The 129689-nt window shown below is 40.8% G+C and overlaps 3 protein-coding genes across 3 annotated transcripts; 1 reads left to right on the top strand and 2 right to left on the bottom strand.

The window, feature by feature from the left end:
• Positions 1-25903: 25903 nt before the first annotated feature.
• st8sia1 (ST8 alpha-N-acetyl-neuraminide alpha-2,8-sialyltransferase 1) lies at positions 25904-36685 on the bottom strand. Its single transcript, NM_001292186.1, has 5 exons — positions 36453-36685; positions 34764-34908; positions 34133-34242; positions 32403-32495; positions 25904-26378 (listed from the first exon to the last, which is right to left on the bottom strand). Exons 1-5 carry the CDS (start codon positions 36683-36685, stop codon positions 25904-25906), a joined length of 1056 nt encoding a protein of 351 aa, NP_001279115.1.
• Positions 36686-40740: 4055 nt separating this feature from the next.
• On the bottom strand, positions 40741-86527 carry c2cd5 (C2 calcium dependent domain containing 5). The gene is made up of 28 exons (XM_042335055.1): positions 86424-86527; positions 82188-82288; positions 81477-81563; positions 80270-80441; positions 77290-77385; positions 76895-77050; positions 75942-76143; positions 71927-72078; positions 68827-69030; positions 66865-66950; positions 64804-64912; positions 55377-55491; positions 54373-54561; positions 53371-53562; positions 53020-53206; positions 51718-51882; positions 50603-50755; positions 49894-49957; positions 49601-49662; positions 48142-48243; positions 46971-47060; positions 46456-46543; positions 45490-45582; positions 45006-45056; positions 44754-44855; positions 43934-44124; positions 42647-42793; positions 40741-42040 (listed from the first exon to the last, which is right to left on the bottom strand). The coding sequence occupies exons 2-28, from the start codon at positions 82275-82277 to the stop codon at positions 41909-41911; spliced, it is 3477 nt and encodes a 1158-aa protein (XP_042190989.1). The 5' UTR covers positions 82278-82288; positions 86424-86527; the 3' UTR covers positions 40741-41908.
• Positions 86528-94494: 7967 nt separating this feature from the next.
• Positions 94495-116686, top strand: LOC103181080 (ethanolamine kinase 1). Its single transcript, XM_007897294.2, has 8 exons — positions 94495-94692; positions 99278-99537; positions 103883-104023; positions 105072-105214; positions 110623-110706; positions 110835-110995; positions 111973-112046; positions 115468-116686. Exons 1-8 carry the CDS (start codon positions 94546-94548, stop codon positions 115538-115540), a joined length of 1083 nt encoding a protein of 360 aa, XP_007895485.1. The 5' UTR covers positions 94495-94545; the 3' UTR covers positions 115541-116686.
• Positions 116687-129689: the final 13003 nt, after the last annotated feature.

The raw sequence follows: 129689 nt of genomic DNA, 5'->3' as shown, positions 1-129689 counted from the left end.
TCAATTTTGCACGAAACCCAAACTGAGACAATGAAAGAACGGATGCTGCCTGATACTATTCAACAGGACATGAACAGGAACGCTCCAAGGGTTTACGAAGTTCCTGTTCCCTTTGTGTAGTAGTCCTAATAGTAATAATAATCCTCGCTTTTGATATTGCGCCTTAACATGTCTTCGAGACGTCTCAAAGCGCTTCACGGAATATACTGTAAAGTGGATTGACTGCATATTCTGTGGGTGAAACGCGGCGGCCAATTACACACAACAGCGTCCGTCCCACAAACAGTTGTGGATTGAGTGGCCAAATTATTCATTAGTTTTTTTGGAGGGATTATTACCTCCGGAAAGCAAACTGCCAATCGAATAACAACCTGGATTCCTACTTACTACTAGGTAAACAGTGGCACTTATTGTAATCATGTAGTTTGGTCATTTTAAATTTAAAAATAATAAAGGAAATTGATCCGTGTGACTATTTGAAATCAAAAGTGTTAATGAGTAAAGCCCAACAATGTAATGGGTATCCTAGAGTTACAACCAATTCTATTAGTATATATAGTAATATAATAATTCGCACATTTGATATAGTGCCTTATTACGTCATTCAAACATCTCAAAGCGTTTCACAAAATATCTGTAAAGTGAATTGCCATTACATTTTATGGGTGAAACATCATGAAAATTGCAAAATGTATATGCACTGGTGGACAGAACATACCACCATCTAAGGTTGATTTTCTTTACTCCAGCACTAATATTTTGCAGAAGGAAATCAAAACAGGATAGAATACTGTTGTCTGTATCTAATTCAGTGAAAAGTACCAGTGGAATTTATTCAAAACAGCTGCGAAATACTGTGCCTCCAATTCATTCACAGTTGTTATTAAGCAGTTGATGTAATTTGCCAGTTGGAATGGCAGCTGATTGAAAAAGGCTGACAACGAACACTTGTATTCAACCATTACATTCTCCAAACCATCCAAATTCCGCTAACCTACCGGAATTCAAGGGCATCAATGTGAAGCAGAGATTAGTAGCCTATCAGGACAAGATCAATAGGATCATTTGCAAGCTGCTCTTGAATTTGCCCTTGTGACTGCTCTAGCCTTTAATGAAATGCAAGTCAGGTTCGTATCACATAGAACCCGTGGCTATTTTTAGACGGAAAACTGATTTCGATTATTTTTCGGCAGATTAGGCAATGAGGTCTGTGCACACCCAAAAAAAACGCAAGAGACCTTCCACAGCATTTGTCAAAATGAGCGTACGAAAGAGCTGCAAATCTGTTTGGGGCTTTTAAAATGCAAGATAAACGTGATTTTTTTACTGTATTTCCTGACCCGAAGATCAAGCCAACCTTGCAGATGCAATAAATCTGAATTTTACATGAAATCCCTTTAGATCAAAACGGTTAAGAAAACAATTGCTTATTTTTGGTCAGCCAGGTGTCTGACACATGTGGAAACCCATCACCATGCTTAAGAGTATCCAAACCAAGGAAACGAACAATCCAGATGTGCTTGACTGATGCTATCTCAGCTTCACATTGTTATTTCCCGTCTGTCAGGCAGTTAGAAAGAGAGCATTTTGGCAATTGCAATGTTTAAAACTATTTATAGGAATCGGTAGGTTAGTCATCTCAGGGTTTAATATCCTGACCAACAATCTCCCAAATAAATCTCACTTCATAGCTAATTTGTGGGACATTGTTCACCCACAAAATACACATTCACTCCACTTTACAGTATATTCTGTGAAGCGCTTTGAGACGACTCAATAATGGGATGAGGCGCTAGATCAAATGCAAGGATTATTATTATTATTACGTTATGTTGTTGTGCACAAATTGGCTGCTGCATTTGCTTACAATCAGTACACATTGACAATAAAATCCTGTGAAGCACTTTGGGACAGTTTAGCAGTTCAGTACTTCAGCTTATCAAGCCAGGTCTATCAACGCATTGATCACAACTGGCTCCGGCCTCCTCCTTGTCCCTCGTGCCCTCCGTTCTCCACCATCGGTGGCCGGGCTTTCAGTCACTACGCCCCCAAACTCTGACATCCTCTTCCTCAATCTCTCCGTTTTGCCCCCACCTTCCCCATCTTCAGTTCACACCTGAAGACTTTCCCCTTCGACCATCCCTAAGGTCACCTCCCCCTCCCCTTGGCTTGCCATCGTACTCCACCACTGTCAAGTGCTCTGGCACATGCCCTGCGTGAGGGGGCGCTGTGGAAAGTTGTAGTGTTAGCAGTAGCAGTGCAGATCGAACACGGACTTACCTAGAATAGAGCGAATGTTCAGGGGGCGCTCCTCAACCAGTCTGAGGGTCAAAGTTTGGCCAGAAATACTTTAGAGGCTTTCCATGTGCTATCTGTCGTAGTTCCAAAGTCTCCAGGTGCTGTGCAGTTCGTCTGAGGTGTCTCTCAGTTCTACAGACGTAATAAGGTGATGCATCAAGCCAATGATGCTCTGCTTGACTCACGTACAAATTAACACTGCGACCTTTTTACTCTGTACAGTCGCAGAATGGTAATGGCCTTCAGACACCACAGGAAAGCCAAGGGTCTGTTTGCTGTCTTTCAAAACGGACAGGTCTGAAGGTAAGTGACTAAGGTGACGTGGAGTCCTGTAGCTCAGTGGTTAGAGCACTCGTCTCGCAAGGGAGAGGCCCCGGGTTCGATTCCCAGGCGGGACGAAACCTTAGGTAAGTTTCCTTACTCCACACCCCTCTGCTTATCTTTCAGTAAGCAGGAACCCGGTTGTTAGTCAATTGACGGATCGCATTTCCGGGGGAGCAATAATCCCTTAATAATATATAATAACAATTTGGTCACTCAATCCACGACTGTTTGTTTTTACACTATATTTTGTCAAGCACTTTGAGACGTCTCGAAGGCGTGAAGAGGCGCTATATCAAATGCAAGGATTATTATTGTAAGGTAAGTTTGGTTAGGTTCCATCCAGATTTAATTGGTCATTCATTTCATGTCTGTTTGTGGGACATTGCTGATACCCAAGTGAGTGTGATGCATCGCATGCATGGGAGCAACGTCAGAAATAATCTACGTGACCAGAATGTGGCATTAATTAATCCACTTAAACCCAAAAGGAAACACTCAACATGAATATTGATCCGATGTTTGGACAGAATACCCAATTTATGACTTGTGCAGATTGAAATTATCATTATCACAAACCAAGGTCATTTAGAGGTCCAACTACTGAGTTAGTAAAACCATTTAAAAATAACGTCTTAGTCACGCACTGCAATGTTCTTGCAATCTCTGCAGAATCCACAATGCTTGTTGTATCTATTTTACCCAGAAGCTAATAATTTGCTCGGTTAACTATTAGAACAAATACAGATGTTAATTCCTATTAAACATTTCACTGAATCGCACACGGTGTCAAACAAATGTCACGCATAAACTGTAATGACAAATTATTTCAAGTATATCTCAAAAATGGTAATGTTAATGCAAATCTGGCATTTAGCAGTTGTTAAGTACACATCATCCATTTGTCCCGCAAGCTGGGTAAAGCTTACAATTAACACAGGCTTGAAGGAAAAAATGAGGGTTAAAATGTATTGTGTAACAACACACAACAGTGTTTTCAAACCTTTATTTGTTAATGTACTCATTGAGATCAAATTTGAATCCATGCAAATTTGGACTCTCAGTAGTCGAGAGGACCTGGGTTTGATTCCTGAGCAGAGCGAAACCTTAGGAAAGTTTCCTTACTACAAACGCCTCTGTTCACCTAATAATAAGTATGAACCCGGATCGCTTTCCGGGCATAATAACCCCTCCAAAAAACAAAAACAAATTGGTCCCACGGCTGTTTGTGGGACGCTGCTGTGCACAATTTCGCTGCCGTGTTTCACCCACAAAATACACAGTCAATTCAATTTACAGTCTATTCTGTGAAGCGCTTTGAGACGTGATAAGGTGCAACATCAAATCCAAGGATTATTATTGTTATATCTTCTCTCCTACTCAGCAAGCATTCAGACAACAATGCAGAAACACAGTGGCATTTTAAAAGACTGACGACAAAATTGATTTGCATCCATGTTTAGAAGTTAACAATGTGTGCTCTGTGTCTGACGACTAGCTTGGCTGTGATTCGAGTCCCCAGATATTTATTTGTATTTTCAAAAGGAAGCATTATATCTTTCTCCGTGTCTGTTTCCTGCTTGCAAATTCACGTTGCTGCCACAAATGCCTACAGATCATTTACAGGAAACCTTAAGTGCTTTGAGGCACCTTCCTGATATGAAAGGTTTTAAAGGAAATGAAAATAATTTTCCTTAGTTGTTTTATAAATAAGGGGAAGAGGGATATTTCCATTATATTGTTGCATAAAGTTTACAAAAGTGACATAGAGAGCAGGCCAGTCATGATAATAATATTAGTAATAAGGATAATAATCCCTTCAAAAAATATATATTAAAAAAATCATAATTTGGTTACTCAATCCATGACTGTTTGTGGGACATTTTGACATTTACTCTGACAAATACTCTGATATTTTCAGGTATTTCTTGAATGTGATCATAATAATAATAATAATAATAATAATGCTTGCATTTGATATAGTGCCTCATCACATCTTCGAGATGTCTCAAAGTGCTTCACAGAATATACTATAAAGTGAATTGACTGTGTATTTTGTGGGCAAAACACAGCAGCCAATTGCATGCAAAGGTGTCCCACAAATTATTATTGGTTTTATCATAGTGGACTATATGTTCTAGTTATAGCAGGATGACCTTACAAATGCTGCAAAGATGCATTCTGTAGAAGTGTTTCCAAATATTAGTCAGCATAAATCAGGTTTCTTATAGTCCCCGAAGAGTCAGTGTTCTAAAAGCTATAACTGATGCACATAGAGAACATGGCACAGGCCTAAAATAAAGTGATAGGAGGTGGAATAGTCAATGAGGTATTTTATGGAAAGTGGGCCATTGATAATCACACTCTCCAGCACAGTATAATTCAGGTCCTCTCCAACTTAATTGAGAAACCTCTCGCAAGGCACTTCCCTGTGCTATTCATAGTCAGGGCAGTGATATAAAACAGTGCGATTCAACTGTTTGAGCCAATGCAGCATTTTATTGCTTAAAGGATCCATAGAGTTGGGTTGATAGCCATTTGTTTTTAATTGATAGTCATCTAATCATCTGACGCAGATCCCTGACTCTCCAGGGCTTTGGGACGTCCTCCTGACGTGAAATTCGCTATACAAACGTATCTTGTTGTTGTTGCTATTGATAATCTATTGATAATCTATTGGTATTGATAGTTGTGTATTGATAACCTATTGATAAACATCATCTATCAGCAATAAATATTGTTTTCAAGTAAGATTTCCTAATGCAATATATTGTATTAAAAATTAGATTTAGCAAACTAAACGAGATGTAGTTTGTCTATGGTATTGCTAATCGATTACAATTACATCAGTAATGCATTCTGGTAGATTATTATCATTGAAGCAACAACAACAGCAACAACTTGCATTTATATAGTGGCAGCCAATTGTGCACAACAGTGTCCCACAAACAGTCGTTTGTGAGAGTAAAGTAAGACTGGTTTGTCAATGTTATTTAAATCTATTATGTCTGTGAAATCCACTCAAGTCAGCGTTATTCTTTCCAATACAAACAATGACAAAAATCTTGGACACTTTTATTCTGTAGCTCAGTGATAAGGCAACTTGCCTCGCAAACAAGAGGACCTGGGTTCGATTCCCCAGACAGGGCGAAATGTAAGGCGAGTTTCCTTTTTCCACACACCTCTGTTTACCTACCAATAATTAGGAACCCGGTTGTTAGTCAATTGACGGATTGCTTTCCTGGGGGTAATAATAACTTAAAAAAAATTAATGATAACAATTTGGTCACTCAATCCACGACAGTTTGTGGGACACTGCTGTTTGCAATTCACTTTACACAGTATATACTGGGAGGCAATTTGAGATGTCTCAACAACGTGATAAGGTGCGATATCAAATGCAATTAAATTAATCAAGCGCCAAATTATTATTTTTATTTAATTATTTTTTGGGATGGATTATTATTCCCGGAAAGCGATCCGCCAGTCGACTAACAACTGGGTTCCTACTTACAGTTAGGTAAACAGAGGCGTGTGGAGCAAGGAAACTTGGCCAATGTTTCGCCCAGCCCGGGAATCGAGCCCAGACCTTCTCGCTTGCGAGGCGAGTGCTCTAACCAATACGCTCCTCAATTGAACATTACTTAAGTTGCTCTTTGTGTTGTCAAACAGGTGCTCAGCTGTTTTAATTTAAAATATGTTGTTCAGCGTATATTGTGTTATCGTTGTATTGCTCCAACACCAGCTTTCATTAAGCAGCGGGTTACAAACAATAGGGAGGAAAGTAAATCTGTTCAGACATGTTTGTATGTTTGTTTCCACAGGTATCTGGTGACAAGTCAGTACCCTCAGGCAGAGGTTCTCAAACTGTGGGGACTTGTCGTCCTGGAGGGGTGGCGGGCGGTCCTGGCCTGTGCCGAGGGAGGTACCAGTTACATAGGAACAGGAGGAGGTCATTCAGCCCCTCGAGCCTGTTCCCCCATTCTGTAAGATCATGGCTGACCTGTAGCTCAACTCCAATTACCTGCCTTTGCCCCCATATCCCTCGATCCCCTGACCCAACAAACAACTATCCACCTCAGTCTTGAAAGCTTGAATGGATCCAGCCATAATCCACAGCCTTTTTGGGGAGAGAATTCCAGATTTCTACTATATTTTGGGTAACAAAAATCCTCCTGATTTCACTCCTAAATGCTTTAATTTTAAAATGATGCCCCCTTGTTCTATATTCCCCCACCAGAGGAAGTAGTTTCTCTGCAGCTACCCTATCAAATCCCTTTATTATTTTAAAAACCTCAATTAGATCACCCCTCGACCTTCTAAACTCAAGGGAATACTGTAGATCCTGTCGCTTAGTGGTCAGCCCACTCGCCTCGCAAGCGAAAGGACTCGGGTTCAATTCCCAGGGAGGGCAAAACCTTAGGCAAGTTTCTTTACTCCACACTACTCTGTTTACCAGCAGTGAATAGGAACACGGTTGTTAGTTGATTGGCGGATCGCTTTTCTAGGGATAATAATCCCTTAAAAAAATAATAATCATTTGGTCACTCAATCCACAATTGTTTGTGGGGACGCTGCTGTGCGCAATTGAGACGTCTCGAAGACGTGATAAGGCACTATATCAAATGCGAGGATGATTATTATTTGCAACCTGCCCTCCTGATTGACGTGGCTTCCTGGAGCCCACAGTCCCTGATGGGGAGACCGCACGCCCCTTGTATTATGAAGAGTTCAATTGGAAAAGAGAGAAGTGAATCTGTTATTGCAGCTGTAGCTTGTGCTGTTAATTGTTGATGTACCGACCTTGTCTTAATCACAGTCAGCCTAAGGACCTAATCACAGGCGGGTGAGGACGTGCTGACTTGCACGGAGTCAATTGCGCACAGCAGAGTCCCACAAACAGCCGTGGATTGAGTGACCAAATTATTCTTCATTTATTTATTTATGTATTTATTTTCAAAGGGATTATTACCCTGGAAAAGCGATCCGCCAATCAACTAAAAAATAGGTCCCTACTCACTGCTAGGAAAACAGATAAACAGAAGTGAGGGACACAGAGGCGGGCGGAGCAAGGAAATTTGCCTAAGGTCCTCTCAGTTGCGGGGGCGAGAGCTCCCATTCAATACACTATAGGACTCCAAATTGCTTTGTGTTTTCGCAACCCGCTCCTTCCAGCAAAAAGCATCTCAGTGTGTGTCGGCTGGAAGAGGAGTTGCGTAAGCCTCTCTGAAGAAGAGGCAGCTTTCCTTTGCTCCTGGATGTTTCCATTTCCTCGGGCACAGCTGGTTGAAAATGAATGTTTCACAGCAGGATGTTGCTGGAGGTTTTTTTTTACTCAGCGAAGGCTGAGCTCACAATGTCCAATTGCGTTCAGGGGAGTGGCATCCTCAAGGCTCTGCTGTACTTCAACCTCACAGAAGACAGATGTAGTCTCTTTAAGTGCAGCTCTTTATACACACACACACACACGCGCTAATCCCTGTAGCTCAGTGGTTAGAGCACTCGCTTTGCAAGCGAGAGACCTGAGTTCAATTCCCGGCAGAGGGCGAAACCTTGGGCAAGTTTCCTTACTCCACACAGAGCCTAATAATAATCCCTCCAAAAACAAAAACAATAATAAATTGGTCATTTTCAATCTACGACTGTTTGTGGGACATTGCTGTGCGCAATTGGCTGCCGCGTTCGCCCACAGATATACAGTCAATTCACTTTACAGTGTGTTCTGTGAAGCGCTTTGGGATGTCCTCCTGACGTGAAAAGCGCTATATCAAATGCAAGGATTATTATTATTATTAAAAGCTGCCACGGAATCTGTTATGAACGTGCGTTTTTCCCTTCATGCCTGGCACCTCCCTACCTACCTCTCCGACCTGCTTACTCCCCAACCCACTACCCGTTGCCTCCGCTCAGCTGGCTCCTGCCTCCTGCTTGTCCTTTGTGCCCTCTGTTCCACCCAAAATAAAGTCCTAGCCGTTGCCGTCTTTTGCTGGGGATCAATTCCTGTCCACAATTGAGATGCCCTGTTCACCTACAAATACATTACTCTATTTCGCAGTAATATCCTGTTATACCATATTATACAAAACTTAACCAAGCGCTTTGAGATGTCTCAAAACCGTGATCAGGCTCTGTATCAAATGCAAGAATTATTATTATTATTATTATTATATTACAATACTCATGGGAAAATAAAACTTCAGCAAATTCTTTAGGAACATTGTTTAGAGAACAATTCTTCCTGTGACAGCAATATTATTCTCCTGCTAAATTCAAATCGCTGCTCAGCTGATGTATCTCAGACTCAGACATAGGTTGAAGTTATTTAGTAAAACAGCATATTCCCAGTGAATATAATGTAGCATCTGTGGCATTCTCATCCCAAGATAATGGGTATGAATACAAATGGCTGTTGTCCTAATGTGACAGTTGAGCCAAGTGAGTGCAGCAATGTTGTAATTATTTTGCAGGAATCAATATTTTCAAACGTTTTCAGAAACTTCGTGTTTAACATTCAAACATTGTCAATCTGTTAGGTTCTGCAAGGAAAGGTTCATTCCCCTACCTTTCTTCGTCGAAATATGTCATTGAAATCAAGATAACTTATTGGGATACACAACCGTAATTCTAGTGTTCTGGTCACCAGAGTTGGAAGTTGTACAGATTTATACATGGAAGAGACACTTGCTCCCTAGAGGGACACATCCTGCTTACTGCATTTCTAAGGGAATGGCACATTTTCTTCTTTGTCGGACCAAGGTACCTATGACTCAGGGAGCAAGATGTAGCTGTGACTGTGAGTTTGTATTGTTATGAGATGGTGCCTCAGTAAATCAAGGATTATGGTAACTGCACAGACTATATTTATCCAACTAGTTCATTCTAACCCTTAGGGTTTGCCTGACAGTGTTGAGATAATAAACCCTCCAAAAAAATAGCTACTTGTTCACTCGATTAACTGTTTGTGGGACACTGCTGTGTGCAATTGGCTGCCGTGTTTCACCCACAGAGTGTACAGTCAATTCACTTTACAGAATATTCTGTGAAGCGCTTTGAGACGTCCCAGTGATAAGGCGCTGTGTAAAATGTGAGGATGATTATTATGATCACTGAAGGGATGGTTTCAGGAAACTGGTTAGCTTTTGTTAGCTCCTGGTTAGCTGGTTAGCTCCTCAAGTGTAATACTAATGAACGGATTGGCTGGAGAGGAAAGCTGCATATTTAACCGTGATATGGCAGAATGCTGAGTGTGTACAGGGGTAATACAGTACAGAGCTGGAAGTGCCTTACAAGTGAATCAATCAGATCGAATGATGTCATACACCATGAGCAAAGCATTCACTCTCGTGGTATCAGATATCTCCAGAAGTCCTTAATTAAATGAGTGCCTGAAGCTCGCTGCTGGCTATTTGTTGTTCTTCATCAGATACTGTCACTAGTTTCTTCAACAGACAATTAATTGATAGCCCGATGTTCTGAGACCGGAACAATTATGAGTGACGGGCTCACGGAAACGGATTAATCCTCAAGTAAAACAAGATTATTAGGATTTTTTACCTCTCAGACGCATCGACTACTGACAGTCACATGAGAACAAACAGTGTGTGTGTGAGTCACGTGATGAAGCTAATTTGGCCTGCAACAATTTGGATTGTTTGACGATAATTTAGGTTAATAGCAACATTTCAATAATGTTTAAATTAAACAGGTGTTGATCAAAAGCTACTAAAATGTATTGGTGGAGAGAAATTCCACTTGGGTCGAGATTTACTCTATTTAGAGCATTCAGAATTTGGCAGATTGTTGAAATCAGTATTAATTTGGAGTATGAGCTTCATCTCCCAAATGGCTCCATTGAATGAACAGACCCTCATGTTGATGTTCTCATTCTGAGACATTAGTCCCAAGAATCGATAAGCAAGAACTTGCCAAAAAGATGCTGTTGCCATCAGTTAAGGGCCTCCCCCCAAGTGTTCTGTACATGTTTAAAGCTCTTTTACCAAAGTGCATCTGACCCCAACAGAACCACTATTTAAACCCTCGGGGACGCTGACCCACGTGAAGGGCGCTACGTACATGTAAGTTGTTGTTGTTGTTATTCATTGCTGATCCCTAGTTCGCCTGAGAAGACGCTGAGGGTGGGGGATTCTGTTTAAATCAGTGCAATCTCCTTGCCGATAGGGATTCCAAAATGGTATTCAGTAAGGAGTTACAGAATTTTGACCCTCTGAAGGTGAAGGAAGCAGGAAGGTCAAGTGCCCACGGATGTCACACCAACCAGAAGAGATTTATCCCTGGCTTAATATTCCTCTTTAAGATTAAGAACAATCTCAACTAATATATTTTAAGTTGCGGCCGCAAGAAAATTGTCCATTAATCTGAGACGTTTGGAGCTGATATGTTTGGAGCTGTTCGGATGAGAAAGTTAAACCAAGATCCCACCTGCCTCTTCGGGTGGTTGTTAAAGATCTTCTGTGGTACTATTTGAAGAGAGAAGGGAGATAAACATAGCCGTCTGTGTTCCGAGATGCTATCCAATGTGAAGGGAACTATATAAATTCAAGTTGTTGCTGTTGTTGTTGTGTGGGACCTTGCTGTGCACACGGGCTCCTGCATTCACCCACAAAAAAGTGCATTTACTGCACTTTACGATAAATCCAGTAAAATGCTTTGAGACGTCCTCCTGATGTGAAAGGTGCTTTGTCAAACGTAAGGATCGTTATTACTTTTTTTATTAAGAGACAGTTGTGTAATGCCGCTGTTATTGATTTTGAGCAATGTGTCAGCATTATTTCTAACATGCTCGGTGCTTTGCTGGTGATTCCGGAAATTATTACAGCAAATCCCAATGAAATGCTTTGAGAGGTTTTGACATTATGGATGTTATATTAAATTGAAGGATTATTATATGAATATTGATTAAACTCGGTGTTGCTGGAGCTTTCTCTCTCTCTCTCTCTCTCTCTCTCTCTCTCTTTATCTCTCTCTCTTTCTTTCATTCTTCCTCCTTCACTCCATTCTTCCTTCAGTCCAGCAAGTGAAGAGTGGCCTATTTCCGTGCTGGACATTCTTTGTAAATCTTAACAGGAAGAACTGTACGCAGAGCATGATACGAATGTGGGACTCATTGCCGAAATCTGTGAGTTGTACACGAGAGGAAACTGAAAGAGAGGATTATGGAACAGAGGATTAGGAGGTGATGACGCTTCTGTATATAAACACCAAGACCAAGTAATTGAGTTGAATTGCTGTAACATTTTACACAATTCTAGAAGTCAACTTCAAAGCTGTGTCTAAGCAAAGTCAAACCATGGAATAACTGCCTTCGAGACAGATTTTTGTCTCCTTTCCAATTTCCTGTAGGTCTGAAACTGTTCAATAAAACAAGCAAGTGGCGCAGCAAGATGCTTCTAACGTGACTAGCCAGTGTCAAAGGAAACACCAATGAATTTGCGCTAAAAAGTAAATCATACGGCAAAGTTTCTGAACCGCTTTTAACTGAAATGAATCGACCCAATTATAAACGCTTTTAATATTTTGATCTTATTTTTGGTTTGGGCCCAAAGCGAAAGTATCGTAACCGCAATAACCATGTGGGTTATCGTTCTGAATCTGATCATAGTTCTTCCGCTTGATTAAGAATGCACAATGTGGAAATGGGATTGGCTATCCAATCCACGGGTGTCAATTACCAGAATAATTCCTAATTATAAATAATAGAATTGCCAATCTTTGGAACTGAATATGAAACATTCTTACTTTTGTGTTATATATCCCTATTGCAATAAACCTGAAATACTTGCCTGTATTTCTCTTTCAGATCCAGCCAAGTATGCGTTTTTAGCTGGTGAAATTCCAGCAGTTACCCCGAACGCACACCCTTGGCGCCCCCCCAAGCCTTGGCTCTTGCCAACCTGCACTTAATACTTTCCTAAATTAGGTAAGTAAGATACGTCCCTCCGGGAGAGAGAGAGAGAGAGAGAGAGAGAGAGCGCATTCCATTCCTTGTGTAGTTGGGATGTGGGGAATTCTCAGCTTGGTCTGGAGACTCTTAAGCAACGGTGAAGGGTTTCCGCACGTGTCAGACACCCGGCTGCCCAAAAAAAAAAAACAGTGTTTTATTTTTGTATTTCTAACTTTCAGTGTTGGCAGTTCTTTTCCTCTCCATTTAAGTTCAAGGTGGTGACAGCAGGAATGACCGTGTTGACTGGCTGCCAAACAGAACTCCTTAGGCTTGGTCTTGGAAAATAGTTCAGATAAGTCGTATTTTCAGGAGAGAGAGACAAATTTTGGATATCTCCAGTCTTTAAGCAAAATGACAGCTCGAGCTATTACCCAGATTAGATTTTCGACAAAAAGCAAAGTGAAGAGTGAGCAAAGTGAACAGAGTTTTGTTTCAGATTCCCAGGATCTGCAGTATTTTGCATTATTTGTTTCAGCAAAGTGAAAAATTTTAACCATCGAAATCCTGGCTACGGTTTTTATGCTACTCAAAATGCAAATAAAAATAAAAATGCCCACAAATAACACCTAACACCTAAATGAAATCCATTCTTAATTTACGACTTCTTGTCCAGCCATAGTAGCAGAACACATTCAATTAATGCACATCACCTACACAAAGAAATAATAATCCTTGCATTTGATGTAGCACATTTCACGTCTTCTAGACATCTCAAACACATTCAACCTCACAATTTTTCATGTCTTCTAGACGTCTCAAAGCATCAAAAAATCAAAGAGTATTGCATCTGACAAAACAACCTTTTACAGTGTAAAAGAGTGAGCAATTATTCAGTTTGAATGTCAGAAAATTATTCCATGGGATTGATTTGGCAATTAGCATTCAATCAGTGGAAAAAACAAAGAGAGAAAAATTGGTTGTTTATTTACACCTGCAAGTTTTTTTTTCCCCCCACAGGATTAATACATTTGCGAAGGCACATTCAACCTCACAATTTGTTCCAGTGAATGTTTTCAGTGTTGCTGCCTCGTTTAATGACAGCCCAATATTTCTGATTTATTGCTGTGGTGACAAACACTCGGCTGCCTTTCTGGCAACGACGGAGTGTTGTTACATCGCCTGCACAGGAAATTAAACTGCATATTAGATTTACTCCTAAAGGAAGTTTTGTATTGTCTGTTTGTTTGTGTGTAATTCTTCTTTAAAGTATGGACGGGCATAAGGTATTTGGTTTATTCCTGTCACTTACTCTCCCACTCATTTGCAACAGCAGCAACAACAACAAATTACATTTGTCTTCCTTCCCACAGCAAATTCTTATGTTCTTTGACTCCCTTCTCTTTTCAAAAGTGCTTAAACCTTAAGGCGTTGAGACCTTAAAAGTCCACCTGTACAAGCAGATGGGATCTCGATTTAATGTCAACCAAAGACAGTGCCATGAAGTGTGAAAATAACACCAGCCAATGTACAATAAGATATAATTTTACTGGAGAAAGTAAAACCTTTAGCTCTCCTAATGTGCCATAGATACCAATGCCATTTGTGGGACCCTGCTATGAGCAAATTGGCTGCCGCTTTTCACCCACAACATACACAGTCACTCCACTTTACAGTATATTCTGTGAAGCGCTTTGAGACGTCTCATCACATGATAAGGCGCAAGGATTATTATTATTATTTTAAGTATTTCGTTGCTTAGCATGACAAGCAGAAAGCTCAGTGCGTGTGTGACAGCCTCTCACAATGTGAGAGAGTGAGTGATTTCAGCCCTCGTGCTGATTTACACTAAATAAAATGTAATTATGTTCGTTAGAAGAAGTGACTAGTTTCTACGTTGTACATAAGTTGAAAGTTGTATGTAATAAAATGTAAGTATGCTTCTTTGAGTGAATCACCGATAAGCAACTAAACAATAAGTCCGTAGTGTAGGTGCATTCAAGCTACACCTTCACATGAGGGAGAAGGGAATAGAAGGGTATGGGAGAGAGCAGCTCCCTTGCTGTATATATCTTTGTAAAACTCTTTGTGAATGACCACATTAGTCCTTTATAACTTGTTGCCTTAAATTGTTGCAATTGCAATGTTTAATTGAAGTCATCAAGTCATGATTAGGGGTTAGTTGTTTTGCTTTAAACCCTTGTGGGAAACTTGGAAACAGTAAGAGACCATATAAAGAGACAGTGGTGCTTTTTGTGTTGTGAGAAATAACTGGTGAATGATTTGTTTCAACTCTGAATTGATGTGGTGGTCAAAGACTTTCAGGGCCATTCATGGCAGTTGGCTGTTGGATAAACTGAAAGTGTTGATTCTTTAGATAGATTTCTGTTAGGAAATAATACCTGGGGATACAGTATATAGTTTGGGACATGACATGTGCAAGCGACTGCCAGGATGGTGGAAGCAGAACTGGATGAACCTTGGTCTTCTTTCGTCCAGCAAATTCTTACGTTCTTATGTTCTAAATAGTGAAACCAAAGGTTAGTTTTTATGTACAATTATCACATAAACTCAAGTAATTATATAACCTTTTAATAATAATAATTCTTGTATTTAATACAGCGCCTTATCATATCTTCCAGACGCCTCAAAGTGCTTCACAGAATGTACTGAAAAATGAATTGACTACGTATTTTGTGGGCAAAACGCGGCAGCCAATTGCGCACATAATTTACTTGAAGTGAAACTGGAGGGGATTAAAAATTATACAGTTATAATATAGTCTTCCCCAGGATTATTTATTCATCCATCAGAATCTTAAGCAGTAAATAAATCATCATTGAACACTCTTTGTTCTGTTTGATAACAAGGTTTTATTGTTAGAATTATTGTCAGTTTACACGGTTCTTTCATGCTCATTTTTTTATTGTTGTCTGCTCTCTACTCTTTGTATCAGGGACGTTGACAATAGAAAGGTCAACACAAAGAAAATCAATATCACCCCATGCAACTGCAACAAACAAAGAATGAAATATAATTATTCAACAGATTAATGTTCCTAGCTGTTACATAATACTCTGCATATGAAATATTAACCTGGTTTCTCATTGCAAATATAAATCTTCATATCATGGGTCTCATCGCAGTGTCTTAAGTCAAACAGAATATGCATTTGCTTAAAAAGAACAATGTTTTCTTAGCCAATTTGTCACAGATATGATTGGATATAATGAGGAACTGGTTTATTTTCATTCAGCTGAAAATAATAATAACAATAATAACAGTAAGCCTTGCATTTGATCTCATGCCTTGTCACATTGTTGAGACGTCTCAAAGCACTTGACAATATAGCTTGTGGGCCAAACGCGGCAGCCAATTGCGCACAGCAATGTTCCACAAACAGTCGTGGATTGAGTGACGAAAATGCATTATTATTTTTACTATTATTATAATATTAATAATAAATCTGATGAAGGACCAAGGTTATCATGCAGTGTCCCACCAATATGCCAAGACGTAGGAGAGAAAACTAGTTAAATCAAGAAGCATGCGGTTAATTGTACCAAACATGGATTTGAAGCATCAATAGACTGTAGGAGGAAGGGAAGGACTGAAGGAGATGAGTAGTAAGAGGTATGAGGCAGGAACAGAATGAGTTAGAGAGTGGGAGGCAGAAGAGACTTAATTTGTGGTATACCTTCATAAGAAATGTGTGATTATTATGTCCAAAACATCAAATGCATTGTTCCAGCATATTTAATATGTTAAAATTCATTCCAATTGCACATTTCTTAATATGATTTCTCCTGCCATCCCCCTCTCTCCCTTCTACTCGCCCACTGCACTCAGCAAACTCAAGTCTGATGAATATCATTTGATCAGCACTACAACCACACCTTTCGGAACTAACTCTTACTCTATTCCTATCCTCTGTTCCTCCATCGCACCCTCTCTATCTCTCTATCTCTCTTTAAATCCCACCTGATCAATTACCTCTTCATCCAGACCTCCCCTACAGTCTTCCCCTTGTCCCTGTTTGGCATCCAACACCTGCAAAGCACTGAGATTGTAGGCTTTCGAAAGAGAAAGGCAAGAAAGGTAGAGAAGGGGAGATTACGAGTGTGGAGGTCAGATGTGAAGGATGGATTAGCCATCAGACAACAATCCTCTTCTGTATTCTATTCAGCAGTGAATGGAATCGCCCACAAAATACAGTCAATCCACTTCACAGTATATTCTGTGAAGCGCTTTGAGACATCTCAACGACGCGATAAAGTGTTATATCAGATGCAAGGACTATTATTATTATTATTAGAAGTGAGAGAAGTACTCAAAGAGCCTCCCCAAATGGGAGCAACAGCCAAATCAGGGACAAACTGGGCTTGATAGAGAGTTTTTTAGTTTTTAATATCACAGCAAATTAAAATCACAAAGCCATTTGAGCCCTGACATCACCTCAGAATGAATTCCCAGAAACTAAACCGAGCCCTCGTCAACATATGGCCAGTTGCCCCGATTCAGTATAAATAAACAAACATTAATATTCGTCACTTCTTTGATGTTACGCAACTAGACGCAAATATATTATCACCAAAAAAAATGAACATTTTATGATGGCTAAGAAATGAGAAAAGCTAAATTAAACAAACCCTGGAAACCAACCTTTTAGAAATGGTGTTTATACTGCAGTTAAAGTTGAATGAGGGGGAGGAAAGAGTGTCAAAACAAATGCCTGTAGTGAAAGTGATTCACTGACATGTTCAAAATGTGGAGAAATTATTAATAATACAATTGTTGGCGGATCAAAATTTGGTGAAAATCGAAAGAAAAAGATCAAAACTAAACATCGATATTATCTGACAAAAATCAGAGGAAAAAATGATTTCCCCCAACTCTACACATGACCAAAGCAACCACGGGGTTCAGTCAAAATAACCAGACATCACAACATAATGGCCTTTAGTCTCACGCAGCCTAATATTCCACTGAGGCTTTAACAAAAATGTTTGAAGATACCAATCAGACTATTTATTCCCTCTATATTTTACGCTTGTTAGTTAGTAAAGAGTATTTGCAACACTTGAAAGCAGAGAGCAAACTCTCCGAAGAGGTTATTGACATCCATTTAGCACTTGGTAGACGTTTGTCAGAAGCCGGAATTGAATGAGAGTCTTGGATTGTTTTGAGACATTTACATTCGTTATCTTAGGGTCGATTTTAATCTATATACATCAACCAAACCTGAATAGACACCCTCAACGCTATCAGTAATGATGTTTACCAAGCCATGTTAGCACATTGCAGACTTTCACTGTTGGGTTTGCTGGTCAGTGAATAAACAAAATCTCAATTAGCTGGTGCCCCACTAACCAGCAGCGGGAGATCAGAATCTGTGAGATTACTGGAACAAATCTAACAGCTGTGGCTTTGCTGTCTCTGCCCTTAAGAATGGAGTCAAGCATCAAAGTCCATTCAATGTTCAGAACATTTGACTCCCGACTACAACAACAACAAGGTTCCATTTATAGAGCGCCTTTCACGTTGGGAGGACGTCCCAAAGCGCTGGACAGTTGGGTCAGGACCCGAGCATTGGGGGGAAATGGTCAGGGTGAGGGGAGGGAAGGGAGGGAGCGAGGAGGGGGTAGAGAGTCGAGAGGGGAGCTGAAGGTACGGTCAAAGAGAAAGGTCTTGAGACCGGCCTTGAAGGAGGAAAGGGAGGAGGCGGCGAAGGCACTGGGGATAGAGTTCCAGAGCCTCGGGGCTGAGAGGCTGAAGGCCCGGCCACCGATGGTAGGGCGGTTGGGGCGGGGGATGTGGAGCAGACCGGAGCCGGAGGAACGGAGGGTACGGGCAGGTAAGTAGGGGGATAGTAGGTTGGAGAGGTAGGAGGGAGCGAGGCCGTGAATGGTCTTGTAGGTGAGGATGAGGATCTTGAATTCGATCCTCTGGGGCATGGGGAGCCAGTGGAGGCCAGCGAGGGCGAGGGTGAGGGCGAGGGTGGGAGTGATGTGGGCGCGGTGTCTGGTGCGGGACAGTACACGAGCTGCAAAGTTCTGAATGACCTGCAGTGTGGAGGGAGGGCCGGGAAGGCCGACGAGGAGAGAGTTCCCATAGTCCAGCCTTGAGGTGACAAAGGTGTGAGGGTTTCAGAGTTTCAGCCACGTGAGGGGTGAGGTAGTGCCGTAGTCTGGCGATGTTCCGGAGGTGATGGAAGGCGGTGCGAGTTGTGGTGCGGATATGAGGGAGAAAGGACAGCTCAGGGTCGAGGGGAACCCCGAGGTTCCTGATGGCTTTGAGAGGTGGAGAGTGCAGCCTTGGATGCTGATGGTGTCAGCGCCTGAGGTGCGGAGGCGCTGACGTGAGCCAATCAGGAGGGCCTCAGTTTGGCGCACGTTGAGCTGAAGAAAGTTGTCTCTCGTCCAGGACTCGATGTCGGCCAGACAGCTGTCAGGACATCGGGGGTCGTGGAGTTGAGGGTAGAGGAGGAAAGGTAGAGTTGGGTGTCATCCGCATACATGTGGGAGCGAACCCCATGTCTGCGGATGATGTCACCACAGGGGGAGCATATAGAGGGTGAAGAGGAGGGGACCGAGGACACAGCCCTGAGGGACACCGCACGAGACAGTGCGGGGGGTGGAGGAAAAACCATTCGTGGAGACAAAGTGAAGACGGTGGGAGAGGTACGACCTAAACCACTCAAGGACAGGGCCTTGGTAACATGGTTTGGTAAACATCATTACTGACAGGGCCTCGACTAAATTGTAAGTGAAACCCAACTTTGACAGGCTCTGCAATTACATTACGTTTGTGACGCAAACAACAACAAAATGACATTTGTATAACGCCTTTCAAGTCGAGGGGACGTGACAGGCACTGTAGCAAAAAGATACGTTATGATATTTTCAAGAAACTACAAGTATTACTTCGGAGGGAGGCAGAAATAATATTCCGTATGAACTTTGGTCATACGTTGTATATTTCATCGTGTTTACTTTGGAAGCCGTGGCCAAAACCACTCGACTTAAGCCCATGTTGACTTGATTTACTAAATAAGATACTTTTTGAGGTTGGGCTCCTAAATAATATCCATTTCTGAAGAATATTGCATTGCACTTGGAAGTAAAATTGAACGAGTGCCAACATTTTACAAATTCTGCCAAAGGAGATGCAGATCACGCCTGATTTAGTTCAGACATGAGTTAAAAGCACGTATGAATAGCATTTAAATCATCATTCATAAGGTACTAAACACAGTGTGCGTAAATTACAGATATGTATTACATGTTGATGTAACAAAAGGCACATAAACTAATAATAATAATCGTTACGATTGATATAGAGCTTTATCATGGCTTCGAGACGTTTCAAAGCACTTCACAGATTATATCATAAAGCGAATTGAGTGGATTCAATTAGTGTCGGTAACTGGAACAAGAATTCTTAAAATCTCTTGTTGCAAGACCATGTTCACACATGTATCCTGATTCAAAGTAAGAGATGAAATCAACTGATATAATGGCATGACTGTAAGGGTCAAACATTATGAGCAGCCTCTTTTTTTCAGGTGGTCAGATGATCGCAGAGAAAGTTCACAAACGTATTGCTTCTATTTCGTCTGAAAATGCCTGGCACAAAATAAGGAAACTGCTCGATGCTGGCATTAAATAAAGAATAATAATTATAATAATCCTTGCATTTGATACAGCGCCTTATCACGTCGAGACGTCTCAAAGCCCTTCACAGGATATACTGTAAAGTGAATTGTCTGTTTATTTTGAGGGCGAAACGCGGCAGCCAATTGCGCACAGCAGTGTCCCACAAACAGCCGTGGATTCGAGTGACCAATTTTTTTATTATTTATTTTTGAAGGGATTATTAACCCCTGGAAAAACTATCCTTCAATCGACTAAGAACCAGGTTCCTACTTACTGCTAGAGAAACAGAGGCATGTGGAATAAGGAAACTTGTCTAACATTTCTCCCTGCCAGGGAATCGAACCCAGGTCCTCTCGTTTGCGAGGTGAGTACTCTAACCACTGAGCTACAGGACTGTGCATAAATAAAAGTGCATAAACATTTATATTTATACTGCAATGAGGACTTCATCAGAAGTATTCTTCAAGAAGTGGCATTCTGTCTAAAATAACAAAATCAAATGAATAAAACATCAGTGTTCTTCCACAGACAGCAGAACAAAATGTGCACATCTTTCAAAAGACAAGAAAAATACATTCACATGCTTTACATCAAGTGTCATGCATTATTCTGAAACCAGTCTTCATTACGTAGCATTAAGCATGGATTAGATGTGACATTACAGTTCAGTTCAAATCTATTGTATTCCTAAACACTACACAGACATGATATTGTAAACAGTTCAAGCTACAAATGTAGTTCGTCTTCCAGAAATAAAATGACACCAAAACATGTGTTGAAAAGAATAATGTTGTCTGATTTTCTGCAATGGTATTATTTACATGAGGCAGCTAAACCGTTGAAGATGAGAGAAGAATGGAAAAGTTATTAACAACACAATCACGTCCATAGAAGCTGGACACACATCTCCGATTTCAGATACTGCACCAGGAACTTTCCTTTTGGAGGATAGGAAGTATAGGAAGGTTTTTTTTTCAGCAAAGACTCTCAAAGTATCAATGAAACACATTAATATTTCCTGGTTTCCAAAACAAAAGAGCATCCGTGCAACAAGAACTGCCTAATTCTGAAAGAAAGCTTTCGTAACGAGACCATTGAGGTGTAAGTGTGTGAATGTCAAATAACTCTTAACTTAAATTTCCATTGTAAAAAAATAAAATGAAAAACATTTGCAAAACCTCGCAAGGTATGGCTTTTGGGTGTTAAACCTATAATGGCCTTAATGGCTGGATTACTCTGAGAAATGCACTTCATCTATTGTATGAGCTTAAAATCCTACCTTGAGAATACAGTACAATACAATTTACATTGGTATAGCGCCTGTTATGTCGGCAGAAAGCATTTAACAGAAGCGCACAGAACACCTACATTTGTTGTCCGGTTAATACAATAATCTGATGAGAATTGTCAATTTTAATAATAATAATAATAACCCCGGCATTGATATAGCTCCTGATCAGGTCGTTGAGACGTCTCAAAGCGCTTCGCAGAATATACTGTAAAGTATTATTATTATTATTATTAAAGTGGGCTGACTGTGCAATATTGAACCGTTTGGGCAAAGTTCAGTGTAGAGAATGCGAGATTGCAATTGGACCCACTCTCTCCTTCTCTCATTAAGAAGCAGTAACCAGTTACTCTGATACATGATACCTTTAGGTAACGTTGGCATTCACACACTGCAGTAATAATGCTCAAGGCCAACAATAATGAGGACAAAGCGATCTAAATCTCAGCCTCTTCGGGATAAGCCTTCTGTCTCTCGCTCGTTATTACATCAGGTTCAAGTCCCTTTCACACAGAAGTGGGACACCTTGGAGAATAAATAGCTGGTAGTCATACGCACACTGAAGTAGCCAAATGTGACATGAATTTGGAATCACGTCAGCTTTTTTGGGGGGCAAATTGACATGCCAACTGACTGAAGTATTCTCATATCATAGCAACACTGAGCCGGGGAGTTTTGCTTACTTTGGGTCTAATATGCGGTTCATTTTCTAATCCTTGCTATCGGTTGTTAATTACACCTATAATTTCCTCTGTAACACAGGCACTTACACAAGACGCAAATTAGATCATCGTCTAGCACACAGCTTACGTACAGCTTTAATTGTCCCTTTAGACGCACAAAGTAATGCTACAATTCCATCACACACCTACACACAGAGAGATTTGGTTACATATTCTTATTTCTGCAGCATTATACAGCAATGTCGGTCAGTCGTCGTTTCATTCAGGAAATGTACGGTTGCTTTGCTAATGTAGTGGCGACAATAGCACAGCTGAAGATATATATAGATTAGCAGTTGTTTTGTATACTGTATCCTTTTGGAAACATTTTGTAGGCTGCAAAGACAAGCCTAGTCGGGCACACAAATCAGCCAAAGCCCTGCAGAAGTTGTCCCCCTAGTATTTTACAATTCCTACACCTAAAATCTTTAAGGATTATACATTTTTAACAAGATCATTTACGATGTTTAACTACATATCATTCCATGGTCACAGAGCCAAGGATCGCCAATGTGAGCTTTCACAATAAAAATATGAAATCCACCAAAGTGAACATATAACATGTCTTTGGGCTATTTCGAATTGGGGTGTGTTTGGTAATATAATTGCAAACAATGTTTTACTATTTCTAGGTTCCCCCTTTTCCTGGTTCCTTAGCTAGTATAACAGTAGTAATCCTGGCATTTGATACAGCGCCTGATCACGTCTTCGAGACGTCTCAAAGCGCTTCACAAAATATACTGTAAAGTGAATTGACTGTGTATTTTGTGGGCAAAACATGAGAGCACAGCAGTATCCCACAAACAATCCAATGGCACTTTTCCTCCGCTAGCAATTGGTCAGCTCCAAAACCGTCAATACATCTCTGTGACTAGCTTCCAGTGTAATTTTGTAAGGATAGACGAGACCCTAACCCTAATTCCCTGCTATGGAAATGGAACCTTTTGCTGCTGCTCAGTGCTCGATCCAGCTGAAAACGGCTGAAACTCACTGAATGAATAATAATAATAATATTAATAATCCTGGCAGTTGATACAGAGCTTTATCCCGTCTTCGAGACGTCTCAAATATACTGTAAAGTGAACTGACTGTACATTTTCTGGGCGAAACGAATGAAGCCATGCAAAAGACAAAGGACCGAACATCTTAACCTGCATCGACCCCAATGGGTTTTAAATGTACTTTAAAAGTTTAACTTTTAAATCCTTTTTAAATTTTAAATCCTTAGGATTCAGATTGCAGGCTATTTTGGTTCATCATCACAGCACTAAGTGCAGGAAACATTGGTACTGTCCCTTTTTTCAATGTTATTTGCGTTCAACTTGTATTTTGTATGGCAAGTATATTTGTGAAATGTAATCGATAATTCTACTTACACTACACCATGCAGTTCGTTCAATACAAATTTGTTCAATGCCAAATCAAACCAATGTTTTTTTTTTACGCACACTTTAAAGCAGAACACATCGAGACTGCTACAAAAGAGCATTGATTTGACAATGTTTAATACCAGCGCTATGGTTACCCACACTTAGATGGTTCACTAGAATTGAGCCACAAGGATGGGAATGTTCTCAAAATATTTAAATAATAACAATGATAATAATAATAATACTACTTGCGTTTTTATCACGTCTTCGAGACGTCTCACAGCGTTTCACAGAATATACTGTAAAGTGAATTTTACTGTATATTTTGTGGGCGAAACGCGGCAGCCAATTGCGCACAACAGGGTCCCACAAACAGTCGTGGATTGAGGGACCAAATCATTACTATTATTTTTTTTTGAAAGGTTTATTACACTCAAAAAGCGTTCCCCCAATCGACTAACAACCGGGTTCCTAATTACTCTTAGGTAAACAGAGGTGTGTGGAGTAAAGAAACTTGCCTAACATTTCGCCCTGCCCGGGAATCAAACCCAGGCCGTCTTGGTTGCGAGGCGAGTGTCTAACCACTGAGCTACAGGACTCCACAAAATGGGAATGTGAAATTCAAGACTCTCATTAGAAGCTAAAGGAGCACTTTAAGTAAGTTCAGATTTTGCAAACAAAGAAATTGCATTAAATTCTACGGTAGACATAAACTCATCTCTAAATACTATCCCTGTAAAGTTTAAAATGAACTACGGTCTGAAACCTGAGGAACAAAAATACATATTAAATAAAGAATTACTCCTCATTTCCCTGACAATCCATCCGCTGGTCTCTTATCAAACTTATCCTGCAAAACTCACATGGACAGAACAGAAAGCATGAAAAAAACATGAATTGCCCTTTAGCCTATACGCAGCAGATACTGTAACCTTTGACTGAAATTTTAAAAAACGAAATTTGCTGAGAATAATAATACTTGTAGTTGATGTAATGCATTATCGCGGCTTCGAGACGTCTCAAAGCGCTTCACAGAATATAGTGTAAAGTGAATTTACTGTATATTGTGTGGGCGAGACGCGGCAGCCAATTGCGCACAGCAGCGTCCCCACAAACAGCCGTGGATTGAGTGATCACATTATTATTTTTTTGAAGGGATTATTACCTCTGGAAAAACGATCCGTCGATCGACTAACAAACAGGTCCCTACTTACTGCTAGGCAAACAGAGGAGTGTGGAGTAAGGAAACTTGCCTAACGTTTCACCCTGTCTGGGAATCAAACCCAGGTCCCTCGCTTGCGAGGCGAGTGCTCTAACCGTTGAGCTGCAGGACTCCACAAAAGTCCTGTACAAAATATATCAATATATCAGTTCCAGTAGTACACAAGGACAATACATCTGTCAGAAAATATTGATACCTCAAAGTGTAATCTTCGCAAATCAGTCGAAAGCACTTTTTTTTTTGATTTGAAACAATCGCAAGCCTGAGGGCAAGTCAAGGAATGAATGAATGACTGTAGTTTGAAGCCTGTGAAGTAACCCAACGCATTGTGCAGTCAGTAACTTGTAAATCATTACATCCAACAAGTCCTTCATTCTGTCTTCTGCATATGATACATGATACTTACTCCTCTAAGCCGATTCAAACATTTGCTAAGAAAATTGTAAAACAACTTGCACGGTTTCGGTCAATGCATGCACCTTTATGGAGTAATAATAATAATAATCGTACCATTTGATATAGCGTCTTGTCACGTCTCCGAGACGTCTCAAAGCGCTTCGCAGTACGCACTGTAATGTTTTGCGGGCGAAACGTTTCAATTATTTCAATAGTCTGGGAGAAAAATAACCTTCAGCCCAAACCTAATAAAAAGTGGTTCTAATTCCACTCAGTGACCTACAAATTATTTTGGGGCATCTTTCAATATTGACTGAAAGTTAAGGTTACACAGGGAACTTTCAAGAAAAATAGTTTCCTTTTCATTGGCGTGTTTGACAGCTTAAAAGTACCCGGTAAAGGTGTTATTACACCTCTGACTTCTCCCACTGCTCTCTTCAACGCAATACTTTGTTCAGCCCATGCAAAGTTCAGCGCACGTCAGCCGATTCAGAATCACTCCCTCGCTTGTTCAAGTAAATTCATTCGCAGTTCGTGAAGATTTAAGAAAGAGTTTTGCTTTAAAACTCAGGACACCCCCACCCCCACCCCACCTCCCCCCACCCACCCACCCCCCACAACCCTAAGAAAACTATTTAAATATCCTGTCCCTCCAAGTCAATACATTTCCCTCGCAGGGAATAATACATTAGAGACGCATAAATTATACTTTCGTGTGCTTCTGGACAGAAGGCTACATCGGAATCTGTCCACATTTGCCGACATGTATCTTTAATATGCCGCTCTTATGTAAAAGCCAGAGCTGTAGGAATTCCTCTGGCATGGCGTGGTAGGAGGTGTCAGGCATCACATTGTCATAGTAATGATGGCTGATTGTTCTTTCTTCGAGGTCTGTTGAAAAAGGCCAAAACCCATACAGGGTCACTTCTTCACAAAGTCCCAAGGCAACACTGACAAGGAACAATCCTGTGGACAGACGTTTGGCATGTACTCCTTTGCCTTTCCAGAACTTTTGCACGTTGCGGAGGAAATCTGGATTGGCGAAGATTATGGTTTGGTTGGCATTCACGTCGGACAGCGTGTAGTAGGTGCGGAAGGAAGGCTCGGTGCCCGCCTTCATGGAGAACCCTGGCATGTAGATGTAGCTACGACCGTACACTTTCATACTTTCCACAAAGGCTTTTCTGGACCACATCAGGTTCTGATACCTGCCAGGAAATCAAGCAAAGCTTTAATCAACTCGATTCGTGGAGTGTAGTGGTTAGCACGCTCGTCTCGCAAGCGAGAGGACCTGGGTTCGATTCCCGGGCAGGGCAAAACCACCCCATCTCCCCACTCTCGCCCGACTCCATTGACTCCCTATCCTTCAGAGGATCCAGTTCAAGATCCTGGTCCTCACCTACAAAGCCCTCCATGGCCTCGCCCCACCCTACCTCTGTCACCTCCTAACCCCCTACCAACCCGCCCGTTCTCTCCGCTCAGCCGCTCCGGCTGCTCCACGTCCCCCGACCCACCCGCCCCACCATTGGCGGGAGAGCCGTCAGCCACTCTGCCCCCAACCTCTGGAACTCCATCCCCATCACTCCGCCTCACCCCCTCCTTAGCCTCCTGCAAGTCCCCCCTCAAGACCCTCCTCTTCGACCATGCCATCGGCCACCCCCTTCCCCTCCGCTCCCCCCCCCCCGACCCCAGCTCGGGTCTGAAATGCTGCACTCTGAACAGCGCCTTGGGACATCCTCCCAACGTGAAAGACGCTGTACAAATGTAATCTTGTTGTTGTTGTTGTTGTTGTTAGGCAAGTTTCCTTACTCCACACGCTTCTGTTTACCTAACAGTAAATTGGAACCCGGTTGTTAGTTGATTGGCAGATTGCTTTACGAGAGTAATGATCCCTGGCCCCCACAAAATGACAATTTGGGCTCTCAATCCATGGCATTGGCTGCCGCGTTTCGTCCACAAAATATATACACTCAATTCACTTTACAGTATATTCTGTAAAGCGCTTTGAGACGTCTCAATGACTTGATAAGGAGCTATACCAAATGCAAGGATTATTGTTAGTTGTATTCGTAATCTGCTCTTTCTCATTCAAATCAGCCCCAAACTTGCCAAGATCTACTTATCCCAATTTTGTTCATTTTTAACGTGAACTTGGAAAGGGAAAGAGTTTTGTGTAGGACACGTAAAGTGCTCTTTTATGCAGAAAGTGTAGGTTTTATAAAGGCAAATTTCACATCAAGGATTGGTGAAAAGCCTATCATATCTGCTCTTAAACCCGTTGTTTTAAGAATTGATTTAGGTCCTGTCCTGGACCTTAGGGAGAGTGGAGGGGGATTACTGACAGATTATCCTGTGGCTTTAGAGATCTGACCAAATTCCTCGGTGGAATTGTATTTTAAATCAAATCAATTTCCATCGGTTGATTGGACTCCAATAAGACATTCGAGGGCTACACTCTTACTCTATAAAAATATAATATAATAATCCTTGCATTTGATATAGCGTTTTTCATGTCTTTTAGGCGTCTCAAAGCACTTCACAGAATATATTGTAAAGCAAATTGACTGTGTATTTTGAGGGCGAAACGCGGCTGCCAATTGCGCACAGCAGCGTCCCACAAACATTCGTGGATTGAGTGACCATATAACATTTTTTTATAATAATAAAAACATTATTATTAATATTTTTTTAAAAAGAGGGGCAATAGTAGGTCAAGCATGATTAAAGGGCTCAATCCATTTCCCCCCACCAAAAAAAAAACTTTCAGTCTAATCAGATTTAAATTAAGATCCCAGGAATTTGGAGACTGACTGATCACTGGGAGCTCTGTGTTCTCATGATAAATAGCGCAGAAAGCTGTCAATGGCAAACAGCCGTCTCCAGACCTTGCCATTGTGTCTGAGTAAAATGTTAATCAGCATTGAATAGACATTTCTCTGAACTCTGAAATCACTGGGATGGAGAAGAGACACAAAGAGCGCGACAAGATGAATGATTGGGTGAATTGCTGGGGAATAGAGGTTAAAAAGTGTTTGGAGGAAACCCGGTCAGAATGGTTTCAATGTCAAGCAGGTAAGTGCAATAGTGAACGTTAGAATCATTTTCAGTGAATTTCAGAGCCTTGCAAAGTCTCACTGGAGTACGACTTCTGTTGCTGATTAATTTATTTGACTTACAGACATGTTGATTGTACGTTGATTAATTTCTTCAAATATATAACTGAATTAACATCTACTTGGCAACAGTTTTGTAGACAACAGGAATATGTGCAGATTAAAATAAACAAATGCTCCGCAGGACACCCTTTGTGTCTATGTGGCTGCAAGCAGTTTTTTTGTTCTTGGGTCCCCAAGCCTTGCCTCTCGACAGAATAATATACTTATATTCGATGGAAGAAGCAGGTAAGCAAAACGAATCTCTCCAGGGAGAGAATATGCACATCATAATAATAAAAAAATAATTTGGTCACTTTGGGTGTTTGTGGGACACTGCTGTGCGCATTTGGCTGCCGCATTTCGGCCGCAAAATAATAGTCAATTCACTTTATGGTATATCCTGTGAAGCGCTTTGGGTACTTCTCAATGATGTGATAAGGCGCTATATCAAATACAAGGATTTTTTTTTACAGCTATTGACATTTTTTTTAAAAACCCTGCTCGGAACTAGAGGGGAATCGTGAAGTTCAACAGCCTCGAACCACCACAAGAAGACGACACAACACAATAACTGTACAAAGCAATTGTACATCTGCTTTCAAAACGAACAATGGATCATTTTATGAGCTGTTTGGACATGAGTGTGAATAGACTGCATGTCTGTAAATGGTGTAGTCTGGAGCAATGGAACGGCGCGTTTAGTCTGCTTTGCTGCACTGAAAGAGAGGGTCACAGCTGAGGAAAGGTTTCCAAATAATAATAATCCTTGCATTTGGAGAAAAGAAAAAGCGAGTCAACTTTTCGGGTCCATGTCAGAACTGGGGCATGTTGGGAGGGAGAGGCTTTTATAAGGGCTAACAGAGAGGGTGGGGGGAGGCAGGGCAAGGGCAAGGAAAACAAAAGGAGAAAATGGGGTAGAGGACAGGGGTTGATGGGTTAACGAGGTGTTCATAATCCAAACCAAAGGGGGGGGAAAAAATCCAATGCAATAGGCAGAGCAGAGAGAGAAAAGGTGTGTCTGGGACCCAGATGATGTGGTAATTGTCACTGAAGAGAGGGAGAGACACTTTTCTTTCTCCATAGATGCTGCCTGACCTGCTGAGTGTTCCCAGCGACTTCTGTTTTTGTTTCAGATTTCCAGTGACTATAGTATTTTGCGTAGTTCTATCAGAAAGTCAGCGTAGGGACAATGAGCTGAACGGCTGCCTTCTGTTCTGTAAGATTCTCGATTCTATGAGATTAATTAATAATAATAATAGTCCTTGCATTTGAAATTGCTCCTCATCACGTCGTTGAGATGTCTCAAAGCGCTTCACAGAATATACTGTAAAGTGGAGTGACTGGGTGTTTGGTGGGCGAAACGCGGCAGCCAATTGCGCACAGCAGTTGTGGATTGAGTGATCACATTTTAATTCAAAAATACTAGTAACTTTGCTATTTCCTTTTGGGAAGTAGTAAAACATGTGAATTGGTCAAGATCTGTGGATATGTTCACGCAAAGTACTTTCACAATACAGGATGCTTTGCTGCAAGTAACTATTGTAGCTGAGACCTTACCACATTTAAAAGGCAATCAGAAAAACATTTGAAGAGGAAGTACATGAAAGGGTTTGAGGTAAGAGCAGGGAAGTGGGCTTAACGGTAGATAGTAAAAGAGCTGACGTCAGCAAAGCCTCAACAGGATGAATGGGTTCATTCTCTGTGGCAATTTCCATAATTATATTAGACTGGAGGTCAGTCAGAGAACAGAATATGCTATACTTGGTGCCTGAAATATCCCTTCTTCCCCCTCCCCCCGCCCCCAGTTTACTTTGCTGTATAAAGTTCTCAGATAATAATAATCCTTGCATTTGATATAGCGCTTTTCACGTCTTCTAGACGTCCCAAAGGGCTTCACAAAATATACTGTAAAGTGAATTGACTGTATATTTGTGGGCGAACGCGGCAGCCAATTGCGCACAGCAATGTCCCACAAACAGTCGTAGATTGAAAATGACCAATTTATTATTGTTTTGTTTTTTTGGAGGGATTATTATTAGGCTCTGTGTGGAGTAAGGAAACTTGCCCAAGGTTTCGCCCTGCTTGTCTGTGTTTCATTTCCTCTTTTGGTGGCTTGTTTGAAGTTGCTTCAAAATGTGAGGTGAAGGCTCAACTTGGAGGGTAATAATAATAACTATATTAATAATAACAATAATTCTTGCGTTTGATATAGCTCCTTATCAACGCCTTCGAGACGTCTGGAACAGTCCCCACGGATTGGAAGATCGCAAATGTCACACCACTATTTAAAAAAAGGTGGAAAGGAAAAGATGGGGAACTATAGTCTCACATCAGTGATAGGAAAATTTTTTGAATAGCTGATTAAGGTTGTGGTAGTGCGGTATTTAGAGGAGCACAATATAATTAGGCCAAGTCAACGTGGCTTTACAAAAGGGAAGTCATGTTTGACAAATCTCATAGAGTTTTTTGAGGATATTTCCAGTAAACTCGATAAGGGTGAATCAGTGGATGTGGTCTATTTGGACTTCCAGAAGGCATTCGATAAGCTTCCGCATAAAAGGTTAGTCCAAAAGATAGGGGCCCACGGAATTGGGGGGAGCATATTAACGTGGATTGGGGAATGGTTGACGGGTAGGAAACAAAGAGTAGGGATAAACGGGTCCTTTTCAGATTGGCGGGATGTGACTAGTGGAGTGCCACAAGGATCAGTCCTTGGGCCTCAGCTATTTACCATCTACATCAATGATTTAGATGAGGACATCGAAGTTAATATATCTAAATTTGTGGATGACACAAAACTAGGAGGAAGTGTCAACACAGAGGACGACATTAAAAAAATGCAGCGAGACATAGATAGGTTAGGTGATTGGGCAGGTAGGTGGCAGATGAAGTATAATGTAGGGAAGTGCGAAGTCATCCACCTCGGGAGCAAAAACAGTAGAGCGGGTTATTTTTTAGAAGGGGAGAGATTGGAATGTGTTGGCGTCCAGAGGGACTTGGGTGTCCTTGTACACCAATCACAGAAAGTTAGTCTGCAGGTGCAGCAGCAATTAGGAAGGGGAACGGTATGTTAGCATTCATTATGAAAGGATTAGAGTATAAGAGTAGGGAAGTCTTGCTGCAACTGTATAGGGCTCTGGTGAGACCACACCTGGAATACTGTGTGCAGTTTTGGTCTCCTCATTTAAGGAAGGATGTACTTGTCTTGGAGGGGCGCAGCGTAGATTTCCTCGGTTAGTACCAGGGATAAAGGGGATGAGTTACGAGGATAGGCTGACCAATTTGGGCCTATATTCTCTAGAATATAGAATCAGAGGGGATCTTATAGAAACCTATATGATCATCAAAGGGCAATGATAGAGTAGATAGTGGGAGATTGTTTCCCTGGTTGGAGAAACTAAAACCAGGGGTTACAACCTTAAGATCAGAGACCAGCCCTTTTGCACTGAGTTGAGGAAGAACTTCTTCACTCAAAGGACAGTGAATGTATGGAACTCACTACCCCAAAGGGCTGTTGACGCTCAGTCCTTGAACATATTCAAGACTGAGATAGATTTCTTATTGCAAAAGGGATTAAAGGATATGGGGATAAGGCAGGGTCAGGTTATTAGCTGGAGTTAGATTAGAAGATCAGCCATGATTGAATGGCGGGGCTGAGGCTCGAAGGGGCGAATGGCCTACTCCTGCTCCTACATGTTATGTTATGTAAGCGCTTCACAAGATATACTGTAAAGTGAATTGACTGTATATTCTGTGGCCAATTGCGTACAGCAGCATCCCACAAATAGTCGTGGAATGAGTCAACAAATTTTTAATTTTTAAAATTGTATTCATTTTTTAAAAAAGATTATTAACCCCCGGGAAATCGATCCACCAATCGACTAGCACCCGGGTGCCTATTTACTGCTAGGTAAACCGAGGTGTGTGGAGTAAGGAAACTTGTCTAAGGTTTCACAGAAACACTCTTGTGACAGTATTGCTGCTTTGTTCAGATCAGTAGTGTTGCCGGAGCTCCAGGCGAAGGCAATGGGGTGGGCTAAATGGGACATCTGCTATCAAGGGAATTGTCCACTTTACCTCTTCTTAATGATGCTTGGGTTTGCAGTGACCAGCTGTGTCCTGTGTCCAACATCACGAGCATATTCATTAGAAAGAGGAGGCAGGTTACAACTGGAAAAACCAAAGAGGAAAAGAAACACGTCAGTTGAGAGTCTTCCCATCAAATCTGTCGTTTAGTAAAAATAGATCAAAGTCCCCCCAAAAAATTCCGACCTTACTTTTAAGGTAAGGATCCTGCGCTGACCAGCAAGCTTCCTGTGCCTAAACCCGGCACGTCAACATTGTCAGGTCACTGCTGAAAGCACTTCCCGTGTGTTGGGTTAGGGATGTCCTCCTGATGCGAAAGGCGCTATAGAAATGTAAGTTTGTTTGTTTTTTCCAGTCTAGCCCGCAGGAAATGATGTCCACAACAACCTGACACCCTGGAAATCAGCCATTGTGCTGACCTCTCCATGGACACAGCCGCTGACACATTGGACTCAGTTATTTGGGTTATCGCGCAGTTGCCCTGTATTCTACATGTTTAAATTCTACATATTTCCTGATTTGTCTTCATTATATCAATCGATAGATGTTTGACAATTATCCTCATTTTCAAAAATTGGTGGAAATAATAATAATAATAATCCTTGTATTTGATACAGCGCCTTATCACGTCTTCAAGACGTCTCAAAGCGCTTCGCAGATTACACAGTAAAGTGAATGGACTGTATATTTTGTGAGCGAAACGTGGCAGCCAATCGCGCACAGCGGCGTCCCCACAAACGGTTGTGGATTGAGGCGACCAAATTATTATTCTTTTTTTGAAGGATTTATTACCCCCAGAAAAGTGATCTGCCAATCGATTTAACAACGGGGTTCCAACGTACTGCCGGGTAAACAGAGGCGTGTGGGGTGAGGAAACGTGCCCAACATTTCACACTGCCGTGAATCGAAACCAGGTCCTCTCACTTGCGAGGCGAGTCCTCTAACCACTGAGCTACAGAATGTCACCCACTTGACACAAGACGCCCTTAAAGGCACCTTAACTATCAGCATTAGCAACCAGTGTGTGACAGGAACTAATCTCATGTTATGCCGGGTTCTAGCCATGTTACAGGCGTGTGTGGGGGGCCCCGAGGCGTGTTGCGGCAGGGTGGAGAGAGAGCTACAGACGCACCACACGCTCCCAGCCCCATCTCAAACAGCCCAAACTGCGGCTCGTGCCTTCTGCTGTGCCCCTCTCCTATAGCTCTGCCCACAGGCACAGGTCTCAGTTGAGAAATGTCCCAGTTGAGCTTTCTTTTAATGTATAATTTTTTTTCCCCCAAACGCTGGCACATCTCCGAACAAAGACAACATGAACTTCTCGTACTGTAACAATAATAATAATACTTGTGTTTGACATAGCGCCTCAGCACATCATTGAGACGTCTTAAAGCGCTTCACGGAATAGACTGCAAAGTGAATTGACTGTGTATTTCGTGGGCAGCCAATTGCACACAGCAGCGTCCCACAAACAGTCCTATAACACATAATACATAATACTTCCCCCCCCACCCCCTCAATCAGAGAGCCGCAATCCCAATCGCTCCTGGGAATTAATTCTGAGATCGTGTCCTTCATTGAAATGCAAGGACACAGACGCAGAGATGCAGAGAGTGTGGTTACGGTGAGCATGTTATCGACCCAAATACGTCGAGGGAGGAAATTGAAATGAGGGCAAGTATTTGAACGGTCAAGAAAAATAATGCAAAGAGGGTTCTTACCGCATGACAAAATCGGCCTTGTCTATTTTATCACCACAGGCACTCCTCTTCAGAATCCCACCATTCCCCACCACTGAACACTTTTTCAACGGGATCTGGAATGGTGTATCCTAGCAACAGCAGAGGAATCCTTTCAGCAACTCAACACAGCCTTGTTTTTTTCCCCCTCGCCCTCGCTCTTATGCCTGCTCCTTTAAGCAGCTTTAAGATGGCAGTGGGTCGGGTACTCGGGGTGGGGGGGTGGGGGGGTGGGGGGGGAGGTCAATCATTCACCAAACGTTCTCGGAATATTTCGCTCCGCAAAAATCTTGCAGGTTTTGAAGACTCGGGGATTAACACCAGGTTCCCACACACAAAAAACAGACACTTTTGCCCGGACTTTAAAAAAATGTTAAGAAAAAAATGATGAAAAGTTAATTCATTTTTTAATAATGTTTAACGACCCCCCCGCCCCCCCCACCCCCCGCACACCCATCCGCCCCCACTCTCTTTCCCACTTACATATAGATTGTTTTTTTATTATTATTATTATAAAGATCATCATTCTGTTGCATTCGGCTTATTTACAGCTGCAATGGCGTATCTGCTGTTAACCCCAATGTGTGAACGAGGAAGGAAGGGTATGGTTAACCTGTGGGAACATGGCGAACATTTCATTGTTCACCGAGAGCGAGTGGAGAAATTCTCCGTCGAACCAGAGGTTTTTCCCCATGGGTGAGTTGTGTTGCGTCACAGCAAACATTCGCTTTGTTTCACAGCAGTTCTCCAGCAGCCTCCTGCAAGAAACAACAGCAGCGTTAGCCAAGAACGCTCAGGGCATGTCCGTCACACGCTAATATCCATCAAGGCAGCGTCTCCCTCAGTGTGTGTCCCCTCCTGCAGTACAATGTCACCTCAACCGCTTCTCTCAACAGCAGCGCGGAGACAGACACCGGCTGCCGACGAGCTTCGACGAAGAGCTGCTTTCCTTATTGCAACGATCGATCTCGTGTTTATTGAATTTAAGCCTGTTAATGATTTTATTATATTTAATATAACCTTCCTTGCACCAAGTAGGAACCCGGTTGTTAGTCGGTCGGCGGATCGCTTTTCCCGGGGGCTAACAATCCCTTCAACGAAAAAATAAACGAAATAATAATTATTTGGTCATCCATTTGACTGCTGTGCACAATTGGCCCATAAAATTGCTGTGAGCCTTTTAAGATAAAATACACATTCAATTCACTTCACAGTATATCCCGTGAAGAGCTTTGAGACGTCTCGAAGACGTGATCAGGCGCTAAATCAAAGGCAGGGATTATTATTATTATTAGACTGATCGATCTTATTTTTATCGAAGGTAAGACTATAATCCACAGAAAATGCTGAGGGGGAGAGGGGTGAATTACTTCCAATTTAAGCAATCACTTTAGTTCAGTGTTGCGTTTGGAAGGCCTCAACATATTCTGACAAATTTATCCAACAGCTGCAGAATGTTGACATTAGGTGACATTTTGAGGTATTCTGCCTTTATTATCCCTGAATGCTGTGCTTCTGAGTATTAAGGCGTAGATATACCAGAGATCAGACCATTGTAAAGTTTTGCAGTTCAGAGTAAAAATTAATTCATGAATAATATATAATCTAATTAGCAGATTACGATAATCTTCCTGTAGATGCTCATTCTGAAATAATTCCCACTCCGAACTATAGTACCAGAAATATCCATCGAGATAGATACTGTGTATATATAGATATATATATCTATATATATATATCACTTTGCAGTCTATTCTGTGAAGGGCTTTGAGATGTCACGATGATGTAATAAGGCGCTATACCAAATGCAAGGATAATCATTATTGTTATCCTTATCTATTACTCTTTAACTCTAAATCGCATTAATACTGAACAATTTTTTGCTGCAGACCATCTGAAAATGATAATTGCGTGAATAACACATCAACAACAACTTGCACTCATATAGCTCCCTCCGCGCAAGCTATCATCTCAGAGTGCTCCACAGAATATACTGCTAATATATTTTATGATTAATAATAATAATTGCTCGCAGCAGTGTCCGTACAAACAGTGGTGGATTGAAGTCAACAAATCATCATTCCTTTTTATTCGGAGGGATTATTAAAGCGATCCGCCGATCGACTAACAACCGGGTTCCTACTTACTGCGAGATTACCATGTTACAACGGAAAATTACCAACATCTTGTGCCTACGATATCGTTTGACCACAAAGTGCTAAGGAACAGGGCAGACAGCGAATGCTGGTGCTGAAGTCGGTGCTGTAGCTCAGGCCAGTCAGGGCTGATGTACAGTCGGTACCTGAATGCAGTGGTGGCTGTCTGATTTCTCCTCCACACGGGCTGATGCAGGACATCATTCACAATCTCCTTCTGGTCTGGGATCCTGTAAACCGGGAATACATAGAGCCAGCACAGGACAAAGACACATAGAGCTGCTCCTACAGGCAGCCGGGATCTGTAGCATTTCCAGATCGACCACATCGTGGTGAAGCAGAACACAGAACGCGGGGGCAGAGCCGAGTCTCGATTCATTCACATGTTTCTTCAGCCCCTCGTTTTGTCTTTTCTTCTCTCCTCCACCAAATCATGAGGGTTGCAATGCACCATCGCTGCCAGGGTGAGCCTCCGCAAGGCTCTCAAAGGCACAATTCTTCATTTCCAATCACACTTTCCTTGTAAACCTCACGCACGGCCAGCAAAACCAGTAAAGTCACACAAGCGGGCGAGGTAAGCTGAGGATCCCAAATCAGCTTCTCTGTAATTCCTCCCTCTCTTTCTCCCCCTTTCTCTGTCTGTCTGTCAGTCAATCGGACACATCTGTAATAAATACAGAAAAGGCTGGGTTACAGCACCAACCAGTCTCTCTCCCTCTCCCTCTTCGCTGGCTGCTGAGGTCTGGATGATTCTGTCCATTAGCAGTTAGAATTTCACAAGTAAAGCAGTGCGCAGATGGTTCAAATAAGCCCCGATCTGACGCATGTTGCGGGTTGGTTTGTAACAGGGGGAGGTTTGAATCCAGAAATGCAGCTCTCGCCCTTCCCTCTCGAACAAAGCTCTCGCTCTCTCGTTCTCTCTCTCCCTCTCTCTCTTTCTCCCTCTTGTGCGTATTGGCAGAAACTGCAAAGGCAATGCAACTACTCACTTAGCCCCTCTCTCTCTCTCTCTCTCTCTCTCCTACCAGGAGGCTTCACTCACTGAGATTTTCTGGGCAAACCGCCCTGACAACCCAGTCCATTTGTTTCTTCATTTGCTGTTTATTTCGAATGACAACACTCAACCGCGCTCACCACTGAGAAGCCTCTGTCATATAATTTGACACAGCGCCTGATCAGGCCGCTGAGACGTCTCAGGGCGCTTGACAGAATATACAGTACAGTGAATTTTTTGACTGCGAATTTCGTGGGCGAAAGGCGGCAGCCAATTGCGGTCAGCAGAATGCAAGCCCAGGCTTACAGGAAATATATCTCATACTTACCTCTGACAGTCTTTTACTCAACCAGAGCAGGAGATGGCCAGACTCGTTATCCCCTTCACCCTGGAGACAACCATCCCAGAAATTGACTTTGCAACCCAGCACACAGCATGGGGCGAGGAAGGTTTTTAAGAAAATAAGCAGCATCTTTGTATTCATACCGTGCCCTTCACGTAGGGTAAGGTAATTGGAGCCATTCACAAAGATGGAGGTCAAATGCTGAGCGAGGGGGGAAGAGGAGGGGTGGGTGGGGTGGGGGTGGAGAGACACCAGAACCATGGGTTTAAGATGTTATATATATATCAAATGCAAGGATTATTATTATTATGTTCCAAAGAGCCACCTATGTATGGTTTATATGTGGGGGGGGGGGGGGGTGGGGGGGGGAGAATGGTAGCATCTCGAGTGCATAAGTACTATACCACTAAATATAATCCTGTATTTATAGGCAAATGCGGCAGCTAATTTAATTTGGGCACAGCAATGTAATCACCATTTTATATTTCACAATCAGTCTTACACACTGTATTTTAATGGGGGTGTAACCTGTAGGGATGGTATTTAAGCAAACAGCTATTTATTTACTTCTGATCTAATTACTCCTTGGAAATAGATATTCACGATATATATACACATACAATAATTATAATGATAATAAGCCTCGCATTTGATAGAGCGCTTTATCACATCGTCGAGACGTCTCAAAGTGCTTCATTGAATATATTGTGAAGTGAATTGACTGTATTTTTGTGGGTGAAACGCATAAAGCAGTGTCCACCAAACAATCGTGGATTGAGTGACCAAATTATTATTATTATTATTATTTTTTAAGGGGTTAATCCCTCCCAGTTTATAATCCCAATGGTTTGACGTTGATAAAAGAGAATACAGCCAGGCTATCAAACGGAGTATAAAATTGAGCCATCAGTCTACCACATTTGACACTAATACTGTGGTTGTCCTGGAAACAAAATCAGCTGGAAAAGAATGGAGTCTGAGCTGCCGAATGATATCTCACATGATTCTGTGTCCAAAATACTTTCTTGCACATTTTGCTGTATGTGTTTTTAAGGTCTTTTTGGTTGTATAGTCATTCGAACGGAATATTTTAGCGCAAATAATAATAATAATCCCTAATAAACCTTGCATTCGATCTCGCGCCTTATCGCGTCTCGGAGACCTCTCAAAAGCGCTTCTCACAGAATATACTGTAAAGGGCGGTGACCGTACATTTTGTGGGAGAAACACGGCAGCCAATCGCGCAGAGCGGCGTCCCACAAACAGTCGTGGATTGAGTGACCGCATTTTTTTTTTGGAAGGGATTATTGCCCCCCAGAAAAGCAATCCGCCAATTGATTCCTGCTTACTGCTCGGTAATCGGAGTGTGTGTGTGTGTGTGTGTGCGCGCGTTTGTCACACTTTCTCAGTTCGAAAAGTAGAATGAGAATTCTTTTGAATTAAGACAGTTTAATAAATGAACAGGAAAGATGTTTAATAAGATAAAAAGCCGAAAAGATTATGAAAGGTGGCACAGAAGATGGTCCCATTCCTTGGAAACCAAAGTCCTTTCAGCAAAAGTGTACAGGTCTAAAATGTTTTTGACGGAGCCGGACTCCGAGCTGGAGGGAGAGGAAGGGTCAGTCAGAGGAAGTTCTTCAAACGCGACTTGAAGATAATATAATATAATCCTTGCATTTGATATAGCGCCTTATCGCGTCTTCAAGACATCTCAAAGCGCTTCACAGACTGTGCTATAAAAGTGAATTGACTGTATATTTTGTGGACAAAATGTCGCAGCCAATTGCACAGCAACGTCCCACAGTTGTGGATTGAGTGACCAAATCATTATTATTATTATTATTGAATTATTAACCCCGGAAAAGCGATCCATCAATCGACTACCAACCGGGTTCCTACCTACTGCTGGGTAAACCGAGGAGTGTGGGGTAAGGAAATTTGACCAACGTTTCGCCCTGCCTTGGGAATCGAACCCAGGTCCTCTCGCTTGCGAGGCGAGTGTTGTAACCCTGAGCTTCAGGACTTCACAATGAAAATGTTTATAATTTTGGAAACTCCACAAGCACTGGAGCTGTACCTCAAGAGACAAATGTCACTTGGAAGAGTGAGATACGAGGCTGGAAATTCTCTACTAATTATTTTAACAGTTGTAGTAAGTGAATGCTTCAGAGCATTAGATGGGGCGCTGATCAATTCTCATTGAAAGAACAGTCATAGCAGTATGTCATGTTTCACTAATCTGCTGCTTTTGCGGGCAATTAAACTAAAAATGGAGGATTATTCAATAGATAATTAAATTTCATTTTCTAAAGGGCTTTGATTAAGTTCCAAATGGGGGAGCAGCAGAAATGTGCAACAGACTCTCAAACTATTATTATAACAAAAACATTAATGTATTTTTTTGCGATTGACTCCCTTCAAAAGGAGGTGGAATTTCATAAAGAACCTTATCACGCTCCTTACCAGGAGGGTTCACACTCTGAGGTTGTCTGGGGAAACCAGCCTGACAGCCCAGTCATTTGTTTCTTCGTTTGCTGTTTATTACGAATGAACAACACTCAACCACCCTCACCACTGATAAGCCTTTGTTATATAATAATCATTGCATTTGATGCATTGCCTGAAAGCACTTCACAGAATATACTGTCAAGTGAATTGACTATATATTTTGTGGGCGAAACGCAGCAGCGAATTACACACAGCAGCGTCCCACAAACAGCCGTGGATTGGGTGACCGCATTATTTTTTTAAAAATGGATTATTACGCTCGGAATCAAACCTGGGTCCTCTTGTTCGCGAGGCGAGTGCTCTACCCAATACGCTACAGAACTTAAGTTGATCGGGTTGCTGTTTCATGTTATTGGAAGATTTAGTGCTGCTCCTTGTAGACTTAGTTCTGCGTCCGTGGGAAATAGAATCGAAATATTCTGGTATTGAGCATTATTTCACAAATGAGAAAACTGTTACACTGGGCCCAACTGGAAGTCAGTATGTGAGCAGAATTATTCTTGAGGTCAGAATTATTCTAACCCGTTTTCTTGTGGGACAAAACACCAGTTGTACACTCCTCTCATTAACCAACACCACAAACAATCCATAAATTTTCATAAAATATTTATTTTCCATTGCAAATAAGGAAACACTCTCTTTATGATGTTACCTTTGCTTGTTACAACCTGCAAAACTACTGGAACTGAATTTGATTGTGAAAGCAGCACGTTATTTCATGCACTTTTCTTTTTGCACAGACAAGCGTACATAGTGAGCTGAGACCATACAAAACAAGCGTTTTATTTACATTCAAGTCTGTAAATATGCATTGAATGAGAAACACTGACGGTAGATAATGTCACTGTGTTCAACAACACACAACTCCAATTTTGCAGGCAACTATTTAAATACTTCAGTTTTCTTGCAAGTGTAACTTCAGAATATCAAAAATACCTTTTGATTTGAATTTAATAAGGAATTGCACTGTTCCATTTGTCTTGTATGGTAATTACTAATTACAACAAAGTGTGATTAGGTACTCTTAAATCGTCCAGCTTTTAATTTATAATTTAAACAATTCTAAGTAAATGCACTAGTACATAAAATGCTTAACAAAAGAAAAACAGTTAAGTTTTCTGTGTCCCTACACGTTACAACATGTTGTAAGGGATTGCATGTTGCTTGAAGCTGCATCTTTGTGAAGCTGAGGTCATAACTCTTCTAAGGGGTAATCTGATAGTAGTACTTTGTTCATATTCACTACGCTTTCGCTTAAGATTGGCTTTAAATTGATTAAAAAAAAAGGTTCATCCAGTTTTACAGGTACAGCATTGGCTTAAACACATTCTTAGTACCATTTGCAACCTCGATGCAACTTGAATCTGGTCTTAACGGATAGTACTATAAGTCACAATGTTATTGGAAAGATTTTACACCACAGAGCAAAAATACAAGGAAAAAAATATATATCAATCATTCTCAGACATGTCAATTCCTATGGAATGCCTTGACTCTTGCCAAAGAGCGGAGGTGCAGCTCTCTCACCCGATAATCCGGGACACGTTGGGAGACAAGCAAATATCCTGATTTTCATACATTAACATAACGAACATAACCATTTGTCCCACAGTGCCACATGTCAACATGAAGAGGGACAGCAGATACCACTGTGTTGCACAGCATCCTTTTATCAGTTGCAACTGTACTTCTGTAGTGCGGACAGCGTTGCAACAACTTTCCTCGCAAACAGAAGTACTTAAACGTTTCCACCAGCTTCATGTAGTCACATCACCACCCCCGCTCCCTGTCTGTAAAACATTTGCTTGTGGTTGAATGCTTGAGCACTCCAGATCAGCTTCTCGAAAAAAGATTACTGCATCACCACTGACATTAATAAGGCACTGCGCCTGCAACGAAATAGCAAGGTTATCAAAATAAGTCAATTCCTCCGGGAAACAAAGGCAGAGTCTCAAGTGTCTCAGATAGGCTTTTTCCTCACCCTGCAGGGCAGGACACAACGCTGAAACAAAAGTAATTTTTGGATTTAATATAGTGCTCTTTCACATCATTGAACCGTCTGAAAGCACGTCACAGGATTTACTGTAAAATGTGTATCTGTATGCAAATACAGCAGCCAATCTGTGATCACCAATATCTCACAAACACCCACCAAGTGAATGACCAATTTTATCCAAGGGATTTCCACCAAGGATCATTTAAGTCCACCACCTCTGACAAGGCAACACTCCCCCAGCACTGCACTGAAGTGTCAGCCTAGACTACGAGCTCAAATTCTCGATTTTCTGGTTTCAACCCCCTAACTATGCCTCAGAGGCGAGAGAGAGTGTTACCAACTGAGCCAGGTTTACATTACAACAACTGTTCCAAACTGAAGAATGTTTAGTTGGGTTCAGCTCTAGGCATTTTATAATGTATTATTAGACAGAAACATGCTTAAACGATCTTCCTCAAAGAAATTCATATGTAATATTTGCCGCCTTAAAAGTACCAACCTGATTTTTATTAGGATTCTCCATAAATACACATTGCTTCATAATATAGGAGACGACAGCATTTCCTCCCAGTGCAGCAACATGGGCACGAACCATAGCAAACACTTCAGCTATAAACGAATGAAGAAATACACTCACTCCTCCTTCCTGTATAGAAATATAAAAGTCTTTGAAGTGAAATGCTTAAATATATTCCTGATAGTTTATTTCCATTCCTCAAGGAACTATTCAATTCCTAGTCATTGCTAGCAGTACAACAACAACAACAACAACAAGATTCCATTTATAAAGCGCCTTTCACGTCAGGAGGACGTCCCAAGGCGCTGCACAGTTGGGTCATGACCCGAGCAGGGGGGAAATGGTCAGGGTGAGGGGAGGGAAGGGAGGGAGCGAGGAGGGGGGAAATGGTCAGGGGGAGGGGAGGGAAGGGAGGGAGCGAGGAGGGGGAAGAGAGTCGAGAGGGGAGCTGAAGGCACGGTCAAAGAGAAAGGTTTTGAGACCGGCCTTGAAGGAGGAAAGGGAGGAAGCGGCGAAGGCACTGGGGGAGTACTGAAAATAGCTCAGCAATATTCCCTCCTCACTTCCTCACCCATTTCCTTTCGGACTATTTTTCTATTGATGATGTGGCAAGTCTGTTAGGAAGGGGGAGAGGATGGAGCCCCCCAAACAAGGGCAGAACAAAGCTGTGGAGGAGAGGGAATGTTACAAACTATGCTGAACGAACTAACCAGTTTTCTTGTGGAAATGCAGTGATACAAAAAGGTGCCACTGTAAAATTCCGATTCTGTGTTATTCTCATTTTATATTGAAATATTAAGGTACAAGGTCATTTATCATGCACTGTACATTATTAAAACAATACCGTTGAGCTGATCTATATTGGGCTACGGATGCAAAAATCAATGAGAAAAGTAACCTGCCGTGTCTTTTTATTATCGTATTTGCAAAGAGCTTATGGACTATGCGTTTGCTTTCATTAGTTTAATAATAATCCTTGCATTTGATATAACACCTTATCACACGTTTTGAGACGACTCAAAGCGCTTCACAGAATATACTGTAAAGTGAATTGACTGTACATTTATGTGGGTAAACACGGCAGCCAATTGCACACAGCAATACATCTATACGTTACTAAGGGAGGGTTTCCTATTATTTTATGGAACTCGTAAATGTAAATTTAAAATCAGCTACAAAAGTCTTATTCAGAATACAGGATCTGGGGCTCATGATAATCGGTGTATTATTATTATTATTACAGCTCCTGCTCATTAATTCTCTGCTCACCTCTCTCAGAGATGTGGTTTCCCGAATGAAGAACATGTTGATGATTCCGAGATATTTGGTTATTTTTGCCCCGGGAATAAAAGAGAGGGGCGTCATTTCCACAACAGTGACCGTGGAGTTTGTGCAGGATGTGGCTGAACGATGACGTATGTGGCCTTCAGCCAGTGGGCTTGCTTTGTCAAGTGAAGCAACTGTAAGGGTGGAAGAGAGATACAGCGAGAGAAAAGAGAATGCAATTAATAGTAAAAAGCCCCATTCGTTTGGATGATGCAATGTATTGTCAGTTTAGGGAATCTGCAGTGATATTCAGCACCTGAAGCTCAGTGATCGAACAAGCAGGGGCAGCATTAAAGAAGAGGTGATCATGCAGAACATGCATTAAAAAAACAGAAGCTAAGATATAAATATAAATAAACAGCTGGAATGGGATTCTTCCAAAAGAGTGGCATTCCTTCAAAGGGAGCATTAATAGCCATGGTTGCAGTGACAGTAATCTCAATATGCAAAGAAATCAAGGGCAATATTTCTCCGCTGAAGGGAAATTTGGGGGCAAGAGTGTGAAAGATGTCAATTTAGTGAAATGTCGATTTTTTAAAAAAATGTTACAACCCTTCGGGTTAAAATTGCTCAAATTGAAAAAAAACACTGTACATTCTGCTGAACGTTTGCAGTGATCAAAGAAGCAACTTTCACACTCTCAAACTGCTTGAGGGATTGATTTTCCAGCGATTACTGGGCAGGACACTCCACCCTTCACCACCGGGGACCATAGGCATGTCTCAGATTATTATCACCATGATAAACTGTAACTTTGGCCTACTTGTTTTAATTGATCCACGCCTTATGGTCTGAGCTTTCTGTTTAATGAGCTCTATCCAGCTGTTGCATCTGTTTGCAAAGGAACTGTAATCAACTGAGGTGGCTAAAAACACACAGACAGAAAAGAAAAAGAAAAATGGATGACATCTATTGCCCATCGCAATGCTCCTTTGATGATTGATCACTGAAAAAAAGGTCTTTCGAAAAAAAAAAAGACCCTCTTCTTGCGTGAGGAAAGAGCAGGATTACTTACCTCGCTGTGCTGCTGGAGTAACTGGCTGGGAATTGCTTCCTTCTGTAAACCCTAATGAGAGAAAGATTTAATACATTGTCACACCGGAGTGTTTGGACAACACCATACACCACACCAACAGGGCAATCATAGAATCTTACAGCACAGCGGGAGGCCACTCGGCCCATCGGGCCTGTGTCGGCTCTTTAAAAGAGTCATCCAGATGAAAATTCAATCAAAATTTTAACAATAATTCTGAAAATATACGGTCAATTCACTTTACAGTATATTCTGTGAAGCGCTTTGAGACGTCTCGAAGGCGTGATAAGGCGCTGTATCAAATGCAAGGATTATTATTATTATTATCTATTCACTTTGAAATGAAGTGCTGCGTCAATTAATTACGTCCCCAAATTACAGGGCTTCGAAGTATAAATTAATCTTTCAAAATGGCGTGTCTTAAAGTTACACAAAACAAACCTAATTTCCAATGTATGACACTGACCTGCAGCTTTACTGGGGGAGAAGAGTTGAGCAGACTGTGTTTCTGAGCAGAGTTCTAACGTAAACTGAAGCTGTTCTTCATTATCAGCAGAAGCTTCAAGGCAGGGATAGAACATTAAGAATGATTAAAGTCAGCATGAAAATACAGTGGAGCACTGCAGATCCATACACAGACTAGTATTATCCAGATATCAGTAACCATATTGTGGTTAGAAAAATAGACATTTATGGCACAGAAAAAGGCCATTGAGCCCATCATGCCCGTGCCGGCTCTCTCAAGAGCTATCCTTTCAGTCCCACTTACCTCCCTTTCCCATACCCTATAGCTGATTCCTTTTTAAAGTATCTGTCTGGGTCCCTCCTGAAGGTCAATGCGGATTTTGTTTCAACCACCACTCCCAGCCCCAGGGCATCGCTACTCTGAAAGAAATTCTCCTACCCTAACCCCCATTTACTCGGTTACTAACTATCTCAAATTGATGCCCCTCCAGTTACATGACTGTTTGTGTGACACTGCTGTGAACAATTGGCTGCCAGGTTTCCCCCACAAAATACACAGTCAATCCACTTTACAGTATATTCTGTGAAGCACTTTGAGACTCTCAATGACATAAGGCGCTATATCAAATGCAAGGACTATTATTATGACATAAGGCGCTATATCAAATGCAAGGACTATTATTATTGTTATTATTAACTAACCGGTGAAAATAATTTCTCCTTGTCGACTATCATTTTAAAGACCTCAATCAGGTCACCTCTTCGAGAAAGATTCCACTCGAATCTATATTTACTTTCTTTACTTCAAATTTACTTTGAAGTCGCCTTCCTGTAGTTCTTAAAATAACTTAGAACAAGGAGCTCCTGGTACTTGTTATCCACCTAGAGAGAGCTCAGAACATGACAGAGTAAATCCAGACACAGGTGGAATTTTTACCGTCTATTTTAAGAGCGTGAAATAAGTTACCTCTCAGGAGTGTCTTATCTGTGATGTTCTTAGTCATATCTTGAGCTTGGTTTTTGTCGTACGTTATTGCAACAGCTGTAACTGCAACCTGTGGGGGGGAAAAATATATTAACGACGAGAAAAAGCAGACACACGCACATTTGGTGGAACGGATTACTAAATACTGCAGTAAGTATAGAACATCCCCATTAAACACATACGTTGTTACAACACAGATTTATGTAGAGTGCGTTTGGGGTGTGGACACTGACATTGTACATTCAAAAGGGCAGACAGAAAGCCAGCTGCCTCCATCACCTTGTGATGTGTCTCAAAACAGGTGATCACTCAACAACACAACCTGAAGCAAACATGGCGATGTGAACCATGATGATTGCTGATAGAGATGGACGTATACCCAACGACGTCACTGTTCATGTTATTGATGTCGTCATGATGAATCGCGCCAGTCAGTAAAAAAAAAACTACTGCATTATGACACGGGAATCTACTGTGATAATGTAGTATCTAATTACCTGGATTAATTCATCCTCTGGTAATGCAACATTGAAATTCACATGGCATAGACAGCAAGGAACCATGGACCTCAGTTTAAAATACAAACTCTAGGAAAACATAAAAATGGAGCATATGTGATGAATGAGTCACCCAGAGGGGGAAAGTCACCATTTACATACAGATTTCTCAAGCTGTAAAGAATGACTATATATTCTTTATATTACTATAATTACACTCAGCCACAAAGAATAGGACAATTTTTTTTACACAAATAACCTGTTATGATCTATGATCTTTTGCAGGATTATTACATTCGATTTTCTTGTGCAACGCTCTTACCACTTACATTTTTTATATTAGCATCATGATTAAAAAAAAGCTTTCTGATTTCAATATGTTATTTCGCTGATGCTATAGTAGAAAATTGTCGGCAATGCATTAATAGTTCTGCTATTAATGCTAATTGTTGGTCTAATATTCTGATGCACTAAGAGTAACTATATTAGTTTCTTTCTACTTGATATCAACAGATGCACCAGAGTTTCCTATTCTAAGAATACAAAGTCTGTTTAAGAATAATGATAACAATCTTTGTTGCGTAATTAACACAGGCAGATAGATTATTTGCTTTCTAGGATGCTGCTATATTTTTTAGGTTTATTGGAATCGCTTTGTTCAGAAATTTTTGCTTCCTAAAGTACATTGAGGAAGGCAGTGTGGCAGTCACTTTGAGGTTAGCATTGTGGATCACTTAATGGCACTTAATAATAGCACTTAATAATAAAAAAAACTTAATAATAAAAAAACCAATAATAAAATTGGTCATTTTCAATCTACGACTGTTTGTGGGACATTGCTGTGCGCAATTGGCTGCCGCGTTCGCCCACAAATATACAGTCAATTCACTTTACAGTATATTCTGTGAAGCGCTTTGGGACGTCCTCCCGACGTGAAAAGCGCTATATCAAATGCAAGAATTATTATTATTATTATTAAGACCTTTTCTGTTTCTTTTTCTGTTCTACTCCCCACCCAATTCCCCCCGTTTCCGCTCTGCCAACTCTGGCCTGCTTCATATCTCCTGCCTCGACTCTAATACAGTTGAACCATAAACCAACCAATTCTGAGAGAAATTTAAATATAAATATCCATGCAAAACTTTCTTCTTCATTATTTCCAACCACTTACCTTCAGCAGATTTTCACAGAGATCACTAAAAGCTTTATTAAGGCCTTGTGATGTGAGACTAGTCACGTTGTTTAATCTAAATACCCTCACTGAAGTGAACATCTGAAAAACAAAGAGATATATCAATGAAGAATGTTGTTATTGATGCTTTCTTACGTGCTTTTAAAGTACTGTTTTCCTGGACGAGAGATAACTTTCTTCAGCTCTCAACGTGCGCAAAACTGAGGCCCTCCTGATTGGCTCACGTCAGCGCCTCCGCACCTCAGGCGCTGACAGCATCAGCATCCAAGGCCGCACTCTCCACCTCTCAAAGCCATCAGGAACCTCGGGGTTCTGTTCGACCCTGAGCTGTCCTTTCTCCCCCATATCCGCACCACAACTGGCACCGCCTTCCATCACCTCCGGAATGTCGCCAGACTACAGCACTACCTCACCCCTCACGCGGCTGAAACTCTGGTCCACACCTTTATCACCTCAAGGCTGGACTATGGGAACTCTCTCCTCTCGGCCTTCCCGCCACCTCCCTCCACAAGCTGCAGGTCATTCAGAACTCTGCAGCTCGTGTACTGTCCCGCACCAGACACCGCGCCCACATCACTCCCACCCTCGCCCCCTCGCCCTCACCTCGCCTCGCCCTCACCTCGCCCTCACCCTCGCTCGCCTCCACTGGCTCCCCATCCCCCAGAGGTCGAATTCAAGATCCTCATCCTCACCTACAAGGCCATTCACGGCCTCGCTCCCTCCTACCTCTCTGACCTACTATCCCCCTACTTACCTGCCCGTACCCTCCGTTCCTCCGGCTCCGGTCTGCTGCACATCCCCCGCCCCAACCGCCCGACCATCGGTGGCCTTCAGCCTCTCAGCCCCGAGGCTCTGGAACTCCATCCCCAGTGCCTTCACCGCCTCCTCCCTTTCCTCCTTCAAGGCCGGTCTCAAGACCTTTCTCTTTGACCGCGCCTTCAGCTCCCTCTCGACTCTCTACCCCTCCTCGCTCCTCCCTTCCCTCCCCTCACCCTGACCATTTCCCCCCAATGCTCGGGTCCTGACCCAACTGTCCAGCGCTTTGGGACGTCCTCCTGACGTGAAAGGCGCTCAATAAATGGAATCTTGTTGTTGTTGTTGTTGTACTCTTAAGTATTGACTCTCTTATGACTGAATACTGAGGTCAAAATTTTGAGCAGTCCAATCAAGACTAATTCTTCGTAAAAACGTACTTTTAAATACACGATGCAGCATATCACAAGCAGCAAGTAATGTAGGTGGGAGGTAGGAAATATAAAATATACAGTCAATTCAGTGTTTACAATTCACAGTATGTTCTGTGAAGCGCTATGAGACATCTCAACAATGTGATAAGGCGCTATATCAAATGCAAAGATTATTATTATTGTTACTGCTGTTCTAATTATTCATCTCTTCACTTGCAGATTTTATTTGGAGCAGCGTTAAATAAATATACCTGCAAGTCAGCAGTCCAGTTGTTGATGCCTGGCATAATCTCGGTATTGCAACTGTAAAATCCTGCGAATACCAAACAAACAGAAATGCACAGAAAAACAATTGTGTCAATCAAACGCTTAGCTCACAGATAGTTTCCATGATTCATTTGGAATGCTGAGCTGCACTGGGATAGGGGTTAATCTCAACAGAATTTTTTTTNATTTGGCACCGATATATTTTTTAAAAATTATATTAAAAAGTTTTACAATGCAATATTAAAACAGAGTTTGCATGAGCATCCTCGAGACTCACCAGATGGCGTTGGCGCATCTGTCAACAACGAGTGAATATCTTCAACAGCATCAGCGTCGTCGATCTGTAATAAAGAGCGGCGCTATTGCAGTCTGAAGGAGCATTATTTTTTATGGGGGGGGGAGGCGGGGTGGGGGGGGAGTAAGTTTCAAGGCTCAATATGTAAGCAGTGAATCCTCTTGGTACCTGAATGTGTTTCAGGTCAACCCCCCAGAATCCTGTTTGGTGCAGATCAGGAGCAAGCCTGGCCTCAGGCCAACTTCATGGATTTGAGCTGGAGTCAGCGCCTGATGGGAGCTCGAGCGCTTGCAGGATTTGCGACATACAAATCAATTTCCACATCTCGCAATTCAATCCCCATTCTCATCTCCGTGTAAAAAAAATGCTGTTTAGACTGCACCACTTTTCATTCAAAAAAGAGAGATTATGTTTTCAGAATAGGATTGTGGAACACCAGGATTAAAACTTTCCAATCTCAGTCGATTGGTCAGGTCAGAAACGGTCACTGCATTGTTACATGGTTCACATCAGAGTTGCACTTGTTTTACAGTAACTACATGGGCTCACAGTATCTAGATATCGTATCGAGCCTGTACTTGTTGGATGCAATAGAAATTGTGTGCGCTTGAAGATGTACACTTTGATATTCTGAACAAAGCAGAAGAAGGTGAACAAAAACAGATCTATTTATTCATAAGGACCACATTACCTCCAACACAAAGGCATCTTTTTTTCCGTGTGAAAGATCCAGTTCTGAAACATCATCTGAGCTTTCTGAGTGGGATCTGAAGAGCTTAGAATGTTGCCTTGGCTCTGGGATGGGGGATCCGAGCACTTCATCCGGGATTTCCTTGTCCACCACATATTAAATAAAAGAGAAAACTATATAAAAGCTGTAATCAGCAGTTAGCTTTTCTTACAACCTTGACTGTAGAATAAATGTTTAGTTTGCGTAGCTCATCTAAACTCCTGCAATCTCACAGTATGTTGCAGTTTTATATAAAACTAACTTCGATGAAACAGATCCTATTCCCCAGTGACCGGGTAGCATTTCCTTTAGTTGTGGAGAAAAATATGGTTCTGCATCACCTCCCACCCTCCCAGTTAAACAGAAACTCTTCACATGTCTTGGCTGTTGCCAACCTGCGCCTAATATATTCTGGAATTAGGTAAGCAGGATGTGTTCCTCCAGGGAGAGATAGAGAGAGAGGAGAGAGAGAGAGAGAGAAAGAGTCGGGGTGAGAGAGAGAGAGAGAGCGCAGTCCATTCTAACAATCTCTGATATTTCCATGTGTAGTTGGGGGGTATGGAATTCTCAGTTTGGTTTGGAGACTCTTAAGCAACGGTGATGGGTTTCCACATGGGTCAGACGCCTGGCTCCGGCCTGCTCCATGTCCCCTGCCCAGCCCTGCCCGCCTTCAGCCCTCCGCCCCCACCCTTTGGAACTCCATCTCAGTCTCTCGGCCTCGCTCCCTCCCTCGCCTCCTTCAAGCCACGACTCAAGACCCTCTTCTTCGTCCACACCTTCGTTCACCCTCCCACCCCCACCCTCTCTGCCCTCCACCCGTCCTGATCCCAACCCCCAGCTCGGGTCCAAATCCCTGACTGTCCAGAGCCTTGGGACGTCCTCCTGCCATGAAAGGCACAGTGTAAATGTCATTTGTGGTTATCTTCAAAACTCAGGTAGTAGTTACCTGAATTAATTCTCGATTTATCTCTCTTTTACTTTTTCCATTGTGGCTGGTATCCTGCACTATTGGTCCTTAGCTCGTTACTTAGTTTGGTCAATAAAACAAACAAAACCATGAACATGCTTTTACTTACTGGAGGATTTATCTCATACAACTCCCTGTTTTTTATGATGATTTCATTAATCTTTTTCTGTATGTTTGAAATGTGCTGCTCATAGGAAGAGTCGCTTGGAGTCTTTCCTGCAACCTGTATACCACCTGGAGATGGGAGTGCAGTCAGATACAGACCTGTAGCAGACTAGAGGCAAAAAATAAAAAAATAAAATCATAAGCACTTTGAGAGGTCTCGATGACGTGATAACAACAATAACTTGCACGCAGGGCTGTATCTCAGAGCGCTTCACAGTGACGTAGCCTGACTCGGAGCCAGTGGGGGGAGATGACTGTAAACAGAGTCGAAGAGGAAGGTTTTCAGGCGGGACTTGGAAAAGGGGAGAGAGGGGGCAAGGCAGAGGGATTGAGGGAGAGCGTTTCAGAGTTTTGGGGCATAGTGGCTGAAAGCGCCAACTCTGATGGTGGGGTGGTGGGTACGAGGGGCGAGCAGGAGGCTGGTAACAGTCGAGCAGAGGCCCCCGGGTGGTAGATTAGGGAGTGAGGAGGTCGGAGAGGTAGGGAGGTGCCAGAGAGTGAAGGGATAAGGCGCTATATCAATCGCAAAGATTGTTATTATTAATAATAAAACCAGAAATATTTTGTGAAACACATCACGATTAAACCAAAATGATCTACAGAAATTATACAAAAAACGATCTGGAAAGCACTGCCTGAAAGGGTAGTGGAAGCAGATCCAATAGTAGCTTTCAAAAGGGAATTGGATAGTTACTTGAAACGGAAAAATGTGCAGGGCTATGGGAAAAGAGCGGCGGAGTGATTGCTCTTTCAAAGATCTGGCACAGGTACGGTAGGCCTAATGGCCTTCTTCTGTGCTGCAATGTTCTACGATTCTATGAAAAAAAATCTGTTTTCTTTTGACTATTATTTTGACACACCCATGAAATTGCTAAAGGCAAATCGCAGTGTTTTTTGTTTCTGTATTTAATAAGATTGGACTGTTCCGTATTTTACAAGTGTTAGGTCATTGAAATAACCCATTGCTTCTATAAATTTCACGTTGCACATATTGATGTGCAAGTTTCTCCAATTGCACAGCAATGCAAAGTAATCAATATTCCTCTAACATGAAAGGTGCTGGACAATTGTAATATTTCTGTAGTACTTTTAACTATGAGTACACATATCACTTAAAGAGCATTACTATAGACTTTTTTTCAAAATTAAAAGGTTTAGCCAAATGCTATTTTGCACAATGATCTCCCAAGAGCAATAAAACAGAATATAGAAAGCCTTGGCTAGATTTAGTAAATGATATACTCACAGCCAGCCCCAACAACATATTTTCACCAACTGTAATCTGAATCCTGAGCCCAAAGAGTGCATTCATTCCTCTCAGTTTAAGTTTGTTCATTAGCTGAGTATGAAGCTCATACTCCATGAATGGCAGCAGGTTACTGATAGCGGTAGCATTCGCTTCACCCTGAGTTTTCTTCTTCTGACGACACAACCTAATATCACCAAGTTAAACATAAGGGTGTTATAATCTTTGCACCAAATGGTATTATAGGAAAGGTAAACACTGTCGAATACTCAACAATGTACTTCACGTTATCTGAGATTTGGCACCATACCAAAGAGATTAAATTGGCCAAAACACGTAAGAATGCATTACCTAGCTTGAATCAAACAGCCTTTTCCAGTTATTGCTGTTTCTGTAGGAGGTTCAATTGTAGCGAAGAGAACATCTGGAACTTTCTGTTTCCGACAGACATAACAGTATGTGAGGTGTGCGGGGAAAGGCATATTTAATTCGTCATATGGAATGTGACAGAAACTGCAGCTTAAAGAGGATGAATCATCCAATCTGGAAGAGAGAGAATTTTAATGAGAGAATTGAACGTTTAATTACTGAATAACTTATGTGGCCTTTACAGCGTTCAGGGGAGGAAAACAAACATAAAAGCTCCACACATTATGCCATTGTGTTAATATGCCAAAGGGTTGAAAACTAAACGTACGTTCCGTTTGCAACTTTTAAAGAAAGGAAACATTGCCCTTGTTAATGACACTAAAATCCTGAAGCTAAAAAGAAAATTTCAACTCTTAAGTTCATTAATCAATACAGATAGATCAATCTACAAACCCCTCTTGGATTAAACAGGTTTTTGCAATAGATAAATAATGTACATCCCACAAAAATTATTCACAACGATACAATCTACAATCAGAAAACAGCATTCTAAATGATATTAGGAACCCAATTTTGCCTTACATTTCGAACACTACATTTCTCTAAACAGTAAACAAAGTAAGAGGATAGCAAGGTACTCAGAATGAAAGGGGCTCACCCAAGCATTACATCAGTAATTTACATCAATCACTTATGATCTTTGTTAATTCACCATGTCAATCACACGTTTGTCTGACTTTCCAGAGTTTCTCATCAAAAATCACAAGAAACGTTTATTGGGTTCACAAAGGAATGGAAAGTCATTGTCATTATCAGCAAATTAAATATGGTTAGTATTTAGATAGTTACCTTGATGCAAGCTGTTAGGTAATAACAACAGCATTTCAATTTCTCTTTCCAAATCGGTGCCAAATTTCAAACTTTGTTAGTAGTACGAAATGAATTGTTTGGACCTGCACCCTCCACTGTAATAGTTTAACCTACCCTAATACAGAAGAACTATCCTGGCACTGAAGAAAAAAATCAAACTCTCCCTTCTCTGACCCTGTGGAAAACAAGCTAGGCTGCCTTGACAACCTGTGTTCACTACAGCCTTCCACACTGCAGTCTTGTAGCGCCTTTGGATTCAGGACAGCAGCAGTGCCCGAAGCAGACAAGATACAAACTTCCTCACTGTGAAAAGAAGAGTAAATAACATAAATTATTCCAACGTTCCACCATCACGCACCAAAAAGCACCGATTCAGAAAAATGCATCCTTATTTATAGAACATATAAATTTAGAAATTTATGGAACATATAAATTGGAGTCCTGTAGCTCAGCGGTTAGAGCACTCGCCTCGCAAGCTAGAGGACCTGGGCTCCGCAAGTGGATTCACTGTGTGTATTGTGGGTGAAACACAGCAGCCAGTCTGTCACGGCAATGTCCCAATAACAGCCATGAAGTGAGTATCCAATTTTATTTGGGGGATTGCTGGCCAGGACACAGGGAGGAAGTCCCTTCTCTTTTTGATGTTATGGGATCTTTAACTTCCACCTGAACAGGCAGACTGGACCTCGGTTTAACGTCTCATCTGAAACACGGCACCTCCGACAACGTAATACCCCCCAGCCCTGCATTGCAGCGTCAGCTTAGACTGTATGATTCCAAGTCCCGATGTGGGGCTTGAACCCACAACCTTCTGACTCAGAGGCGAGAGCGCTACCACTGCCCCAAGCTGACGCACATATTGTAGGAAGAATTAGGGGAAGATAATAATAATCTTTGCATTTGATATAGCACCTCATCACGTCATCAAGATGTCTCAAAGCACTTCACAGAATGTACTGTAAAATGGTTTTGACTGTGTATATTGTGGGTGAAATGCGGCAGCCAATTGTGCACAGCAATGTCCCTCAAACAGCCATGATGTTTGATTAAAGATGAACGAATGGATAAAATATCACTGTTACACGTGAAAATGTCACATACAAAGAACCTAAACTCACCAGATGCTAGTTGATTCACTGTAGCCAATCACTGCGTGGCATCCAAGAGCTTTGGCATGGGACTTGATTTCCTGTCGGATTTCTGCCCACCAAGCATCCCGGGTTTCTGGTTCATCTGAGCAGAGGAAACACACAGAAAAGACATCCAAAGGTAAGTACCGCTTCACACTGTTAATACTCAGTGAAAACTCCAGAGTTTAACTTCATAGAGAATATTCCCCTTCCCCCCTCCGCTAAATCAGTCTGATGTGCGCTTCTCAAACTCTTAACAGAATGAGACACTAAAAAACACTGGCAATCTGGTACGGTTGATCCCCAAGTTTAAATTAAATGTTGGTATTAAACATATAATTTATACCAGCCACTAGGAAAACACCATCTGCCAGGTTGGTGATTGGTGAACCCCATGGACCTTGGTCTTCTCTGGCCCAGCAAATTCTTACCATGTCGATACCCAACATCACCCTGGTTGGTTTTAAGAGCATTGTATTTGCTTAGAAGTTTTGTTAGTGCCCACATTTCTAATTATGGTCAACCAGACACGGAACGAACTGAGAGAAAACGTACGAGCCAAGAGACGAACAAAGCTCTCGAGTAGTTAATGGGAGGAATGCAACGGCGAGCGGAGGTTTCAACTAATGTTAGCTGAAAGTATTTTTGCCGCGCACAGTGTTCAGTCAGCAGAATGATTTCAAGCAGCAAAATGACTTGGCTTGGTGAGATGGAACTCAGCAAAGGCACAACAATTATTTCTTGTAGCCGCAAGGCATGCAAGAACTACCAGAAACAATCCCTTTTTTAAAAAAAAAAGAAAAAATGGAATACAAATAATAGTATTACATGGATAAAAAGATTAAAATTTGAAAATTCGATCTATCCCTCCAACCAATATCAATGAGGGTCAACAAATTATATGGAGAACTGTTGTTTAAGGGATTGATGGAATCACTCAATCAGCCCTTAAGCTAATACTAAAGTTCAACAACACTTTTTCTTCAAGATTGATCAATGTACAACACGTTTACATAACACTTTTAAAATGTGCAGGTACACATTCAAATGGCAAAGATTTTAAAAAAATGCATTTGAAACACCTTTTTGCGCTTTGAATTACTTACTGTAGTGGTACCACATATACCACAGCAAATTCAGCAGCTAAATCTCAGAAACAGCAGCGAGATGTAAATCAATACTTTTTTTCTGATGAATATCATTAAGGGAGAAATAAATACTGGCGAGGGATAGGGAGATTGCCCTACTTTTTGGAATAGTACCAGGTCTTGTTAACGTCCCCTTCAACCTGCAAACGGAACCTCGGTTTAACACCTTCAGCCACACAATCGCACCTCCTAAAAATGTAGATGTTGAGCACAAGTCTGGGGATGGAGCTCAATCCTACATCACTGATGCAGAGCAAAGAGTGTGACCAACTTTACCAAAATAATGCATACCTTTAACTCTTTCTACTTTTCTAATGCATTAAACCTAAATATTCAACAATGCACAAAAATCTGCCTTAATGTACATCTCTGACGTTTACATTGCTTAAACCCAATAATAATAATAATCCTTGCATTTGATAAAGCGCTTTTCACGTCGGGAGGACGTCCCAAAGCGCTTCACAGAACACACTGTAAAGTGAATTGACTGTATATTTGTGGGCGAACGCGGCAGCCAATTGCGCACAGCAATGTCCCACAAACAGTCGTGGGTTGAAAATGACCAATTTATTATTGTTTTTGTTTTTTGGAGGGATTATTATTAGGAGCCTTACAATACCTTACACGCTAGCCAAATGTGGCGAATTGGAAATCCAGTTGTACTGAAATTAATTTAATAATAATGATGATAATTAGTGAGTAATAGGCACTGACTTTGGGCATGTGGTGTCAATACTCATGTTCGCACACCAAAGCCATGCTTACTTTGACCTGTTTGTGCATTTGTTGGTAAAATGGTAAGATAAAAAGCAGCAAGTGTGAGTGTTTTTTGATTATTGTGTGTGCTTTACTTGCTTGTTTACTGCTTATTGGTTATCTGCTAAAATGATGTGTATAACACGGGTGAAAAGGCCATGGGCACACCGGCAAGATTGGACGAGAGGGGAGCTGTCATTCCTGGTTAGCGTGACCAAACAAAATAACTGCTCCAGGCCAGTGGAAGAAAGCAAGCCCAGTCAATAACAGCAGCTTCAACAGGGCAGGTCATGGCAAAGGGTAAACAGCACCCAACCATGTTCTGGATTGGCGAGCAGGGGAGCGTATCACAAACGAAATATAAAGAAGACTACAAAGATTCCCATTGCATGGTGCTAGATGTTTGTTAAGCAATGTTTGTTAAATAAATATACACGTTAACATACATGTGAAGTACATTTCCCAGTATTGTGTGAGTGTATGTAAGGCGGTTTCTACTAAAATTAGTGCACGTAGCTAAAAATAGTGTTGCAGTAACCATTTCGCTCGTCAGTGATTTCTATTGAACACTGGTTTAAATCATGGAATCTCTGCAATACATTACTTCTGATGTAAATAAATGTCGATTCAAAATTGCTTCAGATCAACTATTACATCTTTGCTCAACATATACAAGATAGGTTCGAAAATAAGGCTAAAGGTTGTTTACCTATTTTCACTAATAAGCACCTGCGTTTTTGATGAAAGTCGATCTGTAAAAAAATGAGGGTGAGTGACTGGTGCATGTTAGTTCCTGGGAATGTGTCAAGCAAACAATCACAAATGATCCGTTTCACTGACATTATAGTAAAATAATGCACAATCCCTTTTTTTCAAAAAAAAACATGGCAATTCACTAATTTATGCGGAGGACATTGAAAATAATTCAGTAACTGGGCACCCTCTGGTGGGAAAACTAGAAACTGCAATACGCATTTTATTTATCCCTTGTTTGATGGTAAAATATCATTTTGACATTGAATATTATTATGTATTACTATAGATCACCAATTCTGTTCTCATACCCTATGGACCTATGGATATGTAAATCATAAATCATTCCCACACTCATATTTTACCTGTACATCCAGGATTTATAAATAAAAAAAATGCAACATAGATATATATATTGTAGACTTACTCTAAAACCTGCAATGTTTTTCAAACAGGCACAAGGTTAATAAAAAGAACACAGTATATCCGAAATTTTTTAATTCTTTGTGAGCCGGTGCAGGCTCGATGGGCCGAATGGCCTCCTTCTGCTCTGTAGATTTCTATGTATCATGCACTTCACATGGACACAGGAGTAGGCCATTCAGCCCCTCTAGCCTGTTCTGCAATTCTATTAGATCATGGCTGATCTGTACCTCAACTACTGAACCTGAATATATGAACAGGAATCATGCAAAGAATCGCATTTAAAACCATAAATACAGATTCTGTCATCAACAGGATCCACAAGTAGCTCTGCATTTGAACCTTGAATAACGTCATACTTAGTCACATTGTCTTGACGTGATCCATTGTTTGGGTCTCGGCCGTGTACAAGTGGATGCCTGTGAAGTGCATTCACAGACGAAGGCCTATCAATACAGTGGGGTGTGTGTGTGTGTGTGAGAGAGAAAGGGTGGGGAGGGGGTGTGACAGAAGACCACCTGACCCTCACGACAGCAAGCGATAGCAATGTACAAAGGAGAAACATGTGCTTCTTTTTCCAGCTTTTCCTCTTATGGATGATGACCCATTCATTGATATAAGGAGGATCAATAAGGGATGAAAATTGTTCTTAGGTGGGTATTTATTGAGGAAAAATATTCAGTTGGATCTTCAGCATATGTTGGCAAAGTTACTTAGAGCTTTCCATGCAAGCTTACCAACCTTGAAACATAGAACCAAATCCTTCATCTTTGTAACTGACAATTTATGATCAGCACGTCAGTCTTTTTCTTGAGTGATCAGTAGAAAAATGTCCCTCTATCTTCAAGTTAAGAGATTTATAGAATCATAGAATCCTACAGCACAGGAGGAGGCCATTCAGCCCATCGTGCCTATGCCGGCTCTTTGAAAGAGCTACCAACTAGTCCCGCACCCCCGCTCTGACTCGGGTATTTATAATAGTGATTTTTTAAAACAAATGTGCTCCGTGCAGGAAACATGGACAGTATTTATTGATCTACAGAAATGTTTAAAAAGGGCTGCTATTTTAAGGCAGAGTATTTTACTTGCACCTTTAATTCCAAGAAGCCAATAGTTTTGTCTGTTTGCCTAACGCGGGGTGTGGTGTGGATCAGCAATTGTATAATCTGAATCACTGTGATATCAACAAAACAGCGCGTAAAGTATTCAACGAAAAATAGTCCATCACATCTATGAAGAACGAATATTTTGGGAGGGAGGGGGGGGGGGGTCAGCCGGGTGTCTGACACACACGGAAACCCATTACAGTTGCTTAAGAGTTTCCAAACCAAGCTGAGATTTCCATGCAGCCCACCTACACGTGGAAATCCCAAGGATTTAGAAATATGTAAACAAGAACTACTTGAAACCGTCTGCCCTTGTAGAACTGTTTGCTGTTTAGCTTACGATCACACGAGTTGCTCCAAACACAGCGAAGGTAAAGATTTCAGTCCTCTGAGAATGGAGTACCTAGTCAAAGAACATTTTTTCACCAGACTTTTTTTTTCCCATTCTGCAAGAAAATAGTGCTAATAGTAAAGACAGAAAGTGGAGACTATGTGAGAAGAAGTATTCTGCTGTTATGTAAATTCTTTCAGTCATCGGACGAGTAACAATTGTAATAATAAACTATCAAACACAACTCGATCACATAGAAGATATTCAAATGCAATGGAAACAAAACATGTTCTTTTCCACAAAAAATATGAGCACCTCTGGGGGGGAAAAAAAGAAACTAAAGCCTTTTATGGTTGAGCCACAAGTCCTTAAGCGGGCATGCCATTACAAACTCACATTACTTAACTAAGCTTGAAACTGCAGAGCTAATAAAAAAATTGGGATGCATGATGCCAAGCACCAAGCCGAGTTCAACAGTGCACAGTGTTTGAAAGACTTGCTGCTGAAGCGAAAACGTAAACGTAACAGCAACGTAACAGAAAGTCCTTTGGTGAGAAGCCATCGGGAAATACTAGGCTTGTTGAAGCATGCTTCACGGGACGTGACAGAACAGACAGAAAACCATGGCAGCTCACTGAAATGGTTAAAGTAATGATCTTAGCACCTTTGTAAAAGCATGGCTGGTGGAACGAGGAATATTTTTTAAAGGAATGTTTTCTTAAAACTCGCCCAAACATGAGAGAATTAGTTTTCTATTTTTTATTGTTCTTAAGAAATCATATGATCTACAAGGTAAGAATGCTAATGAGCTAAAATAATATTTTAAGCCAAGGTGTTCTGTATTAAAACTGACAACCACCACCAATAATACATTTCTTGTAAACCTAACTGAAAGTTGGTCACTCCAATTATAAGCTAATTTCAGGCCAAACAGCATGATTTAGAGCGATAGTAAAGGTAGGAGAAAGCACATTCTGCCAAGCGGATAAAAACAATGCTTAAAAATGAATCAAAATAAAAAAGTTGATGATTCCGCCCTGTGGCAATGGGTCCGTCTTAATATTCAACCTTTACAACAACAATGAAGATGAACATGAGCTAACTGGGTGATTTATTGTCAATGTTTAAAAATACAACAAACAGATCCTTTAATCCCGCTTTACTACCGAGATTAAAAACCCTTAGGTAAATCGTAAAACCATGTTGCCATATTGTAGCTTGCTTCCTGTATACTGGATCAAGCTGACAATGTTTTGTGTGATATATGGAGCAAGCTGGATGGGCTGAATGGCCTTTTCTCATGCCTATGCTCTCGTTCTTACCTAACTTCAGATTATATTAGTACAGTTCACTTAAGGTCAGTATTACAAACCACTAAAAATATACTTTACTGAAACAAATTTGTAATACAATTATCTGACCTGGCACATTGCTGAATCCCCTAATCTAACAGTCTCTGCTATGTCACTGTGTTGCCCTGAAACCATCAATCTGTGAAATAGCTGAATTAAAGCCGGGATATCACGTAAAATGACAAAATGCAAGAATATTTTCAATATTTTGAATTGAACTGGATTTCAATCATGGAGTGACCATTTGTCAGAATGTTTATGAAGTATGAGATTAGTTTGGGCTTTAGTATGCCATAAACCTAAAGGTTGTACTTCATACATTAAAGCTGAACAAAGCAGCAACCAAATAATGGAATCTAATATCTGTGTGGCAAATACATTTTGCATGTATAACTATAGTGTAATAGAAGTAACTTCAATGTATGTAAATACCTTTCCAATAGCACTTAAATCTGGGATATAAATGTGTATTTCTTTTCTAAGAATGATTCTGGTCTATCTATAGAACTACAGAACATTTGGTTTGGGTTTCATTACTTTAACAAATGTTCAGTTTTTTTTTAAAAAAAAGCAATGCAAATGATCTACGTTAACGTATCATGATGTTAGGGTAATAAAACCATTGGAATTGACTTCACTGAGCTGCCATAATTCCAGTCAGTAGGTGTAATGTTGAAGAAGTTATAAAATACCTGCATTGAAACTATTCCAGTCTAGCAGTTTGTATGATCTTGTGTTACCCATAATTCCGACAAAGGCTGAGTTCAAAACAGCAAGTTAGTAGATCAGTTATAAAGCAGATCAGAGAACACAATACACACACAAGGACAACACTACTCCACAGGAACTAGAAAAACATAGACAACAGCATTAATACAGGTTCATTCAACCAGAAAAGGCAAAGAGAGTAAGAGCCATGCTATAGCAATCTTGTACCAGAACAGATTTAATTATAAGACTTTATGTAAGCATATATAGATAGATAGGTTGACTACTTGCATTTATCGCCAGTTATCTAATGGGAGTGCACATCAGTTCTATGCTCTCTCATATTTAGGGAGCGATTCTCAAAAACGCGATCAATATTTTAGCAGCCATGTAACTTTCTACCCAAGAACAAAAAAAAAAAACATTGTTTTTATTTTAAAACAAAGAATCTTCAAAGATGCAATTCTTAAAGGTAACTTCTGTGTCACAGGTTAACAGTGAAAGAGGAAGTTTGGAGAGTAAACCATCAACATTTATAAATAGCAGAGTTGAAACTGATGTAACGGTACTAGTTTTATTGTCAACGAGAGCAGCAGATTTGTCCAACCGGTGTGACGTTATTAAAAATATTTTGAATAAAAAAAATGTAGCTTTTATTCCACCCAGTGAAAGCTTATATAAATATTTATCCGAAATATAAATCAACGCTCATGAAAAGTTTTCTACATAAGAAAGAATTTGATGGAAAAGGTTGTGGAAAGCATTACAAATGCAGTCAAATCTTATCAAAAGTACATACAGTATAGTAATGTAATTCAGACCATTACAAAATATATGACTATGAATTTGTAATGGGGGCGGGGGGGGGGCGGGGCTAACAGAAGTGTTTCAAATTCTAGAAGTATTGAATAAAGTGAATATAAATTGGATGTTTCCACTGGCTGGGGAGTCTGTGACAAGGGGACAAATATAAGATAGTAACTAGGGGATTTAAAAGAAAATTTAAGAGGAATTACTTCAAAGGGAGGACAGTGAAATTGTGGAGGGAATTTGAATCAGATAGCGTAGATGAATTCAAGAGAAACTAGACCTTTATATGAGGGATAGGGGAATGTAAGCGTATGGGAGGGAGTAAGGAAGAGGTGAAGACTCGTGTGGAGTTTAAACACGACACAGATTGGTTGGGTCGAGTGGCCAGTTTCCGTGCTGTACGTCATAACTCTTTGCATTTTGTCTGAACCCAAATAAATGAAGAAATATTGAAAATATAACTTTAGGGACGGCTATAATATATACATTAACTCATCATGTGATATATTATATACATGTAAAAAAACATTTTAGGTTTAATCCAGATAATGAATTGAAAATACTTTTGACAGATCTCTCTAGCAACAAAGCAAAGATTTGTAATACATCGTAAGAAAATACCAAACACATCAGAAAAGATATTCTGTGGCCTTGGATAGCTTATTCATTGAAGATTCCTAGGTATGCTGCTTAGGAACCTTCCCAGTGTATACTGAGTTAGCTGATGTGGATCAACAAAACCAGTGCACTACAATTGGCCTCAGCAAGTTAGATTAAACAGGGGGATAAATCATCCTCGGCTCCATTCTTTATCACTATGCTTGTTTAGATGCCGGGTGAAAACAGGATCAGATTCACCAAGTTTCAACTAACAGTCCAATAGTAAGTACACTGACTGTCGAGGTTCACACAGAAGGTAATTTGCCTCGCTACCTTAGTGCACCCAGTGCATAAGGAATTGTCAACAGTAAAACAATTTTAAAAAAAACCCACAGGTAAGGAAGGGGAAACGGTCAAGGGAATCTGAGCAAGTCTAGATATTGATCAACAAAAACCTTTCCACAATTAATTTGCTCTTTCGAGTCAACCACTCCCAATACTTCGAGCTATGTTTCCCTGGACTTTTTTGGCACGGCACAAATTCAATATTTTCAATATTTCCCACAAATGGTAAATCCATGCAACGACATTGTGTTTAAAAATTGACCCCACTATTCAATGAGATAAAGTAACATAGAACTTTGATTGGCCTAAGGATTTTTAATTGATCGTACGGCTTGGTGTTAATGGATACAAATGTACAAGGTAATCACTCCCAGCTCAACAAGTATGGTAAGAAACGAAGATACGCTTACTAAACAGTGTGCCTAAGATAAGGTGACAACTTGTGCTGAAGATGTTAGTACACTGGAGTGAGACAAGTTTCTAAGCGTCTCTGTTTTGAGAGAAATCAATAGAATGGGGGGGAAAAAACAATCACCTGTGAAGATTTGTAAAAATACTGTTCAGTTATTCAGGTCTACAAACCGCTTCTTTGAAACACATCAAGAAAATCAGTGCACGGTACCAAAGCACTTTCAAACACCTGCGATTTTTGATTAGAAGACAATTTGAAAACTTAATTAAAATCTAGTCAAGCATTTTGAGTTACTGGAACAAGTTAAGGGTTTGGGTTGAATTGATAATCCCCAGAACATAAACCGTCCCTGCTGTGAGCAGAACAGCTAGATGATGAACAGTCTCATAGGTCTTGTATCTGTGAATTGTTTAATAGATTTTTAAACATTTTGATGGATGTGCAATAATGCACTATACTGTAAAATAGCTGTATCAGCTCCACATGATTCTGTCAATATTTAAGTACATCATTGCAAACTATCTGCAATCTTTATTTACTTCCCGTTTCTTGGTATAATTGATTGGCACTGTAAATCGATAACATTTTGCATTTCATTCCACAAACCTGAAAGACATTTGTTTTCTTTCAATCCTCTAACAAACTGGGACAGTTTTACCCATCCAACTTACCAGGGTTGTGGATTCGGTCAAGAAGCTTCACAGATCGTGCACTGACCACCCCACCAACATGGACCAGGAACCCGACTGGGAAAGTTGTAAGAGTAAAGAAGGGGAATTCCTAAGCAGAAAGAAAAACTTTGTGTTAATCAATGGCAATGCAGGACCATCTCTCTGAACAGTGCAAACTCAAACCTGATATCTTTAAGCACACCTTTCAGAGTGAAATCACAATACAACACCGACATTTCAAATTTAAATCAACACAACTCTAATCAGCTATGTTCTGAAAGACTTCATTCACATGTGATTTTTGCCAACCGCTTTTCAGTCATAAGCTCTGGGCCCAGTTTTTTAAGCAATATTTTGCTTGTAGGTACAAACCTTTGTAAGATTCACTCAGAATCTGTTCTTGAAAATTAAATGAAGTTACTAAGGAAATAAATTGAAGGGTAAACTGGCCAGGCTTCAAGGTTTAAACATAGATCGACAAACTTCTGTGGTTTTTGTTTGAATGTAGACTAGCCTAATAGAAAAAAAGCATGCATCTTTTTGTGTATGTGTGAAAAATGTTCATTCTATTGATGCTATTTTTACCAGTCAGTTTGAACAGTGTCAACACAACTCCAAACATGTGCCATAAATTGGCACAAAACTGCAGGACTCAAAGAGGTACAAGAATGACTCGAGGTGGAAAAGATCACTGTAGTGCATACAGAGCTCCCTGGAGGCTGGGATAAAGGAATATTGTTAGAACAGTGTAGCTTTATCCTACATCATTCTCACTCTATATCTGACCTGGTTGCAAAAAATATACTTTGAAAATCAATTGTACGATAAGCTTCAAACAGTAAGATTACCTGTGTTTTCATCTTTCGCCATTCTAGTTTTAGAAATCGGTCCAAAGTGTATATTTTGCAACACACTTGTCTATAGAAATGTATATATATATATTTATATACATATATACACACAATATAGATATTATATATCTAGGCACATCTCAAGACTCTTCTCTTCGATCACTTCTTCGACGACCCTCCCTGCCCTCCATCCTTCCTGATCCCAACCCACCACCCTGCCAGCTCGGGTCCAAAACCCCAACTGTCCAGTGTCTTTGGACGTCCTCCCTGACGTGAAAGGCGCTGTGTAAATGTAATTTTGTATTGTAAATCTTTGGCAGAAATGACTAATAGTTTTGTTTGTGAGCACACACTATAAGAAATGAAAAATATTTTCCAATGCTGAATTCAACTGTATACGCAATTGATTTCATTTGAAATTCAGCACATCATACTCAGAATACTAACATTAGTTCAATCAAAATGTTGGAGTTCAGGGAAAAGTTTCCGAGTTCGGTGGCACTCTAAACATAACTAAACATAATCCCTCTAAACTAAATAATATTCCCTCTAAACTAAATAATAATCCCTCCAAAACAAAAAACAATAATAAATTGGTCATTTTCAATCCACGACTGTTTGTGGGACGCTGCCGTGTGCAATTGGCTGCCGCATTCGCCCACAAATATACAGTCAATTCACTTTACAGTATATTCTGTGAAGCGCTTTGGGACGTCTAGAAGACGTGAAAAGCGCTATATCAAATGCAAGGATTATTATTATTATAAACATACCCACTTCCCATGGAAGATACGAAGAGAGCCTCCCTTATCCGTGCAGTTCAAAAAATACAAGAATTAAAAAAAAATCTTTTAGAATAGAAATGTTTACTCCAGTAACAAAAACAGAGAGAGCTGGGAAAACTCAGCAGGTCAGGCAGCATCTATGGAGAAAGGAAAGTGCACTCCATAGATGCTGCCTGACCTGCTGAGTTTTCTCAGTTCTCTCTGTTTTTGTTTCAGATTCCAGCATCTGCAGTATTTTGTGTTTTGTTCATGTTTACTCCAGTGTTCACCAACAAAAATCACAACAATAATAAAAATTCCAGCAATTCTGAAATTCCTGAAATTCTAGCAATGCAATGAACAATTATGTAACTTTTGTTCCAGTATAAAACATTTTTCAGCCTTTAAGACAATTGGAATTGATATAACTTGTTTTTAATGCTTACCCTCTGTTCAAATGCAGACTGTGTCTGCTGTCGATAGAGAGTTTTCAAAGGTACTCCATCCTTTCCACCACTCCCACTTCCCATACCTAAAAGATAACATTAAACCAGCACATCACACTTATTATTACAAATGGTTTATAAGGGTTAAAAATGTGAACTACAATTTGCTTTTAACATAGCCAACATAATTAGATTGATTATAGAAGAAATTACACCACCATTATCTTATGTTTCACTAAACTCTTTTATTCCTTCATTGCTGTAAATTCTGTGTGCTCACTAGGGAAATCCCACTTGTATATAAACTAACCTTGCCTCGTGTGCTTATAATGGTAAAATCTCATTTGCGGGAACACAATACTAAAGTGAGTACTTTTACTGACCAACAGAAATGTGCATTTTATACAGTAATCTGTTTTCTAGTCATGTTCCATGCATTCCTTATGTTAAATTCATTCTGTTTAAGGTAAACGCCAAGGCTTGTTTAACGGCATATCAAAAACTAGAACTGCTTTAAAAAATTACTATTTTTTAATTAATTTCAAATGTGTATTTTAATTGCTTTTAAACAGGCCAAACATTAAGCCATAAAATAATGAACAGAGGATGTTAAGCAATCATAGTACAGTAGACTAAAATCATGCCAAGCTTAACTTCTCTATTACGCATGCATTACATTGAACATCTATTGTTTCAGTTAGAGCCAGTCTACATTTGTTCAGTACTGACTGATTGGCTCATGGATACAACACTATGAAAACTTTTGCTTGTATAGAGATTATTATTTTTTTGGGGGGGTATTTTTATGGAACACTTTACCGAAGAAAGAATTAACGACAGGCTCACTTATTGTCTAAAGTTATATTAATTTCAAAATCACAAACCAACCTATATATGGCCAAACAATTGTGTGTATCCAAAATACAATATTGATCAGTAAAAGTCTTCAGAAATATATTCCTTCCTCTACCAAATGTACAACCGAGCAGATTCTTACGCTGCCTAAGGCTCTTTATAAGTGGTAGACTTCTGCATCTATACTTTTCTGCAGCCTTGTACACCATAAACAATAATTACAATTAAGCATGTTGTATAACTTGGTTTTTAATCCTAATCAATCATATAGAATTTTTTTTTTAAGCTGTGCCTTTGATAAGGAAACAGTTCAGACTTACCCTGAGTACTTCTGTATAGGCCTTTGGGTAACATAAGCTAATATTCTTTCAAGGAGTAAGCAGTACAGAACAGTAGTGTACACACTTCTAAAAGTCTCCAATTTGGGGGGGATTGAGAAAATCGGCTGATGCAAGGCTATACTGAGAAAGGTCAATACAGAGAGCGAACTTAAAATTGTGGAACTATCTCCTAAGCTATTAAAACGCATTTGTTTTTAAGTAGGGAAATATGAAATCATCAAAATATACATAAACACTGAGAAATAAAAAAAAACAATGAATTTCACAAGGCACCCATAACACTCAACACGACAAACATTTTATGAGTTGTGTAGTTATGTAAATAGAATGAAAGAAGCGATTCCTGATTATGGATAGAGCCATGATGCATTATATTGTACGACCAATGCTTTTTAAAAAAAACATTCTAAATCTGTAAAGCTATTGTATTGTCAACACATTTAGCTGTAATTTTCCATTATACTTATGTTACAGAACATTTCACTAGGATAATTTTTTATGAAAATTTTGAATTATGGATTGATAGTAACAGTTAAGAGCAGAGCAAAATGTATAAATGTGCATTAGTTTGATTTGTTTTTTGTTTTAAGAATAACTTCTCATTTGCAAATTATGTCAAATGTTTTCCATCTTTTTTGTACGCTCTTGCTTTTCCTCAATTATAAGCAGGTTGATATTTGTTTCAATGTAATGTAAGCAAAAGGCTTTAGGACTGAGCACAAAGGCTCGCTAAAAGCAGATGTATTGTTACATCAATCAATCCTACCGGAGACAGCTAGAAGCAACTCTTCATTGAAAGACACAGTTTTCCTCAGACAGACTGGACTCGCAAAGCCAGAGTGAGGAGGGGTAAGGCTGTGCAGTGCCCCCAAACGAAGGAGATGTGAACTTTTATGATGGGGGGACCCAGAAGAGAGAGGAGGGGAGCTGGGAAAGAGGAAAATCCTAGGCCGCTTTGGGGAAGATGCTGCTGGAGGAAAGTAGCAGAAAAAGATGCAAGTTGGAAATTCAGAAGATTAGGTACAGACGGTGGAGAAGAAAGTACTCTATGGAAAACCATCTGAAAGCAAAACAAACTCGATATACATTTGATCAAATGAAAACATATACACAAAAAAAGATAAGAAGCATGCAAAGGACCAATGAAGATTTTCAGAGGCTGATTGTCGTGAACTTAAATAACCTGAACATCACTAGAAGGAGAAAGTGCTTTTATTGTAAAGTACTTTCTCTCTTTCCCCACCCCCCTCCAACAATTTTGGGGTATTCCACAAATATGCTACAGCATTAGATTAATGTTTCAAATAAAATTTAAGTAGGCTTCCCCACATAGCCTAGAATATTTCAGGTCAAATGGTAAACGTGCTCTGTTAATATTAGCCATTCAATATGTTTACCAGCAGAATGTTAGACCCAACTGAGTGATTTTTTTCCCACAAATTGGATTTTGTTTTAGATTCCAACACAAACAATTCTCCCCATTGTAGTCATTTTACTCATGAACCAAATGGCATTCGAAACATTTAATTCCAATTAAAGTTCTAAGAACTCCTTGCCTATCTATGTGTTAATTCCTCTTTTTTTAAAAATCGCCAATTATAATCCGAAAATTTTAATAATTATAGTTTACAAATCCAGCCTAAAACTGCTTTAAAAAAATCAAATAATTTAGACCTTATTCTGGTCCAAGCATAAATAGTTAAAACATGAAATTCTTGGGAAAGTGGAATCTAATAAGGATAATTAATTAATGTGATTTATAAATTTTCTCTGGGTTTTAAAACAATAAATTTATTAAAATGTTATGGAGAAAAGGGTTCCAGTTGGAGAAAAGCTTTGTAAAAATGTAAGTATTTGAAACATCTGAATGTCCTCTATGCCACTGCATCATTTAATAATAACCCTCACATTTGATATAGCGCTTTGTCATTGAGACATCGTAAAGCGCTTCACAGAATATACTGTAAAGTGAATTGACTGTATATATTTTGTGGGCAAAACATGGCAGCCAATTGCACACAATAGTTTCCCACAAACAGTTGTGGATTGAGGGACCAAATTTTTTTTTGGGGGAGGGGGGTGGAGGGATTATTATTCTGTATTTCCCACTTCCATTGTGAAGATATTCTCAGTAAAATATCAAATTTTCGGGTTTAAAACAAAATTTGGGAACAAAACATTCAAATATTGTACATGAAAAGTTGCACATTCATTTGAATATTTCCATGGTCCCTTCAAGTTCAATCATGCAATTGATTATTTGATTAACTAAATGTAGGTAGAGAAGAGAGTGATGTTACAATCAGGTTCACAAAGGAAATGAGACATGAGGAGAAGCTAGAACTCTCTCTGATGGAGCAGAAAATGTTGCTATGTGGTATAATAGAGGTATTTAATATAATGAACAGGTTTGAAAGAAAGAATCCATCACAAAAAATACATTCCGCTGGAAGGGAATTTGAGGATAAAGTTATAAATTCAAGATTATGACTAGGGGAGAAAAGGGAGAGGTTCAGAAAAACATTCTCCCACAGGGTTGCAAGGTGGCTGTTACAGCAGTCAACTGGGACATTTAAAAGAAAATTAGAAATGGTGTGTAGAGGAAGAGTATTAGAGTAATGGAGGCCAACACATAGGTTAAAAGGCAATTGGTTAACCATTTGAGAGGAATAAAAGAAATGGTAGAAGAAAGAGCAGCAAATTGTAATGAAAATACAGTAAACCTCACATAAGTCGTATCAGTTGGGACCGTACATTTAATATGACAAAGTAGGAGTTATGTCAAACTTGAATAGAATATAAACTCTTGAACGGGACTTGGGCAGATAAACGATTTAGGCGATTATACGATTTATACAGATCAGACTTATGTGAGTTTTACTATAACTGTAAGGTCTAGAACCATCATTGACTTGATGGCCTTCTCCAATATTTGAGTTTCCATGATTCTATGTTCATCCAGCTAGTTTTTTTTTAAAAAAAGGTGCAAATCCACACAGCAATAAAAATTAATAAGTAATAATAAGTAATAAGTAAGAGGAAAGAACTAATAAAGTGTTCTAAAAGTTTTGGTTTTACTTACCCTCTTGCAATTTATGCAGAATATAAAAATGAAGCTATGTACTTCATACTGTATATTACTCAATACACAAAATATATTAGAAGAGGAAGATATTTAGAAGATGTAGCTTTGATTCACTTTCCCTGCTAGTTTCACTGTTACCAAAGCTTAAGAGCCCCAGCTCATGCTATTACTGTGCAATATCCTCCCATGATCTATTTACCACCAACTCCCAGATACTACATTATGTGAACTTGGCTCCTAAAAATTCAAATGCTATAAATAATAGTTGGCTGGGACCCACATCCAAACATTCAATTATATGTTGTATCAGTGCGATGTAGTAAAGCATACGTATTTAAAATAGACAGGATGAACACAGAACGGGACAGTTGAAGACATTCAGATGTCATGTTGACAAGACAACAGATTTTGTGGGCTTCTCGATAGAAATCAAACACACTGGTGAAAATGCAATTGGCATCTACCAGAGAGTACCTCTTCCTAAAAATCAAGCACAATAACAACTCAACTTTTCCACTTACACATGTCCACCTACCACAAAAATAATAATTTATTTCCACAGCATCTGAATTCAATCATTGTGCTTCAAAGACTAAAAGCAAAGAAAAAAGCATCTCTAGTCCGGTTTAGTCTTCAAACCCAATTTTGCCTTTTCTTCGTAGTTCAATGAAAGAAAGGAGCTTTGTGATCAAACGGTTTTGACGAGCAAAATGAGGTCCAACGAGTGCAAAAAAAACCCACAAATGTACAACAGAAAGGAAACTGGGTGGAGGTGCCTTACCAGTTTTAGGTGTCAAACTCAAATCGGTTTCGGAGGAGGAGGACTGCCGACTGTAGGACTTGGAAGGTGAAAAGGAATAGGTTTGATTTTTCAGTGGGGTAGAGGGTCCTGAAGAATGAGTGACAGGGTTGGGATCTTCACTGAAGGGAACCCTGCCAGAAGAAGCGGGAAACACATTCAGTTACCCTGTACTGCGGATCCGAGCGATGATGGAATGATCCAAATACAGGGGGAAGACAGCAGGTTCTTCCGTACGCAGGCTGAGGAGTGAGGCCGAAGGCAAAGAACTGCTGTCTTTACACTGAATAATTCTGGGAATATGGTTGCCAGATTTTGCACATTACACATAGGAAAGAGGTTATAAAAGATTTTTTGGAACACAAATCAAACCATGCACAGGAGACCTCAGTGAGATGTCAGTAAACAAAAGGATAACGATACGGAATTATGGCAATGACTTTAAAAAGCACACAATGCATTTTAATCGGGTAACCAAAAGAAAACTTGTGCAAAGGATGTAGAACTGAAACTCATGTTTCCTTATTCTGGGACACCGAAACAGTGCGTCACAGCTAAAAATGGGAACAAAAAGACTTGGTAAGTTAAATGCTGGTGTTCATGTTATCCAGGCCACTGCTAAACGATAAGCAGAACCTTGCTATTTCTTCTCTCTCAATCCTTTAAAGCATTATGTTCAAACCTGACTTCTGGGTCCTTTTATGTACTTCCTGCTGAGAAGGGGTTAGATAGATATTTATGGTACCTGCCTACTCTGCCTGCCTGGCTTTACTCTGCCCCCTTTCTCTGCTTGTGGCCTGCCTCTCCCTAGCTTCTCAGCCTGTGCAGTCTCATACCAGTGTAGATGAGTGTAGGAACAGACACTGAGAAGTTCTGAGTTAGTCTCGAGCCTGTAGCAGTATGAATTGGACTGTTGTGAGTCGAGCGGCATCCGTGGCTTGGCTGGTGCACCAAAGGAGACCTGACAGAGAGAAGCAGGAGCCAAGAAAAGAAAATACACACGGTAGAACTGTGGTTAAACGTTAATAAACATTAATGTGAGGGATCTAGAGTGTGCATCTAATCTTAAGAGTCATTTAGTGATCATAATAAACAACACTGCTGGACAGCCTATACAAAATATATGCAGACACAACCAACATGCATAGTGTAAAAGCAATTTAAAAGTGATATGAAAAGCAGCAAAATTAGCAGGAAGCTTTGACATTAACAAGGCATTCACTGAACGCAATGCTCAATGGTTGGCCTTATTGGCACTGTATAAAGGTGAATGATTGTTGCACTTAGGTATTTATTTTTGAATAATTGTGAAGGCTCAGATAAGTTTCATAACAAGACTATTTTTTCATGCACTATCTCTAATAAGAACCCTAGGGTTATAGCTTTTCAGGTCCACTTTAAACTCTTTTCCAAAAAAAAACGAAACGTGCCATATGAGAAAATGCAGGCACATATCTTTACCAGACATTCATCCTTTGAAAACAAAAGCAGAGCAGGATTCTGCAATAAGAATAAAAATTAACATATGCTTCTTTCAATTTTATTATTAAGAATTATTATTCCATTAATTTCTGTAATATTATTTATATTTAACAGTAGTCAATTATGGAATACGATAAACCTGGCATGAAAATTAGACTTCCACATAAGTTTAATATTCATGGACAACTTACATGTACAATTTTTGCAGAGTTTGTGATAAGGTGCAGAATTTGAAAGCTGCTGATAAAATGTTGTGCTCAAAGGATTAGTGGTCAGCCACATGAAACAAAATTTTGAAGGAGTCTTAGCAATCAATTTTCAAACAATACTTAATGAAATATAACTTACCATAGCTACAGTCTAATTTGTATTTCAACTTCTAATTACAAACAAAATATTGTCATCATCTGGAAACAAGGAAGAATAGAATTGGGGGAAAAAGAGAGAGAAAAAAAAAAGAAAAAACAAACAAACAAGAGAATTGGATGAGGGATAAGAGTGAGCAAGAGAATTGGGGAAGAGAGTGAGAAAGAACTGTGAGAGAGAACAAAAATAACTGAACAACAAAAAGTATTGAGGGGAGAGAACAACAAATAATTGGGAGAGAGAGCCAGAGGGGAAGAGGAGGTGAGTGAGGAGATGAAGAGAAGTGGGGGACGAAGAGAGCAGGAGAGGGAGGGAGTCCATTCTTCCCACAACTGATGCAATTGTCTCAAGCCCATTTAATGTGGTTTACAGGTAGAAAACTCATTTAATGAGAGAATATAACAAAGACAGAAGTCACAGGTGTCTGCCATTGGAAAGAATATGGCGGAACAGAAATTACAGTACTGTGTCAGACAAGGTCAATCGTGAGGTTAGAAAAAAAACCTCTACAGAGGGTGGTTGGAATGTGGAATTCTTGACTTCGAACAATAGTCAAAGTAGCTGACAAATTATTGTAAAAGCGTAGTAGATAGTTGAACAGTAAGAATACTAAAGAGTTCCTGGACGCTACCCTACATGAAGGGCGCTATATAAATCCAAGTTGTTGTTGTTGTTGTTGTTGTAAAGGCTATGGGTAGCAAACAGAAATGTGGCTCATGCAAACAAAAATACTAACTCTGGCACAACCTATTACTGGCCTGTTGCGTTCGTAAGATTCTCCAAGTAAACCAGAGCAAACCTCAACTGAAGATGATCTCAGGAAGACATTCTGCAAACATTTTCAGTGTAAACATATAAAAATATTTTAAAAAAGGCTAGTGTGACCTCCACCAAAGCTACATGTAAAGGTGCTATGAATTATTTCGAAGAGCTGATCTTAAAAATAATTTCAATTTGGAGTGGCGTTAAAAGACTCCTGCGTAAGTGGAAAAATCGGAAATCAAGAAGTTTTTTAAAAAATATACATTATTAGAAGATTGAACAACTGGTTCCTCAATCGCATTAGAAAACAGTTGCTTGAGCTATCCATTGTACCAACCTAGAATTGTATGGTACCATTGGAAAAGCAGAGTTGCGCTCTACTAGAGTGGGTGCTCGTCACACTGCTTCTGAAACCACCTCTTCCAAATGGTTTCACGAGCACGTCTCCGGCACAATCCCAATTTATACTGCACTTTTCATGGTAACCGTGCTATGAAAGATGGAGTATAAACCCGGCATAATAGCACCAAGATTATATCATACCCTCCACATTCCACAGAAAATAATAAGCTTCAGATTTGATATAGTGCCTTATCACATCGTTGAGATTTCTCAAACGCTTCACAGGATATATTGTTAAGTGGACTGACTGTGATATTTTGTGGGCGAAACGCAGCAGCCAATTACACATACAGCAGTGTCCACATACAGTCGCGGACTGAACTGTACTGAAAACAAATCAGCAAGAGAGTTTTTAAATATTTGAAATCAACAGTGTGGTAAGACTGCTTCCCCTTCACACTTGGTCCTGTGGTTTAGGGAAAAGTAAAATTGTGTTCAATACCCTCGTCATTTCCAAACAAATGCATTGATTCAAGGAGGTAACCAGAGGCTGCGAAGCAATTACAGGATTTGTGCTGAGTTCTTTCAATTGTAATTAATATCTAAAATTAGTGTCTAGGTGCCACATTATTCAACAGTCACCGAAATCAGAGACATCAGGCAAATCAGCTAAATAGACTTAAAACTTAGTCAGTTTTCACGGTTCCTTTCATTTGAAACAGAGCAGACTCATGTTATGCATTTCAAAAGATTTTGTTGGAAATATAAAACGGCCAACATTGTTTTGTGGATCATTTAAACTTTTCATCAAATTTATCTGTCATGAATTTGCTGAGTTTAACGGTGTCCAGTTTTCGATGACATGCATTTCAAAGTACGGTAGAGCAGACTGCATTTCCTTCTGCTCCAATAAATCATTATATTCAACAATTTTCAAATCACTGACTGATCGATTACACATGCAATAGCCATGTGAATCTTGCATGCGATTCAAGAACAAAGTACTCTGAAGAGATCATTCACATCCATATAACCTTATACTTACTCTTTTAGATCTTTGGATGGTGAGTTACATGGTGGTAGGAGCAATGCAGATGCACTACTCAGTTTATCCAATGTACAAGCAGTTCCAATAGCACGTACCACTAGCCCAGATTCCCCTTCCAAGTCAAAGCACTGCATATAACCTACAACAGCATTGCCGTCCATCTCCAACACCTTTAGGCCGATTTTCCTTTGCAGTTCACCTGGTAAACAGAAAACAGAATGTTTACCAACACTGAACTTCAGCCTCTCTGGCCCCACCCTCTGGAACTCCATCCCACATTCCCTCCGCCTCGCCCCCTCCCTTGCCTCCTTCAAGACCCGTCTCAAGACCCTCCTTTTCGCCCGTGACTTCGGTCACCCTCCTATCCCTACCCGCCCCCCTCCACCTCTCCTGATCTCAACCACCAGCTCCTACAGACGTGACAGGTGCTGTACAAATGTAATTTGTTGTTGTTGAACTGAATTCCTACCAAATATCCATACTCAAGCTTCGTATAGTGTACGCACAGCTTAAATGCATACAAATGATACCAGTTACTAAATTTACAAAAGATATTACACGATAAAAAGAAAAAAAAACTTGGCTCCAGCAGTGAGAGGGCTTTCTTCACATTAGTCTTGGGCAGAGTGACCCCCTTGCCCTCCACCCCTCTTGATTCCAACCCCCAGCTCAGGTGCAAACCGTTGTCAACCGTGCTTACGGCTACCTCCCTCCCACTGGCTCAGAGTCAGGCTCCGCCACTGTTAAGCGCTCTGAGACTCTGCCATGCATGGAGGGCGCTATATAAGTGAACGTTGTTGTTGATTTTAAACTTCAGAATCTCTTTTGCTTCCGTAATTAAAACAAAAGCTTTTACTTCCCTCTCTCCAAAGTCTGTCTTTTAGTTAATACACAACAACTTCTGAACAATGTAGATATAGTTAGGTCACCATAAATCTGAAAGACTTTACCTGACATGAGTGAGATTAGCCTCTGTCTAGCCTCGTTTGATGCCCTGGGTGTGCGTATCCTGTCAATCCACTGGTATTCGGGATCTTCATTTACCACCAATTCCTCAACAAAGCCATGAATTGTAACTGCTTTGTAGCACTTAGGAATGGATGCAGCTGGAGGAGAAAAGAAATGCATATATATTTAAATTCACTGGGTAAAATATGATATAAAGAACTTTAAAGAGAAGTCTGAAAAAGGGAAAACTCTCTCCCTGTTCATTAGCTTTGCTCAGTCACTGCCTACTAAAAGAAGGATTTGTCCAAAGGTTTTCTTTCCTTTCAAGATTATATAAGACGATTGCTACAGATATTGAGGACGACTTTGGAATTAAAAGAAGCAACGAGGGACTTACTGCAAAAGAACTTGACTCCACATGACGATTGTCTGAAGCGATTTAAATCATTAAATAGATCGACCTTCACCATTACATTTATTTCACCTCGAATGCCTGTTAAAAAAAATCTTACAATAAGTCTCTGCAAATTATAGTCAGCCTAAAAGAAAAAAATGTTTTTGTAAAGATCAGAAAAGATTTTGGAAATGTTCCTTGATTATCAACATAAAACTCAGTTCTTATGGATTACACATGTTTACCCTCCTTGATTCTTTAAAGATTATAAATTAAATATCATAAACTACAAACCCAAGCTTCTATCACAGTAGAAACTATTGACTGTTCAAACGCGCCCCAATATTCTCTCAAGCAACTCACGGTTATAACATTTCCATTTAATAACCACATATTAATCCCCCAAATTACTTCTTTGTAATCACATCCAAACCATCTCTGTTTTATATGTCGTACAACAACAATACAACAAAATTACATTTGTATAGCGCCTTTCATGTCGGGAGGACGTCCCAAGGTGCGTGCAATGACATTTTAGGACAATATTATCCAGTTTCCCAAAAATGCTTTAATGCTGTGTGTTATAACAACATTCATATAGCTCCCTTCGTGCAGGGTAGTGTCCCAGAGCGCTCAAGGCGAATGTGGGGGGGCGGGGGAGAGGCTCAGTGTGATTCGTAGAATTGTTCCAAAATTGAAAGACTATTTATTGCAATAAAACTATGTTTCTGTGTGGATTTTGTGTGGATTTTACGTCCTCCCGACATGAAAGGCGCTCTATAAATGTAATTTTGTTGCTGTTGTTGTTGTATAAGGATGACTTCCCTTACCTAAACAATTTTGTCATTTCATTTGAAGAAATAGCAATCAACCTCAGATTGAGCAACATCATCCTAAAGCGAAGTTTGCCAAATTGACCTTGAATAAAACAACATTGCACTAATTCATTCACAACATCAGGTGGTGTCTATGGAGCATTTAGCATAACAGTGTGTGAACATTTCACTATATGTTAAACAGCACCATCTGATGCCATGAATACAACGGTGCAACTTTTTTTAAATTTCAATATTCGATTTGGTAACAGAAGTGGCCGGGAACACTCAGCGGGTCGGGCAGCATCTATGGAGAAAGGAAAGTGAGTCAACGTTTCGGGTCCACGACCCTTCGACCTGCTGAGTGTTTCCCAGCGACTTCTGTTTTTGTTTCAGACTTCCAGCGTCTGCAGGATTTTGCATTTTGTTTAAATTCGGTAACGCTTGTTTTCGGATCCCATTGCTTCACCCAAGGCAAAGTTCACCTGAATGAAAACCATTTAGGAAGAGAAAGTAATAACACAGTTTGGGTATCCGTCACGTACGGAATCCCACCACAACACGTAAAGTTATCCAAACCGTTGTGTTTGCGTACAAAATACATCGTCAAAAAAAAAAAGTGCGATACAAAATCCAAGGGTTATTATAAAAATTGTTGCTGGAATTTTCAGTCAAGATTGTGCGTTGAGATCTGCAACATTCTCAGCCGAGTGTTAAAACGTTTTCATTGAAAATCATTTGGCACATTTGTGTGCGCTGGGAATTCAAAAATGATAGCTTGTGTGGCAAAAACAAACTTAAATCAAACATTTGCACTTGCAATTTGCTGCCAAGGTTTTGCTGTGGGCGACTGGCTAGGTTCCAGACCAGCCTGCCGAGCTACACAGCAAATTAGAAACCTCAACACAGTGATTTCATTCTTAGCTTTTGTTTATGAAAACAAAACCGATAATACTACACTAAAATATTGAACAAGTACGGTTCAAAACTTCTCATTAAATAAATTCAAATGCCAAGTTTTTTTTTTTAAATCGGTGAAAAAAACAGTGAATCTGCAACTTGCCAACATGCAGCTAAATCAGCTTTCAGTAAGCAAGTCTTACCGCCAATTTTACTGTATTTAATTTTGAAGACCTGAAACCGTATCTAAGACGGTTCATTTAACTGTGTGGTTGAAGATTCGGCTTCAAAGTCTGTTGCACCCACCCCCACACCCCGATGCCCCCACCCTCAACTACATGGAAAGTACCAATTATATTCTTTAACATTGAACTCCTTTATCAAACTATAATTTCCCTTTCTGACCACCATTTCCACCAAAAAAAGGCATTGGAACTTAGATGGTTTTGAATCAAATACAGCTATTCAGTGCAAATCTGATGTTTGTTGTGTACACGAGAAAACAGCATAGAATTTGACCTCCAAATGATGCTTTTGATTGTATGTGACAGATATGATTTTTGACAAACAAACAGAGATTAATAAAGTAGAAATGAATGACATTATTTGCCATATGCTGGGAGTTTTTTTTAAATTGCCATAGTTTGTTAAGAAATTAAAGAATTAAGTCCTTATCGCGCCTTCTGAATAGGAATGAATAAAGCAGTCTAATTTTCCAATCTTTATCAGCTGATTTTGCAGCTCTACAAGGTCAAGGAACACACAGCTGCTCAAAGACCAGCCAAGTCACGTGTCCAACACATTACTGCAGTCAGGTTTATCTACAAGCTTTCATTTTAGTATTTGTGTAGGTTGCTGTAGCACAGAATACTATTATAAAGCTTGCTAACACAGAATCCTACCACACTGTGCAGTGACAGAGTACATAATCGCAGTACAATGCAGCCCAGTTATAATGCAATTCGTTGAGTAAATTCAAGGTTAAACTGTGGATAAGTCACTTCTGTAATAATAATCTTTGCATTTGATATATGACCTAAGAACATCTTAAAGCACTTCAAAATTTCTGTAAAGTTAGGAAGTGTGCACCTGTAGTGAAATGATTGAAGTCCAGATCTGAAACGTGAACCCACACCCTCCTGACTCAGAGGCAAGAGTGCCACCAACTGAGCCACACAACACCGTACTCTGCCAATGGCTACTATTCACAGCAATAGCCAAAGTAGATAATCCACCACCAGATTACCACACTTTTAAGAAATACTCACCGTGAATGGTGTCGTAGATTGGAAACCAACCACAGATAACTGTTGAAGCTTCATTCGAAAGCAAGGGATCAATATCGATGTAGACTTTTCCAATGGCATCATTGGCACTGTAGGTATCATGGTCCAGGACTGTGATCTGCAGAGGTTCATCTTGTAAATCTTCATCGTCAACCTGGAATTATAGTTCAGGTGATTTGAAGCACTATTTGAAGGATGTATATAATAATAATAATAATAATAATAATAATAATAATAATAATAATCCTTGCATTTGATATAGCGCTTTAAGTCAGGAGGACGTCCCAAAGCGCTTCACAGAACACACTGTAAAGTGCATCGACTGTATTATTTGTGGGTGAACGCGGCAGCCAATTGCGCACAGCAATGTCCCACAAACAGTCGTAGATTGAAAATGACCAATTTATTATTGGTTTGTTTTTTTGGAGGGATTATTATTAGGCTCTGTGTGGAGTAAGGAAACTTGCCCAAGGTTTCGCCCTCTGCCTGGAATTGAACTCAGGTCTCTCACTTGCAAAGCGAGTGCTCTAACCACTGAGCTACAGGACTCCGAAACTCCGAATGTATAAACCAATACATTCAAATATACTCGTATATGAGTGGTCTGACATTCCAATACAATGCTGGAGGAGCACTGCATTGTCAGAAATGTTGCCCTTCAGATTAGACATACAGACTAGTAGATTGAGAGAGAGAGAAAATAAAATTTTATGCAGAAAAGGTAACACATTTTGGATGGAAAAATAAGTATATGCTAAATGGTACAATTAATATACATGAATCTTTATAGCTGGGACAAAGCTAATGGAATCCTAGGTTTTATAAATAGGGGCATAGAATACAAAACCAAAGAAGTGATGCTTATAACACGTATATATTGTGTCAGATTGGTGTCCAGTTTTGGGCACCCCATTATCCAATGACTTACACTTATATGGCACATTTTAAATCCAATAGGATGAACATCTCAAAATTCTTCAGGAAGACAACGGAGATCCCAAGCAGGGAGGAAAAAACTTTAAATGGACTGATTATACACAGAAAAGTGGTTAGAAGAGAAGGAGAGCCTAACAGATTTCTGTAACTACAATCCATTATCAGTGAATAATTAGTTATAGGATAGAAGTAAAAGTTACCAGCATTTACGGTATGATAAATAAATAAATAAGTATGAATTTAGTCAACTTACCTCAAATTTAAACCATTCCGAATTCCACTGGGGGTTGAGAGATTTGGGGAACACGTCAGTCTTAAAAGTTGTATTACCAAATTTTACCTGCAAAGTCCAAACATTGCAATTATCATATACTCCACATACAAGCAGTAAAATCCGAACGCTAAAAATCTTACTCTTATTTGCAAACGAGGGGGGGGGGTTTGCAGAGTCTCAATGACTCACGAAAGGGCGTTTTACACTACATTGTTCTAACCATACAGGCAGACAAACACAACTTTCATTGTTAGCAGACTTCCTGAAATGATTGTGGAGTGATATTGACAAAACCCTTAAATCGGTGGCTGTCAACCCCTCCAGAAGAGAGAGGTGGCGCTCACCAAAAAAATAAATAAACACGGATTCAATTAAACGTGAATTAAAAAGCCTTTAAAGTGTTTAAGACACTTTCTCCCTTCCTTTCATTTCACTAAGGTTTTCTCCTGCTAACCACCATCTCCTTAAAAGAGGGTGTTGAGGATAAGGACTCCACTGATAGCACTTTGAACCCACACAGCTGAAAGTGCGGCTCTCTTTCGGAAGAGTTGGCGGTATGAACGAATCCATAATCTCCACTCAAGACCTCATATTACATCACCTCCAGTTAGCAACATAAATGATTGATTCTGTGCTATTATTCTGTTCTCTGCCAAGCGATATTACAGATATTGTATCGTTTGTACAAACCTCTACGAATGCATCCGTCAGGTCACTGGCCCTGTCCATAACCGGCAGGTGTCGACCAGCCACAATCTTGACTTTTAGTTTCCCTGGCATTATAATCTTCGCTGCAAGAAAAGAAGGTCACTGATTTTCCCTCATGGATCCTTCATCCGTTTTCATTTGCAAACAGAACCTCAAACAAACTGCACATCCTACTTTCACCGTTTTGTTGAGCACAAAAGAAGCCATTCTACCCCAATGTGTCTGACAGAACAAGGTCCTGGTTAACAGATATGTTAATATATAAACACAGACATATTGTAGCTGTCTGTTTGAGTAATATAGGCAAGCTAATGCCATAACGCACTTTAAAACGTCAAACAAAATCATACAGATCTATACTTTCTGAGGGTAATATTCCTTCCCAAAAAATTTGGTCACTCCATCCATGAGTTTGTGGGACGCTGCTGTGCGCATCTGGCTGTCACGTTTTCGCGCACAAATATACAGTCAATTCTCTTTGCAGTCTATTCTGTGAAGCGCTTTGAGACGTCGAGAAGACGTGAAAAGCGCTATATCAAATGCAAGGATTATTATTATTATTCTGTGAAGAACTTTCAAATGTCTTATTTTTCTTTCTCTACAAGTTGCATGGAAAATATCCCCTGCTTTGGGTATTTTGGGAACATCAATCAGTTGAAATATTTTTTCCTCATTTGATTTATAAGAACAAAATTAAATTGATTTATTTTCAGTGTTTACGATGGTATGTGAATTAGTGAATTCAGTTTGGTTACTAGGGAAATAATATAAGCTTCTCTATTACCCTCGAGCATGTGCACAACCAAACTTTTAGGTACAGTTTAGAGCTGCACATAAAAAATGTCAGAGAGGAAGAAAATTTAGAGATTCAGAGAAACATGGAGAGTAATGAGGTTAGAAAAAAAAATATTCATTTCATGTCTAGGTGTGGGGCATTGCTGTGTGCATATTGGCTGCCATGTTTGTCTACATATTTCACAGAAAAACTCTGAAGCACTTTGAAATGTTTCTATGAATTAGACACTTTATCAAATGCTATTATTAGTAATAGTTGTATTAATAAGAATATTTTTCCTGTGCTTTCAGTCATATTACTAAAATGATCCGATTTCTTCCCTACTCCTTTTTTTTCCACACACTGAGTAAAACTGAAACCAGGGAAGTATTCAATGAATTAACATTTTAAATTTTATCCTAGACCCACATATTCAGACATGTCTTCCAGTAGCACATGTGGGGAGGGGGAGGGGAGGTGGGTACCTGATGTATTTCTTTACACAAAGTATTTCTTTACACAAAATACAAAATTAAATCAACAGAATTGATGCCTATGTACTGGACTCTCATCTAAGAGCTAGTTTAATTCTGCGATACAGGATGGAATATTCTGAAGGTATTGTTTGGTCCAAACTTCCCTTCTAATCTTGCGGAACATGTTCATAGAATAACCACAAACAGGGAAAAACCATTTGGGAAAAGTAATGGGAGAAAGAAGCATCTTAAACTTGAATAATGCAGAACGTTACCACCTAATTATCCCAAATGTTCTTTTACCCACAATTACTGCACAAGTGTGCTCTCAATATAAATACAGTAGTTGCACAGTAATTACAAAGCTTATAAAAGTGGTGCCTTATACCAGACAAGTGCATGCCCTCCCCACAAGCCCTACATTTTGGTACATTTAGGAGAATTAAAATGCATGTCCCCTGGCACCACAATGTACATGTAAGCCCTTGAACACCAGTGTTTACAGTGTGCAAAGTATAGCAGTTGCAGCCACCTGCTTGCTGTGTTTGTTCTGCAAAAGGAGTTTATTTTGTGCAGATGTGAGTGAATTATAGACCCATGAGGTCAGATATAATAATCCTTACATTTGATAGAGCAGCTTATCACGTCGTCAAGACTTCAACAATGCTCACAATAAACAAGAAACATTTGGTCTCAGTAATATCTTTCATACAAGTGGGTGGGTGAGTATGAGAGTGAGTGGGAGAGAGTGATGGAAGTGGATGAGTGAGTGAGAGAGTGTGTGAGGGAGTGGGTGAGTGAAGGATGGAGTGAAGGAGAGAATGTGTGAGTGAGTGTGTGATAGTGAGGAGGTGAGTGAGTGAATGAATGAGAGGAGTGAGTGAGTAAGTGAAGGAGTGAGGGTAGTAAGTGCATATGTGAGTGAGTGAGTGAGTCAGGGATGGAGTGAAGGAGAGAGTGAGGAGGTGAGTCAGTGTGAGAGTGAGTGAGTGTGTGAAGGAGTGGGTGAGTGGGGATGGAGTGAAGGAGAGAATGAAAAAGTGAGTGAGTGTGAGAAGAGAGTGAAGGAAGGTGAGAGTCAGTGTGAGAGTGAAGGAGTGAGTGAGAATGACGGGGGGGGGGGGGGTGAGAGAGTGTGAAGGAGAGAGTGAGTGAGTGCGTAAGTGAGTGAGAGAGTGAAGGAGAGAGTGAGTGTGTAAGTGAGAGAGCGAAGGAGAGAGTGAGTGTTAGTGAGTGAGAGAGAGTGAAGGAGAGAGTGAGTGTGTAAGTGAGAGAGTGAAGGAGAGAGTGAGTGTGTAAGTGAGAGAGTGAAGGAGAGTGTGTAAGTGAGAGAGTGAAGGAGAGAGTGAGTGTGTAAGTGAGAGTGAAGGAGTGAGTGTGTAAGAGAGAGAGTGAAGGAGAGAGTGAGTGTGTAAGAGAGAGTGAAGGAGAGAGTGTGTAAGAGAGAGTGAAGGAGAGAGTGAGTGTGTTAGAGAGAGAGTGAAGGAGAGAGTGAGTGTGTAAGAGAGAGTGGAGGGGAGAGTGAGTGTGTAAGAGAGAGAGTGAAGGAGAGAGTGAGTGTGTAAGAGAGAGAGTGAAGGAGAGAGTGAGTGTGTGAGTGAGAGAGTGAAGGAGAGAGTGAGTGTGTAAGTGAGAGAGTGAAGGAGAGAGTGAGTGTGTAAGAGAGAGAGTGAAGGAGAGAGTGAGTGTGTAAGAGAGAGAGTGGAGGAGAGAGTGAGTGTTAGTGAGAGAGAGAGTGGAGGAGAGAGTGAGTGTGTAAGAGAGAGAGTGAAGGAGAGAGTGAGTGTGTAAGTGAGTGAGAGAGTGGAGGAGAGAGTGAGTGTGTAAGAGAGAGTGGAGGGGAGAGTGAGTGTGTAAGAGGGAGAGTGAAGGAGAGAGTGAGTAAGAGAGAGTGAAGGAGAGAATGTGTAAGAGAGAGAGTGAAGGAGAGAGTGAGTGTGTAAGTGAGAGAGTGGAGGAGAGAGTGAGTGTGTAAGAGAGAGAGTGAAGGAGAGAGTGAGTGTGTAAGTGAGAGAGTGGAGGAGAGAGCGAGTGTGTAAGAGAGAGAGTGAAGGAGAGAGTGAGTGTGTAAGTGAGTGAGAGAGTGGAGGAGAGAGTGAGTGTGTAAGAGAGAGAGTGAAGGAGAGAGTGAGAGTGGAGGAGAGAGTGAGTGTGTAAGAGAGAGTGGAGGAGAGAGTGAGTGTGTAAGAGAGAGAGTGAAGGAGAGAGTGAGTGTGTAAGAGAGAGAGTGGAGGAGAGAGTGAGTGTGTAAGTGAGTGAGAGAGTGAAGGAGAGAGTGAGTGTGTAAGAGAGAGAGTGGAGGAGAGAGTGAGTGTGTAAGTGAGTGAGAGAGTGGAGGAGAGAGTGAGTGTGTGAGAGAGAGTGGAGGAGAGAGTGAGTGTGTAAGAGAGAGAGAGTGGAGGAGAGAGTGAGTGTGTAAGAGAGAGTGTGGAGGAGAGAGTGAGAGTGGAGGAGAGAGTGAGTGTGTGAGAGAGAGTGTGGAGGAGAGAGTGAGTGAGTGAGAGTGAGAGTGGAGGAGAGAGTGAGTGTGTAAGTGAGAGAGTGGAGGAGAGAGTGAGTGTGTGAGAGTGAGAGTGGAGGAGAGAGTGAGTGTGTGAGAGAGAGTGAGAGTGGAGGAGAGAGTGAGTGTGTAAGAGAGAGTGTGGAGGAGAGAGTGAGAGTGGAGGAGAGAGTGAGTGTGTAAGAGAGAGTGTGGAGGAGAGAGTGAGAGTGGAGGAGAGAGTGAGTGTGTAAGTGAGAGAGAGAGTGGAGGAGAGAGTGAGTGTGTAAGTGAGAGAGAGAGTGGAGGAGAGAGGAGTGTGTAAGAGAGAGTGTGGAGGAGAGAGTGAGAGTGGAGGAGAGAGTGAGTGTGTAAGTGAGAGAGAGAGTGGAGGAGAGAGTGAGTGTGTAAGTGAGTGAGAGAGTGGAGGAGAGAGTGAGAGTGGAGGAGAGAGTGAGTGTGTAAGAGAGAGAGAGAGAGAGACGGACCTGTGGCCGCGCTCCAGCCCGGGGCCCCGGGTAGTGACGGGTGGCGGTTGGCGGCGGCGCTCGAGCCTCTCGCTCTCGCCCATCACATGCAGCGAGACATGTAAACAGCCGGGACCTGCCGGGGGGGGGGGGGGGGGGGGGGGGGGGGAAGGCCGCGCCGCTCTTCCTCCTCTTCCTCTTCCTCTGTTTTCCTCACCAGCACTTCTCCGCACTTCCGCCGAGGGTCTGCGTCACTTCCGGTCCGACACTTGTCACCCGGGAGAAGGGGGAGGGGCCGGGAGCCAGGGGGGAGGGGGCAGGAGCTAGGGGGAGGGGCCAGGAGCCAGGAGGGAGGGGCCAGGATCTAGTGGGAGGGGCCAGGAGCCAGGGGGAGGGGGCAGGGGGGAGGGCCAGGGGGAGGGCAGGGGGAGGAGCCAGGGGAGGGGCAGTACCCAAGAGGAGGGGCCAGGAGCCAGGAGGAGGGGCCAGGATATAGGGGGAGGAGCTAGGAGCCAGGGGGGGGGCAGGGGGAGGAGCCAGGGGGTGGGGGAGGGGCAGGAGCCAGGGGTTGGGGACAAGGGGGAGGGGCAGGAGCCAGGGGGGAGGGGGCAGGGGGAGGAGCCAGTGGGGAGGCGCAGGGGGGCAGGGGGGAGGGGGAAGGGGGAGGGGGTAGGGGGAGGGGCAGGAGCCTGAGGTGAGTGACAGGCAGCAAAGGGGCAGTTTGGCTCATTATATCATTGGTGATAACCTTCGCTGTGGGTCCGGACCCTCGGGCGTCTCGCTCGGCCCTCAACCGTCCTTACCCCCCCCAACCCCCCCCCACACTCCACACCATGTCCCGCTCTGCCGTCCCCCACCTCCACAACATGGCCCGGCTCCGCCACTGCCTCACCCCTCAGGCCCCCGAGACCCTCATCCGCGTGTTCGTCACCTCGAGACTCGTCTACGGAAACTCCCTCCTCGTCGGCCTTCCCGACTCGTCCCTCCACAGACTGCAGATCATCCGGACCTCTGCAGCCCGTGTCCTCTCCCACACCGGGCACCGTGACCCCATCACCCCCATCCTCTCCCCCACCGGGCTCCGTGACCCCATCACCCCACCCTCTCCCCCACCGGGCTCCGTGACCCCATCACCCCCATCCTCTCCCCACCGGCTCCGTGACCCCATCACCCCCATCCTCTCCCCCACCGGGCTCCGTGACCCCATCACCCCCACCCTCGCCAGACTCCCCTGACTTCCCATCACCCACAGGATCGAGTTCAAAATTCTCATCCTCACATTCGTGGCCCTCGACCTATGGCCTTGAACCCTCCGACCTGTTAACCCCTTATCAACCTGTCCGCTCCCTCCGCTCAGAGGGCTCCAATCTGTGGAGTGACGTTTGATCTGAGCGAGTAAGACCTGTTGTTAGATTTGACAAAGAGATCCCCGACAAAGTTCTCGCAACGGAGTCAACGACCTCAACCTGGGGGTCGAGATGGGTTGTGACGTATGGATACTGTGTTCATTGCACTGACGTGGAAATCAGTGTTGAGAGAAACAGAATGTTCTGGACGGGAAGAAATGGCAAAACTCTTAGTTATGTTGAGGGCCAAATGTTGCTTTTCTGTAGCTTTGAGGTTTAAACAATGTTCCTAACGTAATAAGTGAATGATTATCTCGCAGTAGCTTTATCCAGTCGGTCCTGTACCTCTGCCTTCAGTCGCGGTAACAGTTTCAGTCTCTGAATCTTGACTTAGATTCTTCATACATCAGTTGCGCAATAAATAGTATTTTAATTTCCTCACAAATTGAATAGCAACCCGACTGTATTCGAGAAACAACTGCAAAGAATGATTTATGATTTATGCCCTCGTGTGGTCATTTAAATATCCTGCATCAAATTTTCTGGGTATTTAATAATAATAGTAAAATCTTTGCATTTGATGTAGCGCTTTTCTTCTCGACGTCTTCTCGACGTCTCAAAGCGCTTCACAGAATAGACTGTAAAGTGAATTGACCGGATATTTGTGCGCGAAGTGTGACAGCCAATTGCGCGCAGCAGCGTCCCACAAACAGTGGTGGATTGAAGTGACCAATTGTTTTTTTTATTGAGGGATTATTATCAGGCGTGTGGAGTAAGGAAACTTGCCCAAGGTTTTGTTCTGCCTATTTACATCTCAATTGTAAATCCTGCATGTAACTTTGCACCTTTAATTTAACGCATCCTTTAACATATATTCTTTGTATACCTAAATGTTTCAGAACAGTCTGTTTATATGTAGGCCACTCTCAAATCTCAAAGGAGTAGATTTTTCATTACATTTAATTGTGATGAAATTATTTTCCACAGCATTCCCCACAGCAGCACTGTATAAAATTCAAAAGTAAAATCCATAGTTTTATACCTCCATTTTTGCATTTCTCTGCACAACATATTAAATAAGCTGTAATTCATCAAGTAAATGATGAAAAATCTTTACCTTTTATAAAGGTTAATTAGTCCTGTACCTTTAAACTACATAATTTCTCACATCTTTAACATGCTGGGAATTAAAGTCTGAATGCAACATCCATGCAACAGAGTAAAAGATTTAATAATAATATTAATTTAAAAAATGCCACGACACTCCCTGATGCAAGAACTTTCCGATGAGGTATAAATCAGATCTCTACATCAATCGGTTATTGTGTTCTTGGCGGAGACGCACAGACATTTTGTCTTCATTAGATAATCCTTGAATTTAATAATAATCTTTGCCTTTAATAGCATAACCTTAACATTGCTTTTAATAATAATAATCATCTTTGCATTTATGTAGTGCTTTATCACAGCTTCTGGCTGTCTTAAACCTTTTGCTGCTGCTCAGTGCTCGATTCAGCTGAAAACAGCTGAAACTCACTGAATGAATAGTAATAATAATATTAATAATCCTGGCATTTGATATAGCGCTTTATCACGTCTTCGAGACGTCTCAAAGTGCTTCACAGAATATACTGTAAAGGGTGAATTCACTGTATATTTCGTGGGCAAAACGTGGCAGCCAATTGCGCACAGCAGCGTCCCACAAACAACAACAACATTACATTTGTAAAGCGCCTTTCACGAAGGGAGGACGTCCCAAGGCTTTGAACAGTCAGGGATCAGGACCCGAGCCTTTGGGTTTTGAACAGTCAGGGATCAGGACCCGAGCCTTTGGGGCAGGGTTGGGATGACGGAGGGCAGAGGTGGTAGGAGAGCAGCTGGAGGCACGGTCAAAAAGGAGGGTCTTGAGTCGTGCCTTGAAGGAGGCAAGTGCGGGAGCGAGGGGAAGGGATTGTGGGATGGAGTTCCAAAGGGTGGGAAAGCCCAGCCATCGATAGTAGGGGGGGTCGGGCAGGAGATGGAGTAGGCCAGAGCCCACTGAGCAGAGGGAGCGGACAGATTGATAGGGTCCGAGATGTAGGAGAGGGCAAAGCCATGGAGGGACTTGAAAGTGAGGACGAGGATTTTGAACTTTAACTTCTGAGGGTTGGGGAGGCAGTGGAGCCATGGCGAGTGTGGGGGTGATCAGGTCACAGAACCTGGTACGGGAGAGGTCATGAGCTGCAGTGTTCTGGATGATCTGCAGCTTGTGGAGGGAAGAGTTGGGGAGGCCAACAAGTAGGGAGTTTCCATAGTCGATCCTTGAGGTGATGAATGCGTGTATGAGGGTTTCGGCAGCCTGAGGGGTGAGGCAGTGGCCGAGTCGGGCAATGTTGCAGAGGTGGGGGAAGGCAGAGCGGGTCATGGCGCAGATATGAGGGTCGAACAAGACGCCCAAGTTCCTAACTGGCTTGGTGAGGTGGAGTGTCCAACTGTGGATTCTGATGCTGCCAGTGCCTGAGGTGCTGAGGTGAGACAGTCACGATGGCCTCGGTCTTGCTGACATTCAGCTGCAGAAAATTGGCTGTCATCCAGGACTTAATGTCAGACAGACAGCCTGTCAGGACGTCAATTGTCCTGGAATCAAGGGTGGAGGCAGAGAGATAGAATTGGGTGTCATCCGCATACATGTGAAAATTTATCCCATGTCTGCGGATGATGTCACCAAGGGGGAGCATGTAGAGGGTGGAGAGGAGGAGACCGAGGACAGAGCCCTGAGGGACATCACACAAGGCTATGCAGGGCCTGGAAGAGAAACCGTTGGCGGAGACAAATTGGAGGCGGTGTGAGAGATAAGACCTGAACCATTCAAGGACAGAACCTTGAAGTTTGAGGTGAGAAAAGAGAAGCGGTGGAGGAGGATGAAGTGTTCCACAGTATCAAAGGCAGCAGAGAAGTTGAGGAGGACACGGAGGCAGAGGGATCCCTGGTTACAGATGGACAAAATGTCGTTTGTCACCTTGACCAGAGCAGTTTCCCCCAGAGCTGTGAGCAGCACGGAAACCCGAAACAGTTGTGCATTGAGACATATAGTGACATAACTACAGTAATACTCCATTCCAAAGAATCAGCTGGGATAAAAGAGTTGTTTTAAAACTTTTACAACCTTCCTTTAAGCCTTTTTTTGCTTTCTCCATTTTATTCTTTCTTTATTCATTCCTTAATGCCACTGGTTCTTGCTTTTCATTTCACATGGGAAACAATCCGACACAGCAATGTTACTGTGCTCAAATATTTAGGCAGCAACTGCTGCAATCTCTTGCAACTGAGCCAAAATAAAACTACAGTAATATGAAACTGTGATCATTATTAAATATATATTTTCTCTCACACAAGAGAACAAGATGGGTCAGGTTTCAGAGCAGTTAACGACTGGAATAGTTGGAGACCAAGTCACTGGACGGATTGAAATAACGGCTTGTGGCTGTGATGGAAGGATTATAATAAAGGATTATTCAAAAAGGAAGAGGTCAAAGGTGTTGAAGGCCCTTTTTCAACCAAACCTCTCGTGATATTGTGAAACCTCCATTCTTGGTTGATGGCTGGCTGGCTTACGTTCATTTTAAAAAGCAATTGTTGATTTTGGCACATACTGGTATGAAATAGTGGAGCTGCTTTTCAATATTAGGCACAAGCAACCTTATTACTAAATCATAGCAGATGTTTTTTTCCCCCCCCTGAACTCAAATTTCTTTCCTGTTCCTTTGTCATGTACTAGATGTTATCCTATGTGAAGACATGATTCCATTTGAAGGGATGTTATTTAAATTGAAGTTATCGTTGATGCTGCTGTTGTGTGGCACATTTATGAAAAGTACCAATGCTGATATTGTAATTTTGAAAGCGTTATTTTGCCGCTAGCATGGCTTTTCCAAATCAGAACTGCTATCTAAAGAACTTAAGGCAGCAAGTTTCTATGTTTCTATATTTACAGATAATGCTTTGTCAAATCAACCTGAACTAAAACAACACTTTGTTTTCAGTGCACACATTTTTCTAAGGCTGTTTTTCACAGCTCTAAACTGGGCTGGATATATTTACCAATGTACACCATTTAATGTAGCAAAAAGATTTTGAATTTCAAAGAAATTAAACAAGAGTCAAATGCTTATCTTCCTTTAGGATTTTTAAAACTGCCGCATTGTATTGAAGGCAGTTTTTGAGATAGAAAGTGAGGAAAGTTTGTGACTTTCTCCACCTGCCTGGTGTTAAAATAAAATAAAATATATAAGAAAATTATCCCAATATATGTGAATACAAGTTTATAGAAACATGGTAATGCTCTTTCTATGCTTCATAGTACTGTTAAGACATCTTCCTGACGTGAAAGTCACTGAAAAAATAAGTTTGTATTGTTTCATCTTATTAAACCATGAAACTGAATATGAAATTATTTTTTTAATATTAAAAAGTACTGGAATGCATTTAGTACTCAGATTGCTTGCCTATGGGCAGTATTTTATTTGTTTTTACTTTATAAGCACCGTTTTCCCAGATGGTCTATAATCAAGGCTGGGAGCCATTCAAAGTTGAATTGAAGTTAGAAGCAATAACACTGCAGTGGAAACGCAGACTGCAGACAGCACCTAATAGGATCGAATGAAAATTCTAGCTGTATTTGAAATGTTAAACCCCACGTGGGTCCTTAAGTCAGACACAAAGCGTGAAGTGATATTAGCCTGACTCCATTTTGGGGGAAATACTTGACAGTAATAAAGGAATATTATCTGAAGGCTATCAATGATGATAGATATCAACCTGGATCAGTTGGTAACATTCTCCTCTGAGTCAGAAAGTTGTGAGGTCAAATCCCATGTCGGGACTTTCAACTCATCTATTCCAGATACTCCAATACACTGTTGGAGGAGTACCGTTCAGATGAGACATTAAACTAAGGTTGCATGGAGATGAAGGTAGGGGTAAAGGTGTGATTGGGGATGAATAATAATCCTTGCATTTATCCACAATCACACCTACATTCACATCTTTCAGAAGTTTCAAAGTGCTTCACAGAATATATTGTAAAGTGAATTGACTGTATATTGACAAGATACAGAGGTGAAGGTGTGAGTGGATGTGAAGGATAGAGGTGTAGAAAGTGAGGGAGGTGGGGAGCTGTGGATGGATATGGAGACAGAGGTGCAGGTGTGGACAGAGACATAGGTGTGGATGGAGATGAAGGTGTGGATGGGGATGAAGGTAGAGATGAAGGTGTGGATGGGGATGAAGGTGGAGATGAAGGTGTGGATGGGGATGAAGATAGAGATGAAGGTGTGGATGGGGATGAAGGTGGAGATGGAGGTGTGGATGGAGGTGAAGGTGGAGATGAAGGTATAGATGGGGATGAAGGTGGAGATGAAGGTGTGGATGGGAATGAAGGTGGAGATGAAGATGTGGATGGGGATGATGGTGGAGATGAAGGTGTGGATGGGATGAAGGTGGAGAAGGTGTGGATAATAATAATAATAATCCTTGCATTTGATATAGCGCTTTTCACGTCGGGAGGACGTCCCAAAGCGCTTCACAGAACACACTGTAAAGTGAATTGACTGTATATTTGTGGGCAAACGCGGCAGCCAATTGCGCACAGCAATGTCCCACAAACAGCCGTAGATTGAAAATGACCAATTTATTATTGTTTTTGGTTTTGGAGGGATTATTAGGCGTGTGGAGTAAGGAAACTTGCCCAAGGTTTCGCCCTCTGCCTGGAATTGAACTCAGGTCTCTCACTTGCAAAGTGAGTGCTCTAACCACTGAGCTACAGGACTCCATGGGGATGAAGGTAGAAATGAAGGTGTGGATGGGGATGAAGGTGGAGATGAGGGTGTGGATGGAGGTGAAGGTGTGGATAGGGATGAAGGTGGAGATGAAGGTGTGGATGGGGATGAAGGTGGAGATGAAGGTGTGGATGGAGATGAAGGTGTGGATAGGGATGAAGGTGGAGGTGAAGGTGTGGATGGGGATGAAGGTGAAGATGAAGGTGTGGATGGAGATGAAGGTGTGGATAGGGATGAAGGTGGAGATGAAGGTGTGGATGGGGATGAAGGTGGAGATGAAGGTGTGGATGGGGATGAAGGTGGGGATGAAGCTGCGGATGGAGGTGTGGATGGGGATGGAAGTGGGGATGGGGATGGAGGTGGGAATGGAGGTGGAGGTATGGATGGAGGTGGGGATGGGGATGGAGGTGGGGATGGAGGTGGAGGTGTGGATGGAGGTGGAGGTGGAGATGGGGGTGGGAATGGAGGTGTGGATGGAGGTGGGGATGGGGATGGAGGTGGAGATGGAGGTGGAGATGGGGGTGGGAATGGAGGTGTGGATGGAGGTGGGGATGAGGGTGGGGATGGGGGTGTGGACACAGGTGGAGGTGGGGATGGGGGTGGGGATGAGGGTGGGGATGGAGGTGGGGATGGGGATGGAGGTGGGGATGGGGGTGGGGATGAGGGTGGGGATGGAGGTGGGGATGAGGGTGGGGATGGGGATGGAGGTGGGGATGGGGATGGAGGTGAAGATGAAGGTGAGGATGAAGGTGTGGATGGAGGTGGGGATGGGGATGGAGGTGGGGATGGGGGTGTGGACACAGGTGGAGGTGTGGCTGTGGGTGGAGCCACCCCGCGCTCTGAGCCCGTGCCATTGTGACGCGGTGTGAGTGGGCGGGGCCGAGAGTGAGTGAGTGAGTGAGTGCGTGAGTGAGCGGGCGGGAGGGGGAGTGGGCGGGGCCGCGCAGCCTCAGTGAGTGTTTGGGAGCGCGCAGTGAAGCCATGGCCACCTACATCCACGTCCCCCCGGCGGCTCCCGCCGTCCTCAAGCTGCAGCTCACGGTGGACGAACACGACTTGGGGGCCGGCGCCGTGAGGATCATCCGGGAGCTCAGGCCTCACTGGGACCCGGCGGAGGTCAAGCTCAAGGTAAATGGCGGCCCGGGAGGGCGGGCGGGAGGCGCGAGGCCTGACTGACTGACTGACTGACTGGACTGGACTTGACGAGGTGGTTTTTTTTTCCTCACACACTCTCCTCCTTTCTTTTTTTTTAATTCACATTTGTTTATTCATTGATTTGATTTTCCTTTGCGTCGATGTGTTTATTATTGGGGGATTTTTTTTATTTTTTGTAATGGTTTGGGAGTTTATTCTCGACTTCTGGTTTTTTTTTCCCCCCTCTCTCTCTCGTCTTTTTTTTTTTGACGTGTGCGCGCGCGCGCGGCTTTTTTTTTCTCTCTCTTCGGTTTAATACGTTTCGTTCGTTCGTTCGTTTGTTTTCTTTATTTGTTTTATCTTTCGGTTGATATTATTTTTCGGGTTTGTCGACGCCCGTTCCTGGATACAGACAGAGAGAGAGAGAGAGGGAGGGAGGGAGGGAGTGCGATGTAGGAATGTGTGAGGGAGGGAAGGAGAGGGAGGAGGTGTGAATTTACAGCTGCGTCACAGGTACCGGCATCCCTCCCCCCTCCCCCCCTCCTCCCTCTCTCCCCCCTCTCCCCTCCCCCCTTCCCTCTCTCTCCCCCCTTCCCCCTCCTCCTCTTCCCCCTTCCCCCTCTCTCTCCCCCCCTCTCCTCCCCCCTCTTCCCCCTCCCTCTCTCTCCCCCTCTCTCTTCCCCCCCCTCTCTCTTCCCCCTTCCCTCTCTCTTCCCCCTTCCCTCTCTCTTCCCCCTTCCCCCCTCTCTCTTCCCCCTTCCCTCTCTCTTCCCCCTCCTTCCCCCTCTCTTCCCCCCTTCTCCCCTCTCTCTTCCCCCTTCCCCTCTCTCTCTCCCCCTCCTCTCTCTCTCCCCCCTCCTCTCTCTCTCCCCCCCTTCCCCCCTCTCTCTCTCCCTCTCCCCCCCATTCCCTCCCTCTCCCCCCCCATTCCCCTCTCCCCCTCCTCCTCCCCCCTCCTCTCTCTGTCTCCTCTCCCTCTTTCTCTCTCTCCCCTCCTCTCTTTCTCTCCCTCATCTCTCTCTTTGCCCCCCCTCTCTCTCTCTCCCCCTCTTTCTCTCTCCCCCTCTCTCTCTCTCCCCCTTCCCTCTCTTCCCCCCCTTCCCCCCCTCTCTCCCTCTCCCCCCCCATTCCCTCCCTCTCCCCCCCCCCATTCCCCCTCTCTCCGACCCCCCCCCTCCCTCTCTCCCCCCCTCCCTCTCTCTGTCTCCATATGTAGAAGGTGTGGCTGCCATTGTAGGAACATGGACTGCGGAGCTTTGTCGTACAATGTTATACGTTTATATACTGGAACAGGACCAGGCCATTTCGCCCCTCGAGCCTGTCCTCGGCCAGGCTCCACTGGCTCCCAGTGGCCGAATGCATCGATTTCAAGATCCTCACGCTCGTCTTCAAATTCTTTCATGCCCTGGCACCTCTCTACTTCTCTGACCTCCCTAGCTCCCCCTCCCCACAACTCAGTACCCACTGCCTCCGCTGGACTGGCTCTAGCCTCCTGCTTATCTCTCGTGTCCTCTCCTTCGTTCCACCATCAGTGGAGCGCGCTTTCAACCACTACAACAACAAAATTACATTTGTATAGCACCTTTCACGTCGGGAGAATGCCCCAAGTGCGCTGGACAGTCAATGTTTCGGACCCGAGCTGGGAGTCGGGATTGGGGAGGGTGGAGGACGAGGGGGAAAGGAGGGTGATTTAAAGCATGGTGGAAGAGGAGGGTCTTGAGATGGGTCTTCTTGTGGATAAAGGGATTAAGGGATATGGGGGTAAGGCAGGTGGATGGAGTTAGAATAGATCAGCCATGATCTTATTGAATGGCAGGACAGGCTAGAGGGGCCGAATGGCCGACTCCTGCTCCTAATTCTTATGTTCTTATGGGTCTTGAAGGAGGCAAGGGAGGGGGCAAGGCGGAGGGACTGTGGGATGGAGCTCCAGAGGGTGGGGGCAGAGTGGCTGAGGGCTCGCCCCGAAACTCAGGAACACTCTCCTTCTATCCCTCCACCTTGCCTCTTCCTGCTGTGCACAATTGGCTGTTGTGTTTCACTCACAAAATATGCATTCCATTCACTTTGTAGTATATCCTGTGAGGCGCTTTTAGACGTCTAACTAACGTGATAAGGAGCTATACCAAATGTAAGGCTTATTATTAGGAGAGCAGAGCTCCTGTAAACCCCTCGTCTCCTTCCAGCTCTGACACTTTTGTGGGATACGTGCAAGGGTGTGCCAAAAATTAAAATAGTTTGTAGAATAAAGTCAACCAAACACAAGCCCGAACATAACCCAATATTATGCCTTTCCAAATATGGGTGGGTCCCACAGTGGACACCCTAGGTTAGTGTTTTTGAAACTGTAAGTAAAGGTCTTCAAGGGTGGGGGAAAAAAACCTTTTGTTTAAATAAAAAAAAGTAAAAAAATAATGAACGGGACTAAAGTCATTTCTTCATGCACAGTACAACAAAAACTCAGCCAATTGGGGTGATTATTCGCTGGAGGTCCCGGCAGCTGGAACTCCCAGTTGTGCGAACTTACAATAAATACATTGGCGAACATTTGTGTGGTGCCTCACCATTCAGGTTCTTGCCAACAATGTATGGATGTTTTTCAATAGTTGGATTTTTTAAAAAATGTGGTAAATATGAACCTTTAAGTTGTCAGTCTGTTTTTCATTATTCTGTTGCTGTGTTTCACAAGCAAGTTTATCTCCAGGGGAAAATCTTTTTTAAACAAAAGTTTGTTTTGTGTTTAAGGAGAGGATTGTTAGCATTGGATCACAAAACATTCCCAGTTTGAGCACTGAATATCCATATCAACCATTTGCAAGTTGTGCCTACAGAATGCACAGTCACTTCATACTTTATGGATTATTATTTTACAGCATATCTTGTGAAACACTTTGATGCATCCTCCCAGAGTAAAAGGTGCAAGGGTTATTATTTAAGTCAGACTTTGCTTGATTGGGTGTAGAGTAAAGTTCACACTGTTTTGCTCCCAATTTAAGAAAGCACCTTGACTGTAAATGTGGTACTTTATTTCACATGCTAGTTTCCATGTGGCCCTTTTGAGTGAGATTGCCAGAGATTAGGGGGAAATGTTATGCATGGACACAAAAAACTTAAACACATATCTCTTGCTTTCTGTTACACGATTTGTTGTATTTAGCCAGTCACCTAAGCAAAATAAACAAATTACAGCGAGAACTGGTCCTAGACCACCAGGATAATCATGGCATTCTGGTGATAGGGCTGTGAATAAATCGACTTCAAGATCATCACACTCAGTGGTTTGCAATGGAGAGTGAAGATAAAGGAGTCATTTGTTATATTTAACGAAAGCCAGTTAACCACACGATAAAACCAACAGGGCACATGTAATACAACCAGCTTTTAAGGGAATTACTCTTCTATCAGAAGAGAGAGATGTATCAAAGGAATCTTTTTGGAAAGTTAGATGGATGGACAAGTGATCATCTGCCTGAATTGTTCTACTTCTGCCTCAAATATATTAATGTATTAAGATTTCACAGACTCAAATTGAGAAGTGGGAAGTTGAAGACACTTTCGATTTATCTACAGTACTTATTTTGAAAGTGGTGAACCGTTTGTTTAGGAAGATAGCAGAGCTGGATAGTGTTGTCAAGTGTTGAGAAGTAATTGGGTATGTTTAAAATGGCAATGGGGATTTGAGGATGAAATACATACAGTACAGCAATACTGCACCAAAATCCTTCCAGTCTTCTCATCAATTAATTTTGTGAATGCCCAGGGGCTACCACTATTTATGGCACAGATTAAAATAATTCAAATTGTATGTTAATTATGCAAGTATCTATCTGAAAGTCTGACATTATCCCATTATCAAGAAGATGGTTGGGAATTGGATAACAAAATAGTATGAGGAAAAAAGATTGAACTTTAAAAGAATTATGAGCACAAAGCCCTCCATTTTAAGTCACAGGAGTGAGAATGGTTAAAGTACAGTAATAGCTTTCTGTTCTCATGCATTCTTGCTCATTTGACAATAATCTATTGTTTTCTGAAAAACCTAAATGAGATGCTGTTTATTGTGATGTGTTTTGGCAAGTGTGTGTGTGATTTAGCTGAATGTTAAGTGGTCTGGTTTGATTGAATTTCAAAACTATACAATTTCTAGATATCTTTTCAATAACACGGGACTCAAGCCACAAATTAATCCTGTAGGATTTGTTGAGTTGGAAAATGCCTGGCTTCCAACATAACATTTCATATTTCAGGTAATCTAGAAAGTAATAATCATTGTAACTAGTCTTCAAGATTTGGGAATAAAGTACAAATGAGCTTTTGTTAGTCTATGAACAAAACATGAGTAGGAGTTAGCGTCTGACAGACTTGCTGATACTCCAGCTAATCTTGAACAGATTACTTTCTTTGTTGAACGTTGGAATCACCAGAATGTGTGCTTTAATGCAGCAAATCGTTAAATCCATACTGTGCCTATGATTGAATGAATTGCTTAGTTGAGATTACCGTATAAACTAAATACATTTTTTCCATTTAATTTTTTTAAAGCGTTATAAACAATATTATTCTAAATCTTTTGCATTGTCAGCTCTTCACAGATGGTATTACAAACAAGCTTGTCGGTTGTTACGTTGGGGATTCATTTGAAGATGTTGTCTTGGTGAGGGTATATGGCAACAAAACCGAGCTGCTTGTAGATCGGGAAAATGAGGTGAAGAGTTTTCGTGTCTTTCATACTTATGGTTGTGCACCTCGGCTGTACTGCACCTTTCAGAATGGGCTGTGCTATGAATTTGTGGAAGGAACTGCACTAGATCCGGAAGATGTCAGAAGCCCGTCAATTTTCAGGTACTTATTTTAAATCGTGCCCCCTTTTCCACAATATTAAGTATTTGAACAATGCTATTGATGGCTGGTTCCTCTAAAGATGCATGTACATCAATTTTATATTTAACTTCAGTTGTGAATTTTTGACCATTCTGTAAATTTCAAAAGGCAAGAGGAATTTTATACTTTTGGGAAAGGACTGAAGAGGAATAAGAATTCTTAACCTTGAGCAGTTTGACTATGTAATCGTGTCCACTTGTAGAACGTTTGTATAATTGTTCAGTGTGATGTTTCACTATGGTAGCCTTAGTACATTTGAAGTACAATGCTATTTTTATAGCTTGTTCTCAAGGTGCTCGACTGCATTTTACTTTTTACATCTTGAATTTTAAATGGTTCCTCCAAGGAAGTGTGTGTGTGTGCTCTCTCCCTCCCTTTCCGTCTTTCCCCATATGCCAGCTGGCTCAAGAAGGGGTGGAAGTAACACAGATTATGAAATGTCACATTGCAGCCAGCACTGAGAACCACTGTTCTAGATACTCAAACAACTGACCTCTCATTTGAACGTGCAGCTTTCTGATTTGAAATCAACACAATTCTGTTGCACTCTCATCTTCATTATGATTCGTGTCATGTTATTTTATAGACGAGGTGTCCTGTATGCAACCACTCTTACTAGTAAGCTATTGCAACTGTTAATTACCCAATGTGTAAAGACATGCTTAGGGTTTCAGCCTTCAGCTTGACTTTTGTAGTCCTGAGCATGCACATTAATTTCCTGTGCATCTGAAAGCATGTGAGGGAAATACTTTGAGAATGGCTGTATTAACTTTAGAGGATGTGATGCGGAGGAGGGTAGTATTTCAGTATTGGCACTCAGCCCCTTAATCTGCATGTTGTAAAGAAGGCCTAGGAAGAGATAGCTAACTGTATTAATGCAGTGTCTACAACTTGGCACTGCTGGCAAGAGATCACAAATAACATTCCTTGGTGTGAACAACAGCTGCAAAGTGTAAAACTGTCATATAGCTGTGGAAAGTCTGGAGGGGATTCTAGAAGGTGGCATGGGCAGCATAGTATGTGTGTGTGTGTGTCCATTTGTTTGGGCGGATCCCTGACTGTCCAGCACCTTGAGACGTCCTCCTGACGTGAAAGGCGTGATACAAACGTAATTTGTTGTTGTTATTGTTTAGTATACATATGTAGATACATATATATAATTTATACATATTTGATGTCAGTGTATTGTTATAAACTATTTCTGATAGTGCATACTGTGGTACATTATGTGCGTTAAGATGTTTGCCCACTAGAGCGCATACATAGATCAGTATGAGGATGAGGGGTATAAATGGTGTTCTATACACTGTTAGTATATCTTCTCATTTTGCTTCACAGATGAACCTGGATCACATGGGGGAAAAGCGCAGGCAGCACCTTCACTTTACAAAAACAGAGAGAGCTGGGAAAACTCAGCAGGTCAGGTAGCATCTATGGAGAAAGGAAAGTCCCCGAAACGTTGACTCACTTTCCTTTCTCCGTAGATGCTGCCTGACCTGCTGAGTTTTTCCAGTTGTCTCTGTTTTTTTGTTTCAGATTCCAGCATCTGCAGTATTTTGTGTTTTGTTTACCTTCACTATACATACAGCTTGCACCCATCACCATATTTCCAGGCATCAGCACAGAAACCTCAGCCTCTCAATCACCAATTTTGTCACCTCCTCCAGCATGGTGCTTTGTTGTATTCTTCTGGATAAGAGTAAAAACAAGTAGCCAACGGAGGATATTGGTAATGGATCACTTGTCGCAAAGGATAGATGGAAAAATGTGCAAGTTTGTGGACTGGCCTTCAAGGTCAAGTGTTAGAACAACAGAAGTATATGTAAACTGTTGTGGCTTCAATCACGAGGATAGACATGATGCTTGGGCACTTCCATAAACCATCATCAGTCTTTGTCATGCACTTGTGTAAAGCCCTAATTACACTGTGTTTTTGGTGTTAAATTGAAGCAACTAGTAGAATATAAATGCCTGGTATGTGATCACAAAGAAATTTCTGTTGGAGTTAATCAACCAAAATCTCCTTGACAAAGTGATTTAGACAAGAAATCTTTCAGCACTGCTGCAGGATAGATGAAAGGGATGTAAATCAATTTAGTTTCCATTAATAGTCTGGCCCTTTATAAACTACTGGGCATGCAGGAATATTTTAAGAAAACATTTGTGTTGTCACTGAAGAGCTGGCCAAGCTACAACATTTTAAAAAAGAGACTGATGCTTGTTACCTGTTAGCAGAGATCAGTTTATGCATAACAGCTTAGATATGACTACTTCAATTTTGGAGTGGGAAATATAAATGTCGTGGTACTGCTGGGAGGGATTTAAAATCCATTTCAGCAGATTAAATGGGAGGACAGTGCAGTGGAATATTTTGTTACTGAGAGACTTAGCACTTGGCGAGTCTCAAATTGACTCTCACAGTTTACTGTCTTTCAAAGTAAGACCCAAATTCACAAGGGCCATCAGTGCTTGCTTTGAAAATCATGGGAGTCAATTGTGGTCGGTTTTAGAGAGTACTTCAGGAATTTTGTAGGTGTGCAGTGATCTGCCCTTGGGTGAAAGTGAACTACAGTGAGTTGTGATAATGGCATAATCATTCCTCACCATTTGCAGGAAATAAACAGGGTTTCATCAATATCCAGGTTGATTTCCTCATAGCCATGCTGTGCCGGATACAATGCACCCATACAGTCTCGGAGACTTTGCCAGGTTGCATGGCCATGCCACACTCTGTCTAAGCATCTAAAATGCTTCAACCGATTGCATGCTCGATAGTGATCTTGTTGACTTGTGTTCTTTACTGTACCTCCTTTGTGCGGCAGTCTAATTATTCCTTATAAGAGTAAGTAGCTAGCAAATTGCAGCCATATATCTTCAACCTTCCTGGAGCCATCCTTTGAGCCTTTGGTTTTTCCTGAAGGTCGCAAATGTGCAGTACAAAGGACATTGAAGATTTATTGATATGACTCAACAACTGCACATTGTTGGAGTTTAATCCCTTCACTTTTGGTTTAAGGATGAAGCCATCAATGCCACAATTTCGAACACCCTTGGGACACCTGCAATGACGTAGAAATTTGTCACTTGCTCAATGATAACTGGCACCAATTTAAATCCCCAAAAGGAGTCTGTTGAATGGAAGGTCGCAACTGCAGTGACCTTCAGAACCACAGTGTGGTTTAGGCCACCGAGGACATCCTCACGTTCTATACCAGGACAGTTTGAACCCGGTAATAGTCTTATTTGGTAAGTCCTTTACTTATGGGCTTGCTTACCTCACTTACATTCCTCTGCTTGGATAGTGAAATGGCAGCTACACTTGGAGGAAATACAGTTTCCATATATAGACTTCAAAATGGACATTGAGCAGGTCAAGGCTTTAAAATCTGCTCAAAATACATCCGTGAATATCAAAGCTCACGCTGAGCAAAATGATCGATTTCCTTGGCTTCCTATGTCAATTAAAGGCTTTAAATGCTAATTTCACCAGTTCTCACTAGCCGCTTTTGCCTTTTCTACTGCAAGTTATTGTTGTACTGCCTATAGAGCTGTACCTCAGTCTAACTTGCTATTTTCAGAATAAGAGAAAACCTAAAATACCTTGCTGAAATTGCAAATTTTGTTTTTTGTCTGAAGACTGAATTATTAGTTAGAATAAATGTAGGCTAGGATCTTATTTGCATTTTTTTATTGTTAACTCACTGTTTTGACGTGGTAAGCGATGAGTCAACTACCACTCCTAGGTCCCTTTCAGTTTCTATTGTTGTTTATGGACTCCATGAGCATTCTCTTGTTGCTTTCTGCATCTAGAATCTAGCACATGTGTCCTCATTGAACATCATTTATCTGGTATCATGTGCGAATCCTACCAAGTTCTCTTTGCAAGACTTGCTGCACCCTCTAACCCTACACCCTTATCCCCGCCCCCACCTGTACTGTAAATAAATTTAACAATCTTGCACTGCGTCTCTGAATCCAGGTCATTAATATATACCAAGAAAAAGAGGCTCTTATTTTGAGGAACACTAATCTGTACTCAAATATATTGAATTTTAAAAACGAGTCCGTTGAAAAATTTACCCTCAACACGACAATAATTGTGATGTCAGTTGATAAGGCCGTATCAACTGTTTTGCTTAGACCTTTCTAACCAGTTAATGTTGATAATGACCACATTCAAGTGATTTAACAAAACAAATAGTACCGTTAATGCTTGGAGAGTTATCTATGCATTACATTAGAATGCAAGATCTGGAATGACCAAATTCAGATTTATTTTGAACTGCTTTTTATTTTTTTCACACAGACTCATAGCAAGACAGCTGGCGAAGATCCATTCAATTCATGCACATAATGGTTGGCTTCCGAAACCAAATTTATGGTTGAAACTGGAAAAATATTTTGCCCTTGTTCCCACAGAGTTAACAGATGTCCATGCAAATGCAAGGTATGGTTACATTCTAGCTTTCTCTTGAATGCATCTACACTATCTGATTCAACCATTGCTTCAGGCAGCAACTTCCACAATCTCTCCCCTCTGTGTGAAGCGGTTCCTCCTAGTAGAGTCCTGTAGCTTAGTGGTTAGAACATTCACCTCACAAGGAGAGGACCTGGGTTTGATTCCCGAGCAGGGCGAAACATTGGGCACGTTTCCTTACTCCACACACATGCCTCGGTTTACCTAGTAGTAAGTGGGAACCTGGTTGTTAGTCAATTGGCGGATCGCTTTTCTGGGGGTAATAATGTCTCCATAAAAATAATTTGGTCATTCAATCCACGACTGTTTGTGGGACACTGCTGTGTGCAGTTGGCTGCCGTGTTTCGCCCACAAAATATACAGTCAATGCACTTGACGGTATATCCTGTGAAAAAACACTTTGAGACATCTCGAAGACATGATAAGGCGCTATATCAAATGCAAGTATAATTTTTTTGCGTATCATTTAGCGTAATGCACTATTTTGCATTGCACTGAACAATTAACATCCATTTTGTTTGGTGAATGAAGTAGGAAGACGGAACGAAATTCCTGAACCATTGTGTAGTAATGTAATCGGCTTGTAGCATATTGTTGTTTCTTTGTTAATCTAGAATTTTAACAAATAATTGAATGTCATATTTTATCAAATAATTGAATGTCATATTTTAACAAATAATTGAATGGAGGGAAAGATTGTAACTACTTCTCCTTTCAAAATGTGTCTAGAGTATACTTAACCCTTCACGATCATATTTGTCACACCAAACTAACCAGCTAGACAATGAAAGTCACATAAAAGTTAGTCACATATTATTTTACAAACCTGGTCAATTATTGATGGGGGAAGGGTACATTTCTCCATTTTCTGCAGTTGAATTGGGTGTGTGCACTAAATGCCAAAGATAGAACAATCGAGAATAGTTTGGGTTTTGTTGTCGATATAAAATATGAACTTGCAGCACATGAAAATGTAACTCATTGCTTTACATGGCTAACCTGAAACCCGTTCTTGCAGGTTTCAAATGGAAATCCCAGGCCGTTGGGAGTTAGAACAAGAGCTAGCTTGGATGAAGAAATGTCTCTCTTCTCTTGGCTCACCGGTAGTGCTTTGTCACAATGACTTGTTGTGTAAAAATATTATCTACAATGAAAAAGAAGGTAAACTTCCAAATAATAATTTGGGGGTGATTTTCAGTTAGACATGTTTAATGTTTCTTTTGAATATATTTTGTAAGCAGTACAGTTGAAGCCTGTTAGCTTGGATTCCTGGGTAGGAACTACTTTTCTGACCCAGATTTTGCTCATTTCCTTTTTAAAAAAAACTAAGAATAAGGGGTTTGTTAAAATTCTAGCTGTTAACCACATTCCAACTGACTGGCATCAACTTGACTTTAAAGTCAGCAGTTTGTAACAGCTTCCAATTCTTAACATGTAGATAAAAAATACTTTTTAAGTATTGTGTAAAGTTTTTTTTAAAAGGATTGGAAGAATGTATCAGGCATATTTAATTTAAATGTTTTATGTAAGTACAGAGGAGTCCAGAATAGACCAGAATTTTTATTTTGTTAATGTTTTAGTTACAAGTGGATTAGTAGAACAGTATGTTCAGTTGATTTTCATCTTAGTAAATAATTAATTTTTTTTTTAAAAAAAAATGTTTTTGCCCCAAAATAATGAGCGTTGCAATTAGTATACCTTAAATCTTAAAATGTAATGTAATGATCAGGAAAAGAAACAAGTGGGATTATCATTTATGAGAATGTTATATTTAGCTGTAGGTGGAAGTGTTTGCAATGGAATATTAATATTGATGCAGTGCAGGAATGATGTACCTAGAAAGCTTGTGTATTTGATGACTGGACTCCCCACATTGCAGCTTTTGTTTCACTCCCAATATCAGATTAAATTCAAATGGTATTATGCCCAGTTGAGAGACATGCCTTTTTTGCCTCCGTCACCTCCTGGCTCAGCTATTTTAGTCGGAATCCTCCTGCCTCAAGATATTCAATGTGTTTTTGGTCATCTTTCCCCTTTGGCTCCCATCGCAGCCTGGTTGCCCAGCAGCTGTGTTGAGTGCTTTGAGACATCTTCCTGACAAAAAAAAAACTATATAAATCTAAATTGTATTATTTTTGTATCTTGACCTCATTTGGTTCCCCACCCCAACAGATCAAATTCGGGATTCCTATCCTGGCTTTTAAACGGCTTACCCTATTCTACTTCAGCAACCCTCTGTTCTGGCACTTTCTCCCCCACCACCCCCCCGCCCCGGTTCAGGTTACTGGCAGTTGCGTGATGTAGTTTGAGACGTCCTTCTGACTTGAAAGTCGCTATTGAGATACAAATGTTCAATGTGATAGCTATTTGCTGTGTTGCTAGAGGAAATCTTTTTGCTATACACTTGTTTGAGTTTGTGAAGCAACAGTAAAGATCATCCAGTTCTTCAAAGCTAAAGGAAAATAGATGGATGAAAGAAAACAATGTTCTCTGCATGTGCTGTATTTTTAATAGACATTGACTTCGATGATTCTACTGTATATATAAAGTAATGTGTATTGAAGATGGCAGTTCAGTGACGCACCGCATTGGAGTATCAAAGCACTCTGCTACAACTTGAAAGTAAATGTTGTCTTTGACTTCTCTAGTTTGCCAAACTTTCTTCATCTACCATACATTAGGTTTACCATTACGGTGTGTACGTCGTGCTGCTTTAGTGCACTGGCTGGAGTTTATCGCATCGCTTGTTCACATCAATCTCCCCATTGGAGTGCGCTCAGTCTGGTAACAGTCAGTTGGTATCTTGTAAGCTTCAATACATTGTATGGTCTTAAGTGTTATGTCTGTATGTCTGTCTTGTTTTCAAAAAAACATTTGTTGCTTATTTGAAAACATCAGCCTAGATGAAAGACCAAAATATATTTCAAGTTTAACTTAAAGATTAATTATCTGGATATTTTGACTATTGCAGTTGAAAAACACCCTTGTTTACACTTAACTCTAAGGTGATACAATCGTATTTGTTCTTATAACTCACCAGTTTTTGAAAATTGTAACTTGCATACAGAATTGTAACTAAACATACAAAGTTTGCAAGTAAATTATGCAGATCGTCTTATCAAATTAAAGAGGGACAAGTATTTCACAATTTAGTTTTTTTTTATAAATATACTGCAGAATACTAAAATGATTAGCCGATTGAAACCAAATGGTCTGTGATTGAATTGATAGTATTTTGAAGCAAAGATTCATTTTGGGCTTGGGTCTTTTTAAATCAAACACATTAGTCATATTTGCGAGTTTGCATATTAAATATATATTTGAGTTCTGACAAAAAGTATTATTTTTTTATTATAAGTAGATTTGAGCTAAAATGCAGAATTTCTTAATGTTCCGTATGCATTTTCCAAGGTAAAGAAAGGTACATTAGGATTGGTAACGTGCACAAATTTGAAATTAAAGGAGAAATCCAATCTCTTCAGAAATTGAGATGTCATTTCTTTACTCACCAAGATGTTTCTGAATTTTTAAAAAAAAAAACACTATACATGAGAAAGTGGCTTTGTCAAGGGCTTTGTGTCAGCACCTTTACGGATGGAGGAAATTGGAAGAAATAAATAATGGCTGAGTTGTTTTGAATCAAAAAACATTAATTCCATCTCTGCATCATGTATGGAATAAAGTGTTCCTCTGATACTCATTGAGTGCTGAACCATACAGACTGGGAAGGTTCCAGGGTTTGATCCTTCACCTATACTGAGGGTACTCACTCCAAATGATATTAACGCCCTAGGTTAAAGAGAGATGTCTACAGCCAAGGTTCCTGCTGATTGCTAACCTTTGCTTGGTGGTGGATGTGTGACAGGATCAAATTCAGCTTTGGTGCCCCTTGTAGTCATATACTGTAGTTTATTGATAGTTTGTCGAGGCTTATACATAAATGGCCATTTAGGCATTAGGTGCCAGAAGGTGCCTGGAGCGTGTGGTAACAAACTTGTAGAATAATGCAGACTGCTTTCTAAAGTTATACTAATTTACTTTTATAGAATTTTATTTCAAATGCAAATGTTTTAAAGGAATTACATATTTAACACTCACAATTTTGTGTCCCCAAACCCTGTTTCCTTTTTTTTTTGTTGGCACTTCTAAAGGCAGTATTCAGTTTAGGTTTTATATAATGAAAGAAACAACTTTTCATCGTTTGAGTGTTACCCAATTCTTCAAAATCTTCAAAACCCAGACAGGATAATGAAGTACTTGTTAGACAGGGAGAGTTTTGACATCAAGTCTCATGAGCTACAAGCTGATGAGCATTTTGATGCTGGAGTCTTCAACATGTGCATTCCTTTTACAACTTCTGCTGTACATAAGGTGGAATTTAAAATATACACGTCCATGCATACTACTTTCTTTTGGGGTTCACAGTTTTTGGAAGGTACTCAAAATGTTAAGAATGCCAAAAAGGGGGAGGAGATGTAGGTATAGGCTGTTTTTAATATAACTTGAGAAATGGCATGTAATATTAAAAATCAAACTGCATGGTATCTTTGCTCATCACAAAGTTCCTTTCAGCAATTGTCTTTTTTAAAAAAAACTAGATATGGTCTGTAAATCTATCCAGGTTGGAATGCAGTGGGAAGAATAGAGTTGCCTAAGTAGTGAAACATGTAATCATACACCTATGGTTACAAACCAGAAGACTTGGTGAGTAAATTACTGCAGCTCACTACTTTGTAAAAGGTTGGGCTGTTTTTGTTTTCCAAGCCTTCCCTTTAATGAAGCCAATGTTTTATCAAAATCATCTGTATGTTGAGTGATATTGAAGTAATTTGTAGGGCTTTTTAATTTTTTTAAGCAAACAACTATTACGTAAGAAGCAGCAAAAAAAAAGCACCCATGGAGCATTGGTGTAGTAATAAAAATGAATTACCTATTGGAAAACATGCCAGGCTTATGAATTGGATTTGAAATGTCATGTAGTAGCCAACTTACTGTAATAATAGCCTCTGATAGAAGCACTTTCTTTATGGCTTCCTCACTAATAAAAAAANCTGCATCAATTAACCTCCGTTAACACATTTTGTACGATCTATTATGAGTTAACGACTGTATATAGTTAAGTGTGTATGTAGTATAAAGTACTTTGGTATAAAATTTGCATGCAATTCCCGCTTGTCTAGTAAATTGAGGATTGAATGCTTCCCAAGCCAAGAATGTAGTCGGGCTGTTTAGGCTGGATGAAGCAGTGGGTCAGTGTATTCCTTTCCTCTTCAAAATAAAACTTTGACTGAATCATGAAGGTCTCAGAGAGGCCCCTAAGGTTTAAGAAATGGGAAATATTTCACTGGTGAAACGCTGTTGGCGAAAGTTCTGATGTTGGATTGAAGTTCAGGGAGACTGTATTGCTCACATCATCTGGCTACAATATTTTATTTCATATTTTATAGATTCTAATTTTATATAATATTTCCTGACCTTGTAATGCTGATGTTGTCATTAGATGGCCAAAGTAGAAAATGTCCTGTTCCCCAAAATTACATTGTTTCCATCTTGACTGCTAAAATTTAGTAAAATAAATTGATCAAGGCTTTTGCTTCCTTATTGGGTATAACAAATAATAATAATCCTTGCATTTTGATATTATTACGTCTTCTAGACGTCTCAAAGCGCTTCACAGGATATACTGTAAAGTGAATTGTTTCGTGGGCGAAACGCGGCAGCCAATTGTGCACAGCAGCGTCCCACAAACAGTGGTGGATTAAGTGAACATTTTTTTAAGGGTTCCTTACCCCAGAAAAATGATCCACCAATCGACTAACAACCGGGTTCCTACTTACTGCTAGGTGAACAAAGCCACGTGATATAAGGAAACTTGCCCAATGTTTCGCCTTGTCCGGGAATCAAACCCAGGTCCTCTCACTTGCGAGGCGAGTGCTCTGACCACTAAGCTACAGGACTCTACGCATGTGGAGTAGACATTTTGCAGGCATCAAAACTTTTCTGTGAAGTTTTAAGATTAATTTTTTTTTTTTGTGTGGTTCCTTTGACTGCCCTCTTCTTTCCATCTCCTGGAAAAAAAGACTTTCAAAGAGGAAAATCATCATCCAGGCTTGTGAAAATACCACTTTAGATAGAGTCCACACCAGACCCTGGTGAATCCAAGAATAATCTGGGTGGCTACTTACCTAGAAGGCGGGGTGGCCATCTACCTTTATTTGGCATTGAAGTCTGATGGTGCAGTTGAGGTCAGGAACTAATGGACATAAAATGACATCTATATATCACTGTGCTGTAAGATGCTGGATGCACCATAACTACTAAAAAAAAATCAACTGATTGTGTAAGAAACTAAATTGTAAGGTTCTAAAGACCGAGTTCTTCTATTTTTAATGAGGTTCATTTCACTAACAATACTGTATATATCATCACATTGCGTGGGTGGGGTGGGGGTGGGCTGGAGTGGGGCTTCTGGATGCTGCTTTTGTAGAGGATGTCTCGGAGTTTGCCTGTTCATCTAATGTTGTGGTTCCCGTTTTGATTCTATTATCATTCTATTTGTACCTAAATAGGTCATGTGAAGTTCATTGATTACGAATATGCAAGTTACAACTATCAGGCATTTGACATTGGGAACCATTTCAATGAATTTGCAGGCAAGTCCTTTAAATTGTTTTGGATTTTGACTTCGTCATACGTTTAATGTAATATATTTGTCAGAACTTACATATAGTGTATATCTTTCATAAGTTCTCTTTCCCCCCCCCCTATTCCTCCCAATTAGGTTTAAATGAAGTAAACTACAGTTTATATCCAGATAAAACTGTACAGATGGAATGGTTGAGAACCTATCTTGAGGCACTCAAAGAGTACAAAAGTTTTTGTACGGATATAACTGAGAAGGAAATTGAAGTACTCTACATTCAGGTTAACTTTTTTTCATTGGTAAGTGATCTTGCTGAAGAGCAACCAAATATCATATTCCTACAGATATGCAATTTATTCAAGATCTCCTATTCTATATTGTACATCTGTGGAGTCCTGTAGCTCAGTGGTTAGAGCATTCGCCTCACAAGTGAGAAACCTGGGTTCGATTCCCAGCAGGGTGAAACCTTGGGTAAGTTTCCTTACTCCACACGCCTAATAATAATACCTCAAGAAAAATAACAAACAATAATAATTTGGTCACTCATTCCATGACTTTGTGGGTCTCTATTGTGCACGACTGGCTGCTGTGTTTGCCCACAATATACAGTCAATTCACTTTACAGTATATTGTGTGAAGTGCTTTGAGTTGTCTAGAAGATGTGAAAAGCGCTATAATCAAATGCAAGGATTATTATTATCCTAGACATTACATGTATGTATAATTGCATACAAGTGGGATATCTGAGGAGGTTGGCGGGGCGGGGTCTTGTGGAGTATAAATACCAACATGCACCAGTTCAGCTTGTAAGTTTGCAATGAAAATTAGATCAGTCATCGTGTGTTATACTTGGTTATTTTTGCAATTACACAAAAAGCTCTACAAAGGTGGATGAAAAAGACCCATTTGATTATATGGCGTCCTGTGGCTAGTGGTTTGAGCACTCGCCTCGCAAGCTGGAGGAACTCTGTTGTTAGTTGATTGTCGGGTTGCTTTCCCAGGGATAATCCTTCAAAAAAAATAAGTCGATCACTCAGTCCACGACTGTTTGTGGGACATTGCTGTGCCTAATTAACTGCCAAGTTTCACCCAAAAATCCAGTCAATTCACTTAACAGTATATTCTGTGAAGCGCTTTGAGACGTCTCAATGACGTGTTATGGCACTATATCAAATGCGAGGATTATTATGCAGTTGATTGTGACTAATTATAACAAGTCCTTACCAATGGCAGTTCATCTCCTTAACAAATGAAGTAACTTTGCTTTGTTTTTCAGGCTTCCCATTTCTTTTGGGCACTATGGGCACTAATCCAGACAAAATATTCAACAATTGATTTTGACTTTTTGGGGTAAGCTTTAAAATTTTGTTTTAAAATCTTAGGACTGTTAATATGGAACACTGACTTTAGATTTGGCTAAAAGATTAAACCGCTTGATTGATTCTGTCTTGTGGAAGATATCCATCATTTTTTGAATGTTATACAAACTGAAGTGTTTTAGCTTTACAAGGTCATTCAAACAAATAAAACCCGTTTCTTTATAAGAAAATGGAGATCTCTATCCCCCCAGCAGATTTTAGTAAAATATTAACACGTTAAAATATCTACATTACAATCAGTCCGCTAACTTGGCATCTCTCCCACTCCCTCCATCCCGATAAGGTGAATGCTAATCTTTTAAGGGACGTAAACTGCTGTTAAATTAAAGATTGTGACAACAGCTACGTTTCTGTTGCTTACATATATTACATTTAATTAAGTTCCAGTTAACTTCCTGTATGATCTCTTGAACTAGATATGAGCAGATAATTCCAGCGTATTTGAGATTAACACCTGATGCTATTGATACTTTTAGTAGATAGAAGGATAACAGTGCATTTTTGAAATAAGTATCTAACACTCATTCATATTCTGTTCAAATATGACTCGAACATTTTGTCTACTCTAATTTGTTTGTCTAAAGTTTCTTATTTTGACTCTTTAACAGTCATGTTCTCTCTTGTGACCACAAGATGGCACAGTAGCATTTAGAGTAGTTACGTTTAAAGCATTTGAAACCTTTTCATTTTATAGTGATCTTAATATCTCCTTTATCCTCCCCACTCCCCCCCCCTCAAAAAAAGCGTATTCCCTCCTGGTTTCTCCCAAAGACACTCTAAGCAGGCATTATAGAATGAGCAACAGCAACGCGAATTTGAGTTCTGACCTCAACACTGGTCTAGATATTGTACTGTGAACGGATTCAAAGATATAATGAATGAAGAGTAGAATATGGTTACCTGAAATGCTTCAATGGTTGTTCTGTAAAGAGTGTAATGAAGGGCAGACATTTGAAAGATCCAACTATTACAGTTAAAGGCTGGTTAGGTTACCACAGGCTGTCCAATAATTTGTGGGTTGTCTTGAGGTGAAACTGTATCTTCTAGTTGAGGCGTGTTGATGGGTTAGTAACCCTTAGAGAGAGGGTGGAAAAATTAATCCCCTTTGTCCTCACCTCAACCATTCTCAATAATCCTTTAAGAAAATTCAGCTGGTGAGGGCGAACTGCAAGAAGGGAAGAGGTGTAAGATGGCCTGAACATTACTTAAGATTAGTTTAAATGAGGAAGGCGCTTGAGCCTATCTCGTCCTTCAGAACACCCACCGCCTCAATATCTCTAGCGTTTTCATCTTACTCCACAAAAAATCTCTTCCTTTCCTTTAGCAAATGACTTTGCCCTTGGACTTGCTCTTGATACCCAATTACAATTCATAAAGTCTAAACTAGTACATTGAACCTCTGACTATAATACCTAGAGCTGCATTATGTGGTCTTAAGCAGATTTTGTGATGGATGTGACTTTTTGTCAATGCCATAGAACACGCGGGTATTAATGTAGTTTAGAGCCAGGTTGCAGATGTCAATTTTAACTTTTAATTTTAGTTTCTTGTGTAGTGGGGCACCGCATTTTTTAACTTAAGTTTTAAATGAATGAATTATCACTGTAGAAATGACAGATTTCCAGAATTGCTTCAAAGTGTAGTTGCAGAAGGCAATCAAGTTACTCGAGCATATTGACATGCATAGGAAGTGTGTGAAATATAGAGGAATGCTGGAGGGAAGCACTAATTTTAAACATGCTAATGAAGTGTGTCAAGGATAAATTACTGATGCACTTTTTTTCTACATAATGTCTGCTCTTCTCTTTTGCCGTTTCTGTATCAGCCATAAATTTGGTGTTTAGCAAAAAAAAAACGAAAATTAATAGTGATTTTGATGGAATTATTTTCAATTCGCTTTTTTTTACTGCTATTCATAATTATTCATTAATGAGCTAATAAATTTAGGGAGACATGAAGACTAAATAATTATTTTTCCTCCAATCTAAACAAGAGAGATTTATTGGTAACGTTAAGTTCTTGTACCTGAAATGCTTTGGCTCCTTTGTTTACGTTACATAGGAAATCGAGCTAAGATCTGAGTGAAAGGAAGAGAAATTGCCTAAAACTTTAGTGATAATGTGGTACCATATGGTTTTTCTCTTCCTATGCTGTTTATGTACAGAATATTTATCTTCTTCCGTTACACTTTTATTACACGCCAGTGTGAAAGCATTTAGGAACACCAGCAGGTGTCTCCCCTCTGCAGTTAGGTTCGATCTCCTTACCCTGAGGCAAGCAATCCTATTTTTGAAATTTTAGGCACTGCTTTGAGTGTTCTCTGTACTTGTGCTTTATATTATGTGGAGTCCTGTAGCTCTTTGATTAGTTAAAGCACTCGCCTTGCAAGCGAGAGACCTGGATTTGATTCCTGGCAGGGCGAGTTTCCTTACTCCACACGCCTCTGTTTACCTAGCAGTAAGTAGGAACCCGGTTGTTAGTCGATCGGCGCATCACTTTGCGGCGATAATGTTCCCCCCCAAAATAATAATAATAATAATTTGGTCACTCAATTTGGACACGACTGTTTGTGGGACACTGCTGTGCGCAATTAGCTCTCGCGATTCACCCACCAAATATACAGTCAATTCACATTACAGCATATTCTGTGAAGCGCTTTGAGACGTCGAGAAGACCTAAAAAGCGCTATATCAAATGCAAGGATTTTTATTATTATATCTCTCAAGGTTCAGGTTATATTAAAAAAAGCGGGTTATGAGTTCTAACCGGGCTAAACTAACAAATAGCGATTTGGATGCACCAGGCCGAAGTATAGAGGATGATAAAAGTTAATTGTTTTGACCTACAGGAGTCCAGAGTTGAGTCCTAGGCAAATCCATTTCTGTATTAAAATATTAAGCAAAAAAAATCCAATGTAGGACCTGAAATCTGTAAAATAGAATTGCTTGCCTCAGTGTCGAAACAGTGGCAATTCTCAGTCTACCTGGACAGTTTTTAATAATAATTATTATTATTTTCATTTCACCTACAAAAATACTATACTGCACCATACTTTGCCGTATATCTTGTGCACTACTTTGAGATGTCCTCCCAATGTGAAAGCCTCTATATTAAATGCAAGGATTATTATATACTGAATGAAGGGGGGAACAAGTTCCATCTATCGATCAGTTATACCTTAATGTTTGGGATAGTTGTTCCTTCTGAACTGCTTAATAGCTAATCTACAAATTTCTACTCACCCTATGGAAACCCATATTTTTAGTTGCCGTAACTCAAAAAACTGTGTCCATGCTAACAATATTGTATTAAATTGGACTTTTTCATTATTATCGGAACACAATTCTTAGAGGATGGAATAATAATCATTTTCTATTGTACTCTTTTCCCAGATATGCAATTGTACGGCTCAAACAGTATTTCAAAATGAAGCCTGAAGTCCTGGCCTTGAAACTGCCTGAATGAATAAGCAATTCACCTCTTACTGTTTCAATGACCTTAACATCCTGAATTAATCGGCCGCATTCCAAGCACAGTGCTGTTGGAATGACTGAAATTAATGATTGCTTGCATACTCTCACAAAAGCAAGTCGGGGTTCAAATCTGCCTCGTCAGTGCTATAACTTGCTAACAATCGTCTTGTATGCCGTTAACTCTTATTTTGAGATCTGAAGTTAAATGATTCTTTGAGAGAACTATGATTCTTCATTTGTTTATCCTCCACATACCTTGAGATAGATCCATGGAGCAACTGGAGCACAAATCACCAAGTAATGCTTTGCTCTAGAGATTATACTCCTGATGTGAAGTCATGTGAAAATTGCACGATCATTCCCAAATTTGTACTGCATAAAACACCTGCTCAAAGTAGCCAAAGTCGATTTTGTTTCATCCCAATGTCATCGCATTCGGTATAAAAAGTGTATTTTGCCTATTAAAAGTTGCACTAATACATTTTTATACCACACTTTGAGAGATTCACCTTACACTTTCCTATTTTAACCTAATTTGAACAAGCCTTTGTTATGGTCTGGTTAGATGCAGTTTTTATGAATATGGGATTGGTGGAAGAACATGATTTTCACAATAACATCAGGGTATAACAGTTCCTGATGCCTTTAAACCCCGGAAAAAAATGTCTCATCTGGTTAGAAGATGGGTATATCCTAAAGATAATGTGGAGGGCAAACTGCATTGAAAGAACGAGAAAGACCACATTGAAAATAGTTCCATCTTTTTTGGAGCCATATAATTTACAAAAAAAAACCTTGCAGTGCACCAAGTGATAGTATTTTTTCGGTTTATTGTGTGCATATAAATACTTGCCAGAACAATGTCTCTAGTTATTAATTTATTAACCGCTCGAGAAGCAAGTGTAACTCGGCTGTGTTAGACTTTCAGTACGGCCCACAGCTCTTCTGGTTTTTAATTTGAATAATTCAGAACACTTGTGCTTCCTCAGCCGACAAGTCATGTCTCTATCTGTTAATTTGTTGCTAATACTACATACATACAGTTGGAATGGTTTCAAAATCAGCAGATTAAGATCAAACATAAAACTGTCTCTGGGATTTTCACGTGTAGGTGGGATGCATGGAAATCTCAGTTTGGTTTGGATACTCTTAAACAACGGTGATGGGTTTCCGCATGTGTCAGACACTCAGCTGATCCCCAAAAAAATCTGGAATTTCATTCAAATTCTTAAATGCTATACAGTTAAGTATTTCAACACTGTTGGAGCATTGTTGTGCAACACTACAAAGTAAAATTGATTCTAAATCCTAAAAACAATGCGTTTCTGTGAAGTTTGGAATAGGGCCTGTCAACTCCTGGTACTATATTAAAGTGGAAATACAAGTAGGAGCGGTTGCACTTACACATATGTCTGGATTGTATTTAAAATTTCTGTGAATTGTTAAATTGCCATGTTAATAAGGTCTTTCGTATTGAAGTTAAAGTTTGCCCTTCCATTACTTTTCAATTTAAAAAGTTTTGATTTGATTCTGTACAGTTTCTCTTCGATCCAGAGTATTGCAATAACTTTAACCACAATGTGAAATACATTTAAAGTGTTAATTGTATTATCATGTTTAATAAAGTAGGCTCATTTTGAATCCACGCTATTGTAAATACTTGCAGATTGTTTGCAGTTCAGTAAAGGACACAAATGTGAAAGGACATCTTGCCTAATGTAAAATTGTGTTTACAGAGTTCACCCTGTAAACCACAGTGGTACCTCAAAAATAATCTGCATTCCGTTTATCATCAGACTGACACTGCAAATATACAGTGGAACCTCGATTGCCCACTGGGGTCCATCGTTTTGATTTAATTAAACTTCAAGGTTCCTTTACTCAGCATTCAAGTGTTGAGATGTAAACAATGTATAGACTCTAAAGTTAAGATATTGCTTGTAATTTTGTCCTTAAACTATGTTTAGCAGTTTTCTTAAAACAAGATGTTAAGAAAATGTATTCAATTAACGTATGCATGTAAAATATCTCTATTTAATGCCTGCAGTTCAGTCCTCCTCAAACTTGTTTTTATTGTGGGTGGATGGGTTCATATTGCTCTGCGTCCTGTTTTTTGTTGAACATCTGTAAGAAAATTGCTCCAAATCAGGATGTATTCTGAAGTTGAAGTCGTTTTCAATTTTTCAGAAATTGTGCAAAATTGGAAGGCATTACATTTCAAAATGCCCACTCCTATTTGGAAAGTTTTGATCTTAATGAATCGGAAACTAATTCCTGCTACCTTTGTTAAACTGTATCAACCCTATTCCACGAGCTTTTGAGATTGAACTGCAAATATTTCTGCTTTTGCCCTGTATATAGAAATCTATTTGAGGTAGTTAATCATTACGTATCTCAAATTACATAGTTTAAGCTTTGAATAAAAGGCTTGTATGATATGCTATTATTTGGGACTCAAATTTTTCTAAAGATCACTTCACATGAAGTTAACGGTCTGTATAGACTTTAACTGAGATTAGATAAGGATTAAGATTTTTTTTATTGCGACAGTATGACTTGTACATTCAAGTAACTGCTCTTGGAAGCTTTGAAAGAGTAATGGTCTCAAATGCAGTACCTCCCATGTCTGGTTTAATATAAAATCCTAGGTTATGGAGAGCTTTGAAAGAAAGCATAGCTTTGGGTTACCAGTTAAATTGTATATTCTTGTAAGATTAGGTAAATCTTAACTTTAAAAATGGAGAAACCAGTACTTTAGTAAGTCAAGTAACACCCCATGTTAAATTATGGTTAAAAATGTTGCCTCTCTCTTTCACTAAATTTGTTACGGTTAAATATCAAAATAAGATTGGGATTAAAATACACAATAGAGACTTACTAAAATATAAACTGCAGACCTATTAAAATCAAATCCAGGGTTTTGTCTCAATATCCACCCTGCTGCAAAATGGAGCAGTTTTAGGTATCAGGTATGTTAAGTGCATAAATACCTAATGATTTTATCAATTAACCTTTTTTTTGGAGATTATGAAAGGTGGGCTACATGAATGAAAGTTGATAGCAATAAATAGGGCATGTCAAATTATAGTACAGGTGTTGGTCATGTCTTTCTAGGCTGATTATTAAACAGAGCTGTACAACCTTCCTACCGTAGTCTTGAAGCTACTGCTAAATTTGGGCACTAAATCCAATTGGCTGCCGTCCACAAAATACAGTCAATCCACTTTACAATATATTCCTGTGAAGCCCTTTGAGGAGTCTCAAGAACGTGATGAGGCGCTATTTCAAATCCAAGTATTATTACTGTATTGATATAATTTTGTTCAGGTATAATGTTGTAAAGACCGATACTGAAAAGTATTGTATCCACAGCAGTCCACTGAAATTACCTAAGTACAGACTTTTAGAAATTGTAGCCCAAGATAACTGTGCTTTAAACTCTAAATATATGATTATAATGAGTTGATTAAGAATTTCAACATCTATTGCTGCTGATTAGTTAAAAGTTGTCGGAAACCCTTTATGCCTTTCAGCATCAATCAACTGAGAATGGCGATTGTGAAGTTTGCACACACATATTGAGCAGTTGTTTTCTCTAATACACGATATTAGTTTGGTTTTGAATGAGTTCACGTATTTTGGCTTGATGTGTGTACTGTTTGCTCTAATGCGTACCAGAAAATGAAGCCTTTTGTCATTTTGCTATGTAAAGTAGTAAACCAACCGGGCCAGATAAGAGTTGGTACTTTAAAATAATTCACCTGACATGAACATTAGAATGATCAATGTAAATTTGTAAATAAATTCTGTGTTGACTGTATACTTTGTCCATTGTGTACTTTGTAAATCTAAGATGGTGCCAAGTTTGGAAAAATCTATGTTTTGTGTCTTGTGATTCACTTTCACTCACAAGTGTCCAAGCTTTCTGTCCCAAGGGACTACCTGCCTACTATCTTAGTTTCTTGCATAATGTGATCATTTTCCTACCAATATTTCCACTTCACACATTTGTCTGTTTGTCTATTACCACAATGTGACTGACTGGTTAAGTCAGTTTGAAAGATGGAACATTTATTGTAATAACAACATGAGTCATGAGTCATTTTTTGAAAAAAATGTCCTTTTTTAAACATCTAAGTTTTGAAGCCCTCGTTTCCTATAGTGGTACAGTCAGACAACTATAAAGCTAAACTACAGAAACCATTGTGATTGGATATGTGGTTTAGTACAGGTTGGGGGGAGGGGAGTGAAGTATAATGCTATAATTCAGGCAATCGTTTAATGGGAAGAAGAATGAACAGGATGAAGTTTGCTTCTGTCACATGATCAATATTGAACTGACAATATTTGTCATGCAGATCAATCTATTTGCATTTACTCACTGCAAATATTTTGGGAAATGAAATAAAATCCAGTAGTCAAACAATGGCTTGAATGCCACCATTCCCACTTTGAGTTGACTAGCGGGAGGAATCACCATTGAGAGGTTTGGGATGTCCTCCTGATGTGAAAGGCGCTATACAAATCCAATTTGTTGGTAGTTAAGTTGGTTCTTGTCTGCTTCAGTTTGACTCACTGCCACCTTCCATCAGCAAACTCTTATCCAGCAGTTGGGAGATATTTCCCTCCTTATCCATTAGCTCACCAGAGATTGCGATCGAAACCTGCTACCTTTTGAGGCTGCAGTGTTCACCAGGCCAGGCATTTGCCCTCTAACACATGAGCAGAGATCCTAGTGTCAGCCTTTACCCCATCCAAGTGGTGCCGGTAGAGTTGGTATGTTGGAAGTTCCTTCGAATGGGACACTGCTGAGTAGAGGCTGTCGAGTCTCCAGTGGAAGAGTTAAATCAGGTGATCGAATACCTCCTGGCATTGTTTACAGGGAGTATTGGCGCAGCCTGTGAACAGACCATATGTGCCCACTGTTTATTCCAGGCATCAGGCCAGGAAGCTACATTGATAAGGTAACACTTTGTGTTTTGCATCACATTTTCCATTGGAAAAAGTATAATTTTAATAAAAATAAATATATATTTTAGTCTGACTGACTGGATTTTGGTTTTAATCCTGCGACAAGAACCACAACTTTCATATTTACTTCCAAACAGGCGTTTGCTTTCGTCTTTTCTAAAATAGCAAATTTCAGCACCTTCGGCTGATTAATGAGATTGTGGTTTTCCTTCCAAACCCATCCCAATTGCTCGCCACATGATGTTAATCAATTTCAATAATGGAAACTACTGAGAACAAGCCTCGCCCTTTGCTTTCGAGACAAATATCCGTTTGGCAGGTATGGGATATTTGTTACTCTTTGACACAGTCATCGGTAGTGACTTTCATTTGGAAATATGGCCATCAAAAGTAGAGTAATGGAGGAAGCTAAACGCACAGAGCATTGGAGAATGGCAGACTTGAATTTGCTGGCAGTCTCATTTAGCACTGCAGTCCCCAAAGAATGAGTTTGTGCCTCTGTCAAGCAACCTGGAAAAATAAAAAATAATGGCACAAGTACCCTCGAATCGGCTCCTGGATCACACATTCAAAGGAAACGGAGAACATTGGGTAGGGAAGGTAAAATAATGAGTTTCTCTCAATTATTGTCCTGGCTAATAATCCTCCTGATAAAATTGGTGATTCGCTTCATGCCTGTAAAGCGGGGCGCAAATTGGTTGCTGGGTTTGCCTACAAAATGCATTTACTCCGTTAAATCCCGTGAAGCCTTTTGAAACGTCCTCCCGACATGCTTGGGTAAAGGATTGACCCTATAACGCGACCTTACATCTGTGATAACATCTGGCTAAATATAGCAGGGATCTCATGCAATGATATTACTCGTTCCGTACATACACAGAAACTAACCTAGAAAGCCTTTACACCAGGTGGCACAGTTTGAACGCAGCATCATTCTAATTTACAGCTTTGACCTGTCGCATCTTGTATGTCAGGCTTCACAGTCTCATCTGTTTACTTCTGATGATGAATCCTCTGACTTTATTGTAGCCTCCACTTTGCACCGTTTGACTTCATCTGTTAGCAGCTGTCGTTGCAATCAGTCAAATGGGGTATTTGTCAGAAAATGTACCTCTTTGACCAAGCTTTGGCCATCTTTCCTCCATTACCCACCCCACCCCACCCCCTGCCCCACATCCGGTTCTCACTCCCAACTCGGGTGCTCAAACAGCTTTGTCAAGCACTTGGAGACATCTTCCCAATGCGAGAGGCGCTGTATAAATATAAGCTGCATTGCATTGCCCAAATCGATCATTGGAACTGAAATAAAATGTATTTGATTGAAACGAGCAGATGAAAAGGACTCATTATTTCTTCGCTATTAATGAGTAGCAGGCAGGAGTTTAGAGACAACAGATGGGGTTACATATTAAATTATAAAATTTTGGCCAGGATTCACAAGACAGGCATGAACAATTGAGCGCTAGGATACACTGATTCTCTTATATATTTGGTCAAAATGCTGTGGGACATTCCTGGTGTCCCCTTAAAGAATCTACTATTCTGCTGTGCTAAATGCGTTCCGATACAGTTCCAGTAACAATGATAATAGTAATAATTATAGTAATAATCCTTACGTTTGATATAGTGCCGTATCAGGTTGTTGAGAAGTCTCACAGCTCTTCACACAATGTATTGTAAAGTGGATTGACTGTGTACTTTGTGGTGAAACGCGGCAGCCAATTGCACACAGCCATTTTAATTTAAATGGAGCATTAGCGTAATTTTTTATTAACAATACTGTATGGACTAAAGCCCGTTTCGTGAATTAAGCCAATTTGTAGTTCATGGAATGGTTGTGTTGTTTGGTAACAGGACACACAAAATACGAAATGGTATCAATACAGTATTGTACACTCCAAATGGAATTCTGAAAGCAATTCAGTAGGAGATACGTTTTTCCCTAAAGCTTCAGTAACCAACCTACCGACCTCTCTGTGACTGAGGGCTTCAGTCCAGCGCAAAGCAGGCTATCAGTGTACTCCGCCACCTGCTCACCCAGGCGTCTTCTGGCTAATTTTTAAAAACAATCAGTAGACCCCTATCTCATTAATGTTCTGATGTTCTTATTGCTGTACGTACCCCGTTGCACTTTTTTTAAGTGAGATTTAGCAAAAACTCACAAAAAAACAACACGATAGCGCCTGATCACATCCCCGAGACGTCTCACAGCGCTTCACAGAATATACTGTAAAGTGAAGTGACTGTATATTTTGTGGGCGAAACGCGGCAGCCAATTGCGCACAGCAGCGTCCCCACAAACAGCCGTGGGTTGAATGAACCAAATTTATTTTTGCTTTTGGAGGGATTATTACTGCGTAAAGTGATCCGCCAATTGACTAACGACCAGGTTCCTGCTTACAGAGGCATGTAGAGTAAGGAAACTTGCTTAAGATTTTGCCCTGTCAGGGAATCAAATCCAGGTCCTCTCGCTTGCGAGGCGAGTGCACGAACCACTGTGCTACGGGACTAAATGCATTGTTTGGATTGTGTCATTGTCTTAGCTAATTGATGTAACCCTCGGAACATAAAAAATAGATAACCGCAGCTCATAAAATGCAATACATTCCAAATCGCTATTTTTTAATTTGCTGTATGGCAACAAGAGGAATAAACTCATTTTAAACAGCAATAACCTTAACAAAATGAAGACAATTCAACAACCTCAGGCAGCTGTTTGTTATAGATGATAAGGCTGCTAACATCATCGGATTTATGTTTCTTCCTGTGTTTCCTGAGCACTTAGTGTAACAAAAGAACATAATCATATCATCAGGTACCACAAGCTTCACGGTTAGAACAGAATGATATTCTGCCATCAGGAACAAGTAGCTGTTCAGACATTCACATTGAGTATGAGGACCATCATGTTCATTTATCCTGATTAGCATTGCCAGCCTAATTACTTCAGGAGGAAACAATAATTATCTGGAATCTCACCTCATTAATCACGACATGCTTGTTTCAGACTATTTTCAATTGATAAATGAACAAGGTGTATATTCTAATAGAAGCTCATGTACCTCACCGTACACAGTGTGAGAACAGAAATGTCTCACTTTCAGCATTTCACCATTTCAAATAATATTTAGCAATATATTATTTTATAATATAAATTATTTGCATTTGTTTTCATCGATTTGGCCCGGCGAGTATAGAAAATATTACTTTTCATAGAAAGTGGTTGATTTAAATGAACATGAACGCCTTTGAAAGCAGGAATATCCCACCATTTTCTTGATACAGTCTATAAATCGGCATCATTCAAGAAAAAATTGGATGGATTTCTGTTAGCAAATAATATCTGGGGATACAGTGTATAGTTTGGGACATGACATTGTCAAGTGGCTGCCAGAATGGTGGAAGGTGAACTGGTTTTATTTTGCCGAGCAAATTCTTATGTCCTTACGTCTGTTACTTTCTTTGGTCAGACAGGTGTCTGATGCATGCAGAAACCTATCACCATGCTTAAGAGTATTCAAACCAGAGCTCCATATGTGTATATATATATATATATATATATATACGTTCTATATATGAAAATCTTCATTTGTTATGGAGGTTTATCATTGACATTGCACCTATTGCCCACTGGGTGCCCTCATTCATTAACATTCCTGGTTTACTTTGAGTTATATTTCTATTACATAAAAATCCAACTGACTTTTGTTTGCTTTTTTTAAAGTTTTCCTGGTCCAACAAGACATCTGGATTATTAAAATAAAACGTGCTCAGTGTTTCACAGAAAAGTGCCTCGCATAAAGCTGATGGATTATAGGACATTTGAACAATTAATTATAGCTACAACATAATGCTGCCATTCGCATTGCAAACAGCACAGGAATCGGCTGCTATCAATTAGAACAGTTAAGGTAGCTAGAGTTCATAAGTGTTTAAATTGCACGTAATTTCAGTAAAGACACTGGGTCAATTATGTGTTTAATACAGACTACAAAATATTTATTTTCCGTTTAGGGGAACAATTGTTTTCATTTTCTTCCAGAGATACCTCTGTTTGCAAACCAAAATTGATTCAGATTTATATAGATCACACCACCATTCCTTGATAAATACATTTAATATGACTTATGCAAAGCATGAGTTATGTCAAACTTGCATAGAATATAAATTCTTGAGCAGGACGTGGGCAGATATACGACTCTGGCAATTATACGATTTGTACAGATCAGACCTATGCGACTTTTACTGTAATTCAAACCTGGAAAGATCCTTGAGATCCATTTGGCCTGACACAGAGATACCCTCAATATTGTACAGCATAAAACTTGTGTTCGTTTATCTGTGAAGCATTTTAACAAAGGATATATTCTCACTATCAATGAACCTCAGTTATACAATTCCAGATTTTGAACCTGTTTTTGCCATTCATACATGCTTTCTCACCAAGACTGATAAACAATCCGAGGACATTTTTTAACACTTGATTTCCAATACCAAAGTCTCACGGAGTCTCTGCCAACAAACCTGTGATACATCTATTTCCGAACCAGAAAAGCTTTAAACTCAACAAACCCTCTAATGACCAAGCAGAATGGCTTTAATGGCAGAACAGTCGAGTTCTGTAGCTCAGTGGTGAGAGCACTCGCCTCACAAGCGAGAGGACCCGGGTACGATTCCCGGGCAGAGCGAAACCTGAGGCAAGATTTCTTCCTCCACACGCCTCTGTTTACCTATTGAATGTTTATGTACATGAGAGACAGAGGCAAAAGCATTTGCTCACTTCAGAAGCTGCCGAACCTTCCTTTTCGACCGTGTTTACGGTTACCCACCACCCCCACCCCCCCGTCCCACTGGCTCAGAGCCAGGCTCCACCACTGTTAAGTGCTCTCAGACGCTGCCCTATATAAGTGCAATTTGTTGCTGCTGTTGTTTTCTCGGTGTAAACCTTTACACCGGCACCTGAACTGCAGTATCAGTGAATGCGTCTGCCTCTGATATGGAATATGATTCTGCCCTTAAATCAGTCTCCATCTCCATCAATATGGGTCCAGGCAACAGCAACAACTTGCATTTACGCAGCGAACCCCTCACACAGCATCTCAGAGCGCTTGACAGTGGCGGAGCACGACACCGAGCCGGGGGGAGTGGGGAGGTTGACCGTAGGCTCAGGTCGAAGGGAAGGTCTTCAGGCGTGATCTGAAGGTGGGGAAGGAAGGGGGCAAGGCGGAGGGATAGAGGACGAGTGTTCTAGAGTTTCGGGGCGTAGCGGCTGAAAGCCCGGCCACCGGTGATGGAACAGAGGGCACGAGGGACGAGCAGGAGGCTGGAGCCAGTCCGAGCGGAGGCAGCGGGTAAATATTAACCAATTCTCTTGAGTTTGAGTCTCCGAAAAATTAAATTGCCTCAACGTCTCAGGAGTGGCAACAATTGTCTGTGATAAGGCATGTGATTTGGGGGGAGGGCGATGGGTGGGGGGTGGGGGGGGCCGTGGGGGTGAAGATGGTTCAAAAGCACAACATAATTACGAGCTGCGGAACTAGAGGAACTGGAGGAAATGGAGGAAAAAGTTCCAGTTCAAATGAGAGCACAGAGTGTATCCTTCCCAGCAGATGTTATCTGTATTGCCAGGAAGTGAAATTGGTGCACGGTTAAAAGCCTGAAGAAGGAATTCAAGTCTAACACGCATCGGAAAACAATCGTGAGTTATTCATCATATATTATAAATAGCGAACACTGAAGTTTGTATAATTGAGAAATTACGGGGGGAAAAAGAAGCCACAGAGCACTGTGCGTTGTACGTTCACCTGGAAGGAGATCCAGCTTCACCCTTGACTTCAGATGGAACTTTCAACCCTTTACCGACCAAATCTCTTGGGAATATATTTAAGTTAGAAATTAATACTACTACTGCTACTAATAATAATCCTCGCATTTGACACAGCGCCTTATCACCTCGTTCAGCCCTCTCAAAGCGCTTCACAGAATATACCGTAAAGTGTAGTGACTGTATATTTTGTGGGCGAAACCCGGCAGCCAATTGCACGTAGATGTGTCCCACAAACATAGCGCTCTGGGACGCTACCCCCTGCGTGAGAGGCGCTATATGAGTGCAAGTTGTCGCTGTTGATTGCTTTCCCTACTGAGGTCTGAGTGGATGCAACACGCTATCTTTCCTGACCAGCTCTGTGTTACACTGTGATTATTTGCATATTGGACGGGGATTTGACTTATTTCAGTCCAGGGAATGTAAATGAAACGACTAGTACATCATCTGGGGATTAGAATTTATCAAATTTGTTTCAAACATGTTTTGCAAAAGATTTGGATTGCGCGCAGAACAGTATGATGAAAGTAGCAGGAAAGACAGTAGCAGATGTAGTGACACAGTATTGACAGTGAGTGAGCTATTTTACATATCTCTCTATTACCGATCATTGGGTGATAGTTCCTCTCTGGCGCACTGTACGACAGTGATAAAGTGACGTGATTAAGTCACATACATCAGGAAGTTTATGCCTGTAGGTTTACTTAAACAGAGAGAATATGAGTCAAGGAGCAAGACACACAGAGAGAGAGAGAGAGAGAGAGGGGCAGCATTGATTTGCCCTGATCTCAATTATAGCTTGCTATAATTCTTTTTTTTATATGAGCTCAATTAATATTTTATCTAGCCATCTGGATATTAATATGAGGCTCTGCTTTTATTCTTTCTCAGGTATTCCGGTTAGAAACTCCTGCAATGGAAAGAAAATGGTCCTCAATGAGCAGCTCGGAGGAAAGCGAGGGGGACAAAGCTGGAGCTGTGAAGCATTGAGGGTCATCTCATGACTCCACATCCTCTGGTCTCTTTAGCCTTGGCTGCCTATCCCCCCCACCCCCCTCCCCCACCCCCTCCCGTGCCCCCACACCCCCCACCCAACAAAATGTACAGTATAACTGCTTTGATACGATAAAGGTCCTACGTAAATATAACAACACCAACGACTTGCATTTACACAGCACTCCCTCAGCCAGAGTAGTGTCCCAGATAATGGCGGAGCACGACACCGGGGGGAGGGGGGAGGTGACCGTAGCACAGGTCGGTCGAAGAGGAAGGTCTTCAGGTGCGACCGGAAAATCGGGAAGGAAGGGGCGAGGCGGAGGGAGGGATAGAGGGAGAGTGTTCCAGGGTTTCGGGGCTTAGTGGCTGAAAGAGTGGTGCAGCAATGTAAATTGTATTGTATGGTATAACAGCATTAAGTTATTTGTTGTTAGTATCAGTGTTCGATCATGTTATTCTGCTGTAATCAGCACTGTGTAAGTGCACATTATTGCTCTACAATTTATTCAAGCGAATTTTGTTATATTTACACTGTGGAGTGAACCCACAGAAACAGGCATTCAAAGTGAGACAAAGCTAAGAGTTCCAAAAACCGCAAACAAACCCAGAAATGCCTGTTCGAGAGCCAAGCCCCTCTGCCTCGCGAGCCTAAAGCGAAGCAACACACAGCGCAGGTATGTCAAAACGTGTCTTTTACACGTTTTCCCACACAAGAACTTAAAGCATTTCAAAACTCAACCCCAAACTGTCAGTGACTGGGGAAACAAAAGATTGCTCACATTTCTGCACAGCAAACCTTTCAGTAAAACTGGCATCTGAAGTAACTGAACTGCAAACACAAAAGATGTATAAGGAAGCTTCAAAAGTCATAACAGATTTCTGGATGTGTACGTGCTCACGACACCCTGTCGTTTAATTATCGCACATTGTAAAAACATCTTTTGTTCGCAAAGATCGTTCTTAAAATTCTTTAGGCGAAAGCTACAATCCCTATGTCTCGTTGCTGCGCCAGTCACAAAAGTTCAGTTTTTTTTGGAACGAGTCGGAAAACATCTTTCGGAAAAAAAATGTTTTGAACTGATGTTTTCCTGCAGAAAATAATAAATTGTCACTTCAACCCACGGCTGTGTGTGGGACGCTGCTGTGCGCAATTGGCTGCCGCTTTTCACCCACAAAATATACAGTCAATTCACTTTATAGTATATTCTGTGAAACGCTTTGAGACATCTCGAAGATGTGATAAGAGGCTATATCAAATGTAAGGACCAAACTTTTACTATTATTTTTGAAGGGATTATTACCCCGGAAAGCAATCCGGTAATTGACTAACAGCTGGTTCCTACTCACTGCTAGGTAAGAGGTGTGTGAAGTAAGGAAACTTGCCTAAGGTTTTGCCCTGCCTGGGATTCAAACCCAGGTCCTCATGTTTGCGAGGCGAGTGCTCTAAACACTGAGCTACAATGACCATAGATTGTAGCATGTGAAGGCTAGGGCTCAGGAGAAGAGCAAACGCCAATGGGGGAGATAATGAAAGCACACACTGCAATTAAAGAAATGTTTATATGCTAGTCCACAGCCTTTTACCAGATCTTGCTAAACTACAGTGGAAAATAACATTCAAGTTAGTTCCGAGGGAAAAACACAAAGGTAAGGATCAGTGATTCACAGATTCGACCAATTCACAGATGTTACTTCGAAGCTTGTGAGTTGCTTGTTTTCTCAGCTGAACAAGGCTGGAACTAACAGAATTTGCCAGCTTTCATCTCAATATATCTGGACGTGTGATACAGACTGCAATTATGACAGTCCTTTTCTCGCTGTGACAAGTCTTTTCAGTCGAGATTTATACATTATTAAAGATCCTTGGGTGCGTAACAGCAGCAGACTCTAAATGCACTGTATGATTGGTGCTCCAACATTGCTCACCTCAGTAATACATATGTTTACAGCATTTTGCAGCCTCCTCTCAGCCTTCTGCTGACAGTTACATTGTGTTTCACCCACTCGGTAAGTGACATCGCTTAATGCTTCGAAGTCCAGAATAAGATGTGCATAACATCAGTGCAGAGAAAGTATAAGCCTTCAGTTGTTTAATGTCCACCTCATCCTTTTCACACAAAGGTTGTGGAAATCTGGAACTCTATCTCCCCCAAAAAGGCTGCGGATGTTGGATCCATTCAAATTTTCCTGACTGAGGTGGATAGATTTTTGTTAGGTCAGGATATCAAGGGATATGGGACAAAGGCAGGTAATTAGAGTTGAGGTACAGCCAGTGGCGATTGTCGGATCACTTTTCCAGGGGTAATAATCCCTTCTAAAAATAATAATAATAATTTGGTCACTCAATCCA

Source organism: Callorhinchus milii, unplaced genomic scaffold (assembly GCF_018977255.1).
Source record: "Callorhinchus milii isolate IMCB2004 unplaced genomic scaffold, IMCB_Cmil_1.0 Scaffold5, whole genome shotgun sequence".
NCBI classification, from domain to species: Eukaryota; Metazoa; Chordata; class Chondrichthyes; order Chimaeriformes; family Callorhinchidae; genus Callorhinchus; species Callorhinchus milii.
This window is presented reverse-complemented; position numbering and strand designations above follow the sequence as displayed.

Bases quoted from the DNA above. Each gene is read 5' to 3' on its own strand.
- LOC103181080 (XM_007897294.2), top strand. From the start codon at position 94,546: ATGGCCACCTACATCCACGTCCCCCCGGCGGCTCCCGCCGTCCTCAAG. The intron at 105,215-110,622 runs GTAAACTTCCAA...GTACCTAAATAG, and splicing joins TATCTACAATGAAAAAGAAG to GTCATGTGAAGTTCATTGAT. The intron at 110,707-110,834 runs GCAAGTCCTTTA...CCTCCCAATTAG, and splicing joins CCATTTCAATGAATTTGCAG to GTTTAAATGAAGTAAACTAC.
- c2cd5 (XM_042335055.1), bottom strand. From the start codon at position 82,277: ATGCCAGGGAAACTAAAAGTCAAGATTGTGGCTGGTCGACACCTGCCG. The intron at 45,583-46,455 runs GTAACTTATTTC...CCTGCCTTGAAG, and splicing joins AGATAAGACACTCCTGAGAG to CTTCTGCTGATAATGAAGAA. The intron at 42,794-43,933 runs GTGAGCAGAGAA...ATTTCTATACAG, and splicing joins AAACCACATCTCTGAGAGAG to GAAGGAGGAGTGAGTGTATT.
- st8sia1 (NM_001292186.1), bottom strand. From the start codon at position 36,685: ATGAATCGAGACTCGGCTCTGCCCCCGCGTTCTGTGTTCTGCTTCACC. The intron at 34,909-36,452 runs GTACCGACTGTA...TGTTTCTTGCAG, and splicing joins ACAGCCACCACTGCATTCAG to GAGGCTGCTGGAGAACTGCT. The intron at 34,243-34,763 runs GTTAACCATACC...TGCTGTTGCTAG, and splicing joins TGTTCGCCATGTTCCCACAG to GATACACCATTCCAGATCCC.